The 143747-nt window shown below is 32.1% G+C and overlaps 2 protein-coding genes and 1 long non-coding RNA gene across 7 annotated transcripts in view; 1 reads left to right on the top strand and 2 right to left on the bottom strand.

Annotated features, from left to right (window-relative positions):
* Nucleotides 1-3420: 3420 nt before the first annotated feature.
* LOC134706992 (uncharacterized) lies at nt 3421-35097 on the bottom strand. The gene is made up of 15 exons (XM_063566411.1): nt 35043-35097; nt 32875-33010; nt 28774-28867; nt 26559-26705; nt 25784-25835; nt 24142-24270; nt 21261-22525; nt 20561-20830; nt 17569-17796; nt 16584-16688; nt 15327-15793; nt 14450-14746; nt 13566-13712; nt 5111-5174; nt 3421-3880 (listed from the first exon to the last, which is right to left on the bottom strand). The coding sequence occupies exons 2-15, from the start codon at nt 33001-33003 to the stop codon at nt 3438-3440; spliced, it is 3837 nt and encodes a 1278-aa protein (XP_063422481.1). The 5' UTR covers nt 33004-33010; nt 35043-35097; the 3' UTR covers nt 3421-3437.
* A 7720-nt stretch (nt 35098-42817) lies between these two features.
* LOC134706991 (semaphorin-5A-like) lies at nt 42818-136155 on the bottom strand. Of its 5 annotated transcripts, XM_063566407.1 has the most exons (24): nt 136036-136155; nt 134329-134533; nt 130048-130197; nt 129113-129165; nt 100306-100479; nt 66798-66906; nt 66196-66304; nt 63036-63134; nt 62145-62358; nt 61448-61536; nt 60575-60607; nt 60084-60256; nt 58033-58165; nt 57504-57658; nt 57086-57284; nt 55726-55802; nt 55083-55387; nt 53270-53446; nt 52370-52549; nt 50776-50961; nt 46436-46627; nt 45990-46157; nt 45460-45612; nt 42818-44889 (listed from the first exon to the last, which is right to left on the bottom strand). In XM_063566407.1, the coding sequence occupies exons 5-24, from the start codon at nt 100421-100423 to the stop codon at nt 44507-44509; spliced, it is 3252 nt and encodes a 1083-aa protein (XP_063422477.1). In that variant the 5' UTR covers nt 100424-100479; nt 129113-129165; nt 130048-130197; nt 134329-134533; nt 136036-136155; the 3' UTR covers nt 42818-44506. The 5 variants fall into 5 exon arrangements, with proteins under 5 accessions (XP_063422477.1, XP_063422479.1, XP_063422476.1 ...); XM_063566409.1 differs by lacking the exons at nt 129113-129165; nt 130048-130197; nt 134329-134533; nt 136036-136155 and adding an exon at nt 120620-120667; XM_063566406.1 differs by lacking the exons at nt 129113-129165; nt 130048-130197; nt 134329-134533; nt 136036-136155 and adding an exon at nt 120095-120665.
* A 6486-nt stretch (nt 136156-142641) lies between these two features.
* The window catches only part of LOC134705047 (uncharacterized), a 1952-nt gene continuing 846 nt past the window's right edge, over nt 142642-143747 (top strand). Inside the window, exon 1 of the long non-coding RNA XR_010105465.1 lies at nt 142642-143317. This is a non-coding gene — a long non-coding RNA (uncharacterized LOC134705047). The remainder of the gene's footprint in view (nt 143318-143747) is intronic.

The raw sequence follows: 143747 nt of genomic DNA, 5'->3' as shown, positions 1-143747 counted from the left end.
CCAGTTACCCTTGGCGTCATTGGTAAATTATGGGTTAGCAAAGCATCAATCACCAACCTAACCTTAGACATTTGCTGTGTTTCTTCTTTACTGTTGGTACTTAACAATATATGGACCCTTTTATTTGTTTATGACACGCGTACGTAATGGCTGATTGTTGGTTGCTTAACGATCACTTGCAATATGCCATGCATGTTCAGGATAAGCACAAAGTAGCAACACATACATGTAAGTCCTGTGAGGAGACCCTCCGGAATTACGTCAGGGACGTTTGGATGGCCACTGGATAAAATGATGTATATTTCATAAGGACACAAATGGTGCCTTTCAACAGGCTATTTATAGACCTCTCTTGAAGTTTTTGCAGGGGGTCGTACTGTGTAGTTAGCGTGGTACTCTCTTTACACGAGACATTGGATTGTATATTCCCATTCGGACAGGACGTGACTGTGTACTGTTACATCCCAGACAACTAAATGGGTGGCCAACTTCAGTCAGTTTTTACTGCCGATCGGAAAAAGACCAAATAAAGGCAACGCTGTTCAAAACTCATAAATCCATGGACAAAAAACAAAATCGGGGTATCAAACTAAAACCGAGGGAAACGCATTAAATATAAGAGGAGAAGTGATCATAACTTATAGTATATCAAAACATCACTTAACATTAGTGTGCTGTTACACCAGTCTTCTATGTTAAGGAGAGGGTTGGGGGCTCACATGTTTAAACCTGCCGCACTTTGTTTTGTCGGTCCAACGTCAGAATCCTGCAGTACATTGGTTATATAGATCTGTCATTTCATGAGTTATAAATTATTAACCGTTAGTTTAATCGTTTTTTTTTCATATTTTGTTTTCATATCTGGGCCTTTTTTAGGCGACTGTATGGTATAGGTTTTCCTCATTGTTAAATGTTGACATTGGACTATAATAGTTTATACGCCAACTTCATTTAAACTTTGATGGACCGTTGTCTTACTGGCCACCACACCAAATCTACAAAGCTCCGCATATAAAAAAAAGTAATAAAAAAATTAAAGCAGTTGGAATGCCATCTATGGCATTCGGCAAATTAAGTTCAACGAGCTCCTTCATGTATGTCTGCTTTCGTCTAGGCGAATTTGGACCAACATCGGCATTTGGAAGAGCCTCAAATTGTGAAAAGGGAGTCATTAAAGTTTTAATGACTGTACTATACTTTTTGAAACTTTCTTTCCTCTGGAATATATTTATTTACTGTTCATTTCATCTGGAAAAACATTGAAAGTCTCAATGTTCAATAGAAACATTCCAAGCAGATGTGCGCGAGTTACATATTTCAATTTCGGCTTTTTATGACAGATATTTTAAGTTCAACTACTTTGACTAAGTTAACAGGTAAAAATTTACAATAAAATACAGAAAAAGGGTCGCCGACACCATCTCGAAACCTTGACAAGAAAGTGTTTGTCACGGTTTTTGTCAACGAACTGTACAGTGATTATTTCAAAACGCACAACGAACGCGACACATTTGGTGGAACGAACAATACAGTCAGAGAAAATTTATTTTGTATGATATTGCGTTTATTCTAAGTTCTAGGGCACATTTGAAGGCACGTAGTAATTCAATGTATAGTTATTTAGTATTGCTTAAGGTATTAATACTCAAAGGTGTATGCACAAAATTATATTCAGCATTGTTTACATCGTAAACCGTATGAAATTGCACCATGTCTGTGCGTTTTGCATCTAGCAGTTTAATGAAACGTTTTATACAATATCTAAAACTTACAACAACTGTATAATTGAATAAAGATACTAACATGCTCATTGACATATTTATATATACTCAAATAAGTTCTAGAGAGGCATTCAAAGTTATTGTCATCCCAAATGTTGTCCTGATTATCGCTTCGAACGCGTCAACGTCCGGATTCATTTGTATCGGGGTTATACGGGGTGAATAACTTCATCTTAGAAGACAAAGCTATAAAATATACACCTACAAAACAATGTTTTGAACTAATCATTTATAATATTTATTTATGATAGAAGTTTCCATTTTAAAATTAGACCATTTTATTCAGTGACTCATACTATAGTATGTTATTATTTGTGTTAAAAATGATTGACAAAGGTATCAACTGACTGGATCTGGATGGTAAGTATAACTTTTTATTTTACAGCACTCACTTCATACTAACAACATAACACTTGAGCAATCTGCTAAAATATTTTACCAGTTGATCAGTTAGTTGGAGTAGAAATCTGACTGCAATTTGGTAAACTGTTTTGGTCTTTGCTAATGTGATACCCCAAAGGTCACTGGATAAGCACAGTAATAATAAAAAAAATCCTGTCTATTTATATACATGTACTTTAATATAGAAATTAGCATTGAAGAGAAACTGAAAAATATCTGACTTGGTTTTTTATGAAGAAAAAAAAGTACAGAAAAATGTTGATTTTTTAACCCCCTCCCCTCAAGTGTGCACTTTGGAAAAGGGTTGACAATTATGGATGACCCCTAAAGAAAGAGATATCAACCAAAAAGGAAAATGACCCTTATGTTATATTTTGAGATGGTAGTCAACTTTTGGGGGATAGTTGTCTCTTTGGCAATCATAGCACACCTCCTTCTTATTATTTTGGTTGGTAAATCTGGCTAAAAATCACAAATTTAAAGATGTAGCAGACAAACTGGTTTGTATAATGATTTATTGCTTTAAATGACATTTATGGACACAGTTGTGAATGTTTTCTTTCTATCATAAAATTTATTTAGACAAAAACTGTTCTAAAAAGCCTGAATTTATCACCTGGTAAAATTATGCCATTTTAATATTCATTTTTATTTTTATTTTAAAGCTTTCAAGATAAAATGCTAGTTACATAAACAAGTAAAAAAAAATCTCATTTCAGGGCAATAAATCCTAAAAAGTCCAACAATTTGGCCATCTTGACTTCTTGTAGATCTTATTTTGCCAAAGTTTTTTCATAGTTTTGGCAAAAAAATCATAAAATGAGTAGAAATGGTCATTCAGGACCAATAACTCCTATAAAGTTGACAATTTCTTCCATGTGCGACTTATTTGATCATATGCTTCAACAATTTTGAAATTTTTCTGTGTCTGCTATGATTTATGCAAAACATGCATAAAGCGATAAAAGGCATCCATCATGTACCTGGTATTACTCCTATATGGAGCCAATTGACAATTTTGGTCACATCAACTTATTTGTAGAGCTTGTTTTGCTTTATATACAGTTTCCCTCAATCTATTATGTTTTTTGCAAAATTTGGATTTGATTAACAATTTTCAGCTACTCCCTTTTATTCTCTTTCTTTTCCATTTGATGCTGTGTTACAAACCAAATGTCCAATAAATTTTCAAATGGCATTTATACACTTTGGTACAGTGAAAAAGAAAAAACAATACTGATTTTTTTTCCATATTTATTGCTTTAGATAAGCTACAAGTCCAACTACTATTGCTAAAATAGGAAGGAGAACAAATCCATATGCAGTTACAGAACATAGCCAATACAATAACCATGCTTTTATCTGATTGAGGGACAGTTGCCCTCCAACAAATGTTACGTACATCAAATTAAAGAAAATTCCAGTAAACAAAATAACAACTAACCATGATTTAACAAAGTGGGGCAAAGATTTCTTATTTTCGTTCGTTACATCCCATTCAAGTTCATATAAAATTTTTGGTGTAATGCTCCTGTCTAAAGCTGCATCATCTCGAATTAAACCAGCCTCATAAACATTTTGTAAATTAACAGCCACAAAATCTGTGTGTTTGTTTTCCATCTTGGCTACAAAGTCCTTTGGTTTGATTGTATTCCTTGCTTTAACATTTTTTAGGAATAGCACCATTGGTCCTAATGCTGAAATTAAATAATACTTGTTTAACTTGTGTTTTTAATTACTTGTAACTTCTAAAATCTCCAATATCACCTCAAAGTTTTAGCCAAGGATTTGATATCTAGCTGAGGACTGATATAGGGACTAATTTCATATACCAATTGGTGAGTTATGATCTCTTTATATATCCTACCATTCAAATGGGACAATATTCTTAATAGGCCTCAGAGTTAGTTAACTTATATTGTGATTTCATTCTGAGATGCCATTAAAGGCTTCTTCATGGTTTGCTAAATTGTGGAAAATTCAACCTTACATGGTACATGTACCATAAAACCACACATGTAATATTGATCATCTTCAAAACGAGCCAATAAACATCCAGTTAGGCAGCAACCATTTTATTTTCTGGAGGGCTATGGATTTTTTTTCTGGAAACACTTTTTTTTGGCCTTTGGCGAAAATCAATCTATTTTTTAGGCGACAAGTCAAAAACAATTTTTTCTTTCAATTTTAGCATTACATATAGTGGCAGCTGAAGGTAAAACAAACAATTTTTTTTTCTCAGGGTCCAAAACAAATTTTTATTTCTCCACAAAATGGAAACAAACTTTTTTTTTTTTAAAAATCCATAGCTCCACCGAAAGTCAAATGAATGCTGCCTTAACGTATATTATATATATTGATTTCAATAGCTCCTCATGATGTTGTTACCAAGTGAACTTGACATTCATTTTTTATACAAAAAATAGGCCGTTAGTTTTCTTGTTTGAATTATTTAACATTGTCATTTTGGGGCCTTTCATAGCTGACTTAGTGGTATGTGCTTTGCTCATTGTTGAAGGCTGTACAGTTACCTATAGTTGTTAATTTCTGTGTCATTTTGGTCTCTTGTGGAGAGTTGTCTCATTGGCAACCCTTCCACATCTTCTTTTTTATATAGAGTTATTAAAGTTGCAGGAGTGATGGGATATGTCTAGGTCAATGTACATGTTAAGATATATGATAAAATATAACACAATACATTAAATGCAAATAAGAGTATTCAATATTCAAAGCATATTCCCTTTGTAGCGTAGTTTGCTTTTTATGCATTTATTGAAATGTGTAATACATCTTACTTGTATATAAATAAACCTTTTCATGTGAAAATATGTACTTTTAATTGCCTGGTCATCTAAAAATATTATCATCATTAATCAAGGGGTTATATGTTTTCCAAATATTATGCCTAATTAATTACAACTTCTTACATTTTGCAACTGACGCAAATTCTGTCATATTGATCTTGGTTGGTTCACGTTTCTGCTTCTCTATCTGAAATACAATTGTAAAATTTTCTATTTCTATATCTTGTTTTCTGTTACTAATAAAACCAATACTTTGTCACTCACCTGGCTTCCCTTCTTACTAATGTTTAACACAATTAAGTAATAAATAATCCATTCATTACTAGTAATAAATGGAGAATGTGTCCATTTGACACATCTGCATGCATAAAATCTTTTATATTGCACTCGTTCTATTTGAGCAGTCAAAACGCCTTGACTGTATATTTCTATGTCATATACAGTCACTAACCCAATATCACTTTTCCTCATGAATATTTTAAGTTGTCGAAATAAAATGTGTAAGTAAAGAAAATTGCATAAGAAAAAAAAATCAATCATAATTTCCTGTCAATATGCACATCTACATAGTTTGTCCTTATTATCTACAAAGTTTCATGAAATTATGTTGTGTGGTTTCAGAGGAGTTGCGATGACAAACTGTTGCAGAAGTGCATTGAAACAAATAAGTTCAAAGAGTCGTAACTCTTAGAAAAAATATTGAATCATAATTTCCTGTCGATTTGCACATCTATATAGTATGTCCTTATTATCTGAAAAGGTTTCATGAAATTCTGTTGTGTGGTTTGAGAGGAGTTGCAATGACAAAAGGTTGCAGTAGTATATTGGGTTGCAGTAGTATATTGGGTAAATAAGTTCAAATGGGCGTAACTCCTAGAAAAAAAATTGAATCGCAATTTCCTGTCGATATGCACAACTATATAGTATGTCCTTATTATCTGAAAAGGTTTTGGAAATTCTGTTGTGTGGTTTGAGAGGAGTTGTGATTACAAGAAACAGGACTGACAGACAGACTGACGGACAGACGGGTCAAAACCATTATACCCTCCGCAACCTGTTGCATAGGGTTTAATTATTCATACGACCTCTTCAACTGTTTCTTGTTTCCAATGTATACAACGATGTATGGAACGACTCAAACCTTTTTTTAATTACAATTTTTGGAAATACTTATTTCACTGGTTAATATTTTTTTATTTGCAACCTTTCAAAATAATTATTTTTTATGCTTATTGATATTTTACCCGATCAGAAATTGCTAACAAAAGCACATGAGATGCACGTAAGAATTGTATGCAAATCAGATTGCTCACATGTGCAGTTTGGTAGTTTATATGTGCACAAAAAAATCTAACATAATGCTCATATGTGCAATTCAAACCTCAGGTGAGCTTTTATCATCTAGATGTTAGTTTTATGTTAGTTTTGTACTTTGAAAATTTTGTCCATTCTTCTAACCATTTAAAACTAACATAGACAATTGCTCATATGAGCTTTTTCAAAATGACATGCCCAGTCATGTACTTCCTGTAAGTTCAAACTCAAAGCATCATTTTGAAGGGAGATGGAAATGAATTAATTTAAGCCAAATCTTGTGCTATTTGAACTTTATGGAATTGTTGGAATCTGATAAAACCAGTGTGACTCACAGTGGTTAATTATTTGTTAGTTATCATTTCTATTTCATTTTATTTTCAATTATTTAAGATCTTCATTTAAATTTTAAAAAGTTATCCTATTTTGAAGCAGCCATTTTGTTTTAATCTATAGATTCAATTTAATCATCATAATCTGGAACTAATTTTCACGTGTGCAACATGTTAGCAGCTGCTCATATGAGCAATCTGATAAAAATGCACATGTGAAACAAAAGCTCATGTGAGCATTTCCACGTGAGGTTTTTAACATGCAAATTAGGTTAGTTTCATATGTGCAACTTTTTGGCTCACAAAATGCTCACCTAATTTGCATGTTAAAAACCTCATGTGCAATCAGGTTAGTTTCTAATGTTAGCATCTCATGTACAACATGTTAGCACGTTTTGGTAAGGGTAGTCCATATCCAACCAAATTTGTTCACCATTAATTGCTGATTTCAACAGGCAATGTACATTTCATTGTGTTGTATATGGGCAGGAATTCACTAATGCTACTTTAGTGTGACATTGTAAGAAAAAAATAAAAATCATTATAAGCTTCTAAATTTTTTACAAATTATTGCTACAAATGGTGTCCTTCTATTTGTAACCAAAAAATCATTTTCAAACTTGCGTCAGTTTGGATTACCAATGCAAATAATGAATTTGGAGCATGTAACATGGACACTTTTTCCAAATTGAGATTAATGATTCCTTAACTTATTCAACATTCAATATCATATATATTGATCACAAAACATTGTCTATCATCAAAACTCTAAAATGTATATTTTCATTTCTTTCAGAAATTTTGTGAAAACAAGTTTCCTCTACTTTTCTGTCAATGTTACATGCAATGTTTAAGAGATAAATACAGTAAGAATCATTTTCTTTCTGAACATGTAAAGGCTCTTTTTCATTGTGTTACCCTCACATTAAAAAATTGTATTAATATTTTTGCAATTATCTCATTTCTGTCATAAAATAGTAACTTAAATGTTGCATGTAACGTGGACACAAAATATATGAATAATGAACCATGCCAGAATTGACCTTAAAAGATATAAAAAGCCTCCAAACAACCATCTGAATGTAAATTATACAATTATACTGCCACATTTCTCATATATGATATTATTTAAATAGTGGTTAATACCAAAACCATTCACCTAAATTTCAGACAGCAGACATATTTTTTAACTATACCAGTAGTTATGCTTGTTCATGGTGGTACACTATGGAAGGCTAAATTAAAAGATATTCAAATGTCAAAATAACCAGAAAAATCAAATTAAGACCAAAGATAGATCAATTTATACATGAAACATTTTTATATCAGTAAGTTTAAGCAACCCGTTTTTTTATGCACAGGGATGAGATTGATAAGAAGACAACCACACAAACATCAGCATCCACAAGTTTCTCACTCAATAACTAATACTGACAAAGTAAGGGTACAAAATGATTACATGTATCCCTCATTCATGTGACACAGTTACACTTAAAATTAATAGTATGAAAAACCAAGACAAAATATGGACAAATCTACGAGAGGTTGATACAGCTGCATTTATTGAGAATCTTATTTTCAATCGTTTACATAACTTCTATAAAGAACAATTTGGGTTTCATCTTTGAGGTTGTTGTCTGATAGACATATTACCCAATATCTCGTTTTATTTCTGCTGGTAAATCTTACATTTATGATAACTTTTTAAGGTTTAAACAATAAATTTTATTTCAAACATTCAAAACAAGTTTCTTGTTTCTTGTTTTCTGTCTCCAACATTTTCAACTATCTATCTGAAAAAAAAACAACAAAAAAAAAACAATTAATCTACCCTTAATCAGAACCAAAATCCATGCATAGATTATAAAATTTACAATAATATAGAAACTCTCAAATATCTTGTTTCGATTTTTCAATGCCATTTCATCTTGAAAACTTGTTACCTAAACTACAGGAAGCCACAATTTAAAGGGCCCCATAATGACCAGTGTAAAACAATTCAGAAGAGAAAACCAACACCCACTAGACCATAGTCCTGTTTTCAACTTTATTTGGCCTTCTTTTACTTTGTTGTTTTATAATTAGCGTCACTGAAGAGTCTTTTGTAAACGAAAAGCGTTTCTGGCCTACAAAATTTCAATTCTGGTATCCATGATGAGTTTAATATTATTATTTTGAAATCAGAAGGAGCCTGAACCTCTTATAATGCAAAAGATATTCTGGAATGTCAATTATTGGCATAACAGTTAAAAAAAATATGTTACAAATGGAATTTCTCATGATTTCTATAATGAGCATCAGTAAATACACATGATACATGTATTGACTGGTGATTGAAAAGGGATAAATAAACAAGATTTTGAAATAACTATCTTCTACACTGCTGTAGAATGGTCAAATTGGAGATCACTAGTATGTCTGCATACACAGTCACCATCATCTGGTTTTCTGACACAGACAAACACTACTATCTGACTGGCTTAAAGGACCGTCACCACCTGACTCACTAATAGGGACCTTATCAGACTGGCTAACACAGACATCATAATCTGCCAGGCTGATAGCTAGGGTTATCACCATTTGACAGGCTGAAAGGGATATCACCATCTGACTGGCTGACAGGGACATCACCATCTGACTGGCTGACAGGGACATCACCATCTGACTGGCTGACAGGACCATCACCAACTGACTGACTAATATGAACATCCCCATCTGCCAGGCTGACTAGGACATCACCATCTGTTGGCTGACAGGGACATTACCCTCTGACTGGATTACAAGAACATCACAGACTGACTGACTGACAGGAACATCACCAACTAACTGATTGACTGATATTTACATCACTATCTTCCAGGCTGACAGGGACATCACCATCTGTCTGGCTGCCAGGGACATCACCATCTGACTGGTTGACAGGGACAGTATCTTTTTGCAGCATCTTCCTGAGAGTTTTCTTCATCACATTTATTGCTGATCAACTTTTTCCTTTTAAGGTTTATATTGCCTGTAGATTTTTTTTATTAAAAATTGCATGTAAATTTTCAAGACCGACACCAATTTTGTTGTCAATGAAGAAAATACACTTCTAAAAAGAATGTCTAAATTTAGAAATAAAGATGAAGTTTGATGGTGGTAAAACAGGTTAAATTATCAATAATCTCTTAATAGAGCAAAGGAGTTAGTAAATGTTATCAGTTCTGTTCATGCATGTAACATTGACAGAAAGTAAAAGGTTGTATGTCAATGTTACATACATGAAGACCAGAAGATGAAAGTGGTGTGCTTAATAGTCAACTTTGGAGAAATAATATAATTGCTGCCCAGTAATATCTAATTAATCATTTAGGTTATAAAATGTTATATAAATGTCTGACTTTAAGGAAGTAATACCTTTGCATGTAACATAAAAAAAATCTGGACACAAAATGGACACAAAATATTGTTGTCAATGTTACTAACTAGTGTTAAAAGACAAATTAAACAGGAAAACATAAAAACGCTTTAATTTTGTAAAATAAAAAATAAGATAATAGCTCCATATGGCAGTAAGTTTTGTTTACGCATGTAACACTGGCCTGAACATGTGAAAGTCTAAATAATAGACTGTGTCAATGTTACATACAATGTACACAATTTCTTAATGAAAAAAAAGTTTAATTTGGGTTTACTTTATACATTATTTTTTAAAATAAGTATCATAATAATAACTTTGAATATTAAAAATTAGATTAACTGTTGATTTCAACACAGTAAAATCTTCTCATGTAACACAAAAAAGACCTGATACAAAAACCGTAGTCCATGTTACTCATAAAGTTATCATAGGAGCATCAAAGAAATTGTGTGATGACAATATTTCAGATGTTAGTCATTTAAAAACTCAGATAAACTCATTTTAAAGCTCATAACAGAGGTTTGGAAATCAATGCTTTTAAAACATTATAATTCTGGGTTATGTATGTAACATTGACAGGAACACCAACAAATGATGAGGAAAAATTGCTAGTCAATCAGGAAAAAAATAAACACAAATAATTAAAACTCATTTATTTCTTTAATATCATTTTAATGAAGCAAATTTTAAATTTCAACAAGATTTTATTGATTGAATAATTGTATGCACATTTATTAGGTTGTAGCATGTAACCTGGACGCAGAAGATGTGTCAATGTTACATGCCTTTAAACGATAAGAATTACAAGTAAATATTGTAAAGTCTAGAAATCAAGAAAGATCAACAACTTCTCTGTTAAAAATTCAGCATAAATTTACATTTGATTTAATATTATGCACTGGCCAGTTATGCTTTAAGTGTAATAAAGTAATATTGTTTTTATTCTGGTGTCAATGTTACATTTTATGTTTTCAAATTAAGTGGCCAGTTATCTTTATAATGCTGAGAATGAAAACAAGTAGTACTAGTTAATCAAATTGGCAATTAATCTGTGGTATTTCATGTAAAAAATTAGATTGATAAGGCAAACCGTACAAAAAAAAGCTTTTGCATGTATCATAGACACCTTTCCTTGGTAAATATTTTTGTGTCAATGTTATGTACAGAAATCTCTCCAGCAATAAAATGAATATCGTAAGGGTCAAACCTGTTTAAATACAAGATAAACTTATATTTTTGGACAAAATTGCAAAGCAAGTCACACATCATTATCAAAGAACCTAATTTACACAAAAAGTGCATGTAACACTTCATTGTGAGGTCAAAATTAACCTGGTCCCACTCTCTTATCATCTGCTTGATCACTGGTAGATGCCAAGTGTGAAAGATGACAAAGCCACATTTTAATGTAATTATCAGTGGGTTGAAATTTGAAAAAAATAGTTATGGTAATGCTTACTATAAAAAGTATACAACTGTTATAAAAAGATGAGTATTATTGGGCAGTATTGACACGAAAATGAAATAAATTTTCTTACCTTCTATATTTTTCAAACTTCAGTTGATTGATAAAAATCATGAAATCCAAATTGTAACCATTGTTGACACCTTTCAAAATTTGCCATGCTGGACCAATAACTTGCTTCCAAAGCTAATCAGCTAATGAAAAGGTGCATGTAACATTTGTTGACCCGAAAAGTTACATGCACTTGTCCATTTTCAAACGTATTTTATTTGCAGCAATAATCGGATTCTGTACAAAATGGGGTTTCTAAATGATAGACCGATCATTTTGCAGTTGATTTTCAACTATTATAGTAGAACAATTCTTCATGCATATTCTAAATATGACTAGGGGTTTTGCCACTGCAGAAATGTCACACTTTTTGTCTACAGTTTTCAACTGCCAGCACATAACAAGTGCTGATTTTTTAAATTTTTTTTTAATTGGATCCATTTTTTTTGCATGTGGCAATAAAGACTAACCCACTTTGCTATTTAAACAATGTTTATTCTCCATATTTGCATGATTTCTTTATTTTTTAATTGGATAAACACTATTGACCCTAAAATTTCACTAGTGAATTCCTGCCCATATTTCTTTGCCTGCATGATATGAGGTCTTATAAAAGGGGGACTTTGCCCAATATTTAAATTAAATTAACAGCATTAACATTGAATTTTTTTTTTTAGATTTCAGTATAAAGACAATTGTTATAAAAGTGCATCATTGACTTGACATATCATCTATATGATATGAGGATTCGGCCAGAAACGGGGAAAAAGCTCGGCAGAGCCTCGCATTTCCCCGTTTCTAAGCCTCATCCTCATATAGTTGATATGTCAAGTCAATGCACTATTATTTTCTATATAAAGGAACAAACTATTAAAGTGACGCCACCCAAATTCGAAATAAATTTGTGTTTTATGGTAAAATGCATGGTTTATAAAATTCATAACATTAGCATGATTAGGGGTGAGGCAAAAAAAAATGTTTATAAAGGGGCATAACTCAAGAACTGTAAAAGTGACACCACTGAAATTCAAACTTCATGTGTATGTTTTGGTAATCAGCATTGTGTATAAGTTTCATAACATTTTGTAGAGGCAAACTAAAGTTAGAAAACATTAACTTATTTTGGGATGGACAAATATACTACTTACAGAGATAACACTAAATGCTCCCTCCACCACAGCTGGGACATAAATACATTTAATTATACTTTACTAATAATTTTACTTTCATCATGTTATTTACACATAATTACATTATATGTATGTTTCATTATAATACTTTATTTTGATTGGCAAACTGCACATCACGTGTTATTCCGTAAGCAGTTGCATCACTCAATAAAACTTTTCATTCATGATAACACGTGGTCCAACAATAAAGTGCACAGGTGAATAAAATACAAAAATTATTAAATTCGTGTTTTCATATTCATAGCTAAACAATGTAATTATAAGTATTGAATGCTTCTTTTTGTAACTTTATAGGGTTGTAAAAGCGTTGACCGTGCGCACATTTTTAGTATGAAGCGCTTCTGCGCTTCATACAAAATGTACTTCGGTCATCGCTTTTACACCCAAATAAAATTACAAAAAGAAGCATTCAATTCTTAATAAATGCCTTATAATATTTTTTAAGGTCTTAGCTACCCCTATACAGATTTGAGATGATTTAAGTAAAATTCAAAAAGAAATTTCAATTATAACATGTACTGCAATCTATACTGTGAATTCATTATTTTTTTTTTGCGGACATCAATTTTTCGTGGAATGAGACATAAAAAAAGTTGTAAATACTTGATTTCTAGGTTTTGCAAAACTATATAAAAGCCTAAAGAAAATGCGTTCTTCCTTGAATATCAAAATTTGTTGTTCACATTTCCTCACCAAATACACAAATAATAATGAATCCACAGTATGTCACATTTCCTGTAACAAGATCAGATCTAAGTCCTAATAAATACAATGCAGTGTTCTTGTTTTTTTATATATCTCTAACTAAATGTTTAGCATAATTAACCTGTTTCTCTAACATCACCACATGTCTCGCTGAATCAACTGCCTTATTGACAAGCATTGCACTCACGTACTCCTGTATTTCACATGTTAGCAAAGAATTTGTTACATCTGGTAACATCTTAAATGTTTCTACAACTGCTGAATCCACCTGAAGAAAACAAAAATATCAAATATAAACAGAATTTACTTTTTTCATAACAATATACTGAGGTTGTATATTAGGATTTTTTTTGCAGGTTTCGGACAGCTGAAAATTGTCAACTATTTTTATTATTCTAAATTCTAAATTTTTATTGAATTTAATAAAATAATGATTAAGTGATCACGAGAAATCCTGTGATTGCTTTTAGGCATACAATAACATGTAACTTAAATGCGAAAATAATAAAGAGCAAATAGTATTCATTCCAAAACTTACAGGTCTTAATACACCAGCATTTGCAAGTAGAATTGAGAAAGTGAAAAAAGAGTATCTAATTGAATAATTCCGAAAATACCAGAATGCAACTTGTGGCATGTACATAATAAAACAGACTCATCCTTATGGAAACACCCCTACCTACTCTTTGTGGGTGAACAAGGGACTTACGAAATGGGGTACTTGTAAATGTAAATAAGTAACTTTGTGGGCTTTTAAATTGGATTGCTATATAATACTGAACAAATGGCATTTAAATCACAGTAAATGAATCGAAAAAAAATGTCTCATCTTCGTTAATTTACAATTCAATAATACTTATCTAATATTAAGTAATTTGTTTTATATTTCAGAATTAAAAAAAAAAAGAGTCAGTAACCTTAAATTGGATTTTGTTGGATGTTTAACCAACCCTCAAGAGTACCTTTGTATAACATGGTTAATTTCTATGACAGTTATTTACGTACCATGATGAAAGTATGTTCAGTAATATGAAAATCTCCTCTATCCATCAATGATTTAAGTTCATACTCATCAGTTAAAAAGAATAGACGTCCACCGTAACTATATAGGTTCTCCTTAACAGTAGTCATAATGGTATGTCCAAGTTCTGCTTTGATCCTGTCTAATGAATGACTTTGACTAAGGATGAAGTAAGGTGAAGTGTCATCTGTGATATGGTCCTGATCTTTAATTTTGGCAATATAATTACTCAGTAACACCTCTGGTAGGTAATTCATTGTGTTAAGTGTCTGATGGAAACCCTGTAACACAAAAATCAACCGTTAAAAATATGAGCTTGATTCAAAAAAATAATTTCAAACTTGTTTACAACATGCTGAAATAGTCCGAGTAGATAGCAGATCTTTGATTATTTATTTCATTAACAACTTTAAACATGCTTGTAACAATTGATTAGAGCTAGCAGTATTGTATCAACACCGGCTCCTCTGTCCTTTATATGTCTTTAGGTTAATTTTGTCATTGGGTTGATGTCCAATTGACATACACCCCACATCTCCTTTCATTCAAATTAAGAGTAGAGTGCAGAAAAAATGGTTACACTTAATTACTAATTCAAAGTTGCCATATCTATGGAAATGTGGTGATTTTGAAAATTTGCCGATAATAATAAAGTTCAGGAGTTCTTTTTGTACTAAAATTTTATTTGAAGTTACATGATCGATGTGGTAACTGAATGTTTTTTTATATATGTTTATAAATCACAACATTTTAATTTTCATTTCTAAACAATCAGGTATGATGTTATAACATATTATTATAACCATATTTAAATACAACATACTAACATGGCTTATATATCTACAAAAACTATTCAGATACCTGTTTACTCCATTGCTTGTACAACTTGGATCTTAATTCTTTATATCTTTCACAGAATTTGTCCTCATCATCTTTTATAAGGTCTTCCAAACTTGATAATGCTAGCTGACGAACCAAAAACTGAGTATAAACAAAACTGGCATCTTTATAATCTTTATCTAATTCTTCTTGGGCTTCATCAACAATATTGGAACATAATTTCCACACTGTTAATAGTTCTGATTGTTGTTGCCTAAAGAACTCATCTAAATATCTTGGTGTTGACCCTTGTGTTATTTTGTCCCAGTCCTCTCTAAGAATCCAGTCCTGGTTCTGGAAGGCCAATCTGACCACACATGAGGCTAGTGTGTAAAGGACCAGATATTCTGAAGAATTTAATGTGCTCATTGATGCTTGACTTGTCAAAGTTTCAATAATTCCACCATTATTATTTCTATTCCTATCGGACTGGGTCTGAATATGAATCACTGCAAGTTTTAATAAACAATTACAAATTTCCTGTTGTTATTGAGTTATTGAAGTCAAATGCAAAACAGAATCGCCATGGGATAGTTTCTGTATGATTAAAAAATACTATTTTCTAGAATATTATCTTTTTACTTTAATTACTAATGCATGTAAAAACATTTTGTACATGTACGAAAAATAATGCTTAAAGTACTAAAAAAAAAGTTACTGATAAACTGTTTATAGATACAAGTTGATCAAAGGCATCCTGTTCAGTTTTGTAAGTATCATATTTTCAAAGGAGACCCTAAGTCTGGATAGGCAATAGGGGATAAATTATGCACAGGTAAAACTGATTTAAACATACCATTTGTGTGACTCTACTTAGTCAGGCTATCCAGACCATGTGTTGTCATACATTTTATATGCTGTCTTACTTTGCAATTTCATCTTTTTATTGTAAGTCATTTTTCATGGTTGGAATGGTCTGTTGTACTGTCTCATTTTTTTGGTATTTACTTTATTTTTTTTATTTATTAATGTAGATTCATTATAATTTGTAGGCTACCAGTTTTTCAGGACTTTTTGGGATTAGGTCAACCACCAATTTATGTGTTCAACAATTAAGTACAAATCCTATACATTTGATTCACATGCAAATTTCTACAAAAACCTAGAAATCAAGTTTCCATATTAAAGTTCAATCTTTCCTCAATCCACCAAATTGGAACCCACATTACCCGATATAAAATAAATGAATCCTCAGTACATATTTTGATATTTATTCTGAGCAAATGACACTATACTTACTAGAAGTTGATATTAGATCCTGAAATTGAAGTAGGCTACCTTTAGAAGATAGAATTGCTTCTAGTCCAGTTCTAAACCCTATTTCTTCTTCAAGTTGCCTTCCATCTACAACAGAAAACATGGAATAATGCAAATTTGAAATGTTTTCAAAACATTTCTCATGTATATAAAGAAAGTCAATGTTATTTTTTATATTAACAGATAGTTTGTGGTTAATTGTCTTTCTTGGTTAAATCATAGAGGCCAGTTTTAATTATTGAATGAACCAGAATACCCAGAGAAAACCATTGACCTTAGACAGGAATACAGGCTTTTCTTATTTAGAAATATTGTTTTCAGTGCATCTGCCTTGTGCCATGTTGAAACTCGTTGATGACAGGTTATTGATGAATGTGGATCACCTACTCAGACCACTCATCCAAAGAGTATGCTTTTGAGGTTTTGTATCTTATTTCAAAATTTCACTTTGACATCAACACTGATTCTAGCTCCTACAGCCAAATTGTAGATCTTACCTGGAAGGAACATTTATCTGCTTTCCTGGATGGAGCATTGATCTGCCTTATTGTAGATCTTACCTAAAAGGAGAATCCTTGGATACCATTGGTCAGCCAAATTGTAGATTTTACCTTGAAGGGAAATCCTTGTATACCATTGATCAGCCAAATTGTAGATCTTACCTTGAAGGAGAATCCTTGGACACCATTGATCAGCCAAATTGTAGATCTTACCTGGAAGGAGAATCATGGACACCATCGATCAGCCAAGTTGTAGATCTTACATTGAAAGAGAATCCTTGGACACCATCAATCAGAAAAATTGTAGATCTTACCTTGAAGGAGAATCCTTGGACACCATTGGTCAGCCAAATTGCAGATCTTACCTTGAAGGAGAATCCTTGGATACTATTGGTCAGCCAAATTGTAGATCTTACCTTGAAGGAGAATCCTTGGACACCATTGATCAGCCAAATTGTAGATCTTACCTTGAAGGAGAATCCTTGGACACCATCGATCAGCCAAGTTGTAGATCCTCACCATTATTTTGTATGATATTTCCTCAATGTCAGGTTTTGAAAGACTATTCTGGATATTCAACTTGTCAGAACATTGTTCTATAACAGTGCACACATTCTTTGTTGTCCAGGAAGTAATTATACTGTCGATCTCTGGCATGGCTTCTAAATTATGTTTCAGTACTGCTTTTGTCACACCTTATAATAAAACATTGTATTTGCATTTGAAATTGAGTATATATGTTAACAAGTGCATGCAAGGATTTCTGTATAAATATAAAATATTAGAAAATTAACAATAAGAATATTAAAATTAACAAGAATGTGTCCAAAGTACACAGATGCCCCACTCAATCATTTTCCATGTTCCATGGACCGTGAAATAGGGTAAAAATCTTATTTGGCATTAAAATTAGAAGGATTACACTGTGGGGAACATGTGTACTCAGTTTCAAGTTGATTTGACTTCAATTTCATCAAAAACTACCTTGACCAAAAACTTTAACCTGATACTTCCATTTTCATTTTCTATGTCCAATAGACCTTGAAATTGGGGTCAAAAGTCTAATTTGGCTTAAAAATTAGAAAGATCATACCATAAGCAACAAGTGTACTTAATTTCAAGTTGATAGGACTTCAGCTTCATCAAAAACTACCTTGACCAAAAACTTTAACCTGAAACTCCTACTTTCATTTTCTATGTTCAATGGACCGTGAAATTGGGGTCAAAAGTGTAGTTTCGCTTTAAAATTAGAAAGATCATATCATAAGCAACAAGTGTACCATGTTATAAGTTGATTGGACTTCGGCTTCATCAAAAACTACCTTGACCAAAAACTTTAACCTGAAACTCCCTCTTTCATTTTCTATGTCCAATGGACCTTGAAATTGGGGTCAAAGTATAATTTGGCTTTAAAATTAGAAAGATCATATCATAAGCAACAAGTGTACCAAGTTAAAAGTTAATTGGACTGCAGCTTCATCAAAAACTACCTTGACCAAAAACTTTAACCTGAAACTCCCACTTTCATTTTCTATGTTCAATGGACCGTGAAATTGGGGTCAAAAGTCTAATTTGGCTATAAAATTAGAAAGATCATATCATAAGCAACAAGTGTACCATAATAAAAGTTGATTGGATTTCAGCTTCATCAAAAACTACCTTGACCAAAAACTTTAACCTGAAGCAGGACGAACGAACGAACGGACGGACGAACGGAGCCACAGACCAGAAAACATAATGCCCCTCTACTTTCGTAGGTGGGGCATAAAAAGTTTACCTCTAACATCAAATTCAATTTTCATTTTGTAAAAATTATTATTTACTTGTATGATAAATTTTACAATAGTGCACACATTTAATTGTCTTGTATGCTTATATACTAAAAAATATTCAAAGTCTTAGAGATCACATCACAACAAATAGTTAATCTCCTGCTTATAACAGACAACAATATAACAAGAATGTGTCCTAAGTAAACGGATGCCTCACTGGCACTATCATTTTCCATGTTCAATGGACTGTGAAATTGGGTAGAAAATCTTATTTGGCATTAAAATTAGAAAGATCATATCATAAGCAACAAGTGTACTAAGTTTCAAGTTGATTGGACATCAGCTTCATCAAAAACTACCTTGACCAAAAACTTTAACCTGAAACTCGCACTTTCATTTTCTATGTTCAGTGGACTGTGAAATTGGGGTCAAATGTCTAATTTGGCTTTAAAATTAGAAAGATCATATCATTTGCAACAAGTGTACTAAGTTTCAAATTGATTGGACTTCAGCTTCATCAAAAACTACCTCGACCAAAAACTTTAACCTGGAGAGGGATGAACGGAGGCCAAGACTAGAAAACATAATGCCCCTCTACTATCGTAGGTGGGGCATACAAACAACATTGACCAATATTTTTTTAAACCATGAAAATTTCAAGACACTCAGTTTCATATGACTTTTCTAGACAGATGGTCGAAGAACAACCATAAAAACTGGGACAGATTTGATTGAAAAAATTCTTGAAACTTTGGTTGAAAATAGGGCTGTTCCTGATTTAAACAGGATGGGTAGGTAGGGGTATGGGAGGCTTTTTTGTTTAATACCCAGATTACCCATAATATAAAATTTGTTTCCTTTCACCTATCATATACCAGTATTTCTAACAAAATACTAAAAAAAGTGGAACCCCTATAATTTATAAATTATAGTGTCTCCCATCCCCTATGCATTTAAAAAACACCACTTAGTCAATCATAGTTATAGCTTAGGAATTATCCAATAGTGTTTATAAAACAAGAGTTCATAGTAAAAACATTGATAGAAAAAAAACTGATTAAAACAAGATCACTTCCAGTAAAACTTTTAGAACATTGTTATGGACCATTGATATGACTGAATTGTCAATTGACTTAATTTATTTGATTACATTTATATAAAAAAGTCTTTAAACTTCCTGAACACATAAATTAGATGAAACTTATTTGACTAAGTATCTTCAGATTTAACCAAATCATGTCCGCTTCAGTCTAGTGATTTCACTTCAGTTTTAACCAACTTATGTCTTGTTGATTTGGTTACTTTAATTCAAACTTAAAAAGAAGTTATGTCTGAATTGTTTTTTCTAACTATTAACAGACAAGTAAAATGAAAATAATTAAGGCAGGCAATTTTAGTAGTATGAACAAGAATGTGTCCACTGTACATGGATGACCATCCACACTAACAGTTCCTATGTTCAGTGGACCATGAAAATGGGATAAAAACTCTAACATTAGAAAGATCATATCATAAGAAACATGTGTACCAAGTTTCAAGTTGATTGGACTTCAACTTCATCAAAAACTACCTGGACCAAAAACTTTAACCTAAAGTGGGACAGACGGATGGACAAACGAACAGACGCATGCACAGACCAGAAAACATAATGCCCATAAATGGGGCATAAAAACAGGTGTAATATTACCTTTCTGAAAAGCCCTATAAATGATAAATTTATAACTCTCTGTTCTTAATTCCTGAAACCATCTATCTGCAATGACTTCCAATCCTGTAAAACATCTTGTATCACCATGTCTAATTTGTTTTTTTAAATACTTTTCTTGCTTTCCAACATGGCTGACCAACTGTTTCAAAAACACACTACATTCATGTCTAAGATCGTCAATTGAAATTATTTCTGTGTCATCCCAATCCTCAACAAATTGTTGAAAACAGTTAATCCTACTGGTAGAAGCTGAATAATAAAATAACTTTGTTTTAAATTATTTTACCTTTATCGGAATCAGATCAAAAATTGAGTAAAACCATATTCGAGTCTCATACTAATTTCTACTGAATATTTGAACTATTTTCAAAATTGATATAGAACTTATGAAAAGACAAACATTCAAATGGCTTATCTTTTTTCCTCAAGTTTTATCAAAGGTAAAACATTGTTAAATCTGCATGCAAGCTGTCTTTTTATTTAACTTTCTAAAATGAAGAAATTGCTCAATTTTCCATATACAAATTAAAACATGCACTTCGAAGAAGAAGGAAAGCATGATCCTTATTCATATATATTGTCAAAATGTGCGTCTGAAGTAGAAACGTTAGTACCGTACTTTATTTTTTGTCTTTTTTTTAACATTGCAATGAAATATTTACCACCAGTAATCTCTTACCTTGGATTTCATCTTGTGATGCTGACATTAGAATTCTATTTCCTCTGTCATCTATTTGCGACACTCCAATATCACTCCAAGTTACTGGTGGTCCTTTACTGTGTTGTACACTGGTCTCAGACTCGAGCATGCTTTTCTCAGAAGTTTCAATTTCATCAGTTTTCTTTAAATTGGCAGTTGGTAAATTACCTCTCATTGCTAAGCCTGTATCTGTGTGGGTTGGTTTAGGTGTATCAGAATTAATTACGTCAGAGTTTGTATGAAAAACTTGTTTTATTTGAACAGCTTCATCTGACTGTGACATCCAGTTGCTTCTACTACTACTATACATTCGAATTTCTTGAGCATTTTGGCGTTTATCAACTAAGATACCATGATGTGATATTCCTTTGTTAGATTTATTTCTCCGTGTCCAGTTAGTTTGTGTACCTCGACTTTGAACAGAATAAAGACTTACATTGGCATTTTGACTCATATTACGAGTTCCTAGATACTTCATTAAACTACTGGAATGTTTTGAAGACTCAATGGCTGTTTTTGAACCAGGCTGAATATATTCCACCGCCAATAATTCATCATTAGAACTGAGCTGACTTCTACCCAGTTTAGAGTTTTTAGAACAGTAATTATCAACATCAGACTTATTGTTTTTTTCATCATAACTACCTTGAAATTTTTTAGTACTTGATCTAGTTCCATATTCTAAATTATTATCTATGTTTTCATGATTAGTATTAATTTGACTCTGATTGGAATTATCTATTTGTTTTAACTTTTTCAGCTCTGGAAGGTCAACAGCACTTTTGATTGGTTCATCATCTTCAGAATTAAAACTTCCTTGTGATTTAATTTCTGTTTCTGACGTAAAATTGTACTTTTTCTCTTCTAAATAAGTATGCAGGCGATTAGATTTTGTAGGCTTTTCCTCATTTTCATTCATTTGATTTTTAAATTTGACAATGTCAGGCAAATATCCCGACCTAATATTGCGTAACATGAACTCAAATATTGCTGCTGATACAAAAGTCATGCCAGTAACAAAGCTACACCATGTAAATGTGTACATATCAATGTAAACACTGTCTCTAGTTTCAGGCTGAATTAGGATGTAAACAATCAAGGTACTCATAAGAAGTGACGAAATACCAAAAAATATCAACAGTATATTCATGGTACCAGTATAGGCCCCAAATTTGTTAGGGCCTAAAGCCATGGATATCCAATGGTGATACTGCAACACTGATTGGAATATAACTTTACATATACTGAAATGGAATAAGAAAACTAATCAGTTAATATTGCTAAACTTTTACTTAATTCCTTCATAGATACAAATATTTGGTTAGGATGTTGACTGTTCCTGTAGAATTCTCATTAAAACAGAATATAACATGATTTTTGATTTTTAATAAATGTGTATTTTTTCATAGAGCTCATAGATAGGTTTTACAGTTTAAAGAGTGGATATGATTTGTGGTCAAAAAGCTAATTATCACTAGGCCTTCTATATATTATCTGTGTGGCACTAATAAATATATTAATTCATGATGAACATAAAACAATTCAAAACATTTAACTACTGCACATACAGGGGTGTGGAAATATTTGTTGTGAGCACTTGTCCCTGGGAAAGTAAAACTGTTACTTGCCCTGATGGTTGCAATAAATATTGAAGTTTTTCATTGTCAAATAATACATATAAATCTTAGCACTGTTTTGCATCACAAACAAATGAAGTCCATTTGTTTATAGGTTTAATAATTAAGGAAAGAAGGAAATGGGCAACATCAATGGGACAGAAACCTTACAGCAAACCAACCAATGAATTGAATGAAATGACATACAAAGGAAGATTTTGCAACAGTTTTTTAATACAAATTTAGAGGACAGTGAGTGAAGAAATTGAATCTAAATGATAAACTTTTGATTTTTGCTGTTTCTCTCCAACTGGCACACTTGTTTGTTTCTTGATAATTGTCTAGATGAGCCATTTTTTAAAAAGCATCTTTTTATTTACCACTTTGACAACAAATAATGTTGACCTTTGATCTGTAAATAGGCAAAAAAATAATTTATTTTCCAAATTTCTATACAATTAAGCAAGGGGCAATATATATGATATGCACGATGTCTGAAATTCTCGCTTCCGTATCTTTTATAAATACTCTGTGTCCTTCTCCATTTGAATTTTAGGTTTTCGAATTGACTCATAACTCTTTTTGTCTTGCTTGCACAGTGTTTTATCATGTTTATTAAGTATTTATCAATCTGAATCTCGATACAAAGTTTAAAGAAAAGATACTTCGGGTGAATAATGGATAAATCCTAAATAACGATCCCAGGTCAATGGACAAAGCCAATGCAATGCATTGTGACTCTGGTTCGCATACTTATTTTTATTTATTTTCGTAATCGATCTATTTTCGATATTATGTAATATTTATCGTCATGAACTTTGATGAGTTTACTCCCTGAACATTGGTTTCTTTTAGGGCTATTCCAGAAAAAAATGTATGGGGGGGGTTGGAAGGCACATTGTATTAATAATACATGGGTGATGGGTATCAGAGCATTTTTTCACACTATAATGCACTATAATTCTCAATTACAATTATCTGGGTGGCGGGTGCTGACAAAAACTGCCTTCCAACCCCCCCTACATTTTATTCTGGAATAGCCCTTACATAAATTAAACATCTTGATACTTTTTTGAATTTATTCTTTATTTTTGATCGATTTGAACTTTGTGTTGTATTATTCTTAACTTGTCCACAGGCAACCCAGACAAATTAATAACTACTTGTCCGGTTGTTCAAATGTACGAGTCGGGCGAGTCGGGCATAGCATTTCCAAACCCCTGACATATCATTCAAATATTTACTTTCTTTTCGCTACAGGATAAACTGTTCCACTCTCTGATGATGATGTACTACCAGGGTAGACAACTCTTACAGGTACAACAAACCTTTCTCCTGTTGATGTTTTGACAACTTCAACCTTTTCAGGTCTCCTGTAAAAAACAAGAGGCTCTCAAGAGCCTGATTCGCTCACCTGAAATGTTTTGCTAAAACCTTTCACAATTATTATTTTTGCTTTAAAATGCCATTTAAATGTTGATAATATTGATTATTTGTAGATCTAACTTTGCCAAACATTTCTGCTGTTTACAGTTTTTCTTTTTATTCAATAATATTCAAGATAATAACCAAAAACTGCAAAATTTCCTTAAAATTACCAATTTAGTGGCAGCAACCCAACAATGGATTGTTAGATTTGTCTGAAAATTTCAGGGCTGATAGATCATGACCTATTGAACATTTTTACCCCTTAACAAATTTGCTCTTAATGCTTTAGTTTTTGAGATATAAGCCAAAAACTGCATTTGACCCCTATGTTCTATTTTTAGCCACAGCTGCAATGTTTGTTGATGGATCAGAACTTCGGATACACTTTAGAAAGCAGATACCTCAACGAACATTTATTTAATGTTAGAGAGTATTTGGCCCAGTTGTTTCAGAGGAGAAGATTTTTTAATTTAAGCAAGTTTGATGAACAAATAGAGCAAATTTGTCTTTAAAGGGCAATAACTCCTTAAGGGGTCAATTGACAATATTGGTCATATTAACTTTTTTGTAGATCTTACTTTGCTGATCATTTTTGCTGTTTAGTTTATCTTTAACTATAATAATATTCAAGATAATGACCAAAAACTGCAAAATTTCCTTAAAATTACCAATTAAGTGGCAGCAACCCAACAATGGGTTGTTTGATTCATCTGAAAATTTCAGGGCTAATAGATCTTGACCTAATGAACATTTTTTACCCCATGTCAAATTTGCTCTAAATGCTTTCGTTTTTGAGATATTAGCCAAAAACTGCATTTGACCCCTATGTTCTATTTTTAGCAATGGCGGCCATGTTTGTTGATAGATCAAAACTTTTGATACAATTTATAAACTAGATACCCTAAGGAACATTCAGTAAAAGTTTGGAAGTATTTGGACCAGTAGTTTCAGAGGAGAAGATTCTTGAAATAGTTTACGACGACGACGACAGACGACGGACGCCAAGTGATGGCATAAGCTCACATGGCTATGCCAGGTGAGCTAAAAATAGATTTGTTTATCTATTAAAATCACTTGATTTATAATTGTTCAAAGAGTCATTTTGCCTCAGTGCAATTTTAATCTAGCCATAGTACAATTCCTATCTTTCTTGTCCTTGTACAATTCACATTTTGCCTATGTACATCCATATTTTGCCAAAGTGTAATTTCCATTTAGGTTAAGTACATTTCTCAATTTGTCTTCTCTCTTTTTTAATTAAAATATGCAGTATATGCAAAATGGGATTAAATTGTTTTTATCATGATGGGCTTTTATATCAGAACAAATGTAATCATCTAAGATGATGTAGATTTTTCATTCTCATAACTCTGCCTGACCTGTGACTTAATCTTTACTGTACACCATCATTTTTTTAAAGATAATTCTAAATTGTCCAATCTTATTATTATGATTTACCATTTTAAATTAGTGACTAGCATCTTCACTTCAATAACTTGTCCAAGATATTCTGAAAAAAATGGTTGAATTGTTATATAATAAAAGATATGTATTTCTGAATAAATGAACATAAATTTAAGGAAACCCTTATCTGCTTCAAAAATGGGATGAAAGAAAATTTCATGCATGGCCATTATGGTCATTATGTATCATAAGTAAAACAGAAAGTTGATGAGAAAGGAATTTTAAAAACCATCAAACAGTACAGCATGCTCACATATAGACCTATATTTCATTTCAATTTCAGAAAGGTCTTATTCAATTCTTGTGAAAGCTGCAACACACAAACTTCAAGGAAAGGAGGGACAGAAATTGTTATCACATACAAGAAAACAAACGTAACCTTTTCTTTCTAAACCTACAGGTAAAATTTCAAAGCATTATTACACACTGCATAACTTCTTTATGCCATAGATGAGGCCTAAATTAATATATATCCCCCCCCCCCCAATCCTGACCCCGCCAAGCCAGGTGTGTGTAGGTAGATGGGGAAATAATTTTAATTTTCCCAAAAAGGTGGAACATTATTGGTTGATCTGGCAAGCCTAAAAATTGTAATGAATAAAATAATATTTGACTTAAGTTTTTACAATAAAATTTGATGAGTCAGACCATTTTTGCAGGGTCGGTCGGGATTGGGGAAAAAAACAATATTTTATAGTAGACCTGATGTGAAAACATTACCTTTCTTTTGTATTCTATTGTAGTATCTGGAATACTAATCCATTCATACCTTTAATTCTGAACAGTATCAAGTCTTTACATCCTCTCTGGAAGATAAACTTTCCCTCATCAAATACAGCAACTTTAAAGTAGCTGGAAATGGCCATCTCACCAGTCAGCTGTATGAATATACTTGTTTCTCTGGTACAACTTACACCTGAAAACCACCATAAAAAAAATTAAACAAAAAGTATTTTCTAAATTATTATGTTCTCTTTTGTTGTTTTCGATGCTAAACAAACGGAAATTTTATTGAAAATCCACAGCCTTTCCCCTTATACTCTAACAATTGAGTTTGGTGCTTGATATATTTAGGATTTTTGCATGCAGTGCTAGCAATGATTTCTTTAAAAATTTCAGAAGGGTTCCGCATAATCCGGTGTCTTGCCTACTTTATGAATCTAATAAATATTTTAAGAACTTCAACTGCAGACTGTATGTAACGTAACTGGAAGAGAAGCTGAGTCCATATATATATAGGTATGTACGGAAAATAGGAAATATATTTTTACAAAATTTCCTTCTAGATTCTAGCTTTTGATCATAAACAAGCTTCTGTCCAAGTTGTGTTGAATTCCAGGGTAGTTTAAGAAAGTTATTAAAATTTTAAAAACGTTTACCACAAAGTGAAGGTAATGTTAACAGCCAGAAAAACTAAGTCCATTTATAACTTAAATGCGAAAAAACAGGATTTTGTTTTACAAAATTTACATCTGGATACTATCTTATGATCATAAAAAAGCTTCTGTCCATGTTGAGTAGAAATCCAGGATAGTTTAAGAAATTTATAAAAAAAATCAAAAACTTTAACCACAGAGTTAATATTTGTGGACACTGCCCTGCTGCCAAAATACAGGATCGCTATGTCTCGCCTTTTTAACAAAAGTTGAAGGCTCAACAAAAACATGTTTATGAATAAAGATATTGGTTAAAACAAAAATAAATATGGACATTACAAGTACACCTTCTAGGGTGTGTTCAACTTTAGTTCACAACAATAGAGCACACACTGAAATGTCTTGCCTTCTGTACTTAATACTAATCATTGCTATTATGTTGATAGTCCTATTAAAGTATAAAGCTTTATTTCAACTGTCACATAAACTTAACATTAACCAAAATAACTAAACAAAGAGTAATGAACCATGAAAATGAGGTTTAGGTCAGATGAACCATGCCAGGCAGACTTGTACAGCTGCTAACAATACTTCCATACAACAAATATAGTTGACCTATTAGTTAAAGTTTAAGAAAAAAACAAAAAAAACAACAAAAAAGGTAACACTGTGCAATGAACTGTGAAAATGAGGTCGTGGTCAAATAAAACCTGCGCAACTGACATATATATAATAAAATATTTCCATACACCACATACAGTTGACCTATGGCATATAGTATTAGATAAAAAAAAAAAAAAAAAAAACTCAAAAACTTAACTTTGACCACTGATTTACCATGAAAATGAGGTCAAGGTCAGATGACATCTGCCTGCTAGACATGTACACCTTACAATCATACCATACAACCAATTTAGTAGACCTATTGCATAAAGTATGAGAAAAACAGACCAAAACACAAAAACTTAACTATAACCACTGAATCATGAAAATGAGGTCAAGGTCAGATGACACCTGCCAGTTGGGACATGTACACCTTATTGTCCTTCAATACACCAAATATACTAGCCCTATTGCTTATAGTATCTGAGATATGGACTTGACCACCAAAACTTAACCTTGTTCACTGATCCATGAAATGAGGTAGAGGTCAAGTGAAAACTGTCTGACGCCGGGCATGAGGACCTTGCAAGGTACGCACATACCAAATATAGTTATCCTATTACTTATTTTACGGAAAGTTCGTAACATGAGGCATCTATAAAAAAAGTATGAAGCATCCAGGCCTTCCACCTTAAAATATAAAGCTTTTAAGAAGTTAGCTAACACCGCCACCGCCAGATCACAATCCCTATGTCTAGCTTTCTGCAACTTTTTCAACAAAAATAAAAGGTACTAGAACAATATAATAAATATCAGTCAAAAAGCTGTATTTTATTCCATAACAGTTTAGGCACAAAGTTAATTTCTTTTTGTAAGAACCAAATTATCCCTAGACACTAAAAAAACCTTGCTGTGTCAAAGTTGTACAAGGACTTTCAATTTAATGAAAATATATGACATTTGATGAAAAAATGATATTTTTTACCTAAACAAATAATACCTAACCTGGTCTTTGTGATGTATCCACTATCAGTAAGTATTTATGGAGTTTCTTTTCTTGTGTCATATCTTCCAAAGGACGAACGTCAACTACTTTCGGCTGAAAATATATAAAAATAATCATCACTAAGTTCTGGTTAAGAACAAACACATAACCTCCACTATGGACACTTTCTCAAATTAAATAAACTCAGGAACACTTAAGGGAATACGATACAGTAGCAGGGGCAGATAATAACGTTTTCAAAACTGTTCGTGTTGTTTTCGCGACGTTAGTAACCAGGACGTTGTAATTTCGCGATGTTTCTAATAAAAACGTTAATATTTCGCGAAGTCGCTCTACAAGAAGTCATATTTCGCGGAATATACACTGACGTCATTAATTTCGATTGTGTGAATTTCAAAAAAGTACCTGCTAAAAAAGTGGCCATGCCGTTTCTAAAAGACGGAGAAATCCGCCGAAAAGCAGTGAGATTAAAGAAAATACTTGAGATGTACAAAAATAAATCAATTCAAATACAATTTTGCATGACGAAATTGAAGAAATGTTGATAGACACAGAAGAGAGTACTGACAGTATAACATGGAAAGACGGAAAAAGAATTGTGGAGCTTTTTAGTCTGGCACTGAATAACTGCAAAACCAGCACGGCCGAGCGGAATCTGCTCAGCGTAGAGAAAGAAAAATGCAAGGAATTGGGTCTATCTTACTATTCGTTGCTTAAACTGTAACATACTGAAAAACATTTTACCAATAACACAATTCGGAACAAAACGACCTGCAATAGCTAATTATGAGTATTGGTAGCGGCTTAACGTCCAGTGGCAAATATTTAATTGCACTTTTATGACACCCAAACATTATTTTAATGAAACTTAAAGAAATGAGTAAACGTATGAACCCGTGATTAATGAGAAAAAAATATCAAAATATGATGGCTGAATCGGGTCTGGTGTTGAAATCCATGCACATAAGTCATAACTACGGCGTGTTGTACAGCTGTGCAATATTTTTCATGACGAGAACAGTTATTTTCATTTATTGATAATGAAGTCGAAATATAACAATATCTTGAATTGAAAAACATCGGAATCAAAATTATTAAGTTTGTGTCTTTTTTTTTTCTTTTTTTGTTTGTTTTGCATTTGGCAGCCTCCAAATTTTACGGAGAAGTGTCATTGTAAGGCCAAATAAAACAGACTATCAATGAAATAACAAAACCGACTGCATGTGCGAGACCCTCATTGGTGGACAAGTTCGTATAACACACATATTCATAAATAAAATAATAAACAAAGAGAGTGTCTCATCCTTTTCTTGACTTGAAATTGGCACATAAAAAAAATTGCCGATTTTAAGTGATATTTTAAAAACATATGATACTGTATGTGTTTTTTTAAAAATCTGTCAATAAAAATCCGTTAAAAAGATTTCAAAAAAATGTATTGGTGTTGTTTTTGGTTTGAATTTAAGCAAAATATAACCAATAGATACAGAATTGTCACACGTTAGTTATTATTTATGTATATGAAACTGGATGTAAAAGACCAAAAGAAGAAAACGCCCGTTCACATGCTGGTAAAAGGGCTTGTAATTAAATGGTGTTGTTTGGTATTGTTCATCATATTTGAATTTGTTCATTGTTTTGTACTTAAATCAGGCCGTAAGTTTTCTGTTTGAGTTGTTTTGCATTTGTCATGTAGCTATATAGGGGACCTTTCATAGTTAACTATGCGGTATGGGTTTTATTCATTGTTGAAGGCCGTCCGATGTCCTATAGTCGTTTAGCCATTTGGTCTCTGGTTGAGATTTGCCTCATTGGTAATCATACTATGTCTTTCTATTTGTATAAGTATGTCCCTATTGTACTTCAATGTATTGAGAGATAAAATTTGAATTATCGGCAAATGTACACTAATTGCAGACAGACAGATCAGAAAGTGTAAACACGTTAAAACTCGTCGTATAGTTAGACAATCGGACAGACGAGCAAAGTGTTTTCAAGGGGGTTTCATTGGGGGGTTCCGATCCGGATCACTCTTATTGTTTTGTCAGATTCCCGCTAACACTATGTACGTAAGCAATTCTCATTTTTTTTGTGATTTCCCTGGTCCTGCTAGACCTCATTTCCCGTTTTCACGACAAAAAAATTTGATTTTCACTTGTCACTCTTACAAAAAATCGGCAATACCGCGTCACGCTTCGACCCCAATGAGACACACTTTAGATATAGCTCTTCTTCTAGACAAACAAGTACGCCAATATTCATACGTATACGCCGTAAAAAAGGTTATGTAACTTATCTATTGATAAAGACATCGTGCAATGTTATTCTCTTATATCGGCTGCTGTACTTCCTATGAACAATTGTATTACAACCTCATTTTCGGTCGATTGAGGCAATAATGGCATGAGTTAAATTGTACAAATGAAACCAGCTCTTTATACTATAAAACAAGAAGTACCGGTATTGCTTATAATTAAAATTTGAGAGATGATTATCTTTTGAATGTAAAAAAAAATCAAAATACGTCGGGACCTTTTAAAGTCCTGTTGACGATACGGTATCGGATTTTTCATTGTTGAAGGTAATACTGTTATCAATTTATAGTATCGCCTCACTTAAATTATAGTTGGTTCACATGTTGTCATGTCAATAATGTTGTCTATCCTCTTACAGTACATGAAGCAATTTAGAACTTATGTTGGACGGAGATGCACCTGTATACTTCTATCTGATTTTCTTTTTTGCCGTACATCTGACAAAGCAATCTGATATAGAATCCTTTTTTATAGTTTTTTTTTTATTATGAAAAGGATCCTGTTCAAAGTTCGTTTCGTAAATGTTTAGCACAAATGTTTTTCAATTTTATGATTAATCATCTTATAATTTTTTATGATAAGTAACAACGCTTTGAAAAACACCTGCATATACTTGACAGCGAACTCGTGTACGGCGGGAATGAGTACACGACGTGGTTGCGATTAAAACTTAATTTAACGTTATTTAGCGCCATACTGACAGACGTCGTAAAAAATTAAGGTTTATGGCTTTTATCGAAAAAACAAGCACATGGACCCCATTTTTTTTCTTTTGCAATCAATCAAGTAGTGTTTCAAGAATACTCCGCCAAAATTTCAGGAAAAATTCAACGATCAAATGTTTTCTGCACTTCCGAAAAGACGCAAAAATATGGTCAATTTCTTTATTTCGGATATAGCACTCTAAATCCGGAACAAGATGATTTGATATAACCTTAAACTTATTTCAGCAGGTTGATGCCACGGATCAAGGGAATATTTTACAAAAAACCCGATGAAGTTATGACTTTTCGTTCAAAAGTATCGTTACTTTCTTTAAAAGTCATAATTTATGAAATCTCAGGGATTTTCTTCCAAATATGCAAATTTCAAACCAAATTATCTCGAAAAGTAAGTCATGAAGGTACTTTTTTCTTTGCATATTTGAAAAGTACACATTGAAATTGACCTTCTATCAAAATTTTAAGAAAAAATCAACGAGGGATCTCTACTGTATCGTATGCCCTTAACAAAAAAAAGGTTGAAAAAATGTGATATAAATAGGGTTTAGTGTACTCACTGCTCTTGGATTAGTATAGTTTGTCACTAAATATGGTCTTGTGTACTCACTGCTCTGGGATTACTATAGTATATTACTGAATATGGCTTAGTGTACTCACTATTCTAGGATTGCTGTAGTTTGTCCCTTAATATGTATAAGTGTGCTCAATGCTCTTGGATTAGACTAGTTTGTCAATCAATGTGGTCTTGTGTACTCACTGCTTATGGATAACTATATTTTATTACTGAACATGGCTAAGTGCACTCACTATTCTAGGATTGCTATAGTTTGTCCCTTAATATGTAAAAGTGTATTAGCTGCTCCATAATTACTTAGTTTGTCACTGAAAATGCCATTATGGTATAGTGTACTTACTGTTGTAGGTTTGATAAAGTTTGTCAATGAATATGGCATAGTGTACTCACTACTCTAGGATAACTTAAATTTATCACTGAATAGTCTTTTGTGAGTCAATTCTCTAGGATTAATATAGTTTGTTACTGAAAAGGGAAAAGTGTACTCACAGTCCTGGGATTTCCATAGTATATCATGACCAGTGTCACTACATACATTAGACTAATGCCTCCAGTTAGGTAATACACAAATCTATTATCAAAGTCATGCCTCCATGACCAAAGGGAAAGATCAGCCATTGTCAATCTAAAAAAAAGTAATTCAAAAATCAAATCAATTAAATTATGATTACAAGAGGTTCTTCAAAACCTAAAGTAAATCACATCTGGTAATGAAAATTTTGATATATATAAATTCCATTTAAAGGCAAGTAACATTTGGCCCAGGAGGTTCAGATTTTATAAAATGTTTAAAGAAGACAGATTGAAGGACAAAGGACACCAAGTAATTGCAACAGTTCACATGGCCTATTAGGGCAGGTGAGCTAAATAAGAAGCTATCAAGTGCCTGAATCACTCACCTTTCATTTTTTGCTTAATTCTTTCAATCATTAATGATTATTTTTGCTTTTCAAAACACATTAATGACTGGCTTAAAAATGCCATTCAAATGTTCCTTGTATAAATGTCATATTTTCTTCAAAAGCAAAAAAATGCATTTTACCCCTCTGGGTTTCATTTTAGCCATAGTGGCTGTTTCTTGATGTACATCAATGTACAAGGAAATAAAATACAAAATTTATACTTCAGTGTTGATACATGTACTTGGAAACTCATTCTCCCCAAGTTTGATTGAGATTGATTCAGCAGTTTCTACGGAGAAGATATTTAAAAGCAAGCAAACTTAGTAGATGAACAAATTGTGAAAAATTGTGTTTAAAGGGTAATAACGTCTTAAGGGGACAATTTTAGTCATAAAACTTATTTGTATATCTTACCTTGCTGATCATTTTTGCAGTTTAAAGTTTTAATTTATAAAGATAATAATCAAAAACTGCAAAATGACAATCATCAATTCAGGAGCAATAACAGTTTATTAACCTAAAAATCAGATACCTTATTTTGGCTGATAATTTCAGGCAGGTAGACATCGACCTAATGAACACTTCCAACTTCTTATTCAAGTTATTGTCTGATTTGCTCTAAAAACTTTAGTGTTTGAGACACAAGTCAAAAACTGCATTTTACCCTATTTTTTTATTTTTAGCCATGTTTTCTAAACACTAATCTTATCCTAGATACCCTAAGAAACATGCAGCTTAAGTTTGGTTTAGTTTGATTCAGCTAGTTAGTTTCAGAGGAGAAGATATTTTAAAGTTAGAAAACAAGATAAACAAATTGTGTTAAATTATCTTTTAAAATGCAATAACTCCTTATGGGGCCAATTGACCATTTGAACTTACATGTAGTACTTATTTGTAGATCTTACTTTGCATTTTCTTTTTTCTTAAATTATACATACTTTATTTAAAACTTTCACATTTGTTAGTTTTGATAAGACAGTTACAGTACCTTATCCTGGCCTCATTAAACATTAGATTGTATATTAATTTTTTATTATATAGAAATCTAGTAAGTAATTGTTAGTATTAAAAATTATAAAAATATTAAAATAGCCTGATATAGAACTTGAGTGTATGAACATTTTTACCCTTTTGTCTGATTTGCAATAAATGCTGGAGTTTTTGAGATATATGCCATAAACTACCTTTTTACCCCTATGTTCTATTTTTAGCCTTGGCGGCCATGTTTTTTTGTTGACAAAACAGAAAAAAATAAAACACAAACTTTATTGAAATTATTCTAGATACCCTTAAGACCATTCAGCTTAACACTGGTTGGAATTGGTTCAGAAGTTTTAGAAAAGATCTTTCAAATAGTTTCCAGACGACCAATGAGAAGCAACTAATGCCGTAATGGCAAAAGCTCACATTCCAACTGAAAAGCCATCACAGAAACAGGTCCTACGACTTGGGATCTGTGTCATCTATCATCAGCAAATTTGATGTACAGGGAGGAGGGGACAAGTATTGTGGACTAATTTGTGTATTCACATTGAGAAATCAACCTAGAAACTGAAATATCTTTTTATAAATACATAGTTTGTTTTTGATTTCAGCTTTATGAATAAATGCGGGATTAAGAAATTCACGTGTTCAATCAAAAATCATGTTATCATACACAGATATATAATTTCTGTCTCAGGACCTATGCAGTTTGCTGTTATATTCAGAACCATCTTTTTTCCAAGGATGACAACTTTAACGGATTGCATTTACATTTCACTTATGGATCTTCGCGCGTCTGCTTTTTCTTTCGGAACCCCTCCAACTTTTGAATTTCTACACGATTTAGCTTAATACCATCTCTCATTTCAGGAAATATTACAACAGAACGGACTAAATATGTCCACATGTGCTGGAGAATGGACCCCCTTTTTTCAAATTATTGTATTTTTAGATCAACCTGATATCTTTGTGGGGTCCGTGTTGCTATTAAGGATGTATGTTGCAATCTGTTATGTGATGCAGACTATTTTTGATCGTTTCTTTTTCTTTCCTTTTTTCCAGTTGGTTTCAATCCTTCAGTTCGTTGTCATCTAATTGACTATACTGATGGTATCTTCCGCCTCATTTGCAATGTCATACTTGACAATCGGTAAAGGCTTAACATTTGCTTATTTTTGCTATTTACAGTAAAAAATATTTTATTAATATGCATCTTATTGACTTGCAAGTCAATAATTCATCCCCATTCACTTAGGGATTGGTAATTTGTAACCTGAATAGTGTTGGGAGGTAAATATAAAGGACGATCTTAGAATGTTTTGGCATGGAAAAGGGGAAACCAATTTATCAATACTTCAGATAGGTGGGCATCGAGAAAATTTGACCACCATACCCATCTCTTCACATACAATAAAAATATTATTTTTGGCAGTTAGTTAATTTTTTTTTTTTGCTCGGACTGCTTGTCTCATTTGTTAAGATTTTCGTAAGTTTCAACATCTTCTTCCAAAAATGTATATCAAAGTTATTTACGAGCTTTAGTGAAGGATATGATTTTATTGTATATGATCTTATATGAACAAATTAAAGTGCTGAAGTTGTTTGAAGGTGTTGTAAATGTCAATGAGACCATAACATGCATATTACTTTAGTACCTTTTGATGGTGTGATAATATATTTCGCATCTTGCTCGCTGTGACCTTGTCTATAGTTGGTTTTATATTTCAATGGACATGATATAACTAGTAAATTAAAAGGCAGGGATTTCGTTCCAATAGAAAATGGCATACAAAAATTGTTGTTGAATATGCAGGTTTTTCGATTCAAGACTTAAGAAGTATATATTTTGAGTTTAAATTGTAGGGCCAAAGTTCCATGATTTAACAAGTTGTATTTCTAGATTAGGACACTTCAAATTGATTCATAGTTCTTTGGATTTGATCGCTCCAATTTCACTATTTCATATATTTGTATTGGTAAAGTTCGGTCTATCAATAATAACATTTCCAGTAGTGCTTACACATCATATATTCAAGTGAACTTAACATAAGGGATACTATATAAAAAAAAAAGGGTATAATACATCTTGATCTTTTCCTCGGTATTGATACTGGTCCTCAACAAATCATACGCATAATGTACAATATTTGCCATTCGACGTTATGCAATTACTCAGTATATTCTCAGCAGTAACATACACTGAGCCCGATCGTTTAGCGTTTGTATGTCTCAGTAAATACGTAACGCTCGTGCATGTCCACACTATACGGATATCATTAACATGGATTTGTTCCCCAAGATAGTTTAAGGAAGACCGACTGAAATACACACTACGTATTTTTCACGTTCATAATTACGAATTGGTTGACCGATGTTATGTCTCACACCACTAGCGACATGTTTTCAATGTCTTTGATCGTCAGATACCAATAGAGTCGTCATCATCTCGATTGCCATTTTAACTGCTTGTGAATTCATATCACGTGTGATGCGTGCATAGCAGGAGACGCTTACCCTATTGCTGCTAAGATTTCGTTTCTTTTTGAGTTGATACGATTCTCAGTTTTTATTTGTTACCTTGATTTGTCCCTGCTTAGTCGATATTCGAGATTTTAACATCGGTTAACTACTGTCGTTTTAATTTAATTATTAACATTGCTCCATCCTCAGTTTTCCACAATGACATCGACTATGGACAAATAAACCACCAACATGTATGTGATTCTTACGCGCTTCCACGGAGCGAAGCTAATTTAGACGCACTTGGTGGTGACATCTGTCACAACGTACTTTATCTGAAGTACAATTTATCATCAATTAGAGCTTGCGAAATCACATAATCAGAATAAAAGCTTTTTATGTTAGGACTTTCCAGAATTTAATCGCCGTCAATTTGAACTTTTCAACAGCCCAGCAACATACCAGACGATAATGGAAGAGTTTATAGTGATCCTTCATCTCAACATCTGATAAATATACATATACGAAGTCATCATATTGTTGACAGCTATGATGAACACCTCGATCGTCTTGAAGAAAGTCCTTCAGAGATTACTTGAGAGTGAACTGAAGTTGTCATCCAAGATATGCAGCTTCTTTTCAGAGAGTGTGAAATAGATAGACTACATACTAATAGTCTCAAAGAATAGTATAAAACTGGTCCAGTCAAGTAATAGAACGATGAGAATTAACCAAAACTAACGTCACAAGAAGGAGCAAGATATTTTATTCTTTTGTGTTAGCTATCATAAAAGTTGCGTGAAAGACTTAAGCAATATCGCCATGCTTTTTACGTATTTAATGCCAGCAACATAAATCTAAGGCAAACTCGTAGTAACTATATAACTGGATTTGGTGTAAAACAAAAGGAAAAAACATTTAACAAATGGAAGTCTCAACTACGTACACAGACGGTGCCAGTGTTTGGTTTTCAACTTTATAACCAACCATTTGATCTGCATGCTGACGCCTACGCGCTAGGACTTGGTTCTGTCCTCTAATAGAACAATAAAACAAGTATCGATTTACGTCACAGTCGTATGAAGCTTTATGTATTACCTCTTTCAAAACTTCATTCTCTATACAACTTATGTTTGGAAACCACTGTTACAAACCCCCATTCACACCAATACAATATCACAGCTGTCATTTTAGATATTGCAATTTTTACTGTTTGAAACAGTTTGCATTTGAAAAAGATGAAAAAAAGAAACAATCCTTATTAAACTTTTCTTTGCCAACAAAAGGTTTCGATGCCATCAACTTAAGAAATAGTCTCCCTTATTTGATCAGTCTGTACCTATCATTTCCTTTACCTATACCAAACCAATTACAAATAAAATTTTCAATTACAAACACGGGTTAATTGCACCTGTGCTAGTTTCCTATTCAGGTATAACATGACTGTCCACGTTATAACTGATGACATTAACCTTGGCAAAAACACTTCGATGAGAAATGAAACTAGATGGGTCTTGAATACCCATGCTACATCAATCTTTAAACACCCAAATGTTGCAAAAAAGGACACTAGCAGAATACCGCTGTTCAAAAGTCATATATCGATTGAGCGTAAACAAATCCGGGTTACACACTAAAACCGAGTGAAACACATCAATTATAAGAAGTAAAACGGAACAATAGAAACACTGAAGTGCAACAAAATCAAACGCCAATATACATGACAACGACATATTTTATAACAAATACCGATTCCTGACTTTGTACAGGACATTTAAAAAACAAATGCTTAGTAGAACCTGGTTTTATTACTAGCCACACCTCCCGTTTATATGGCAATATTAAGGAATATCAATAAAATGACAACATACCGTGTCAGAAATACAACACAACCACACATCTGTAAAAGAGGGAAGAAAGATACCAGAGGAACAGTCAAACTCATAAATCGAAAATAAACTGACAACCCCTGGCTAAAAAAGAAAGAATACAAACAGACACTATAGAACACATGACACAACATAGAAAACCAAAGAATAAGCAACACGAACCCCATCAAAAACTAGAGTTGATCTCAGATGTTCCAAAAGGGTAAGTTACATCATGTAAACCACAGTTTCGGCATTTCTGCGTAAGGAGCACACTCATGTTTATGAAGTCTGTATAGTGTGGTCATGCACAAGCATAACGTATCAATTTAGATATATAAACACCATACGACGGAGCAGAGGTATGTTACAGCTGAGAAATGGATAATTGATAACAGGAAAATTGAACTTATCCCGTTTGTCATAGATTTTACTGTAAAGTCGTTCATCTGTGTCAATATTGAGGAAAAGATAAACACTTGTCCAACATCCATGATAAACAAGTTGTTATCCTTGTAGATAAAGCCAAAGTGTGCAAAAAGTAAAATCACATAAATACTGAACTCGGAAACGGTCACTTATCACGTGGCAAAATCAAATGACAAAACACATCAAACGAATGGACGACAACTGTCATATTCCTGACTTGGTACAGGCATTTTTAAAGCGTTAAACACTTTTATAACAGTCTCATCAAATTCCGTTAACATAATAAACAAAATCATAAACAAATCGCATAACTTAAAGTGATTGATAAATGAATTAGGCATTGACAATTTCCTTGGAATCTCAACATATATACCCTCACGACACTTACCAAAGAAGACATCCTGGATAATCAAAGGTCTGTTCTATATTTCTTAGGAAGTTTAACCAAATATAAAGAACTGGATTTTGTCCATATGTATTGGATACCTAAACTGCATAAGTGCTCTTACAAACAACGTTATATTGCTGGGTCATCCAAGTGCCCCACGAAACATTTTCTAAATTATAACATCAATTTTATCAGAAACTAAAGTCGGGCTTCAAAATTATTGCGAAACTACCTATTCTAGAGATGGCGTGAATTAGATATGGATACTAAAATGTTCCAAAGATCTTTTAGAGTACATTACTGTTGCCTTTATTTAGAGTACATACAATCTAAGAATCTTTGCAATAGTATTAAAACATTTGACTTTTCTACATTTTTTAATTTTTTACAAGTATTTCATATTCCGAACTAAAAGACCAATTGCATGAGTTGATCCTACCTTGTTTTTATTAAAAAGAATGGCCAGAGTAGATATCTTGTCCAAGAAAGGGATCAGTCCAATTTTGATTTATACATAGAATTCTATGAAGCTGACATTATCAAGATGCTTGTTGTGTTGATTGACAATATATTTGTTGCGTCTAGGGGTCGTGTTTTTCAACAAACAGGTATCATTCTGATGGTAACAAACTGCACATCTCTTCTTGTCGAATTGTTCCCTTATTCATATTAGGTTGGCTTCATACAGGAACCTCTTAGGAAGAAAGAAAAGGAATTGTCAGTATTCTTTTACTTTATGTTCCTCTAAATAGAGGGTTTTATCTCACTGAATTATTCAAAATTTACCGGGTGATTTATGTTAAACACGTTTATCCCATCGGACTGAACATAGGATACAGCAGAAACATTTCAGTCTGCCTCATATCTTAGCTTACATCTAGAAATTGACAACAAAACCTGACAACAAAAGAGACGATTTCAGCTTCCAAATTATAAACTTCATATTTCTATATATACAACATTCCAACAGCGCCTGCATACGGAGTATAGCTCTAAAGGCTTGTATTTCCTATCGTGGTTGCCTTGGTAGAGGGTTGCTGCTCACAAGGAAGCTTTATAATCAAGTTTTCCAAGTAGTAAAGTTGAAAGCATCCCTTCGTAAATTTTAGAGTTGTTTGACCGTTATGGAAGGGCGACAGATACCAGAGGGACAGTCAAGCTCGTCGATGGAAAATAAACTAACAACGCCATGGCTTAAAAAGAAAAAAAGACAAACAGACGTCAAATTATATAGTAGACAACATAGAAAACTAAGACTAAGCAACACGAACCCCATCAAAAACTGGGGGTGATTTCAGGTCGTTTCACAAATGATAGCGGATATGTTCAAAATAGTGTTACTACTATCCCCATCACCTCTCCCGTGTATGACATATCGAGTAAGACGTATAACAAGGTTACAATGTATGTACTAACATGACCAACACGACAGGTGCCACATGTGGAACAGGAGCAGCTCACATTTTCTGTACGCCTGAGAGTCAGACTCAGATTTTGATGGGGGTGTTTACTGCTCAGTCTTCAATTATCTATATTGTGTTTTGTAGACTATTGTTTGACTATCTTTTTCATTAAACTTGTCGTTGTCAATCATATTTTCGACTTTCCATGGCGCTTTGGTAATGCTTATTGTTTGTCAATGTTACTCTCGGAAAGGTTACTACGATTGCTTGGAAAACATTACTTGAAAGGCATTTTTACTGAATGCTTGAAAGTAATCTTCACCAAGTGATACGACCATTTATCAATGTCGAAGACAATTGCTGGATACTTACCACTCAAGTAAATGGCTGGCAAGAATCGTCACAGTAGAAGGACACATAGAAAGAACGTTTAAAGTGGGTCCAAGGACATAAAAAAACACCAAAAAAACGATGGCCATAAAACATCTGGTTCTTCAACCACTATAATAGGATAATACTTGAAGATGGCATACTATAGATTGATCAACATAAACCAAGAGGATGTGAAACAATTAGTCCTACAAGAACCTGTATTATAAAATTCTTGAGAGACATATAAATGACATGGGAAAGGTCTGTGAAGGCACTTTCCAACTAGAAAAAGATCGACTTGTATGGGATAGCATGACCAAAGATGTTGAAAACTGGATAAACAATTTCAACAGACACATACTTAGTAAGACATCATCCAACTGGAAGTCAATACTAATCAACATCAAATCCTCTCATTCGTTTTAACTTTAATGCACAGACAACCTGTCATTAGACTATGGCATTACAGAAATCCAGAAAAATCGTCATCTAAGGGCAATACCTTCTATAATTAGTCATTAGACAGTTTTGGTTAAAAGGAACAGTAAAAACAGTTAGATCTCAATAATACATTTATGATATTGCAGATTGTTATCCTTTGAAAGAATATTGTCTACCTTGGCTCTGTCTGGGTTGACAATGTTTTCTCAGGTTAACAATCTGCTCTATCATCCTCTAGGGATTGTAAGCTGTGTGGTATATAGAATAATCACTGCTCATCACCCAAAATGATGTTGCCGTTCAAAAGATACAAAAAAGTCTGATACCATAAAATTCATGTTAAAATTGTTTTCTGGTATGATACAAAGCAAATCTCAATTGTGCATTGTTTATTTAAATAGAAATATGAAACTATTCACAACTTATGATACATATGTATATACAAACGTTTCTGTGATAATTCATGAACAATATACAACTAGAGGCTCCAAAGAGCCTGTGTCGCTAACCTTGGTCTATGTGCATATTAAACAAAGGACACAGATGGATTTATGACAAAATTGTGTTTTGGTGATGGGGATGTGTTTGTAGATCTTACTTTTCTAAACATTCTTGCTGCTTAGAATTATCTCTATCTATAATGAACTTGGCCAATAGATTCAGTGGAAAATGTTAGTGAAAATTTACAAATTTTATGAAAATTTTAAAAAAATTACTAAAAAGGGCAATTAATCCCTAGGGGGTCAATTGACCATTTTAGTCATGCTGACTTATTTTTAGGTCTTACTTTGCTGTACATTATTGCTGTTTACAGTTTATCCCTATTTATAGTAAAAACAAGATAATAGCCAAAAACAGCAGTTTTCTTAAAAGTACCAATTCAGGGGCAGTAATCTAACAACGGGTTGTCTGATTCATCTGAAAATTTCAAGGCAGATAGATCTTGACCTGAAAAACCTTTTACCCCCATGTCAGACTTGCTCTTAATGTTTTGGTTTTTGAGTTTTAAGCCAAAAACTGCATTTTACCCAGTGGCGGATCCAGAGGGGGGGTTCCGGGGGTGCGCACCCCCCCTTTATTTTTGCCGATCAATGCATTTGTATGGGGACATATGTTTTGCACCCCCCCTTTGCCCTGGGTTAGCACCCCCCCTTTCGAAAATTCCTGCATCCGCCCCTGTTACCCCTATGTTTTTAGCTGTGGGGGCCATCTTGGTTGGTATGCTGGGTTACAGGACACAATTTTTAAACTAAATACTCCAATGATGATAGTGGCCAAGTTTGTTTTAATTTGTCCCAGTAGTTTCAGAGGAGAAGATTTTTCTAAAAGATTACTAAGATTTACGAGAAATGGTTAAAAATTGACTATAAAGTGCAATAACTCCTTAGTAGCCAGAATAATAAGAACATATCATTTTTATATGAAAATAATTCATAATACTTTTGAAATAGATGTTTCCTGATATTCATGTTGTAAGCAAGTCTAGGCATGATTCTGATTTAAAAAAAATTATGCAACAAGAATCATTTTGACCTGTTGATTGAATTCTTAAAAGTAGTTAGTTATTACATGTATTGTGTACTGTGTGCTATGGTATTTAAATCTTTTCATGGCTTACAGTAAATGATTATCAGACTATTAGATATTAGAAAGCCTTGGTGTAGAGTTTAGTGCATCTAACTAACACTACTAACACAGAGGTTCCAGGTTAGAATTCTGTTCCTGGATGAAAATTTAAGGGACTGAATTTTCGGCTGTCTCTTGACACCATTTGCCAGTATGGTCTTGAGGAAATGATGATAGTCGGTTGGAAAGGGACGATAAATGGCTGACCCGTGTTAAGACAGAGCCATATCTCTTGCACGTTAAAGACACCCTTGTAGATTTCGAAAAAGAGCAGGCTAATGCCGCTACAAGGCAGCGCTCCCACCCGCAAAGTGGAAAAAGGTTAATATAAGTTGCAAAACTTGTTTCCCAATCCACTATAAACAAATGTTAAATTAAATATTAAATAAAAGTACAGCAAATCTTATAAATCCAAAAATAATATACACAATATTATTAAAAAACTAAAATCATAAATATTTTTTTCTTATATACATAAATGTTACATAACCAATGACAAATCACTTAATCTGGTCCAAGACAAAGGCACAAAATTAGAAGACATATTGTTGAAATCCCCTCTGTTATGACAAGAATTCCATTTCAAACAACTTACTGCTGTATTTTACATATTCTGTCAACCAGGGTGGTTCATATGTAAATAATTCTATTTTTAGTAACAGTCATCAGAATAACCATTTTATTCATATCAATAAGCCTATTGATATTCTTAATTTGTTCAAAAAGATTTTCATAATCTGCATGTTTTCAGACTTGGTTAAAAGATGTGCTCTCATTGTCTTTTAATCTTTATCAACTGTTTGGTCAAGTTATTTAAAAATATCATGAGAATATTAAACAAATTACAAGTAAAATGAAAAACATAAATATATTTACCACATGTTTTTTAGTGTGACTACATGAAATAAACTAAGCACTCATCTATTTGATCATTAATATATAGGAAGAAATGCCTGTTTTGTAGTAAAAAAAAAATCCCCATTTTGCCTGATTATATAGTATTGGTTGTATACATTGATTGAGACCAAACAATGACCAATAGTTGTTTAAATCTAAGTAATTCCTGTTCTCTTTACTATTATTGGTTCTGAAAATTTCTGCAGTAATTGTATAACAATACATTGAAAAAAATAAATCTTTTCAGATGTTTACACTTCTCATAAGGAAAACCCCTTCCTAAATATAGAATATGAATTAAACAAACCGTGCAAAGTAAAATGAGAATCACATGATCAATGATTGTAAATATTACCCGTCAATAAACTGCAAATCTGAATGCATTGCTTCCTTTCTCTTTAAAGAGTTCAATGAATTCTTACTTGATACAAATTTATCTTGTTTTGAGATCTGCAAAGAGCTTACATCAAACACTTTGTTATTCACTGTCAAAAAATCTAAACTAAGCTGTGATGACATTGATTTCCTTTTTCCATTATTGAGCTGTTCATTTTTCTTTCTTTCTTTTTCTAAATCAAATTTTCTAAAGCTGCGACAACTTTTAACACATAAATATAACCCAATAGTCAACATAATACCAAATATAAAAGACCCTGATGCAACAACAATCAGGTTTAACAAAGAGTAACTTTTCTCCGTCTCTTCTTGTTCTTTAACACGTGCTACACCAATTCCTAAAATATAGAAAAATAATATTTAATAAGCAAGAATTCAGGTGGTGCATAACACTACAGGGAGATAACTATGTAAAAATCAGCTAAATGTTATAATCCTGTTCTATTGTTAATATTAAGCTTCTTGATAATCAAAATCAGTGTTTGTCAAACTGCAATATAATATCTATAAATGATTTTTTTTTACAAGTGTTTTGTTTATTTTTTATTTTTTGGTCAAAGGGTTAAAGTAAATATTTTGACCAAAGTTTATGAAAATTAAAAAGCCAAATAAACTTTAGTCAAGGTGTTTGGTACCACCTTAACTAAAAATTAAAAAAAATACATGTACTCTTACAGTTCAACACTTGAGACTAATGGATACAGTTATTGTTGTATCATTTATTGCAAAACCAATTTTATTTTTGAGAAATTGTTCATTTAGTAAGCAATATAATGCACAATGTAAACAGACTCATTTGACATAATGAAAAAAAATATATATTACTTCAATAATTTACCATTGTAATGAATTTTACTGATAAAACTACAGCCTTTCACATTTTCAATTGTATCCAAATTCATACTTACTGAAAGGTACATATTCACAATTTCTATTCTCTATTCTATGACCTTGACATTCCTCATTTGAGGGATCTGTCATTTGACACTGTCTGTGTCGATATTGTAAATCTTCTACACCACACACTGTCCATTCAGACCAAAGATGCCAACCAGCTGATACTAAAAAGAGGAACATTCTGTCAGCTCAGTAAGAATTAATCCTGGAAGGTTAGAATTCTCCAACTAATTTATATAGAGATTACAGTTTATATGGTGAAAATAAAGAACTGACACTGAACAAGAATTAAAATTGTTTGATTGGTTAATGGTTGGTATTTAATGTTGATGTTTGAAACTCTATGTTGATGTTTGCACCAATCTCGTTTCATAAGCAATACACTGTGGTGCATTATTGCTTGGATTTTGGATGTCATTTTGTTTTTTTGTCATATCTTGACCTAGTCCGAGATTACTCTGATGTCTCAGGGAATAATGACACAATCAGCTGAATGGATTAATTCTGTATTGTATGGTTGTACTATATTGTATGCTCTTACCATTACAAAGGGGAGTTGTGCATGGCTTGTAATCAGTGTCATGTCCTATGCACGGTTTAATAAATTTCGTTCCTTGAACAGAACTGTCACATCTTCTCACCCTAACATGACTTCCATGTCCACATGTAGCTGAACATACAGAATATTCTGACCAACATCCCCATACACCTTCAAAAATAAATACTGTGTGTACTGATAGGAGAAACGCAATGAATTATCAGTATGAAAAATGTATAAAAAAATTGTTACACAAAAAAAATTTTGTAAGCAGAAGAATCTATAAACATTGAAGAAAGTTTATGTTTGGTACATCTCAGGATGATAAATAGGTATAACTCCGATATCCTCTTTTTTCACAGATTCTAAAAATTGTATTCACGAATCTTAATTTGCCTGTTTGTATTTTTTGTATCAAAATTCTTCAAGATTGAAATTTAATGAATTACCTTGGCAAGAATGTATGTTACATTGTCTAGCTTCTACGTCATGACCTGAGCAGTCTACTCCCAAACCCATTGGCTGAGGATTATCACATGATCTCTTCCTGTGTTGAGTTCCTTCTCCACAATCTTTAGAACAGTCTAACCATGGTTGCCAAGACGACCATACACCATCTTTTGTTATGTTCCTTGCTATTTCTAACAGGACAAGAATGCATTATAGACAAAAAGAAAAATATTCCAAGAAAATTCCATATGGCATTCCTGTGACATTAAAAATCATATCACATATTTGTTTGTTTTACAGACCCTGTAAGTCACCAGTGGTTGTTGTAGGCTCATGTCTGTCATATTGGTTATTGTAAATTCCTTAGTTATAAATTAGGCTGTTAGTTTGAATTGTTTTTCATGTACAGTCCTTTTAAACCTGACAATACATATGGTTTTTCTCATTGTTGAAGGCTGTACAGTATAATATAATTGCTTACTGTATGTTCACTTTATTTAATTCTGGTGGATAATTATTTTTATATTGACATACAGCCATCAATATTAGAGTGAAGGTCCGCATGCTTGATATATTTATTGTTAATGCCTTTTTTTCACCAATTATACTTTTTTTTTCATTAGGTAATGTTTGGTACTGGTTTAAGTATCCCTGTGTTTTTGATGTTTGTGATAGTTCTATCTTAAAGTCCAGTAGTTTTTACTGAACTGATATCCATTCTTCAAATCTTCTAAAATCAAAATTAAAAGAGGAGAGTTCAGTGTTCATTCAGCGAAGCAGCATGTTCCTGGACCATTTTCAGTGTGTTGTCTTTATAGTTGAATATTTAAGGAATTTGTCAATTCTAGCATGATCTAATTTTTCTTAATCAAACTGTAATACCTTAATAACTATTCAATATTTTTCTGACAGTTCCACCTTATTCAATTGATAAATCTACTGTCAGAAATTATTGTGTGCAATTATTATTGCGATTTTTGAAAAATGTACAAAATGCGAGATACATATTTGCGATGTCAGGAAAATCTGCGAACAGATATATGTATCAGAGAGAAGAATTCAAGTTCTTAATATTGTGATACTCACTCAGTCATTTTATTAGCATTAATAAAAACCTCGCAATAATTTCTGAATTTTACAGAAGTTGAAACTATTCAAACAGTAAGGTAAGGCATGTACTAAATCATGAAGGTTAATAAGTCACATTTTTTATTGTTTTGGTTTGCATTAATATCATAAGACAAGGCTGTCACTTATAGTCTCTACAAAAATCATCAAATATATGCAAATAAATATTACTAAATATACATACATGTCATACAATCATTACCAACTTTGTCTGAAATGAACTGTTACGGTGATTTGATTCTTAGAAAGGCTTTATATACAACATAGATCATTAGCTACAAACACACAATTGTACAGTCTTTTTGAAAGTACATCTATTTACATACAACTTTTATGAATTCTTCTAGAACATCATCAGTTAAGCATACATTTAATTTTATAAATTCTTCCTTGCATATAAATTCTTGTTAATTTTTTGGAGTTACTTCCCCTTTTAATTCCCTTGCTTAACTTAAGCATGTTTAAAGTCTTATCATCTAAATTAACCTATATGTAATTTCCCCCTTTCCCCTTGTGTGCACCGTGGATCCCATCAATTACAAAATGACTCTATCTTACATTATTTAGGACATAACAGTTTTTAACCTTTATTTTTGCTTTAACTATTTATTCCCCAGAACTAGGTCTAGTTACCCTCACAACAAAGGAGAGATAGAGCTTATAAATAAAAACTCTACATAATTTAGAATTTTTCTTTTGTTAAAAGATTTACTTGATGGACCAACCGGTCATTTTGATAATCTAACACTTTTTACATTTTTGGATTGAAAAATTGCAAAGTGGTCCTTATTTAGTCAAATTGGTATTGGAATTACATAATGAAATCATACCAATATTCTTTCAAAAACACTGCTTTTGTCTTCTTTCTGTGCCAACAATGAGTAAACTTATATAAAATCTATTACAATCAATAAGAGAGATTCACAATGGGAAAATCTTCAAATAAAATGAAAAACCTTTGATTCTTTGAGTATAAGTAAACTTAGATTCTTTTCTGCATTCCTTGAATTTCTAATAGAAAATTAAACGCTACAAATGTACAAGGCACTATATATATAACATTTTTATAAATGTAAAAATAAAAAAACAAATGCAAAAATATAAATAAATCTTATATTTACATCTGTACAATATTAGCACTGATTAAAATATTTGTAGAATATAAAAAATGCCATTTTCAACATTGCTCAAATGTATCAAGTATGGAATAATTAAATTTACTGTGAGTAGTTGATTATAAAAAGCATCCCTTTGATTTAATCAATGAAATAATTATACCTAATAATACAGAATTATGTCTTGCCTGCTTTGTAGAAAGATGAAAAAGACTGTTTAATAACTTTATTTACTTAAAGCTAAAATATTGTAGCCAAGGACAATAACTAAGCATTCCTGTCTCAATATCTTCTAACAAGACATAAACTTAATATTGGAAAAAACTAGGTAATAGTTTCATATGTTTCAACCAGCAAAAAAGTTCATTAGAAGGGATGCGTATTCCAGGTGAGGAACACCACTGCATTTGGAAGATAACCACAGATTTAAAGAAAATACATCCTTTTATCAAAAGTAAATATGTAAAGTATCCATATCAAAGTAAATCCCTGCCAGAAGGTGAGGGTACCAGCTAATGAACACCTATACTCTAGGGAGACAACCTTTAACATATCAAATAAATGGATATTAATCTAAGAGTAAAACAAATAACAGTGGAAATGTATCTACCAGTAATCACATTATTGAAAACTTAATATCAATGCAATATAATGCAATAATATTGATGACACTAACAATGCAACTGCATTAAAAACTGAGAATAACATATACATTTCGTCTCTAGTGGAATTCAATCAGGTCCGACAAAACCAATAATCTCTTATGCAAAAATCAAATTAGCTTTTATTTACATATTCCATGCATATGTTCAGAATTTAATTTTTAAATGCTTTTGGTTACTTAATTCAAGAAACATTGCAGCATACGTTTTATAGTTGTTTTAACATTATTGAGTTTATGCAAATCTTTTTAAGATGGTTCTGTATTTTGGTTACAGATGCGGATTTAAGGTTAGGGCCCAGGGCCCCCTTTCCTTCTTTTTCATTGTAAACATTTTGTTGATTAAATAGGGAATCACTGGATTGGGTCCCCTCTAAGGCAGTCAGTGGCATCCCTAAAAATTCTAAAATTTCTGGATCTGACACTGGGCTATGAATGATTCGAGAGTCTTAAAGAAAGTCAAACAGGATCTTTCATTAGATTAATATAATAATATGCAAGAAATATTTTAGGAGAAAAATATATATATGATTACATTGTACTACATAAAGAAGAAATAACAAGAGATTGGCATGACAACATAACAATATTTGGATTTGGATTCATGCTCAGTTCTGGAAGTTTTGATAAGCAGACGTTACAAGGAATACCGTCAGTGATGAACATTTTCAATGAATATACAAAGTTCTTTGATCTCAAATTTATATGAATAATGTTAAAAATTTTAGTAATCGATTCAATTCATTTAAACTAAAGATTTGTGAAGTACTAAAAACAATTGATAAAAATAAGAAAAATTACAAACTTCACCGTATATAATCAGTACATATATCCAGATATCTTGTACTTAATTAAAACATCCTCATAGGTACATATAATTAAAATCAAAATATACTAGCTTTAAAAATATCAGGGACCAGCCCTTATAACTACTTATAGTATAGTACAAATAAACAAAACAAAAAGTAATACAGAAGTGGTGTTAATATACATCATGCTGTTGCTAAGGAAATGTTGCTATGGTAACAAGAATGAACCCGCATTCTGTGAGTCTATATTTTAAAGGTGGAAGAGCAAGAATCCACATTCCACATGTGCTGTTATATATTTTAGTATTCCACACATCCATGTTGACGAAGTCACATACTAATTGCTATGGTTACGATGACGGAAACACACAATGCAAATTTTCTGTATACAAAATGGCTGAACCACACAATGCTGTTTGCTATTATAATGATGAATACTCTTTGGCAGTGATTGTATTAGATGTTAAACTGGGACTATCTATGACGACACTTGGAACAAACTAAAAATATCCCTAACGTTCGACACTTGCAATAATCTCGGAAAAATTGTCTCCTGTATTTGCACATACTTCTAACTGCTCGACTTAGTGGAGCATAAAATGGGTCTATAGTATTTCTAAGCTCACCTGCTTTGTGACACGTCCCATCATTTTTAAAACAAAATCTTGTATGAGTTTTCACATAACTTGTTTTTATCATACTGACATCGGGAACATTTGCTTTACACATATAACGGAATCTTTGTTCAAAATGTCCACTGGAAGTTGAATTTGTTTTGATCCAATTGGTCCATGGTGCATATTTTTCTAATTCTGAAAAGTACATAGAAAGCTAGTGTCATGCAGTGACCACAAACGTGTATTCTGTCATGAAATCATCATGCTCAGTGTCTAAACTGTGTCTGACTAATCACTTAGTGACCTATAGTTGTTAACTTCTACATCCTTTTGTTTCTGGTGGAGAGTTATCTCATTGGCAATCATACCACATTTTCATATTTTTAAAATAATAATTAAAAGTTGTTATATTTTTTAAAAATTTTGTTGTTATTTACTTCCTATTACAAATTTAGAGTTGCATTAATTCCAACTGAGGTAAATCATTGTTAATTTACATCCTAGCATGCTAGGTATTCATATGGTTATACAATTGTTCATTAAAATATTTGGAAGCAGAAAAATTACGAATTACTGGTTTAATGGTGTGTCTGAATAGACCACTTTCGAGTTCATCCGTCACCGGAAAAAACTCGTCAATTATACGCCCCTTTATCACCGTCATTTGTGCGTTTAGGGGCGTCGTCACTTCCTTCCAATGCTGAGCGAGTGGTTGGAAAACTATAATTCTATATTGTACGAATTAATCGGCAAATTGAATTCTCAAAATTGACAATCAACACTGCTGTCATTAGGGAATTGTCAGTAAGTACCTACAGAGCAACCATTATTTCTAGTTTATCCTGCACAAAGACGATCACTAAGACGCTTGATGAACGTAAATAGTGCAGGGATACAGGCGAGCCCCTCTATCTGGTAAATGACGTCATAAAGGCGTGCATAATTGACGAGTTTTTGCCGGTGACGGATGAACTCGAAAGTGGTCTATTGGATGGATGTCTTGCATTTTAAGAAGAATTTTAAAAGTTACCACTTGGCCCTAAATGAATATTGATATACATTTTCTGCCCTTTGGTCAGGGTTGTTGTCTCTTTTACACATTCACCATTTCCATTCTCAATTTTAACAATATATGGGTGTATAAATTACAGGGCTATTTTTAATGCACCACAAAGATGCATTAGCATCAAATATAATTCATGTTGACCAAAATAGTTTGGAGTGAGAGAGAAATACTTAATAATTTCTTACGTATCTCTGAAATCAAAAGTAAATTAGATTACATGTACTAAAATTTGTGTGTTCCATGCATTCTAGGAATATGAAATACTATAAAACATACTTGTTGAACATGACAATTTTTTGTGAACATTGTGATTTCATGCATTCTTCAAAAATGTCAAAAAAACATCAAACTGTGATAAGTATTAAATCTACATACTTTATATTTTAAGCATCAATCTTTCTTATATATCAGACAAACAATAATTGAAATAACTTTTAAAATGAATAATTCTATAATTTTCAAAATAAAATAATTTGAAATTTACATTTAACATACAGTTGACAAACATACAGATAGAAATGCTGAAAGCATACATACCTTGACAATGAAGAGTATTGCACATCCTCCATTCTTGAGTATTACCCTCACAAGGTCTTCCCTTGGGGGAGGGTGGTGGTTGACTACACCGACGTATCCGTGTTTGTATTCCACCATTACAATCAGCTGTACAGTCACCCCATGGTGACCAAACTGTCCATCTACCATCAACAGGTGGTTCTAAAAAACAACATGCTTTAAGATTGTCATATAAGTCACTGAAGTGAGAGGTCTAGCTTGCTATAAAACCAGGTCTAATCTACCATTTTCTACATAAGAAAATGCCTGTACCAAGTCAGGAATATGACAGTTGTTGTCCATTTGTTTGATGTGTTTTATCATTTTATTTTGCCATTTAATTAGGGACTTTCCATTTTGAATTTTTCCTCGTAGTTCAGTATTTTTGTAATTTTACTTTTTATATTTAAGACAGCGAATGTTTAATCAATAATTTAGGGTTATTACTTGCAAATAGTTGAATATTGTCAAGAGTAGACTTCTATATTGTTAGAGTGTTCGAGTGTAAAATATGTTCTAAGAGGGTTAATATTCACAATTTTGATTGCAATAACCCTTTCAAAATATTAAGCCTGGTTTCTATGATGAGTGTACTGTAAACCAAAGCTTGAAAAAATGTGAAAGAAATATTTTTTGTCTCTGATGACATTGATAACATGGATTTATATTTGCATTAGAGCAATGTGATAGAATATTGTACTGACTTTTTTTTACATTCTATGGGAAATAATATGTTGCTTTATAATACCAAACTATGATATTGCCAAATTTTCAGACGGCCAACAAAGTATCCATGCTATTTTTTCTACCTGAACATTAACCCAAAGATCTGTTAGATTTTGCACAATCTCTGCACTATTTCAATTCCAGAGAGGATCTTACCTGGACAACTAGGGTTACCTGGACAATAACCCTCATCTCTGTCAGACCCTATACAATCTCTGCCCATATATCTAGGAGGAGGATTACTACAGTAACGGTTCCGAGATCTTGTTCCATTGTGTCCACAGGTTATAGAACACTTAGACCAAGCAGTCCAAGCTGTCCACTGGCCATGTGCTATAAAGAAAGGATAAAACATAACAGAGATGGTTTATTTCTGCTAATGAGATCATCACTCACACCTACATAATAATTTTACTGATTGTTTCTGTAACACATATTTTACATTGTTCTCAGTATCATTATTTCTTTTGCTTTGGTGTTATACTTATCTTTTATTCAAAAAAATAATAAAAATATAATCAGCATGAATTCTGTCACAAGAAATAATCTTTAACCCTGCTTTGTATCATTGTAGGGGATTTTTAATTATCTTTCAGAGCATACAATACAGTTACAGGGGAGTTAATGGCGTTGCTAACGTAAAATGACATTCTTCACTATGTCAAACTATGACATATGGGAAAAAGATGTTCAGTGAAACCTGGGTAAACCGAACCCTGATAAAACCGAATTTCAGTTTAAACCGAACAATTTTCAAAGTCCCACAAAATTTCCCTATCAATTAACGTAAATGTAACCTGAATAAACCGAATCCTGTCAACACCGAACTCCGAACGCTTTTTGAAGGCTCGTTATTGAATTTGTATCTAAAAATTACCTGTCAAAATCGATCAATACCAATCAACACAAAACAATATAATTAATTATTTGCATGATTTAATTAAACAAACACATGATGTCAGAGTATTCCCGAGGGTATTTGAGGTTTAATGAACTTGTGAGTTGTTATTACAAACTAATAAGCATGTCTGTGTCCATGTATAAAGTGATTTTATGGTAAAGAAACTTTGAACTGGTCAGGTACCACCATCGCCGATAATGATACGAACTTTCCCTCAGATTAATTAAATGCACTTTACTCAAATAATTAAGGCCAAAAACTCGTAACTGCCATTCTGTAGCTAAACTGTTTAATTAAATAATAGTTTAAAAGCCTTTCACTGGATTAAGAAGTTGTGCAACACAACAACATCAATGGATTTCGATTGCTGAATTCCCTTTAGAGGCCGTATGTATTTGATTGGAATGCTCCCGAAAACTTCCGTTGGCTTTTTAGAAACGATAAATACCGAGAATAAACTGGATCCCTGCTTTTGTTACACTGTTATCGTGTGCCGAAGTATGAATCAGGGGGTGACCAGTTTAGTCCGAGAACTCATGTGTACAATGACGTTCCCGATTTAACTACGGAATCGTCATTTGAAAGTGACTGTGAATCTGAATTGGTCAGTGAATTAACGGATGAGAAAATAATTATGAAAAGCAAAATCGCCCCACGTCGGACATCTTCCAACGACGAGCGTGATTGACGGAGTGGCGTTTGATTTGTAAACAAAAATGTAGCAATACGTCTATCTTTATCTTCTTTTATTTTTACATTTACATCTACATCAACACATAAATAAACTGTCGTCTGTTGGTACACCTATTATCCCTTGTCAGTAATTGTAAATGCCAACATTATTTTGGTGTCGACTTCCGTTTACCTCTACAATCCGAACACCTGTGAAAACCGAACAAAACGCAAAGTCCCGTGGGTGTTCGGTTTGGACAGGTTTCACTGTATTTTAAACATATTAATGTGTCTTCTTATGAACTGCTTTAAAGCATTTTTCTTAAAAATGGTCAAGACCTAATAGTTTCTTTCTACAATTCATGTAACAAATCCTTTTTTTAAGGTGATGTGTACCTGTACAATTGGTAACTTCAACCACTGATCCTACACAGGATTTCCCGCCAAAAGCAGGTTTAGGATTGTCACATGATCTTGTTCTACAAAGGCAATCTCCTGCTGAAGGATCTGGAACCGTCTGCTGGCATGTTTCCCAGGATGACCATTCTGACCACATCCCATCTATAGGATGTTCCACTATTGGACAGGATATGATGTCTTGCATCCAGTAGTGTATGGAGGGGTCATTATCTGGAGCAGTTGTACATTTACTGGAAGCCTTGTTCCAACCACAGTATGGATCCATGGAATTTTTACACAGACTGAAATGTAAATAGTTTCAATAATCAAGTTTCTAGTTGATATCTTTATTCTGTAGCTTAGACTTTACATCTTATACTACTTATACAAGGAATACTAACATCATATATAATTTTTTTTATACACTTAGACCTTGCACACATATTATAAGTCCCCTATGATCATCTTAGGCTTAAGTCAATCACATTTTGATAGTGATTTTTTTTTCAGGACTATCATTAACAGCAGAGATTGTGATTGTGATTATTGCAAAACCATCATTCCATGTAAAAAAACAAATGGAAAAAAAGGTTGGTGTAGAAAATTAAAAAAAAAACATATTAAAAGTATAAATACTCACTCTTGATCAGTAAATCTGTCACACCTTTGTACTGGTATCTTTATGATTTTCCCAGTCACTGTTACATACACTGCACCCTGCATAATAAAACATTTCAATTGTTAATTCAACTATCGATACATTCTTGTAAAATCTGTATTAACTTCCGAACTGGGTTTGTTAAAACTGTAATTCCAATTGCATGTTTTTAATTTGAAATTAATTTGTACTTGAGCATATTTTCAATTATATACAATTTTAAAGTAATGACATTACACTGCCTTTTTTCCCATGATAGCATAAGTGACTTTTCAATTACTTTTGTTACATTGGAGTATTTGCTTGGAAGTTAAAACATTTCTTGTCTCTTTAATGCACTCCCAACCGTGGATTTTTTTTTTTTAAATTTCAATAAAAACTGTGTAACTGCTTCAAGAAATGAATATTCTGTCAATGAAATGAAATCTATTCACTAGAAGTGGAGGTGCTGCTTATGGGTGAGCTGAATGTTGGATACACACTAAACTGGTGCTCTTAGACCTGTGGTATTGTGACCTACCTTATCTTCTGATATCCTCAGATTTTTGACAGGTTTGTGATCCCCATTAGGTACAATCTTATGTTCTTCTATGAGACAGGATGAGTTAAGTTGAGATACCTACCTTATCTTCTGATATCCTCAGATTTTTGACAGGTTTGTGATCTCCATTAGGTACAATCTTATGTTCTTCTATGAGACAGGACGAGTTAAGCTGAGGTACCTACCTTATCTTCTGATATCCTCAGATTTTTGACAGGTTTATAATCCCCTTTAGGTACAATCTTATGTTCTTCTATGAGACAGGATGAGTTAAGCTGAGGTACCTACCTTATCTTCTGATATCCTCAGATTTTTGACAGGTTTATAATCCCCTTTAGGTACAATCTTATGTTCTTCTATGAGACAGGACGAGTTAAGCTGAGATACCTACCTTATCTTCTGATATCCTCAGATTTTTGACAGGTTTGTGATCCCCATTAGGTACAATCTTGTGTTCTTCTATGAGACAGGACGAGTTAAGCTGAGGTACCTACCTTATCTTCTGATATCCTCAGATTTGACAGGTTTATGATCCCCTTTAGGTACAATCTTATGTTCTTCTATGAGACAGGATGAGTTAAGTTGAGATACCTACCTTATCTTCTGATATCCTCAGATTTTTGACAGGTTTGTGATCTCCATTAGGTACAATCTTATGTTCTTCTATGAGACAGGATGAGTTAAGTTGAGATACCTACCTTATCTTCTGATATCCTCAGATTTTTGACAGGTTTATGATCCTCATTAGGTACAATCTTATGTTCTTCTATGAGACAGGACGAGTTAAGCTGAGGAACCTACCTTATCTTCTGATATCCTCAAATTTTTGACAGGTTTATGATCCCCATTAGGTACAATCTTATGTTCTTCTATGAGACAGGACGAGTTAAGCTGAGGTAAATATGCCATTTTCCTTATATAACCATCAACAGTAGCCAAGAAGATCACATGGTATTGTTGGCCTTTGCCCTTGACACTGTCAACAACTAAATGTGTCCACCTACAAGAAAAAAACTTTTGCATTTTTCTGATATTAAATTAAGAAAGAACATTCAGCCAAGGTTTTTTTTTCTAATATTCAATCTATGGAAAATGTATTTTACAGCATATGTTTTCTAATCTCACTTATTTAAAAATCCCTCCTTGTGTAATAAACTTTATTCCTTATACACTCAGAAAAGATATCTTTAGTCTATAGACTCCTGTTAGAAAATCTCACCTTTCATTTTGCCCAAACACAAGTGGATCTAGAGTGTGAGGTTGTATGGCATCATCCATCAATTGGTATTTCTGTGCTTGCATTATCTGTAGTGAAGACTTGCGTAATCCCGGATCATCAGGTGACCTTTTATCAGTACCGCTATCATCTGGACACTACAATTTACATATATACTCACATTATTTATGTCATGTTTTGTATCGTCAAAGAGGAATTACACTAGTTTTTGTGGATCTCCTTTTTCATATACTAATGACAGTGAATATTTGGGTTTCTCACAGTAAAATAATTTTGACTTAATGTTCTATCTCTGTTCATGCTAACTCTTGAAATGGAACAAACTCTACAGAAATACTTCATTTAATATTAAGTTGCAATGTTATCATAATGATTTTTTAGGTTTTATATGGGGAGATAAAAATGAGAAAATGTTCCCATAATGTTGAGTTATATATTTCATAGAAAAATAACAAAACTGCTTTCATAATTCATACAAATGGAGTGTTGTTCTATCTTTCCTGCTACCTACCGATAAAGGTTTTTCACTAGTGTCTCTCATCCAGGCAGATCTCACATTCTCCTGGTATTTGTAAGCCCCATCAAATACATTAGTAAATGATGTCATGTTGTATATACACACAGCTGATCCTGCTATACTATTTCTGTAAAAAAAATTTGTGATGTTGCAGTTCCATCATTGAGTCTTGAAGTCGGTTTCGACGACTTACAGAAAAGAGCGACGATTTACAGAAAAGAACCGAAAAGGACCGAAAAGGACCAAAAAGAACCGAAAAGGACCGAAAAGAACCGAAAAGGAGATCGATTTTTTTTGTAATGGAAGAAAATTAGCAAATTGCAAAATTATATAAGTCTATTATAAATAAAAAGATATTGTTCACAAAAGATTATTATTATGTTTTGAAAACTTATACTGCGACAGGACTACATATTAGGCCATAATAAATAATAGTTTTTTTTGCCCAAACGCTACCTACCCAGAAAAAAGCTGCCTACTCAATTCTTTTATTGTCCTGATTTGAAGAAGTTTTTTTTTAATCCAATAGACATGAAGACTAATAAACATCTGATACTTCAATTTCTTTTTTTGAAAAAAGAAAAAGAAAATGCCTACCTACCTACCCATTGTCTCAACCTTTGGGTAGGGTTTGGGCAAACCAAAATATTTTTAAGTGTGGCCTTATAACTTACTGTACATGTGAAAAATCATAGGTAGGGTCGGATGCCTATCTTATGGAATAGAAAACATAGAACAGACAAGAAAATAAAAGATATTAATTCATTACTGTCAACTATCGTTCTACGTGAATTATATTCATAAGTAAAGTGTCATTATTTTGTTCAATCTTGGTCGCTTATTCATTTCAAACATTACAACAGTTCCTTATATTTTTCAGTTTTGGAATGTATTCCATTCATCAGTGAATATATAAAACACGGACATTCGGACAATCGGACAAAACAAAATATAACAAAATATCGTTTAAAACATGACGGAAAACTTTACAGGAGATATAGAATAAATACGAATATTTCGTTCCTTTTGTGTGTGTGTATGTGTATTACATATTACATGTAAATGAAAACATATTGTTACTTTGACACGTTAAACCTGTCAAGGATTTGAATTCGTCAAGGAAAAGTCCGTAAATTGAATTAAGAATCTGATACAGGAAAATCTAACTTTTTAGTTAGTCTACATATCCATATAAATGTACAATCTTAATTTGAAATATACATTTCTTTATAACGAGGGGGGAGCGAATTGGTGTATATATATACATTTTTAAACTTTAAATAATAATTAAATTATATGTATGCTCTTTTCGGTTCTTTTCGGTCCTTTTCGGTTCTTTTTGGTCCTTTTCGGTTCTTTTCGGCTCTTTTCTGTAAATCGTCGCTCTTTTCTGTAAATCGTTGGACCGTTGAAGTCTTATAGTTTTAAACATGACTAAAATATTTCTTTGGTTTATCTGCATTGAAATCCTGAACTGTTTACACAAAATTGTGTCTTCCTGAACTGTTTATGACATTGCTTTAGCTGTTTCACAGTCTTTATTAATATATGATAGGCATGAACTCACACCAGCATGTTAGATTTTGTAAATAAGCTTTCAGCAAAAGTGAGAATTCTTAGTTGTTTTATTTGTACTTTTGATTTGTTATTTATAGTACCTTTATTTCAGAGTAAGGTGCTTTCCCTGTGCTGATTTTATTTTACCTTTTGTTATTCTACTAATCCAGATTATAAGGGGGAGGGTTGAGAACTTAAAACAAAGTTTATCCCACCACATGTCCGTGTACCTGTTCCAAGTCAGTGGATGTCTTGTTATATTAATGAGATTTTGGGTATTTTGTCGTTCCTTGAAGAGCTAGCTTTAATACAGTCTATTAGTTTATTTCATTCTTTTGTAGACTGGGCAATTTATAACTTGACATATATTATAGACACTAGTCAATTGTTGAAGACTATGTTGACCTCTAGATGACTTTTTTTATGATTTGAACATTTGTATATTGGATAACTGAGAGTATGATTATAAATAAAACACAATAACTTACTCTGATGTAGTGAAAATTGCAAAGAAATATTTTTCAGTTCCAGATTCTAGAAAATAGGTACTCTGTATTTGGTCAAAATAAAATGGATATTTCCCTGGTATAGAACAATTCATCCTGGCCTTATTGAATGTGGTCCAATTGTCTTCAAATAACAAATCTCCTCCTTTATCACTCTGGAAAATAGTTTTTGAAATGTTCAGTAAAATAACATGAGTGAATTATCAATTATACAAAAATATTCAAATAGTTGGCGACTTAAAGTTATTATAAAATAATGTCAAGGTCAAAGTTACAAGTGGTCCTTGCATATTTAGCATAATGGTAATACCATTTGGTGCAGCAAAACTCTTATATCTATAACAACTTAGTCTATTATTCACCTAGTCACCATACATTTGTATCAATTAGATTGTGTTTAATTTTAAATAGAGCTATTTGTTTAACAAGAAAAAAACTAGTATAAAGATAGTAATGACAAATAATGTTCATACCTTACAAACTCTTGCCACACGGGAATAGATTCTCTGAAAATAGAAATATAGAATTGACATTTATGTTCAAAGCAGCCATATTTTTCAATTTTATATATCCTTCAATACAGCCTGATAAAATATGGAAAAAGTAACAATTTTCAAACTGAAGAAAGGATGATTTCTATCTCCTTACATAGTTAAGGTTACACCTTTCTTGAAGCCCTTCAAAAAAATATATAGATAAAGAAAAGCAAGCAAGAAGAGGTCTTTTGTTAATGGGGTTCATAAGTGTTTCTTGTTTCTTGTTTCTGATATAGATTAGACGGTTGGTTTTCACCGTTTTACACAAGTCATTTTTAGGCCCTTTATAGCTTGCTGTTCGGCGTGAGTCAATGCTCTGTGTTGAAAGTCGTACTTTGACCTATGATGTTTACTTTCACAAATTGTGAATGGATGGAGAGTTGTCTCATTGGCACTCATACTTCATCTTCCTATATCTATTCATATGGTTATTCCAAATAATTTCAGGTGATAATTTTCAGTGAATTAATTCTCCATCGCTTCTACTAAAAGGTAACATGCAAGTTTGTCATTTAGAGATTTTGATGATGATGGAAGATATTTGATACACATTATAGTCTCAACTAAATTGATTTAAATGTTAGAGCTGGACATTGCTGTCTTTTGTATTGTTTGTTGGAAGACTGTGCTTTCACCTATAGATGTCTATTGGTTTTAGAAATCATTTTTTTTTGTATATTCAATGTAGTAAGCAAGGCCTTCTTCTTTTGTAGACCATGTTGGAAGTAAATTTTTCAAATGAAACTATACAAGACAAGTAATCTTTATTTCTTTTTTAATTGTCATTGTGCAAGACTTAATCTTATATACCTTTCCACAATTGATATATTCAACAGCAACTTCCCTGTAGAAAAAGTAGATGTGATCATCAACCTCATAAGCTGAGACAAAATCTGGATCTGTGGGGAAAAAGCAAGAAACAGTTGACATATAACAATATCTCGACTGCTGCGATACTCAAATACCATATTTATTTAAGGAATGACTGTAATATTTTTTCTGTCTATGAAGAAATAACATAAAAAATTTGCACACTGAATAATGTGCGTAGCAGGTTATTTAACAGTGTGCACAACATTTTTTATGTTATTTCAAATAGACAGAAAAAATATTACAGTCATTTCTAATAATTTAATTTTAAATTCCATTTTTAACTGTAAAAAACTTTGATGGCGTCACATTCACATGACTAAATTATGTCTATGGGCTAAAAACAAAATAACGTCACCCAATCAGAAGACGTGTTACATCCAAAATTGAATTATTTTTAAATATATTGAAAACTGCAAATTAAATTCAAAGTACCATTAATATTTTAAGCATTTACGATGAAGTTAATTCAAGATACATATCAGCATGATAAAATAAGTTATGGTTTTATATCAATTTCAGATTCATTTCAACAAAATAAAACAAATGTTAATTATCAACAAATTCTACTTTTACAGTTTCATAGTTTTTTTGCTCCCCTTAAATATGTTTTCTAAACAACTGGTTCATTTCTTACCATTTAACCATTTAGAGTTATATTGTTTTGTCCTTAAAGGTCTGCTCCCCATTGGTCTATAAATAGCTTTATCTCTGCCTTGTATATCTAACACTGTGCCACTATAGTACATTTTATCCTTTGTCAAGATTGCTGTGGAATTGTGGTCTGGGGTAAACGGACAATAGCCCACTGCATGGAATTCATCTTGCTCTATCACGGTCAAGTTTTCTGCCTGATTACAAAAAGAATATTTTTAAATCAGATATATTTTCAGAAAAATAAATCCTGCTTGTACATTGTACTACACATCAGAAATCTAACACCAACAAGCTGGCAGACAAATAACTCAAATCTACAGATTAAATAATACTTTTAAACTAAAATAACCAAATATAGGAGGATATTTTTTGTTATCTTCCTGTTCTATCATAAAAGAATATTATTTCAGAGAAAGTTGGATTTATACCTCAATACCAAACAGAGTTATTTCCCTTCCACCATTATTTACCAAGTAATTTTTTTTGAAACCACACTAAACTTGTGACATGATGAAAAGTTTGGGGAGCATGACAATTGTTCACATATATACATTGTATTTAAAATAATCAAATTAATTTTGTTTTGGTATTGTAAATGATATGAGGACAGTCAACAATCCTTATAAAGAAGGAATGACAAAAAAAAATAACTAACAGGTCAACAAAAAATTAAATGGAAAACAAGATTCAGCAAACAAAACTTGTCATAAAACTATGATGAACAAAGGTGCTATTGAAGAGTCAGAGTTCCTGCTCCACTAGTGACACCTGTCTTGTTTCAGTGTTTTGAATCTATGTAATCACACACAAATGTCATATATCTTATAGTAAAGTTAACATGACCTCTATAATTTTGACAAGTTATACTTACACTTCTCCAGATACATTTAGGTTTAAATGCATAGGTCCCACATGTAAACAAGGAGTCTCCATGAACAAAAACAACTCTTATAAAGTTGTGGCAAGTTTCCTGTAACAGAAAATACAATGTAAACATACAGTAAAAATTCAGTGAAGAAACAGATAGTTCATGTTTCAGCTTATAAGTTTTTATTTGAATTTCTTTGATAAATGACACAACCCTCATTGTTGAACAATAGAGGTTGTAATGATAAGATCTACAACACTTATCTCAAAAACTTCTACATATATAAAACAATGCACTTCAACATGTTGTGATGTTGTAAGATCAAACCATACAGTGCAAGTTATTTTCAATTTAAAAAGTTGCAACCCTGTTTCTTGTGATCTGTAGAATCAGTAATAAGATAAGTCAAGTATTCTGTACTTTACTTACCAATACAAAGTACTGATTATGATAGTATGACTTGGTTTTACACAGATTGGAGCATCTTATTTGTAGAGCAGCTCTTTTGTTTTGTGAATTTGATAGAAAAACAAAGTCCTTCAGTTATTTTAAAAAGCTAAAAATTTCATCATGTTTTGTCAGTATTAGTTTGTATAGGTTCAGATTTTTACAGAAATTAGTTTCAAGACAGATCTATACAATAAGACATGTTAAATGGGTTTTGTAGTGTTTGGAAGTCAATGATGTAGACCATGCATCTTCTTTCATTTCTACTTTCCAAAAATGCATTAGGAAAAACAGAATTAGTTATTTTGGAGAGTTGGTTTTAAAAGGGAAGTACTATCAACATGTGAACACTTGTCTTTCTCAATAAAATCTATTTTGAAGAGTATAGCTTCTTATCATACTTATTTTTTTGGATTTTTTTAACAAAATCATCATACTGAGAAAAAAAAAATCACAGTTTTGAACACAATGATATATAACAATCTGTTCTACCTATGATTTGTGTCATTATTCTTGATGATAAACTACCTCTAGTTTGAACTGTCTTGTAAAAATTTGAAAATGATTTAATCAGAATTCTTGCAATAGAGGGGTTACTGGACAGGGTAGTCAATATACCATACAGATATCTCTTTACACAGTATGAAAAACCATAATTTATCCCATAACACAACTTCCAGATTATAATGATCACAAAACTATCATGTGCTTGCCAAAAGTTTTAAATTTATCACTGTTCTGACAAACTCGAAATAAACTTTTCACCTTTTAATACCAGTTGAACAAGCGCCATGGCTAAAACTGATTAGCAAAGAAAATATTTTAAGAAAAAAAGATTTGTTCAGGACTATTAAAACTGCCATTATGATGTAGTCCTGGGATGTTACTGTGACAATATTATTACAAATGTCAATGTGAATAGTATATGAAAGGATTATAAGTTACCATTATCTTATTAAGACAAATATACTTCCTAACTTCAAAGCTCTGAAAAATGGCAACCGAAAGATGAACTGAGAATGTCCTTTAACCACCAACTTCCTGAAACTTTTGACCTTGAAATCTACAGGTGATTGTTGAACTATATATATGTCAATACATAAATATCTATCATATTTCTAAATACCTTAATCACAAGTTAAGTCTTTCTAGATATGATTATTAGTATTAAAAGGAAATAGTTAAATCTCTTTTTTATATCCAGTTTATATACTGGGTCAACAGGATTGATGTTGCATCCAAATAATAAGAGCATGGTATGAAACACATATGACCTGCATCTCGCCACTACACTTTGATGAACTTGAATCTAGCATAAAGTCTACAGTCAAAACCCAATAAGCCCAGAAAAGAACAATTTTTATGAGATCTAAGGGCCCTAATTCTGTGAAAAATATTTCATCAGACACAAAACACCAACATGATCTATAACATACCATCAAATAATTATAAACTAAAGTCAGTTCAATATATACAGGCATAAGTAAAATTGTTTCAACAAAAGTCAGATTTCAGAATGACAGAATGATGGAAGGACTGACATAGGTACCATTACATTTCAAGTCCTCTAAATTGTGGGTGGATAAAAGAGAGTGTTCTATATCTAAAAAGTAAGTTAAGTACTGTTGACGAAATATGCTTTTATTCCTGACCAAGTTCTGAAAGAATCTGTCCTACAACAAGATCAGTTCCTACCTTCTAAAGAACCAATATTTTTGTGATATACTATCTGAAGCAGGATCAAAAGAAACCACACTGCTTGTGAACTTTTTATCAATTACCCTCTTTTTGAACATGTAGGTTAATTGAGTTTTGAGAAATGTTTTTGAAATGTCTTGTGGTTTGAATTAATTACTGATTTCAACATTTAGATCATACAAAGTTAATACCTATGTTAGTACTGTTAATAGTAATATAATGTTCTAGAAGTTTCTCAGACAAACCACAACATAGCAGTTGTGTGACATGTCTCATAGGAAGCCGTTCATGTCAATGTACTCAAATATTTCAAATTGTTAACTTTCATCCAGATGCATAAGTCTTGACAATACTTGACACTAACTGTAGGAACCACCATGTGCTGCGGTTTAAAGCATGGCTGCTACGTCACTATATAAATTCATAACCTGCTTTTCGGAAAAACAAGAGTTTACACGCTGAAATGTCTGCTTGAATTTATATATATCTAAAAACAAAACAGACATGTACACCAGCATGCAATAGATGTATTTACATTTGTATGCAAAATTGTCCGCCATTACGTAAAATCACACAGGTTTCCGTAAACTTTGACATCTTAATTCAAAAATTTGACGTCACAATTATAAAGTAATTGTTGCTTGACGTCAAAAGGTGAAAAATATAGCTAAATACCAAAAGTGTAATTGCATTTATTGTTCCATAACATTGCTATATAACCTATTGCTGTATGTTGACTTATTGCTTCTAGTAACTAAAAAACTAACCTACCATAAAAATGAGGTCATGGTTAGATGAAGCCTACCAGAAGGCCATGTACACTTTACAATCATTTCATATAGCTGACCTATAACTAATTATACATGTAACTGAAAAACAGATGAATCCACCAAAAACTACCATGAAAATAAGGACTATAAATAATAGATTTATTATTTTTTTATATATTATTTTGAAATGGTAGTGGGAACTATTAAGCAAAATGGTTCAGGTATATTTATGTTCAGTTATTCCATACCTCTGTCTGTCCCTTAAACAAACACAATTGTGTATTTTCTTCATTTGACTTCCATTCTGTTTTCTCCAAGGTCTCAAGGTCATCTAGGTCAAGTCGTAACAAGATATCTCTGAAATTGAATATCCTTATGTTAAAGCTATGGTACCACAAATTTTGTTATGAAAGTGGTATATTGTTTTTTGGCATGCAAGGTGTTTTTTTCTTTTTTTTGTGGATTTTTATGACAGGCTATTATTCAATAAGTTTTGAACAAATCATTGAGTATTAAAGGCAAAGGCAGGGTATCTTCTAAAAGAAGTGACACTTTTTGATATTCCAATAACTGAAATCTTGTACATAAATCATAACTAGAAGTTGTTTGTGCTTCTGTTTGGAAAATTTCTTTCCAGATATGTATCATAACTTTCATTTGAGTCCTCTGTGGTCTTCAATTTTGTACTTTATTTGGTCTTAACTCTTGATTCGGGCACCCTCAATGAGTCTTTCCTAGACAAAATGCATGTCTGGTGTATCCATTTTTTACCCTGAAATTTATGATGAGTGTATTTCCAGGTCTATTTATAAGTTAGATTGTTATCCATTGGGTCCAGATCAAATTTTACCTTGATCCAACAATGAGCTGGTTTCTGGGTAGATCTACTGTCAGCTGTACGAATCCTGTAAGATCTTCATGTTGGAATGTCTTAAATGTATCATTGTCTTTGAGTAAATCTGAAATAAAGACAACATTATGATGTTTACTGATAAAGGTAAACCTCTAAGACAACCTCTTCAGACATCCAAAACATATAGTGTTTATTTTGTTAACAGACTTTTGTAATATACAAAACAAAATATATGCATTTTGTTGACAGTAATGAAATTAAAAAATTAAACCTGAACTTTTCCCATGAATGAGATAGATAAGTTGTGATAATATGTAATGTTATACATGTATATACAATATGCAACAAATATAAATGTTGTTTGTCTTTAATTTAGACCTTGCAAAAAAGTTTGAATATGTGGAATTTCCATTAATTTTCACAGTAAATGTGCTCTTAGAGAAGCTGGTAAAACTATTAGTTCCCTGTGTTGTGGTTATAGTATGTAATTAAGGCTATGCTGTCTACTGAGCCTTCTAATTTAACTCTTAAGATATTGTATAATACCTTACATTATAAAGAAGTGTAAATACAAGGTGGGTCTTCAATGAAGGAATTTAGTTATATAAATATCTCTCTTAGAGAATCCAACTGACATCAAATACTAACTGAGACATGATCAAAATATCACATAAAATGCATAAGTCAACAGTCAATTAAAGTTTGTTTTCAACACCTTTCCTCTTTTTTTTTATATTTAGAGGAGAGATATTTAATCCACATTAAGCTTGAGTTGCTAAAATTCTAATACCTAAAGGATAGAAAGACCAACTATTGTCTATTCCAAACCACAGAATGGATGACCATTACAATGAGTGTTTTGATAGTAGATAAATGTGAGACAGACAACAATTTATACATGTTCTTGTTCGGTACATAAAATATAATTCTTAAAGAAAAAAATCTAAAAAATTGTTGTACATCGTGTTCAACATAACTGTTTGATGTATTTTACCTGACAAAATACTTACATACAGATTTATTTGAACAAGAACAAAATCATTAGTTATATCGTAAAAAAACATAACACAAGACGACAATTTTCTCATACATGTTCAGCATTCAGATACATTAACCATTTTTATATGCCCATTTCAATCAATAAAATTGAGAAAGGAAATGGGGAATGTGTCAAAGCGACAACAACTGGACCATAGAGCAGACAACAGCCAAAGGCCACAAATGGGTCTTCAATGTAGCGAGAAACTCCCGCACCCGGAGGCGTCCTTCAGCTGGCCCCTTAAAAAATATGTATACTAGTAAAGTTATAATGGACATCATACTAAACTCCCAATTATACACAAGAAACTAAAATTAAAAATCATTCAAGACTAACAAAGGTCAGAGGCTCCTGACTTGGGACAGGCGCAAAATTGCTGCAGGTTAAACATGTTTATGAGATCTCAAACCTCCCCCTATACATCTAACCAATGTAGAAAAGTAAACGCATAACAATACACACATTAACATTCAGTTCAGAAGTCTGAAACATACGTTTTGGCATATAAGGAAATGTAATTTGATTTGATAAGGCAGCCATCTAAACTAGAAGATGAAACTCAAGAAGAAGGATGATCCATTTAGGACACTTTTCATGTTGATCACATAAGGTAGTGATAAAAGGTAGGAAAAGATTGTGGCTAAAACTAAGGAGTTATATATATAGGGGGTCATCAGAATACTCCATAACTGTCAATCAAACTTTTATGGTAATTGTTTAACTTTTTAAAGAGACAGCTTCAACTTTACCATGAAGAACCCTTACAGCAAGAGATTCCTTCTTTTCAAATAACAACCCATTATCAAATCTTAAAGGGTAAGCGAGCAGGGCAATATAGAATGTGGAAAGATGGAAAGTTCACAACATGAAAATTTAAGTCATTCCTTTTGTCATGAAAGACATATTCTTCAACAGGATACAAATTAAGCAGACAACCTAAACATGTTTTACCATCCATATTGTTAAGATAATGGAGATAAAGATTCTGATCACTTATGCCATTCTTATTTTATGTTCTATTATCTCAATGTTCAGATACTTTTGAATTTAAGGGTAAATGTTTGCAAGGAAGTATTTAAATCAGCTCTATCTTGATAATTGTTTTGCTGACAATGTTTTCTTTCTTTGGCATTGCTTAAAGCATAACATTGAAATCAAAGTTATAAAAATCAACATAGGTAACCATCCCATCCTCACACCTGTTTACAGAACAGGAAATGACATCATCACAGGTGCTTAAACAGCAAAACATACTGCCAACTGAATATGATACATGTAGCAAGGATTAGATTTATAAAAAAAGATAAACTAACAAGTACAGACTGTATAATTGTTGATATAATTGTCTTGTCTGGTGATATTATTTGCTGTGTAAGTGTATAATTTGTCTACTTACTTCTTGAATGGTTAAAAGAGATTTTTCTTACAAAAGGTTAAGAAATTGTTAGATCTAAGGCATTTGATTGAAACCCTGACATTTCTCAAACTTCCTAACTCTTGAGAGAGACAGGTGTATTATAAAACGATTTAATAATCAAAGCAATTGCTACATTCTGTAGTATTCTTGCCATACTATGATCGAAGTGTTCTAATGCAATTTTAAATTAATGTACCTAAATATCAGTTTTGGTTTTGTTACAGCGTCTTTCCACAGGGGCGGATCCACGCATTTTTAACCAAGAAGGGCTCCCAACTATAGGTCCCCATTCAAATGCACTGATCCTCAAAAAAAGGGGGCGGTTGTTCAAACCCCTTGAACCCTCCCCTGGAGCCGCCACTGTTCCATCTTTCCAAAGCTTTTTCTATAACTAAATTGTTATAAGTTCAAACAGGGGTTGTTCCATATTTATTTTCCAATATGGATAAACCCAAGATATGAAAAACATTATAATTTGTACAACTGAACAGTATGTCAAGTTCACCTCATTAGATATCCCAATTATGTGAAGTAAATTGTATGTCATTTACAACTTTATTGCTGTCTATGTCAGTCAGACTTTTCAATTAACAAACACAATTTCCTTTGAATTGTATACAACATTTTGGACATGCTTATTTACATTTCTGAACATTAAGTAATAGTTAGTATATATAGCAGATGGTAAATCTATTTATATGTAAATCATTCCTGCTATGGGTCAAAGTTCTACTCATAAAATACATATTAAAGATACTATTTTGTAACACGGTTCATGCACTTAGTTTTTCTTCAATCATCTTGTGGTTATAATATGACGACAATACTGGCAAATTTTCAAAAATATTACGCAAAATCAATTTTTTGTCATATATTGCTCTTCTACATGTAGCTGCACAATCAATATTTTTTTTTATAAATGCAGAAAAATAAGATAAGCATCATCTTATCTGCCCAGAAATAGCAAGTGCTTCCAGGAGCATAATTTTATTAAATCAGGAAAGGAAACTTCAAGTATCTAGTAAACAGGAAAGCAGACATAGGTGCAGGTCTTTTTTAGGTGAGCAGTCTATTTTCAAATTAAAAAGGCTTAAATATTGTTTTGCTTTAAGCACTTGGTATCTGAAAAATTAACTTCAGACATAGTAAAAATGCAACTTTTATTCACTGTTGAGCAAAACCTATATTTTACAGTAAGCGAATAAAGACACTCTGGTCATGACAAATTGTGAAACAATTCAAAAGATAAAACAATAAACCTAAATAGTTATCAACAAGAATATGTCCAAAGTACACGGATGCCCCACTTGCACTATCATTTTCTCTGATCAATGGACCATGAAATTGGGTAAAAAATCTACTTTGGCATTAAAATTAGAAAGATCATACCAAATGGGAACATGTGTACTATTCTTGTTTTAAGTTGATTGGACTTCAACTTCATCAAAAACTACTTTGACCAAAAATTTAACCTGGAAATGGCACTTCCATTTTTTATGATCAGTGGACCATGAAATTGGGGTCAAAAGTCTAATTTGGCTTTAAAATTAGAAAGATCATATCATTAGGAACATGTGTACTAAGTTTCAAGTTCATCAAAAACTATCTTGACCAAAAACATGAACCTGAAGCGGGACAGACAGCAAACAAACGGACAGACGAACGGACACACAGACCAGAAAACATCAGTTCTCTCTACTATAGTAGGTGGGGCATAAAAGACATAAATGGAAGACAGTAATCAATGACAACTTGAACATACTCCTTACTTGGAACATGTACATAACAAATGTGGTGGAATTGAATATCTTAACTCCTTTCATAAATTATAAACCATCACCAGCAGTTGATATCCCTGAAACATAGAGAACACCCAGAAACTAGATCTTTGATTGAAGAACTAAATGTTGTTTACCAGTATGTCTTTTAAAGAAAGGAAATAATAAAAATACTGCACTCCATAGAAAATTCAAAAAAGAAAGTCATTTAAACCACCCCTTTGCACATTTTGTATACAAATCTTCTTGCAACTTGCACATTTTATCCAAGTCATTAAATTTACTAACCTTTTAAAGAAATAGGAAATTGTTTGATGTGTATAATTTAAAAAGCTCAATTTGTTTAAAACATGCTTATGTATTTTTCCTATCATCTTTATGTATTCTTATATTAAGATAAATCTATTTCAAATGCAATGAATTTTTAAATCCATTTAAATTTTCACTACAAAAATATGTCAATTCAACTAGATAAACTATTCATGTGCATCATAACCATTCACCAAATATGTAAAACCTGGTAAGATTTAGTCTTTTTAGCTCATCAATTTAAACTACTGTATATGTTCAACTAGATTTTAAATAAACAGCAGGAAAACATCTGTTTCTCTGCCAAATTTGTAACTGCCAACTTTTTTTCTTTTAATATCTCCAAATGAATTGGCATAATGTGGAGAGTACACTCAACAGTTTGATAATACCACGGAACATGGGTATTTCTCATTTACAAACTTTTACATAGATAAAGGACAAGTGACTCATTCATATAAAACATGTAAATTTAATTCATTAATAAAATCTATCCAATGAATGCATTTCATAACCCACTTTGTTGACCAACTTTTAAAGCGATAAAATACCATATATAAAAAGAGGGTAATAAACTACTTCCATCAACTATTTCTTTTTATAGATTTTTTCCTGACTTTATATACTTTATGTTGTATTTTTAATAATAGATATTTAATAAAATATGATAATTATTATGAAAATAAATATAAATATGAATGTTCTCTTTCGGTAAATCGGATGTTGTAAATAAAACTTGTTTTTATCTGTAGAATAATATCTTCCAAGAATAATCCACACAGTTCATAGTACATTTAGTACAAAAGTGCAATATGGTCACTATACCCCTATTTACTTTCAAATACCTTTTTATTCACTTAAGGCAGTGACATAAACTCTCTCAAATGCAAGATACCACACACCGTCCACATTTGCTTGAAAATTTAACTAGTCGCTCACCTTGGTCTATGTGCATATTAAGGTGGCTCATGGGTACAAAAAATTTAGCAAAAAATTAAACCTTTATTTTTTCATTACAAATTTCATTTATTACACTATTAGTTGTTACTTTATGATATGGTACAAAAAACAACCCAAAAAATGATTTGGATTGGCCCCAGATGACTTTAAAAATTGAAAAAGCTCCAAATTATCTCCCTTTGGTGCAAAAATGTCATTTTTTGGCCTTAAATTTGAAATATCTTTTTTAACTCATCGGTGACCTATATTTTTTATTATTGTTTTCAAATAAGCTGTACATAAACTAAATAATTGTAAAATTTAAGCTATTTCTTATATTAGGTTATTTTTTTGTTTCGATATTTCCTCTTTTTCTCCTATTAGTTCAACAGAAAAAAAGGACATTAACAAAAATGTATGCTTCTTCCAGAGGCAGATTTTAGCTTAACTGAACAGTGACCCCATTTTTTTTATTCATTTTTCTTTTAAGTATATGATAAAGTTTATTTATGAAAAAATATAGCGAAATCCTATATTAGAAAAAAAAATCATTTATACCATTTCATTATTTATAAATTCATGACAAAATTGTGTTTTGGTGATCATGATGTGTTTGTAGATCTTACTTTACTGGACATTCTTATATAATTGGAATTATCTTCACTTATGGCACAAGTCTGTAACATGCTTGTAACTATTAAATTACTGTATCAAAATAAGCCTTATAGTCATACAATTAAATTTGAAGTGTGAATAACTGTTTTTTTAATCTATAAAGATTGGCAATTGGAGATCATATAAGTCAACAATGATCATCACCTTCATACAGAAGACAGAAATAGTACAAAGCTCTGACAGAAACATGTGTTTTTAAATTTCTTATTCATTAAATCTTGTAAACCATTCCACAAAATGAATATATACTTTTTAGAGACACTAACAATTGTCATTGAGATCAGTAAAGTACAAGACCTTTGTATGTCCTTTGCTGATTTGCAATAAAGAACAATAAAAACCAATACTGTTTTGTCAGACTTAAAAACAAATTATTTGATTTTTATCAAGTATGTCTACTATCTGCTTGTTTCTCCACAAAAAACTGCTGACATTAAAAGCTTAAATCCCAAACTAACACCTGCACAATTAAAAAGATTTAGAATGAAACATAAGATAATTCTTGCACTTTAATTTATGGATGGGAATAATTCTGATCTGTATAAATTACCTGACACACCCTACAAAAAACGATTTCTACTTTGATAACAAATAGGGAAATCATCCCCTGAGACCAATTACTTGTATATTTTGTTGTAAGTTGGTCTCCTTAAAGAATCTATTAGCACATTTCAATTTAACTTTATATAATATACGTGAATTACTTCACATCTTCAAATGAAAACTTCTCAAATTTTTTTACACATCATAAATTTGACATTATGTCCATCCTTTTATGTAACTAACAAAAAGCATTTGATAAATTAAAAGACAGCTTTTCTCAAGTGGAAAAAGGGAGGATTTTGTAAACTATCAAATTTTAACATAATATCTATTCTGAATCAAAGCAGAACCTTTTTGACCTTTTCGTTTGGATAAAGTATGTAAATTTGTCGTTAAATATCTGTCAGCTTTTAATTTTCAAGTGTTCCATAAGAATTATTCAAATATTTATGAAAACTATACTGGTGCAGAGCTATTTGTTTGGCCATGTACTTGAGATGTTAAACTCTGGTGAATACAGAGCTGCAGTGCACCACTTATTTAGATTCAGCTAAATTACATATATAAACACTTTAATGTAATAAAAGAGTTTTTAAACTTCAAACAGATGTTTCTAGGTAAATGAAGAAAACTGTACGTTTTCACTGAAAAACACAATCATGTTAAATTATTTATTTCATGCATAAATTGAAAATGTCACACAATTTCATATCAATCTTACAAAAATTATTTAAAGTACACGTGTTTGCTACCTATTGCAGCAAGTAAGATGTAAACAAGGGCCTGAACAATTAAAAGTCATATTGTAACTTTCTTTGACAATTTATTATGTATTTAAAAGGCCTGATTTATAAAAAATAAACTACTAAATTTTCATGATGAGTTACAGTTCTTCCATACATATTCCCAGAGAAATTTCATCTATCATACAACAATAGTATACCTTACTTACTGCAATACACCAAATATAAGACATGTGCAGTACATCTGCAGCAATTTCTGAGATGTTACATTTGGCGTCAATTTAATTTTTTAGTCTACAAAACCGATTATCAGATATGCAAGATGGCACAGATCAGATTAGCTTAACTCCCAAGGTGACTTTCAACAGATTACCCAGAATCCCAGGCTCTACAACCTATTCAGAAATGATACAGATTGGCATCAAAATAAAACTTTATTGACAACTACTTCAAATAATAACTTTAAGTGCAATGTTTCTCAAAATCCTGCTGGGATATAATAAAGATGTTTCGAAAAATTACAGAATTCTCAAGAGAACAACTTGTTAATGTTACATTTTATTAGAACAAAAACTGAAGTCTGATGTTGCAAGTGATTTATTTCTATGCCACCCTTACAGAAAATATCATGTAAAACCTTACACTACAAAATGTAGTTAAACATAATTTATTTCCTGCTCTGGAAATAAAATATCCTATGTCAATTTGTAATATTTTAATTGACATATCAAATTTAACTTCCCTTTTTACAATCATTAAGAAGATGATGCACCTGCACCATTTCACGCTATTCATGTTAATGTATTGTGAAAGTAATGTCCACTTAGCTACATAAAAGTTTTAATATCCTTTTCATAAAAAAACCTTCTTTATATACCGATTGTTAACTTTGATAATTATGAATTACCATGATATCAACTAAGTCCTGTGATTAATGCATGTACACACATTGATAATTGTACTGACTTTTTTGCTATTTTAAGACTTGCCAGTATATTACAGAATTTGTCACATTAATGAAATTTTTGACATTTGGATAGTGAGGCAGCTTCTCATTTAGTCTTCATCATAGAATCTAACAAGAATGTGTCCACAGTACACGGATGCCCCACTCGCACTATCATTTTCTATATTTACTGGACCGTGAAATTGGAATAAATTCTCTAATTTGGCATTAAAATTAGAATGATCTTATCAAAGGGAAAATGGATACTAAGTTTCAAGTTAATTGGACTTCAACTTCATCAAAAACTACCTTGACCAAAAACTTTAACCTGAAGTGTAACAGACGGACGAACGAACAGACGGACGGATGAACGAAAGAACGGACGCACAGACCAGAAAACATAATGCCCTCTACTATCGTAGGTGAGGCATAAAAATTGATATTTTTATTTTTTTCAAATTTATTTTCACATTTTAAAAGAGATTTTGAGGCATATAGGAAGATGATGATGGTGATTATGTTAACAACAAAGTTATATGCGTATTATGGATGAGATTCTGCTGTGACAATTGGACAACATGCAAACAAATATTTCTAAGTTCTAGTTCACATGATAATAGTCCTTAGGAATACATGGATGTCACCCTACCCAAACTAATTTAATGACTCTGCTGTGACAAGTTTTTGTTCAAACTCTAAAATGCTACATTCTAAGTGAAAAGCAGCATATCCATTTCTTTCAAGTTTTTGTTTTGACCTGACTGTTGGAAAACCAGCAACCAATAACCTCCTACATTTGAGGCAAACACACTTCCATGCCACCACTAAGGCAATGGGGCAAGGGATAAAAAAAAACCCACCAAATACATAATATGCCACTAATACGCCACAAATATTGTTCTTTCAGAAACTTTTAAGTTGTCATGATCATCAAGATACAGTCACACAAACCATGTGACTTCAGTTCTCTATGTTATTTTGCTTAAATTTGTTTTGAAGAATTCATAAGACTATAAGCAATAAAGTTCATTTTTTTAAAATTGCATTTTTGGGTTCCCTATATAAAAGGAACATAATTATGTCACCTTGTACGCTTGGTAGACACATTTTTTTTAAGCAATCAAGTTTTTCTTGAAACAAACAACATTTATCTTTATGTACATGCTTTATCAGTGATCTTAAATTGATGAAATAGATGAAAGTGTGATTGCTATTCCAGCTATACTACTGATGAAAATCTTTAACTTGACAAATCATGGTTTATCATCAAAATCATACAAGCTGAAAAAGATAAAGGGCATTTTACACTTGTTCTTATATTTGACAGCCTTTCAAAAAAAACACTTTCAAATGAGATAGCATAAAAAAGGCATAATTTTCAATTTAAGCTGACCATGCACTTACAGCTCAGAAAGTCTTCTTTATATGTCAGTCACTCAGAATATCTTTCTTATCCTTTTTAACTTTTTACAATAATAACTTCATATGACATTGTTTCTGTAGGGGGTCTCATTGGGGGGTTCCAATCCCGGACACTATATACATAAGCAATTCTCATTTTTTTGTCATTTCCCGGGTCCCGCAAGACCTCATTTCCCGTTTTCATGACACAGTAATTTGACTTTCACGTGTCACCCTTCAAAAAAATTGGCAATCCTGCGCCATGCTTAGACCCCAATGAGACCCACTCTGTACACTGTTGATTCTAATGATCTTTCTTTTGACATTCTGAATAAACAAAAAGAAAAAAGTTCCAGAGGTATTCTGTGAAATATCTTAAGATCAAAGGACTATTTTATTGTTGTTCTTCATCTAAATAACTGATTCTTCACAAAATTCAATGAATAAGGAGATTCAGTATCATGTTCAATGTGACAACTCTCCATCATAGTCCCAAAGTATAAAAAGTCAACAACTATAGGTGAAAGCCTAGCTTCAATGCAGAGCCTTGTCTCACACCAAACAGCAAGCTATTCAAAGGGCCTCAAATGACAATGGTTTACTACTTGTGGAATTAACCAGTTACATATATATGTAGGATTGATCAATATCTCATTTGTAGTTCTTTAATCAAATTTCTATTTTTTCATCATTTCTACTCCTCTACTGGAGTATATTTGATGTAAAAATGAAATATTACTGAATTTATTGTCAGTATAAATCACTGTCGACAAAAGTATAAGACTAAAAAATCCTACAGTCAGACAACATATTTACAGATAAGTATTTACAATAATGTTTTAGCTTTATCTAGATCATGAAAGTAGACACTAGCAAATAGTAAGATCATCTTAAAAGAGATAAAAATCTTCAAAATACCATTTTCTGTGCCTATTTAAAATGTTATTACAGTTAATAACCTCTTGAGAGTAATCTGACTTTTATTTGACACAGAGTGAATAAATATTGTATAAATATGATGAAATATTTACTGATATATGGCTTAGATTTGTGTCTGCTTTAAATGGTCATTAGAATTTGTATAGGGACAAAAAGCCTACAAGGGGTCAAAAACCTCATGACCAGCATTATATTTCATTTTATTTCATTGGCACATCACCATAAAAAACCTATGTAGGATTTTTACTATACAGTTGGGGTAAATATGATTTTATCTTATGGCGGCAGCTTCCAGTGCTTTTATATAAAAACTGATTTGTGCAAGCAGATATAACATTGAGAATGGAAATTGGGAATGTGTCAAAAAGACAACAACCTGACCAAAGAGCAATGAATTTATCTGATTTGAGGCATTATCTTATGATCATAGCTTAGGCTTACAAGAAATGAAATTATAGGTTATATTTTGTATCAGTAAGAAGCATCCACTGGCTATAAATATACCTAATAATTAAATTTCAAACCACTTGTCACAACTATTTTCATACTAGTGAGCAGAACAATGTAACTAAAATAGATTATTTCTTAAAAATCTTTAACCTGTAATTAAATTCTAGCTTCACTGTGAACTTATCACTTTAGATACCTCTGCAAAAATAGAAATAAACCCTGAAGCTATAAAATATATACTTTTATACAAGGAAAACTAAGGTACAGATTATACATTTATCTAAATATTTAAATTTATTACCTGACAGTGTTATATTTCATAGGTTTTTAATGGTTTATGTTATAACAGTGATTAATGTGGTAAAATATACCAAAGTAAACATAAGAACTATGAACTTCGAAGGTGTCCATGCTTTTGGTAAACTAAAGAAAAAGTTTAAATCTGAAGCTATTCATACATATGAAAGAACAAATCAAATACTTAAGACAGATCTCTGTATTTAGGCACTTATAAGTTTGATGGGAAATGTCAGTATATAATATAGTACCAATTGTTTGTAAATACAACATTAATAAAAGTTTGTCAATCATAACAGGAAATTTCTGTCAATACAGAGATGGTAATTTTCTGACAATATGTTGTATGTAAATCTTAATCTATACACTCATAAAATTACATGTCTGTCAATGTTATATGGTTAACTGATGGTATCTGTTTCTCAATACTATTATTATGTAAAGCATCCTGCAAATGTTCTGCCAGTTACTTTAAATCAACTGATGGTAACTTATAATCTCCCAATGGATTGTAAGTAAACTATTGTTTCAATGTGATTTCAGTAAATGTTAATACACTAAAGGTAACTTCTATCACTGCTAATGGCAGTAACTGTCAGTAAACTGATAGGTAATATATTTGTATGTAACTGTCAGTAAACTTATCGGTAATATATTTGTATGTCAGTAAGATGTTGGTTAGTCAACCAAATTATGGTCCCCTTCCTGTAACCTTTTAATATGTAAGTTGCTGTCAATAAAGTGATGCTTAATATATGTCACTAACTCAATGAACTGATATTTGGTTTACATGTCAATGTATTGTAAGTAAATGCCATAACTGGGCTTTTGCTATGTCCGTAAATGTCAATAACTGATGGTAAGTGACTCAGTTAATGTTATGCCAGTTACTGTCAATAACTGATGGCAAGTGACTCAGTTAATGTTATGCCAATTACTGTCAATAACTGATGGTAAGTGACTCAGTTAATGTTATGCCAGTTACTGTCAATAAATGATGGCAAGTGACTCAGTTAATGTTATGCCAGTTACTGTCATTTACTGATGGCAAGTGACTCAGTTAATGTTATGCCAGTTACTGCCAATAACTGATGGTAAGTGACTCAGTTAATGTTATGCCAGTTACTGTCAATAACTGATGACAAGTGACTCAGTTAATATTATGCCAGTTACTGTCAATAACTGATGGCAAGTGACTCAGTTAATGTTATGCCAGTTACTGTCAATAACTGATGGCAAGTGACTCAGTTAATGTTATGCAAATTACTGTCAATAACTGATGGCAAGTGACTCAGTTAATGTTATGCCAGTTACTGTCAATAACTGATGGTAAGTGACTCAGTTAATGTTATGCCAGTTACTGTCAATAACTGATGGTAAGTGACTCAGTTAAGGTTATGCCAATTACTGTCAATAACTGATGGTAAGTGACTCAGTTAATGTTATGCCAGTTACTGTCAATAAATGATGGCAAGTGACTCAGTTAATGTTATGCCAGTTACTGTCAATAACTGATGGCAAGTGACTCAGTTAATGTTATGCCAGTTACTGTCAATAACTGATGGTAAGTGACTCAGTTAATGTTATGCCAGTTACTGTCAATAACTGATGACAAGTGACTCAGTTAATGTTATGCCAGTTACTGTCAATAACTGATGGCAAGTGACTCAGTTAATGTTATGCCAGTTACTGTCAATAACTGATGGTAAGTGACTCAGTTAAGGTTATGCCAGTTACTGTCAATAACTGATGGCAAGTGACTCAGTTAAGGTTATGCCAATTACTGTCAATAACTGATGGCAAGTGACTCAGTTAATGTTATGCCAGTTACTGTCAATAACTGATGGTAAGTGACTCAGTTAATTTTATGCCAGTTACTGTCAATAACTGATGGTAAGTGACTCAGTTAATGTTATGCCAGTTACTGTTAATAACTGATGGTAAGTGACTTAGTTAATGTTATGCCAGTTACTGTCAATAACCGATTACAAGTGACTCAGTTAATGTTATGCCAGTAACTGTCACAAAATGATGGTACTCATGTGTCTGTCAATGCCATGTACAATATAATAGTGTTTCTATCTGTCAACGCTATGTCAGTTACTACCAAAAAAACTGGCTGAACTATGTCAATAAAGTAATGGTAACTATCAGTAAATACTATGTCAATAAAGTAATGGTAACTGTCAGTAAATACTATGTCAATAAAGTAATGATAAATGTCAGTAAATACTATGTCAATAAAATTTAATTATAACTATCAGTAAATAATATGTCAATATGGTAATGATAACTGTCAGTAAATACTATGTCAATAAAGTAATGGTAAGTTATTGGTAACTGTCTGAAAAAGTTATGTAATCAATTGGTTGTTGGTTCATTGATGCTTATTTTATGTCATCTGAAGGAAAATGTCAGTCACAGTACACTCAAAGTAATGTCATGTCATGTTATCAAGTTTTGGGCATTGCTATGAGAGTAGCTGTCAAAACAGTGATGGTAACTTTACAACAATTCACTTCAAGTAGGTTTCTGGCAATGGATTCTTATTAGAATGCTAGTTTTTTCAAACATCAGTCACTATACTGGAATTAAATATGGATACTTTTAATTAACAAATAAACTGTCAGCAGACAAATAATTCACTTAAAATTAGTAGTTCTTAAGAAATAAAAGCATTAGTAGACATGTCTGACAAGTCAATATATACATCAGGGTGTGTAACTAAAACTGTTTATAGTAACCCACTTACAACTGTCAGGAATATATTGACTTTCTATAGACTTCATCAAAAACATGTCAAAGAGAAAGCCATAAATTGTTCACATACTTTATTAAAATCTCTAACCAGTGCTTAAAGGTCCATTAACTTTAGTAATGAGCTTTTGTTAAAATATGACCTCTTTTTATCCCCATTTTTTTTTTAAAAAGAAATCAAGTGTTTGTTAAAGACATGATTTTAAGAATGCACTAAGAGAAGACATCATTCAAAATTAGTTATAAAAAGGTGCTGAGTGACTACTACCAGAATAAAAGGAGGACAAAAGTTTGTAAAACAATGCTATTCTTTAAACAGCTTTCTGAAGACTGTACTTTGACCTTAAAGGTTTACTTTTACAAATTATCACTTGAATGGAGAGTTGTCTCATTCAGGAACTCATACCACATCTTTTTATATCTATTCACATTCCGAATGAATTTTGGTAGCTCATCAATTTAAAACAAAAAGAAAAAAATCTAGAAGCTATCTGAAAATCTGGTAGAATTTATTTCAATAACCTAAGCCAAAAGTATTGGGTAGTTCCTTGGGTTCATTTTTGTAAAATTTTATTTTTTAGAAAACTTTTATTAAAACTGACAGTCTCAACCTGAAGTGCCTTGACTGATTTATGTTAATACCACAAATTCCTGAACTGTGTGCACATCCATTGTTTAAAAGTAAATTTGAATTTGTTAACATGTACTTAAGTAAAAACTTTAAATATGACATAGGTTTGTTTATCTTAGGGCCCCACATGAATAACAATTAATCTCTTAGTTTTATTCATGTCCAGAGACCTATATTAATATATCACTGACTTTTGATCTGGATAAAGTTATTTATTTTGGCAAATTATTTCTTATTAAAAGAGACAAGTCTGTACCAAGCCTATTAAGCCTGGCCTTCTCTATCAGGAGAAACGAAATTATACTGATCTTCAAAGGATATACCAAATTCTTTATGTTTATCAAAATTATCTTTAAATTAATTTTTGTAATACTTCATAAAACATCTTAACTACTGACAGTTTAAAAATTCTATTGATGTTGTATCATTAGAATACTGTTTAGATATCCTAATTGTCAATAACACAATGGTACCGTGTTCCAGTCTGAAGGGTGACTATTTTAAAGACAAAGAGCCAAGAAGTGCCTGGTAGTAGAAATACAACATTTCAAAAGACAGAAATAAATCAACCATTATGATTTCATTAAAACTAACATTTGTCAAATTAATTTATTACTCAGACCTACTCTTCTGCATTATTAGGGTCTCTAATTACTTGCTAATTTAATTTAATGCCTAATTTGTTGTTTACATAAAAGGCAGATTCCTATCTGATAACAGCACAGTAACTTTAGACGTAAATCTGTCAATTAATTCTTTGTCCAAGTTAAAAAATGATTGAATTTGATCTTAAATGTGTATAATTTTGTCAAAAATGATCGTCATTAATCAATGTATTAGATAATGTTGTTAAAATGGTGGCTACCCATGAACAGTATAAAGTCATCCATATCTTATTTAATGATTTGACATCAAGCCATCTGTTTTGGTTTGAAATAACAAGCATACTGAGATTCCTTTCTTAGAGCAAGAAAATTAAAGAAATAAGGATAATATGCATTGTATGCAGTGAATTTTTACAGGTATACTGTCAATTCTGAAATTATTACATGCATTTATGTAATATTGCAATTTCTGAAGAATGGACAAACATGCAAGATTGATTATTGCTATGTCAGGGGTTCTGCATACAGATACATGTATATGTATAAGTTACTGGATTGTGAGTTCTTATCATTGCGACATACACCTAGTTGCATTATTGAAAACATGCAATATTTTTTTAATTTCAATTTAAATGAAAATTCATTCTACTTTCAAAATTCAGGGAAAGGGATGCAATATCATCAGATTCAAAATTGGAACGCAACCATCCACACCGTACCCATATCATACTCTAAATATAGTTTATGTGTCAAAGATAGTATAACACATATAATAAAAAAAATGCATCTATCACAATTTGTCTGTAGTAAATATCATCAAAAATTGCTGACGTCATATCTAATAGTACATGTTATTTTAGATATTCTCTGAGAAGCTGGGAGGTCATGGGTGTCAACTGGGTAACAATCAATTCTACTGGCATTTAATGCCTCAATATACCATCTTAATTGACAATTCTCCCTACTTTTACTTTAAAATCCTAAAGAGAAAAAATGTGTCAAATCTTTGTCTGTTGGTGGTATTGTATTTCTATTACCAGATTTTATGACAATCTACATGTTTTCTAAGCGTCAAACTACTTTTACATATTTTATGAAACTTATATTATAAATAATTACTTAACTTACTAAAATATTTCAAAACCAAACTTTCACTGCATTAACTTTTAGATAGAATTTTAATAACTGTGAAAGATGATGTCGTGATAACTAATAACAAAAATATAATTGTAAGAAACTGCAGCTGATGTTTGGGTGTATAATTTTATAGTGGAACCAGACTGGAGCATTGTTGAAGGCTGTATGGTGACCTATAGTTGATAGTTTTTGTATGACTAAATTGGTCTCTTGTTGAGAGTTGTTTCATTGGCAATTATCCCACATCTTCTTTTTTTTATATCAACATTACAACTAGAAGCTCCAAGAAGCTTATTTTGCTCATCTGGCACTAGAGTAGCATCTGTTTATATAGTGGTAGGGTAATAACTTGTAATCAGTATCAGGAATGTATAATTTAGCATAATATGTATAGCTGCCTAAAAAGAGGTAAGAACCTAAACCATGCCATTCAAACTCGATGCTACATCAGTGTCTTATATGTACTATGCATGAGACTTAATGTTCCTGTATTTTTTTTTAAAACTTTACACACCAAATGTCCACAGATCAGGCCCGTAGCCAGGAATTTCCAAAGGGGGGTTTGTTTGACTCACAAACTCGACTTTAACAGTCACAATTCGACCAGAACATCGACTTTAACAGTGCTTAATAGTTTTCAAGGGGGGGTTCGTCCGAACCCCCCGAACCCCCCCTGGCTACGGGTATGCAGATCCAAAGGATGATTGTAATCAAGTTTTATTTCAATTCAGCAAGTAATAGAAGGAAAATATTTTAAAATATTAGCAACAACAAGAGACAACAAGTATTTCATCACAGGTGTCTAGAAATGGCAATTAAATCAGATTCAGACTCATTAACCAGGTGAGCCAAACAAAAAAATTATATAACTACTAGTAATACAAATATATTTATAATCATTTATAATTGAATGCTCTCTAACAAAAAAAATCTTTGGCAACTTTTTTTGCTAGTTTACCTTATAAATAAATCTATTATCAATGAACCAAATCTTAAATCAGTTAAAAGTGAAAAGTAAAGGGAATTAAAGTCAAAACAGCTCTATAAACTAATCAAGAATAATAACAACTCTGTCTGGATTTATCTGTCTTCATGTCAACATAAATATAAAGTAATAATCAATAAATATCTACTTGATAAAACTAAGAATAAAACTGTCATCTACAATCAAGGGGAAGATAACTCAATCAAAATGTCTTTTCAATATAAAAACAGCATAAACCAATTAATATTGGATAACTTGTAAGATTTATCTCAAAGTAAATATACAGCAAAGAATATACTTTTATAACACTTAAATGCTTGGTAATTTAAAAAATAAAAAAGTCCAATTTACTGTGTCAATACTAGGCTACTCTTGATGTCCTTTGTGGTGATATAGTGTCAGTGAAAGTGTGTAATGTACCTAATTAATAATGATAGTGCACGACTACGACTTGTACTCTAAGGTTTTGTAGAAGTATTTAAAAGATCAGTCAACATTAAAATTTTGTGAGTATGATCTATGATGCTATACACTGGGATTCATTGGGAGGTCTTAAAGTACACATGATACAAATTGCCATAATCAGAAAATTTAATTACCCACATGCCTGGCTGTTTATATTCTGCATGGTTCATTCAAAAACAAATTAAAAATATCTCAAAACACCACTGCTCCAATTAAAACAAAACTTTTGGCAAGGAAATCTTAATTTGTCCACTAATAGTTATCTATGACCTGGTCTAACCTCTAACCAAATGCTGACCTTAGCTGGCCTAAGATGGCCTCCCATTAAGTAGTTTATTATCAGAGTCTGGGCAGTGTTTATGAACATGATAATGTAAGCATGATTTACCAATAATTAATAGTACTCTGATGTAACAGCTCACCTAAGATGACCACAAACTGACCACTAACACCTACCAGGTGGAACATATATGTAAAACATGTTTACATTAACTACACTGATATACTGAAAGTTGGTTTGTAATCTAGCACAGAGTCATGTCTTTAATATACATTTTGCACTAGTATATATATATTTTTAATTAATTAAGTAATTACCAAGTAATATGTAGTTTATATGGTCATCAAATTAGGATTTATTGACAGAGGTCACTTGTTTACTGTAAAAAGTTATTAAAACATCAAATAATATCACCACAGTGGACCATTGTGGACCTTATTAAAACAAATATAGTTCTGATGTACCTGGTAATTTGGAAATGAACCTGGCTTTAAACTAGAGTGTCAGGATAAAATGGTTTTTTTTATCACTATGCCTCTTGCCTTTGCTGTGTAAAAGAAAGATATTATGATCTGTATGGTTCATACTTCATTTCGGTTCAACTTTCGAATCTTACTCTTTTCCACATCACCCTACCTGCAACTCAAACTGCTTTGAACTAGTTATACCTGATTACACATATCAATGTTAGAAAATAAAAAGGTAGTCTCTAACAGAAATCAAAACAACAGTTTGTACTACATTGTATTACCACAAAGTACCCAGTAGCATGTAGTGCCACAACTTCAGACACTACTCATCAGATAAAACATTACCTTTGACATTATTAGATTGACCCTGTTTGACCTAGGATGAGTTACATCAGCTTCTGCAACATGTGGTTTGTTTACTTGAATGAAAGGGTGCATTAAAGATGCTAATTCATGATAACCACTGACAGAGAACATTTTGATGTAATAAATAATAAACAAATTTGGTTAGTTTCTGCACTGCAACACACAGTACACCAGAAACATAGAGATCACATTTCAAAGAGATAAAAAGAGATGTGAAAATCAAGATTTAATGTTAAAAAATATACACCATTTTGGACTGTACAAAAAGTATGATAAAATCGGTCGAACATATTTTTGGTTTGAATCCTTCATATGCACTAAATAAAACAGATTGTTTCTATTGTTTTGATTGGCACAAATTATATCAAGACATGATAAATTAGACTTTAGCACTACACCAATAAGCTTTCTAATTCTAAAACAACAAACATGATTACTGTATGCTCAATACTCATATACATATGCTTTAGTACTATTAAGACCACTGAGGTATAAAGAAACTACAGGCTTCTTGTATCACTTATCTGAGCTACATAGTGATGAGTGCTCAGTGACTAACATCAAACCTCTCCTTGTCCTGCATTAAACTCTGATATGATATTATGGCATATAAACCAAATTTTCCGATGGGAATCTAGTCACATTAAAAATTTCCCCTTCCAAATATTTTTTTCCATCAAAGTTTACAGTGTGTGTACAGTAGGCTTCTACTAACAAAAGCTCCATTTGGAGTTAATGTGTTTAGAGATCTCGTATGTCAGAACACTTTTCCTTTATTGCCTAGGAGATAAAAAGTGATTGTCCATGAGTTTAATAGGAAATTATGTGACACCAAACATTCCATGTATGCATAAGATCAAAATAAAGTGAAATATCTATGGAATCTTTGAATAGTGTCTACATGCTTTAAAGAAAGCCTGGACCTAGTTGTATCACAAGAAATTTGGCCTTAGTTGATCAAATTCTTGAAAAAAATGAAATTATAGATGAGGATGAAAATTTAAATTGTTTAAAAAAAAAAAGAGGACAAATATCCTATATGGGAGGTAAGCAAAACTTTAAGACACTTTACATGTTATCACTCCTTAGTTTTAAACATATGATATTTTAAAGACATTCCTTATACAATTACTTTAGATCTAAAGACTCAGAAAAACAACTAAACAATGTAACAAATGTTCAAGAAAAATTTGTAAATTAAAATTTCAGATGCAACAAAAAACAAGTAATTGTCACTTGAGAGAAAATGGGAATAGATTACGTGTCATTCACGTCACTGTTTGATCTCCTTCCAACAAGGTTTTAGATGTGTAATCTTTGTTCCATCACATTTAAAAACTAACAAAACATAAATCATTGTTGTCTAGAACAAAATATTACAAAAATTCAGACTTGCCAATCGCTTAGATCAAAACAACCTAACAAAAAGCTGATAAATGGCTTGTCACTTGGTTGTTATGTAATACATTAAATTCCACCAATGATGTGTGAGAATGAGAAACAAAGAAATCGGTACATTTCCAGACATAAGGATTCATTCCACAGAAGATATTTTTCCAGGTTTAATAAGTGCTAAACATTAAAATTGAGAATGGAAATTGGGAATATGCCAAAGAACCAACAACCCGACAAAAGAGCAGACACCAGCCAAAGGGTACCAGTGGGTCTTAAATGTATTTAATGTTCTATTTGTTGGAATTTCATTTTTAAGTCTAACAATGTTTAAAAATCTGTTGCCACTGATACTGTAATAAGTAACACATCAACTGAAACCCCCCCATATATATTCTTTTTGTTGCTGTTGCAAAATTCGGTATTGAGACAATGCTATTTTGATAATTTCAGCTCTTAGCATAAAGGTCATGGTCACATGGTATTTTTACACATCCTGATCTTATGAAGCCTCTGTATACATAGTTTAAAAAAATCTAAGTGCTATTATATTGAGCCTAAAGTACAAAAGTGGAGAACCATACACAAATCAGACAATGTTTTACTACCATAGGGGTCAAGTCAAGGTCAAGAGTGAGTCAGGATTCACCCCATCCCATGAAGCATTCGGTTTGTTCAACTTCAGTTTTCAGGTATAAAAATTATACACAGGACATAAACCACATAGGTATTACAGGGGTTAAGGTCAAAGTGCCCTGACTTGATAAATTCCCTAATGAAACTCTGGAGATGCAACTGCTTACCATGTTGGGCTAACAAAAGTTTACAACACACATTATGAGCCTGACACAATTTAGACAAGGATTGACTTTAGTAGGGGTCAAATGTCAAGGTCAGAGTGGCCTGATTTTGGTAAAGGTAACATGATACCCATCCAGCCCATGGTGCAACTAGAAATCAAGTCTTATCAACTTAACTTCAATGTTACAAAAGTTATTTGCCAGAAAAGAATGGGACCAGTATCCTCAGACATTGGACCATGAAATCAAGGTGAAATCTTCTTTTTGAGAATATGCTGACAATATCTCATCTGAGTTCAAAGTGGAATTGAGTGTGTTCAGATCTCCTGATAACCTGTCTTTTTCACTAAACAACTCAGGAGGTTAAAAGAACAAATCAAAATACAATTGTGCCATAAAAAAATGCCTTTTGAGTCAGGCTATTTCAAAGTTTTATTAGGTTTACTTAAATAAAATACATGACATGGTACATGTTATTTTGTAATAATTACATTTTCATGTAAATCTGTTTATGCAGTCATTTTCTGCAATAAATGTGTCATAATGTAATCATAATAGAGGAAAATATATGTATACTTTGCACACTTATATAAAATTACTCATGACACCAGTTTATATCACTTTTTTTAAGCACTTAATCAGCATTTAATAAGCACTAAAGATGTCAAATTTCTACAAAATTTCCTGGTGTCCCACATCATCAGGGAAAATTAATGAAAGGTTTTCAAGTCTAACAAAAGTTTTAGGTCAAATGCAAAATCTTGGTCATTCTTTACAACAAATTTCATGTATTTTATAGCACAGGCACTTTAATTAATTACTAACCTTAAGTTTTCAGCAGAAATGCATGCTTATTTATTTTGACTCACTGATTATGAATCAGGATAAAAAAGCAACAAAAGAACTGTGTCTGAACAAAGTCAGAAATATGACAGTTGTTATCCATTTGTTTGATGTGTTTTAGGTTTTGATTTTGCAAATTGATTAGGGACTTTCCATTTTGAATTTTCCTCAGAGTTCAGTATTTTTGTGATTTTACTTTTTCACCCATTTTTTCTCTGTTTCTTAGTACCGGTACATATTTCATTTGATGTTGAGTTCTGTGTAAGTAACTGTATACTTGATTTAAATATGTAATTTGAAATTTTCATGCATTATTTTTTTCATGCACTGAAAAGCCTGGCTTTTTTAGCACTTATAACTTTAGGCTTGCATCTGAACATTATGCATATCTTTTCCATTCAAACAATCAAAATGGTAGCCAAGGCTGTGGTAGTGAGTTACAGTGCAGCTACAATTAAGGGGTTATAATATGCACCAATAATCTGTTATATAATGTCGTACCTGAGGAATAAAAACTATTCTGAGAGGTTTATGAATGGCATTTATATTGATGTAAACAAGCTGTTTGTGATAACACTGTTGTCACATATGTAAACCATATTCCAAAGTCATTTAATTTGGTCAATGATTACTTATACTTCTTAGCAAGGCTCATTACATATGTCACCAATAGTAGCTGTAGGTCCTTTGTACAAGGTTTATATTGCTGCATTCACCACTATTCCATCATTGTACTTGAACTGTATAATTATGCAATAGAGACTTCTATTTTTTATTTGATAAAAGCCAGTGAAATTTTTCTTTGAAAATAACATTTCTTGACATGAAATTATACATCTAAGAAAGAGGTGCCAAATACACTTTTGAACTGAATGTTATCAGATGTAAATTTTAATTTAGGAGGGAAGTTACCACATACATGCAAAGTGGAACTAGGGATAAACATTTTTGGCATAATTTGGAAACTTTTAAAAAGAAAATCTTCATTAATGCTAATTTTAGGGTACTCTCCTCGCTCTTGAACCACCCCTGTTTAGAGTTGGTTGTTATCATACACCAGCCAGAAATTGTTTGGCCATTATTTGCGAAATTTTCTATGAAATTATTTCTTTATACACAAGGGTGCTCAGCTCCTCTTTACAATGGCAGCCCTGCCTCTGGTAGACTGTCTTCACACATTAATAGACAGTTACAGTTGCATAGCAAATAAAGCTAATTTTACTCTTGTCTACAGAAATTGATGTATTTTTCATAGAGATAATATCAGTTAGATTATAGGAGCATGCACTGTTGATATAATCCTTATCTCATCACTGATAAACTTCTATAGTCAACAGCAACTGTTACATGAGGTATATAGATACTAACATTGGCATCAACCACATGCATCTGATTTCGAACAAAAAAAATCATCTTATAAAATAAAAACTTTTTTGAAGTTTTGAAGTGCTGGACATTTGTGTCAAATGATTAATTTTCATCAAAACCAAAAATCTACAAAGAACATAAATGAACAGGTTATACACCTGAACTTGTGGCATAAATATCCTTTCAGTATGGTGTTGGCTCGAGGTTGTTGGTCTTTGAATTACATGGAGAAGCATGGTTAAATGTTGAATACAAAATATGATATATGTCATCTCATTCTTTTTTTTAGGAAAAAATAGAAAAATTCCCCAAAATGCTGTAAACTTTGAGTATAAATTGTTTGTCTTCTTGATCCTTTTCCTCTATGTAATAGAGTTCTAAACTCATTTCTTTTCTAAAAGTACTAAAAAACAATCAACAAAGAGGCTCATAAAACCTAAATCTGCCATTGTAAGCCTTTTTGTCTTGATTGAGTTGCTTAGTAATATAAGACATTAGAAGTGTGATAATATTGAAATAAAAGAGGGTGGAAGGATTATTTTTGTGCAATGTTTTGCAGGATAACTAACAAATCTTTAACTCTAACACCTGGTATCTGTAGATAAGTTTCCTATCAGAAATGCTTTTTTGTGGATTATTGGCTGATTATGTCTATTGATAGTTTCTGAATCCTCATGACACGATAACATCTTTTAGTAATGTTTACATTATATGTAATAACCGTCAACACAACATACAAGTTCCTTGACACTTTCAAAGTTAAGCTGTACTCTACAAGTTCTTGCCAAACAGCAATTCCCACCATCACACTTTAGGTATACCTGAATAGATCTATTCATATATATTTGGGTGTATATAAGAGTTGTTTTTCAGCAACTCCTATGACAACATCAATATGTTTGATGGTTTGTAAGGTATAGTAGTCATTTCCATAACTGAATGAAATGGCAGACGGCATATTGTAATTACAGAATCCAAGGTCACTGAAGAGTTAATCATAACAGAAACTTAAATTACTTAACATCTTTTAATTAAGGAGAAATATGGCTGTTTATTTAGTAAACAGTTAAGTTTAAATTAATGAGCTTGCCATCCTGAGTGATGAAACCACATGTAGTTCACTAAGTGCAGCTGCATGTGTGATGAAAAAGTTTGTAAAAAGAAGATTCTTACCAAATGCACTGACATTCTGGGAGATAGTATCATCTCTGTGATCAAAATACAAGATATCAAAGGGCAGTAAGTCAATCTTCATTTATATAGTACGAAATCTTGTTTGCTTTGAAATTGTTGCTTACCAAGATATCCAAGGGCAGTAAGTCAGACTTCAGTTATATGGTACACATGTAAAACTTGTGTGGTTTTAAAGTTTAAATCAATATTGCCAAGTTTTGAAGTGATATAGGTCCTTGAAATATATAGGATACTATAAAGAAAAAGAAATGGTAGGAATTCACATAAAAAGACCTTTATTGTTGCATAACAGTTACATAACACTACATTTATTGCATGTCTTTAAGCCAAGTCAGCTTTTGGTAAAAGATTACCTCAATGCTGGAAACAAATCACTGATAAGCATTTACTTATCACAAACAAATGTAAAGGCATTAATTATCTTAATCTGAAGAGAGAACCTGGGGTTTTATGTTTTGTGAAGAAGAAAACTAGAGGTTCTAAAGAGCCTGTGTCGCTCACCTTGGTATATGTGAATTAAACAAAGGAAGCAGACAGTTCATGACAAAATTGTGTTTAGGTGATTGTGATGTGTTTGTACATCTTACTTTCCTGAACATTCTTGCTGCTTACAATTATCTCTATCTATAATGAACTTGTCCATGTAGTTTCAGTGAAAAATGTTAGTAAAAATTTACAAATTTTAAAGGACAATAACTTCTTAGGGGGTCAATTGACCATTTTGGTAATTTTGACTTATTTTTGAGTCTTAAATTGCTGTACATTATTGCTGTTTACAGTTTATCTCTATCTATAATAATATTCAAGATAATAACCCAAAACAGCAAAATTTCCTTAAAATTACCAATTTAGGGGCAGCACCCTAACAACGAGTTGTCCCATTCATCTTAAAATTTCAGGGCAGATAGATCTTGACCAAATAAACAATTTTACCCCCGTGTCAGATTTGATCTAAATGCTTTGGTTTTTGAGTAATAACCAAAAACTGCATTTAATCTCCATGTTCTATTTTTAGCCGTGGTGGCCATCTTGGTTGATTGGCCTGGTCAAAAAACACAATTTTTAAACTAGATACATCAATGATGATTGTGGCCAAGTTTGGGTTAATTTGGCCCGGTAGTTTCAGAGGAGAAGATTTTTGTAAAAGATCATGGATATTTACGAAAAATGGTTAAAAATTGACTATAAAGGGCAATAACTCCTAAAGGGGTCAACTGACCATTTTGGTCATGTTGACTTATTTGTAAATCTTACTTTGCTGAACATTATTGCTGTTTACAGTTTATCTCCATCTATAATAATATCCAAGATAATAACCAAAAACAGTAAAATTTCCTTAAAATTACCAATTTAGGAGCAGCAACCCAACAATGGGTTGTCTGATTCATCTGAAAATTTCAGGGCAGATAGATCTTAACCTGATAAACAATTTTACTCCATGGCAGATTTGCTCTAAATGCTTTGGTTTTTGAGTTATAAGCCAAAAACTGCATTTTACCCCTATGTTCTATTTTTAGCCATGGCGGCCATCTTGGATGGTTGGCCGGGTCAAAAAACACAAACTAGATACATCAATGATGATTGTGGCCAAGTTTGGTTTAATTTGGCTCAGTAGTTTTCGAGGAGAAGATTTTTGTAAAAGTTAACGACGACGGACGACGACGACGACGACAACGGACGACGGACGCCAAGTGATGGGAAAAGCTCACTTGGCCTTTTAGGCCAGGTGAGCTAAAAAAGGAAAAGAAAAAACGTGAATTATTACCTATATATGACATAGACATTTTCTATCATGGGCAGAACAAAATACTTTTTAAATCAAAGCTTGGGACCTTTAAATTATAGTTTTCCAGAACCCCCTCCAACTTATAAAAGGATTGATGCCCAAGTATGACTTATCTCTCTCTCATAACAGTTTAAACAAATCCTAATATTCAGGTTGATTTTCTTATATAATATATGTTAGCCTCAAATCTACGTCCGGTCTCAAATCTATGTCCTTTCCTGAAATCTATGTCCTTTTTAATATTGCGTCATGGATGTTCCAAATGTATGTCCTGTATTGTCTTAAATCTATGTCCTGTAGAGTCTGAAATCTATGTCTTGTATTGTCTCAAATCTATGTCCTTTATCTAATCAGATCTATGGCCATTTCTGGCTCAAATCTATGTCCTTTTATAGACGTAAAACATAACAAAACGTCATCAAGTATATGACATCATTGCATAAAAGGAATGATGGCGGAAATGACTTAATAAAAAAAACCTATAAGGCCGAAATTATTAGACAGGCATAATTTTCGCATGCCTAAGAAGAATAAAACAGTACACAGTTTTAAAGCCTTATGTTTTATAACGGACATAAATTTGAGAAAAACGTCACAATTAAAAATTGGCCACAGATTTGAGGCCAAATTATTTTTTTAAGGACATAGATTTGCGAATGACGTCATGAATAAAAATTGGCCACAGATTAAGGTCGTACATAGATCTGAGGTTTACATATATATTTTACATCCTTTTTTTATCACCTGCCTGCCAGAGTAAATCATCTTTAAAACATGCCACTACACAGTGAAGATCCTAATTACCAGTAATGAAGAGAAACAGACCATTTAATTTGTTTTGGCCAAATGGTAATTGCTGAAATAAAACTGTAAACAACATGTCACTGTTAAACAAACACTATACTGGCCATGTTATTATTCTCCTCATAAACTTGACTATATCTGTCTCATAAAATCCTTCACTTACAGTCTTTGTACATGTATAATTGACCTTAAGTATTCAAAACTTTGAAATTTTATATCTTTTAAGAGTCTGTAATACTACTTAAACTTTACTTTCTCTGTATCTTTTAGGATTTAAAGATTGTTTGAATCTTATGATAATACACATGCTTATTAAATTGTCCTATATCCATCCAAATCTATTAGGAATTTCATGTGTGAGACTTTTCATCTTAACTAGGATTAGAAATTCATTCTCCTTATTTACAAAATAAATAGAAAGCAACTCATTCAAGTTGATGCCAAATCAGACTTCAAAAACCAAAAATTAATCAGTTCAAAGCATTCAAGATGAACTTATTGGTAGATGCATACATGTACCATTCTATTTTAAACTTTACTATATATATCTGTGAGTCCTAAGGGATACTGATACACACATTGTTTTTGGTAGACTTTAGCACCAAAAGACATTCTATCAGAATTCTTAATAAAATAATGATTTTTCATCACTTGATTAGTTTATTTTGACAAATTACAGAATACTAGTGTCACTTGATAACACAATACCAGTGTCACAACACCTCAGTAAGAAAGGAAGAGAAATTAATAATATCAATTTGATTGAAGAGGCTGTAGTGGACACAGTTTTCAATGTCCAGCATTTGTCTGTTTAACTTCTAAATCCATCTGTTATTAAAACATGTTATTGTAATCTTGACATTGGACAAATGACTTCTTCAGCCATCCATGGTGACCTTACAAATATCCTTAAGTAGAGGAGCAGTCCTAAGAAAAGCTTAATCTTTTTCAACAAATAAATATTTTATTTTAGAAAAACACAAAACTACATACCTGAACACTTTAATTTTGTTAAACACAAAACTACATACCTGAAACATGTCTTGTTCAATTGAGTGAACATTTAACTGTTTTAATCACTTAATTTTTTCGAATTTCATCTTCATTTTTATTTTTTTTCAAAAACAACAACTGTGTTTGATGCCATTAATTACATCAGTATGGCAGCAACTATGGCTATTTTAATATATTTTCACTAGTTTCAAGTGTTGTTCTATATGTAGCTGGCACTCACTTACTGTGTATGCTGGTATTATTTGACATATGAACAGCAAAGCCTTCAGTGAAAAGGATTTTACCCAGACATTATTAAAAGAAGATTGATTGTTGATGGTTGGTGTTTTAACGCCACATTTGGGCTATTTTTTGTTGGTAGAGGAGTTTGAAGTGTCAAGAGAAACCAAGGACCATTGATAGGAAAACTGACAATCCCAGTCAATTAAGATTGTGAAGAATGCACCTGCACCAGCGGGGTTCCAACTCACAACCTCAGTGTTGACTGGCTAGTGATTACAGTAGAAAACTACTAAGACCACTTGGCCACCAAGGCCCCTTATTGCAAGAAGAGTCAGCATTGCAATGTCATATAAAGGATACAAAACTTATCTCAGTAATAGTCTGTGTTTTTAAAAACTAAGACAATATGGAAACTCAAAATTATGGATCATGGCAGCAAATATGAAACATGTCAGTGTTATAACATTAATGTGTTTACTTCTACATGTGTTTTGACTGCATCAAAAAGAGAGCAAATTTTTTAATACCACTGTACTGCATTACATAACCTTCAATTCTGTGGGATACATACTACTTGCCAAAAGGAAATTATATACCTAAGTAGAAAATAATGAATATTTCATATTTTCCCAATTGACTTCATAAAACATCCTGCCAAAAATTGGAATCATAGAAATTATATAATTTGACATTAACAACTATATTTTAAATCTGATAGAGAGAACAAAAACCAACTGTAACCATTTGACTGCACAACACTTCGTCACTGAACTCTCTAGATGTTCATTAAGGTCTGGAGGGGTTCCAAATGTACAGAAAAAGTAAATAAGTAGTATGTAATTTGAAGGATAAATGGAGTAAGTTTATATATAATGATGGGTTAAGAGCTATAGTTTTATTACAAAATAAGTTAGTAATGACAAATCCATCTGTTTTCATCCACTAAATTTTACACAAATCAGTTCTGAAGAATTTCACTATGGTGCCAAAAATGCAGTAATTTTTGCACAATTAAAATGATATGACGTAAACAATAAAGCTGAAACAATGCAGATTATTCGATTTGAAATATTTGTTCTAAAAAAATCAAATAACAGCAACCAAAAGTACGTTTTCATGTCATGAATGTGTTACAGCTAATGAAATGTATCAAATCTTCTTTTTAATGATCTTCATCCATCTTGCCATAGATAATACTGCTATGATCTTACAGATGACTTATGCCTATCACAATCAGTATGATTTCAGTCTACATGCAGTCCTTTGGTCTATACCTTAGTTTGCAAAAAAACAAACTGATCCGCCCCAACAATATAACTGACAATGAAATTATACGAACAATTATATGTCTTTTCTAATCCTATAATGTTGTTAGGTTGCTGTTTCACAATTATATTCTGTATAATGTTTAGCATTTAAATTATTCTGTTCTTTTAATGCTTTCAAATTCAAAATCAGTGAACATAATTTTTGGGGATCGAAATTTAGGATTATAAAAGGAGTCTTATTTTCTTTATTTTGCTGGCTTGTAAATTGCTGTGGGATACTTTGTAATGAAAAGAAAAGTGTCATTCAATAAGAGTGTCTGTCTAGCTAGACAAGCTCAAATTTGACCATGTACTTTTGTAAATTTTTGATTTTCTTTGACAGAAGTGTTTTGCTTGATAACAATGGTATTTTAGAGAAAGTCCTGGTATAACAAATTGGCACTTCAACTAAATCTTTACATTTCAACACAAAAATCATTTTATCCACCTTTCAAAATTTACAAGGAGGTCATGCTAAGATTACAAAATAATGGACATGACTAAAATTATAAATGGTACTTCTTGTCTCATAGAGTGCATAATTAGGGCACTACAATCCCATAGAATGTCCAATACAACCCCATAGGATGTCCAATACTTGTGTTTAAATAGCTCTATACTTGGTATTGTTGTTGATTACTAAGTGTTCACAATCTGTCATTTATCTTTTCACCAGGTGGGTCGAGTGTGATAAATTGTGAATTCAAATGTCTCAGATCACATGCATTCCACTGAATTATCATGTTCTTACCAATTTTATATAATTCACACATACTCTTAATTTAAATTTACAAGATTCTTGTCTGAATTTACCTTCACATTTGAAAAGATTTACAACTCACTAGCTTAACTCAAATCTCCAGAATTTACCACTGACAAATATGACAGTGGGGTGTCTAAATCTCTGCATACTTTTTATAGAAATCTTCTGTGTTGTGGATATTTGATTACAAATATAGGAGATAGTTATAACTTGATTAAAATTTATGTTTGACAAATATTTAATTACTTGAACTCAAATTATACCACATATAACATGACCTTATCTGAAATAATGAAAGGACCTCTAGTAAGCAATCCCACTTAGAATGCAACAGCACATTAAAGTGCAGCAGTTATAGAGATTAGCTGGCATGGTTTTTCTGTGTCCTTTTAGTTGATTCTTTTCTGTGATAATTTCAGATAGTAAATTTATCATACATAAAGTTAATCCCAAATGTAATCAAATTGCGAGTTTACTTCCAAAGTAAATAAATGGAGAATGTGACCAATGGACACAGATGATACCTGCTTGCATATTATAAGTTATCTACGTTCATATCCGTAGATATGGATATTTTAACATCCTGAAATATCCAAGCACATCCCGAGGCAAAGCCGAAGAGTGTACAAGGTACTGAAGGGATTTAAAATATCTATATCTACCGATATGTACATAGATAATGAATTTATCCCTGGTCTTAGTCTAAATCTGGCAACGTTTAGAGAAATTCGTCCACAAAGTTTAACGTGAAAGTAACGTTTTTTTCATTTTTTAAATATCTTTTATTGAAATTTGGGATTTTAACATTTTTTTAATAGGGTGTAGGGTACTAACCTTTGGTAGAACACTACAGGTAGACAAATATAAGACGTTTTTAATCTAAATTCAGAACAAGTGAAACGAGTCAAATTTGGTTACATCATAGACGTTGTGACATTAATGTGGGTCATTTGCATAGCTAGGTCAGTAGTCCCATTCATTTATAATGTGACAGAATAGTGATGCATTTACTAAAATGAGTGCAAATGATCAACATAATAAGATAAAATCGTTAGTGGATTAAGTATCTAATTATAGACAGACATCATGGATAATCTCAAGAATTCGATATTTCATAAGGAACAACCATGGAACAAAGGAAACGCACGTAAATTTCCACGATGTAATGGATAGCAAGTCCTGGGATATGGGTTAGCAACTCTTAGGGGTTATGGGTTTTGTAACGGCATGTGTAAACCAATCAAAATCCTAGAAATATACTAAGCCGGGGATAAAATGATATATAGCATATCTCAAGAGCAGTAAAAGCAACACGACTCAAATTCAATCTGTGGTAATAAGCAATGTTTATAAGTTGCATAACATTTGAATGAGGCAAATTAAAGTTAGAGAGCGGAAACCAATTTTGGGATGTACATATAGACAAGGTTAATACTTATTGCCATCTCCTGTCACAGTGTGGGGCTTTAAAAAAGTTATCAAGGGACCCCCCAATCCGAATAAATAGTATCTATTTCAGAAATTTATTATAACTAAACACAGCTGAGATTGTGATGAGTGGTCACATTCATCAAAACTATAAAAAAAAAAAGATAATGATAAATTATAAATCTTAACAAGATGGACCAGATTGATTCATATAACTTTTTAAATAAGCTCAGGTTTAATATAAGTAATTTCAAATTCAACACCAGACTTTCTTAAAATTGAAATAAAGTTAAACTGGCACTTACTAATAAAGTTAAAAACACATGTATACTTTATGCTATAACAGCTGACAACTTTAAGCCAGCAAATAATGAAACAGATTTGTAAAAGAAAGTCTTCTTAGACATGAGTCATTTTAATATGAAAACTCAATAGCCCGAATTAAGTCAATCACTACAAAGTGCTCTAAAAAACAAAGTTGCTTTATCATTTTGATTTGAAGAGATCACACATGAACAAAATCACTCCAATAGAAGGACATGTTTTGTTCGTGATTGATAACCTATAACAAAATATATCATTACATAACACGTTGTGGTAACCAAATACTATTTTGTCATTCAAGTTTACTTTGTGGGTGTTAGAAAGATGGATATTATCCACATCGATTTGTCAAAAATTATGTCTTAATCAATAACGTAAAACATAGATTAATCAGCCAGACAAATGTTTATTTAACTTGTTATAATCTTAAACAAACTGTTATGTGTCATAGTCCTTCAGATAAAAAAATAAAGTGAAAATGTCAAGAAAGCCCAGCTATTTGGTGCAGATACTTGATGTAAAAAAATCCCAGTAAGTTGGTGCAGATACTTGTCAACTAGTACCATGTCATTCTGCACCAAGTTTTCACATGTATGAAAAAACAAAAGAACTTTCATTCATGATGCAAATAAGTAGATAAATGCATTTTACCCTTAACATCTTAATTCACAGCTTTAAGGTAAATGCATTTTGCCTTCTCAATGTACATTCCCACTCTAAGAGAAATAAATTCTCACATATACAACTTTTTTGTGACTTAGTTAACGTTGATACTCTAGTATAATTAGTTGGTCCAACTTTAAGTCAGTTGCCCTTTCCAGCTTCAATATCTCAGGATTCAATCTTGACCCTCGTATACGTCGGACAAAATTTGGGCATTTTTTTTGCAGTTGACAGTAACTGACTGCAGCTAAAATCAATGCAAATCCAGGAATTATATTCTATTTCTGCATGAATGTTTGTTTGATTGAATTAAATTGATGTTCATCATGATAACTTATACATTGATGTATATATATTTCTGTCCTGGATACACATACAACATTATCTCAAACAGAAACTCATTGAAAAAGTATTGAAAAACTTACCTTCATAACTGGTAAAACGGAAATCAAACTCTTTAGGGAATGATGGGTTAACTTCTGTTGTAGTGGCATACACTGTTGTTATAACAACAAATTGGAATACGATCCTCCAAAATGTCATTCTGGATGTCTATTTCTTGTCCACATTTCCATTTCACTGCATGGACCGCAAGATTTCTGAAAAAATATTATGAAATTCATTGATTAATTTTTTGTAAAATTAAAAAAAAAAAACTTACATGCTATAAATTTTCAATTTACAAGATAAATTACCTTTTAACTTTGTACAACGTGACTTCTCTATTAGTAAACTAAAAATTTGTTTACTAATTTTGAGACTATTATGTAAGAGGGTACTTAAAAATAATAATAGTTGATGTTTTAATATAATTCAATTTATAAGGTTGACATGCATAGAAGAAGTACTTCTTAGATGAATAAAGAATTATGGTAACTGCTTCAATGGGCTTCATTTATCATAATTATAACTAACAGTAGTTCATATACATGTATAGTATTAAGTGATTAAATGAACATGCAGGCTGTCTTTAATGGTACATATAACAAAGTTTTATGAAGACTGCAGACTTTTTTATGTTCTATCAATTTGTCTTATTATGTCTAGTTTATTTTCAGTTAGCATGAGGATCTGTTTAATGCCTTTTATTAAATTTCACAACTAAACCGTGTAACATGGATTCAGTGTTTCTAGTTTTAATTTTTCCCTTTAAAATGTAATTTATAAGAAACAATAAATAGGGAATGTGTCCATAGGACACACTTGATGCCCACGCTTGCAAATAAAGTTATAAAGGGACATAACTAAATAATGGTAAAAGTGACATATTTGTACTTGATCTGAGCATTGTTGTATATTAACATTGTGTATAAGTTTCATTACATTTGCTTGAGGCAAAAGTTAAAGAAGGGAAGAGCAATTTGCAACATCCCCCTCCCCAAAGACAGAAAAAAACAGCTAAGGAATAATTGTACATTAGCTGGAGATGTCCAAGTCAAGAAACAAGCTTAATATTATATTTAAAATAAAATAAATTAAAGAACCTTAGTGAGCACGCTCACATACCCCACGTCCCCTCATTGTCATTGGAGAAATTAAATAAGTGAAAGAAAAAAAAATTGTATAAGAAAAATTAATTTCCTGCCAATATGCACATCTAAATAGTATGTCCTTATTATCTACAAAATTTCAAGAAATTCTGTTGTGTGGTTTGAGAGGAGTTGCGATGACAAACTGTTGCAGTAGTTCATTATAGTAAATAAGTTCAAAGGGGCGTAACTCCTAGAAAAAAAATTGAATCGCAATTTCCCTTCGATATGCACAACTACATAGTATGTCCTTATTATCTGAAAAGGTTTCGTGAAATTCTGTTGTGTGGTTTGAGAGGAGTTGCGATGACAAACTGTTGCAGTAGTACATTATAGTAAATAAGTTCAAAGGGGCGTAACTCCTAGAAAAAAAAATGGAATCGCAATTTCCCGTCAATATGCACAACTACATAGTATGTCCTTACTATCTGAAAAGGTTTCGTGAAATTCTGTTGTGTGGTTTGAGAGAAGTTGCGATGACAAACTGTTGCAGTAGTACATTATAGTAAATAAGTTCAAAGGGGCGTAACTCCTAGAAAAAAAATTTAATCGCAATTTCCCGTCGATATGCACAACTACATAGTATGTCCTTACTATCTGAAAAGGTTTCGTGAAATTCTGTTGTGTGGTTTGAGAGGAGTTGCGATGACAAACTGTTGCAGTAGTTCATTATAGTAAATAAGTTCAAAGGGGCGTAACTCCTAGAAAAAAAATCGAATCGCAATTTCCCGTTGATATGCACAACTACATAGTATAGGAGTTGCGATGACAAGAAACATGACTGACGGACGGACGGACGGACGGACGGACGGTACGACGGACTGACGGACGGACTGACGGACAGACGGACGGACGGGTCAAAAACATTATACCCTCCGCAACTCGTTGCGTGGGGTATAAATACATCAAGCAACACATAAATATTATGCTTTCCTACCAAGCTAAAGATTGCAGGTCAACAAGACTGGCATACACCAAGTGATAAGATATGTATTACATAATAACAAGATACCATAACTACTTTGATGCACTCAAAGTCTATACTTATATTTTCATCTCCTATTAGAAAATTTATATATATATATACTCATATGCACAGTTCATATTACAGAAGGCTTAATATTTATGTCTGCATATGTGAAATATTAATGAAGACAGATGAAGACCATTAATTATATTGCTGATCTATAGTTTTATAATTTTAATGTTTTTTAACATGCCTCCTTATTTTCATATGAATAAAGGTACAGAAGGAATGTATACCTAACAGCAGGCTGGTTGTAGTGAACCTAATCCCCTACATGACACCTTCATACAACTCATTATCCTATACAGGTGGTATATATTTTCTGTCTATAAAGAGCAATAATTAATACGTCCTTATATGGTTTCATATTTACCTGTCGACCTTACAAATGAGATGTATCAAATACGATAAAAAATATCATAAACAATACAATTTGTCGCCAAAGGGTAATTCCCACAGCTGATAAATATTCATTCATTCAAATTTCTTTTTTCTGAATGAATTTTACAGATTAGCTGTCTGGATCATCAGAATATAAGGAGTAAATTTGATCGAAGGGTGGATCTGAGGTGCCTGATACCTATTCTGCTGTAATCTTTTGTTTTCTGAACTATTCACACTTTATCTAACAATTCATCCCCTAACAATGCTGCATGATCTTTCACTGATAATATTACCTAATTTCTTGAATTAAAGTCTTTCAAATAACTATAATAAGGTATAACTGTCTACTTAAATTTCCTTTTGTTTTGATTTATTCTGGTTATAGACCAATGCAACCAAATTATAAACCCTTAAATCTGATAAGATCAGAAGTGGGATGGTTGTTTGGCTTGTCTATACAGTGTAGATGCCAGGGGTGAAACCAGTCATTTCTATAAGGAGGGTTCCCAACACAGGAAAACGGGGGGATTCCAACTATATGTTCTCATTTAAAAAATGCATTGAACATTGTAAAAAAGGGGGTTCAAACCCCGGAACCCTCCCTCTGGATCCACCACTAAATACCAAAGGGTCAATCTCACAAGTGGAAAAAACAAATTGATAATGCCATGGCAAAAAAAACAAAAACTGATGAAAAGACATACAAGTTTTCAACAGCACACAAAACACAAGGTAGAAAACTAAAGAAATGAGCAACATGAACCCTATCAAAAACCCTGAGGTGATCTCAGATGCTCAGGTTCAAAACATAATTGATTATATAATCTAAATATAAATAAAAGTAGAATATACTAAAGCCACATGATGATGACAAAGTAAAACTTTTAGTGCACATTAGATTATAATAATATTTTGTAAATGGAGTAAATCCAATGGACTATGTAGAACTGAACTCAATACCCTACATGACACCTTTATACAACTCCTAATGTTATACAGTCTAATACAGGTATACATTTTCTGTCTATAAAGAACAATAATTAGTACATACTTATAAATGGTTTCATATTTACCTGTCAACCATACAAACCCTATATATCAAATACCATAGAAATACTAAAACGATTTTATCATTGTAGGCTTCCAGCAAAAAAAGGATACCATACTCATTGTGAGATTTCCAAAAACAAGAGTGCTTTCAAAGACTTTTCCTCTAGTTTTAAAACATCAGCATATACGGTTTCAAAATTAACCAAGTATTTATCTCGATCTTCTGTGCACCTCCCAAACAATTTAAAATCTTACTTTCAAAACCATAATGCATCTCACTTTCCTATAGTTTAATTTAAGTCTAGAAATCAACAACCAAAACTGCTCTCTGTAGCATGCTCAATCCTTGACCAACTCAAAATTAAAGATTTTAAAATTGATTTTTGCTGTTTTCCACATAGACTGATTTTACTGATAAAGTCAAAGAGCTAGGATTCTTTGAACAAGATTAAAATGGCCAGGTTAAAACATTCAAAATCCCACCCAGTGTGTCAATCTAGTACAAAACAGGGTTCATATTCATATTACATTCCTTAAAATGCATGTTATTATCAACATCTGGTCATTAAATATCCATTCATGCATACTAAGGATTTAGTAATAGCTTAAGTTATGATGCTATACTAGTGTAGTAGCTGTGGTTTACCATTTTTGTAGTAAGACAGCTTGCTTAGTATGGCAGACAAGAAATAAACATGGCATAAAACTAAAACCACAATACAAACTTTAGATAAACTGCAGATAAAACCTCAGTATTTTGTAAATGTGCAAATTCCCCCATCTTTAACTGATAATCAAACCTCTTTCTTACCCATTCTTACATCTATAATCCTCTCAAGAATTATGTAATGAACATTCCAAGAACTACACAACCAGTTTATACATTTTGTTCTAATATAAACACATTATCTGCACCATTATTTTTAAAATCATGTAAATTAATATATTGGCTCATCTCCTACTCGTACTGTTAACATTTTATTTGGATCATCATTTTGCTGTGTTTTTATTGTATAAATATCAAAACTTGGCTTTATTCCTACTTGCACTGCTGTTATTTAAACTACTGTATTGCCAGAACTGATAGTATTAGAACATTTTTTCGTGATTTATTGTGAAATTATATCATTCAAATTAGTGCAAATTATTAATCATAATCAAAATTAACTATTGCGCCTACATTTCTGAGATAAAGTATAAAAGCCTTTTCAAAAATATGTCTGTAAATGCATGTTTTCTTTTAAATTAAAATCAGAACTTTGTATGTAAAATCTATTTTCTGCTTAAATCAGGCTTTTATTCTGAAATGATATTGTTTCCATTATCAAAAGGACATGCCCTTTCAGAAGCAATTAAATGGAGAATGAATATGGGGAATGTGTCAATCAAAGAGACAACAATCCCAACCAAAGAGCAGAAAACAGCCCAATAACACCAATGTGTTAAGTCGTCCTGGAATATTTTGGAATGGACCAGGAGGAAAATTCTATCTCCATAAGTTCTTTCCAAGTTTGGAGAAATATATGATAGAAGTAATACTTCACCAATATTTTTTGTACCATACGAGTTTTAAAGTATCAACATATGCATTGTCAATAGTTTTCTGAGAAATGAACTGTACCTCAGTCTGAAATGTAGTTCATGGTAAACGTTTTTATTTAATAGGACTAGTGATGACATGGACTAATAATAAAATAACCTTAATGCAAAAGGTATTTTTCATATCATAAAGTTGGGATGTACAGATGTACATGGAGGCTTTGCACCTTCCATTTTCTACTTCAGTGATGTAATATTACTATAATACTAATGCGCAAAGAAAACAATGTTTATAGATGGCTTAATGTCTACTGAAGAATTCAGTTCATCAAGAGCTGGCTCACTTCCCAATACTATTTATTGTAACATCTTTGGTTTATTACAATTATAATAAACATGCTTTATTTCCTATACATTGGCAAGTTCGTAATGATTATTTGTATGTAAACTGTTCACACAGTCATTACAATACATAAGTATCTTATATCTGTCTTACTCTGGTTTCAACTGCATGTATCATTAATTAGTCCACATTTTCTCCCCATTTATTGCTTTATAATGCTGAGTAATTTAATTTCACTGACTATCCAAAATGCATTTATCAAAAATCTTACCTAGAGACATATAAAATAATTTGAATACTTTTACCTCAATGTATCAACATTAATTCATGCTTTTTTTACAATTGCTTTCTTCAAATTCGTCTAGTATTTTAGCCTTCCTTTTACTTATAAATGAATATAATCATTTGATAAATACAATACCAATACATTAACAGGATTAGCTGACCCTAAGTTGTAAGAAAAGTGATATTTTATTAAGTTAATGAACAATTAACTCTACCTTGGATGTTAATTTTATGGACTTAAAGCCACTTCCATCAAAAATTAAACATTAAAAAAGAATTAATTTACACTGTCCAGATTTTTAATATCCATAAACTGCCTAAAACTTTTCACACCACAACTGTGAAAACTGTTATTTATCCATAAAAATAATAGTCCCCCAAAGGTATAAATTGGATCTGGCTAATGTACATTACAACACCTGATACAAGGGCAGATAATTTATGTCTAGATTTAGGACATTAATCTGCTTGACCAGTGGTCAGTTCTTGTTAGGCAGTGATTTATGTGGAACAGATTGTTCTGACATGGACATCAAATAACAATTAGTCACATTTTATTTGTTGTCAAAGTAAGTAAACATGTCTGCCTAAGCCATTTCAATTTTCTTACTTGACCCAACCTTTGTACTTTTCTGTAAAGTATATGTTACAAGTGTGACATCTTAAAAACATGTTGTATATATAGTTTCTTCTTTAAATTTTCCCACAGAGAGTGCCTCTATTTAACTTCCATTAATGTAAGAGTCTGTGCAATATTCACCCCAAATAAAGCTATACATAACAATTAAGCAAACAAGTTGTAAAGGGACTGAACATTGACACTGCTGCTGCTAGCTTTAATGTCTGAATATAGCTATGTCCTTATGTCTTGCTCCCTCAACACAATTTTTTTACAATTGTGACAAAAACTCTACCAAGAATGCTGATTCTGACACCTTCTTTCTTTCCAATGCTTTATCACATTAAAATTCAGTGTTCTCACTACTAAGGACATAAAGATCAGATTTTTGTCTTGAAATTTGAATATAACTACATTTGATCAGTTTTTTAAAAGACAAGAAATTAATCATTTTATCATATTTATATTTACAATGTAATAATGATGTTACAAGCTGTACAGTTATGTCACAAAAGATAAAACACTAACAATTTTTTGCAGATTTTCAAAATAAGTTCTGCTTTTTGATAATAATCCAATATAACTGCAAATAATAAAAACATCTAAGAATAGATTAATTTTTATTCACAAAGTATAATACAACTTAATAAAGTAAGATGTTTTTGCATTTTTTGCAGTGCCAAGTAAAAAATATACCCCTGAGGGCGTTAGTTGGGTAGAGCATATATCTGATTTACACCATGATATCATAGTTAAATGCAAAATGATAGCTTTCAAAAATTAAGATGGGGTCAAGAAAGTGACTTAATTTAAGGAAAGAGCAAGATAAATGCAGGATATCCAATTAATGCATGAAATTACATCATGTTGTAATTAAACTAACACTGGGGTAATATTGCACACAAAAAAGGTTTGTATATTAATAAAAAAAGCTTTAGGTCTTCAGTGATCCAGAACTTTGTGTAAGGAGGCCTGCTTACTGACCTAAGTGGTGGCTGCTCCAGTCATGCTTTGATAATTCCCTATATAATTAACAAAATTTTCCACACAGAATATAGGGGGGGGGGGGAGTACAGCCCTCCCCCAATCTGCCTGTGGTATTACATAAGGCTATATCTAAACTTGAAGAAAACCAAAAATGTTGCTTTGTTTGCTACGAACTTTGAACCAATGTGTTATCTGTTTTTTTACGAAGTTTGATGATGATGTTGATTATGAAGATATTTCCTGTAAATCTTATCTATAACATCAGGAAGTTATCCTCATACTGAAAACAGGTAGTTTTTATGTACAGGCTTCAGTGGAAATAAACCATTATCTGACATCTTCATTTATTATTGATCTGATCAGGTAAAGAATGGGTATTCTGAGGATAAGTTATTAGCCAAATTCAAATGAGAGGGCTCATATCATCATTATCAAGATTACATTGAAATCACATAACATTATTGATGGTCATTGTCTTTGGGAAACTTAATTCTGCATTAACAATGAGCTAGAACTTAAGTATAGTGTTTCGAAAGAATGCTCACTAAAAGCTTATTGTTGACCTATCGACTTTGTAAAGAATTATGTGAAGCGAACCCTTTGTTTTTTATTGCCTATTTTTTTTAGCAAATCTGTAAAGACTTAATGACTGCATTCTTTAAAAAATCCCAAAATTCAAATAACTCAATGAGATAGTCTCAGAACTTGTGTGTTTTAGCTGCTTAGATGGTCTCCTATAACTTTCTATACTGTATTGATTGTTACTTTTTATAATATTTAGCAGATCTTTTCAGGTCACATGTTTATATAGGAAATTAATTATATAGAAATAAAGTTGCAACTGCATGTAAAATATAGAGACCTGTATTTTTTATCTTTTATTAATGAAATGCACATTTATACCCCTGGGGGTTGAAGGCATATACAAACAATACAATACAATATACACAATATAAAAATTAACATATCAAACATCATATATAAAGTATCAAACATCATATATATCACTGTTTATCTTCCTACATAGAGAGTGTCAGCCTCCAGGATGCAGCTTAATGATGTAATTATCAGGATCATGACCTTCTATATATTACCCAAGAACAGGTAGTTACAGGTAATTAATGTCATATGTAATTAACAACAGGTAAAAACATTCTACATCTAAATCAGCTGATCTGGTACATACAGAGGGTAATGACTGCACATGAAGGGAAAGATGAGCTAAACTTAAGATATGACGGTGCAACACATTCTCTGCATGCTAGTTCAATTGTGAAATGTTGGTCAACCAAAACAGAACAAATAGAAATAGGAAGATTTGGTTTGACTGCCAATGAAACAACTCTCTATCCAAGTCACAATTTATAAAAGTAAACAATTATAGGTCAAGGTACAGTCTTCAACACGGAGCCTAGGCTCACACCAAGCAGCAAGCTATAAAGGGCCCCCATAATTACTAGTGTAAAACCATTCAAACGTGAAAACCAACGGTCTAATCTATATAAAAAACAAGAAACAAGAAACAACTAGATTTGTAATTGCTAGCAATAAAGGATGGCACCCTTCCCCCATTGCCAGGATAACAGCAGCCATTTTGAAAATTCCAAAGTCAAAGACCGGATTAACACATGCCTATTAACATTTTTGTAAAGTTTTAGAAAGATTGGAGCATTTTGAAAATTTTATAAAAGCAAGAAACAAGAAACAATTATGAACCACATAAACAAACCAACCACTGAACATCAGATTCCTTCAATGAAGTCTTCATTGAACACTAATGTTCTATAAAGCAGCTCCAAATTTTTAGATGTAATAAAATAGCATTGAAAAGTACAATTTTTAAATGAAATGATGGTCAACCTCAAACTGGCAGTCATAATCATCATACAAAAATGGACCAAAAATTAAATCAATTTTCAGCTGGTAGGATTTCAGACGAACAGATATGGATAACTAAGACATATAAAATACAATTAAAAAACTAACAGCTTATTTCTTGTCAATCAAGGTTAAATAATTATTTTTATGTGATGACAAATAAAGCCATAATATGTTACAACATGATACCCGACTAGAATTGCTTTCCTTTTACATTATCTAGGAATGAAACAATTTATATCTGTGATCATTATAAGGTGTCCCTGAAATAGTTTCCTTGTAAAAATTGTTCCTTCTAAATATATACAAGAATGTGTCAATAGTACACAGATGCCCCTACTTGAACTATCATTTTCTATGTTCAGTTTACCATAAAATTGGCATAAAAACTCTAATTTGGTATAAAAATAAGAAAGATCATATCATAAGGAACATGTGTATTAAGTTTCAAGTTGATTGAACTTCAACTTCATAAAAAACTACCTCAGAAAACTACCTTGACCAAAAACTTTAAACTGCAAGGGAACAGACTTATGGATGAATGGACAGAAAAACGAATGAACAAAAGGACAGAGGAACAGAAGAACCAATAAATGAAAGAACCGACACACAGACTAAAAAAATATAATGCCCTTAAAAGGGGCATAAAAAATACTAAAAAACAATTTTGGAAGGTTACAGTGTTGTAATGGTTCTTGCTAGAAACAGTGAGGATTCAAAATATTTATTTAAACTGCTGCACTAATAGTGGTCAGAATTATTTCACAACAAAAGATTTAAGACAGAATATAATAATATGATTCAAAATTGTTTAAAAAGTTAAGAATAAACTATATATAAGCTGATTAAAATACATATCTCTAATAGGTCAAAATACTTGATCTCTTGTCAAATACACAGATCTAGGTAAACAGTTTTTAATCTGCTTAGGGTCACTCTATACATGTATAGTTAGAATGAAGATTTAACTAGCTCAAGGGTTTATTGCTATAGGATAGACCAAATGACCAGACGATAAAATAGTTCAATGATTTAGCTTAGAGAAAATACAAAACCTTATGGGGTCTACCAAGCCCATGAAGATCAGTCAAATTCTAAATTTTTCATCTGAAATTTATGTAAGTGTGAATAATTATCACCTTCTCAAAAGATAAGTTTATTAGATTTTCCTCTTGATAATCTAAACTGACAATCAATTATAATCCAAATAGGGTACTTATCACAAATTCTCACTTTTTATTATGTGTTAATAAGCCCTTTTGAAAATATACCATAAATTAAAGTGTCCCTGAACATTATTTAAGTGGTAATTTTGACCCTCCTAAATTTGTACACAGCTTCAGAGTTGTGAATGACACCTATCTACTTAATGTATAGAAGCTGTTTAAAATTGTTCTTTTCTTATATACATATATATTATGAAAGATTCATTCAGCCAAAAATTAAATCAACCGATTTTGTCATCAAAATATTTACAGAGGAAGGCTTTCAAGAGGACAATTACACCGGATTATTAACAGACCTTTACAAAAGCCAAGTCTAAAAATCTCTCACATTCTTGTTTAAATAATTCAATAATCCTGGCAATACATTCACTGACCACACTCAAAGTTTTTATTTGTAAATATGGCCTATTGATAGAAGTTTAAAATATTTGAAGTTTATATTGGTATTTAAGTTTTATTGTTATGGTTATATAACTATAATACAATAGATAGCAATGGGATCATGTACACCATTTAAGGCTTACTGTAACGTATGATAAAACGATAGGGGATAAACTGTTATCAATGTCCAATAAGAATAAAATATGTATCTTATATTATCACAAAGGTATGCAGAATGGAAAATAAAATGACATACTCTTTATAAACTATATGATTTTTTGTTTAAGAATGTTTCAATTTACTTACACATGAAAACTTGATAACTAAATCTCGTCAATTAAAGGAATGCTAATCAAAATGAATAAACTTCCTTCGGCAATGTCCACAAATTCTTATAAATAGGCAATCTGAAAAGGGGGGGGACAAAATACTCAAAAAGCTATGTGCCTCAATTCAAAAGATGGTAATTTTTCTTCTTTTTGTCAGTTTTCCTTTACTTCATTATCAACAATGAAAACACTTTTCCTTTTTTTTTTTGGTAAATCCAAAGGACTTTCCAAGATGACATTTCTTCTTTCTTATGTTGGATGATTAAATTTACTAAAAGGGTATTAGGAACTTGTCTTTTTACCTTGACAAAAATAAGGAGATGGGGTATAGTTGCCAATGAGAAAACTATCCAACAAAATTCAAATGAAGATAAAAGTAATGAATAGCAAGTCTACTCACTGGCATGATTCTGCCCCCTCTAACCAGTCAGTAGAAGACTGGTCGAGTATACAGTCTGGCATTTTTCAGATTACAAGTCTGCATGAAAATATGCAAAATGAAATGAGTAAAAAAATCCATGTTATTGTTTTATACTAAGTGAGAAGACTGCTTGCTTTGAGTGCAGGTGGTCACGAGTTGGAACCTTGGCATTGGCCGTACTAAAGACCTCAAAATTGTTTTCGGTTGTTTCTCTGCTAAACAAGGTACATTATTAAAGTGAGCAAAAAAAAAGATTGTTTAGCTTGGCTAAAGAAAAGTCATGTGTCTGTCTAACTTGAGGTAGCAGGTTTTGAATTTGCCCCAGTGTGTGTCTAGTTCAAATCAGATCAGTAAATATATTCAAATATATATTGTACTTTTTTTCATTTTTGCCCAAAGATTAAAGCTAACACCTGTTTTAGAGGTATAAATTAAAAGTTCTAAGCCAATGTACCGGTAATTGGTAAAACTCTACCAAATATTTTGACACTTTTAACATAAAAAATGACCAACTGGACAAAACAAGGCATTAGTTCAGACTAAACACTCTTGAACATCAAAAATACTTCAATCCATACTATCACTTTGTTTTTACACATGTTATCTTGTGGCTCACAAAAACAACTAAGTTAACAGGTTTAGAATGTTTACTTTTTTAATTAACTGTTGGGTTTATCTTGTTTTGTCTGAAAATGCTCAGATTTATTTAATATAAACTGTGCAACGTCTCAAGTATTTACAGAGCTGTACTAGAAAACAATAATCACTGTAGATACAATGTTTTATTTTTGATATGATCAGAATTGTTTTTCTGAATGAATAGTTTGGTTAAGTGACTTAAGTCCATATATACAATCTGAGGGCATTCTTCAGGCTGTACTATAAAATATACAGAGTTGTCAGATACAAGAACGATTCTTTAAGTACATGTACTGAAAAATGTATGTGACTTGTACAACCTTAGGCTCTTTAATAAATTTCATGTTACAAATTCAAAATATTCTATTTCAGATTTCAAATCATGTCCTCCCTTTGTCATAGGAAACTTACACTAGATTCACAACTCTGCAATGCTGATATTTCAATACTTCAATTCTCATGAAAGCAACATTGATATGGCCATCATGCAACAACATCGTAGATGGAACCTCCCCCCTTTTCAGTGTGTATGCTTATTCTGTCATTAGAATTTTCTAAATAACAGCTACCAAATTCTTATTTCAAGATGTCACTATAAAAGTAATTATTTTATAGTTTATGTTTGAATATACATGTAGTAGCATGGTTCAAACTATTTTATCATAATAATTTATTCTTAGCTGTCTTCATTAAAATTCATCAAAACTCTCTGAATTGCTAACATAAGTGTAAAGGATATTTGAAATGCCAACTAAAAACTTTTTACATGATGTGACACTTACTGTGAATGTTGAACATGCATTATTAAGATCTAGTTTACATACTTCCTACCAGATACATTTGAATGGTGTAGTATTATTATAGACAACAGACCAATGTACATTTATGAAAAGATTAATCTAATCAAACTTTTTGTTGAATCTAAAATGATATGGGTGGTTTCAATGAGACCACATGAGCTCATCTTTTTTATTCTAAAATTACTATCTGGCTGATCAAAACGTCTTGGACATATTCCAGCTATGTCAAAATAAAATAATCTTAAAGACTTGGCTATGTCAATGAGAGCCCCTCTTGAAAAGTAAGATTTAAACCCACCTCATCCTATTGTATATAACCTGTCTAATACCATTAATTATATTTACCCCTGTTTTATCTGTTTTATCAATAACAAATAAACAATTAAGTGATTAAATCTATCAGAAATATTTTAATTGACAGTACAGATGTGATAAGATGTACAGGCCACCAAGTGACTGGACTAACTAATTGCAATTAACTTCATTTTACCAAGGTACACATTAAGTTTCATTGTGTACTTTGTGATATCAAGAGACATGAGTATCATGTTATTCGTTTACAACATTTCAATTTAGTAACATGTTGCATCAGTAACCAACATACCAAGAAAATAATAAATCTGATATACTGGTGCTTAAATTAAGATTGACAAGATGTATGTCCCCCATTGCCCTATATTTATCACTGTGTTGGCTGGCTTTTCTTCCCTAATTCTATAATACATGTAGTTATCAAAGGTACCAGGATTATAATTAAGTATGCCAGGCACGTTTTGTCTACATAAGACTCATCAGTGAAGCTCAAATCAACATATTTATAAAGCCAAAAATGGGGAACATTCAAGTCTCAGAAAAAGGTTTTTATAAGGTGTACAAGAATACCAATTGTGAAAACATTCATTACAGCTGTGACAATTTTTCCACCCCAATAATTTTGATTGAAACGGTCTAGGTTGTCATTTTGTCTCACTGGTCATCCATATTTTAATGACAAGATATTTAATTAGCATTTTTCTCTCCCATATACTTCAATGTTAGAATTTTATCTAATTTTGCACTCTACAAAGCAAATACCGGAGACATTTTATTTGTACAATTTAGTTTAGTTATCTGATTTTAATTTGACTTCCATTGAAGGTGTTCTACAAGTTAAACTCAATTTCTGATAATATCTAGAGGATTTATTCATTCAATATAAAATCTTAAGCTACATTAATACTTACTTAAAGAAAATAAAATGTACATAAATGAAACCTAACATCAGATTCTCTACTGATACAAATAGACTTTTATTTTGCTTATTTTTGAGAAATAGAATTCTTATTATGGCATAATTCAAACATTTATTCACAAAAAATGAAGTCATCCTGCATAAACTTTGAATAATGTTCTCCTTTTTTTTTTTTTTATTCTTTTAAGCATATGAAATTAAAGTTCATGAAAAACGATTTTATCTTAATATTTGTAAATTTATGTACATGCTTTCAACCCTTCTTTTCAGCAGAAAATGTGTGGGACGGATAATATTGTTCAAATTTCATAATCTTTTAAATAGATTCACAAGAAACAAGTTCATTTTGGTATTGACATATTTTTTTTCCCCGTAAAATTAATTTAATAAAGTCCCCTCCATACATTACTTTCCATCCTAATAATGTGTATTTTTTTACAAATCTCATTTACATAATATTACATAGACCATATGGTCAATCAGAAATGTCAAAAGTTGATGGCCTACATACTTTTTGGTCATAAAAATATTAATACATTTACTTTGAAGTGACATATTACATCTGTTGTAATAAGATGAAGACATACATTTTTTGGTCAAACTGACCAATTAAAATAACTAACTTTCATTGATTTATAGATGTGACCCGAGACAATATTCCAAGTGGTGACTACATTTAGGTGTAAATCGTAAATGAATCTATTAAGTATGATGGATTACATATACCAGTATATCTGTCCAGTTTGAGAAAAAGTTAAAGTAAAAAGAAAACTTGGAAAATATCAAAATAACAAGAGACATGAAAGACAAAGTTTTTGTTCATATATTTTGTCATAGATAAGATTTCATAAAAGTGAAACATAAAATCCTTTAGGCATGGAGAGGGATAGTTATACTGTGAAAATGTGATTTTTCTGTTAATTTAAAACCTTTTTTGCACCTAAGCATATGGAAGACTTTGTGTCCTATGATAGCCTCAGGTCCCAGCCCTAACTGACAGCTTCACTTTATAGTGACAATCTCAGCCAGGAACTCAGGCTAGTTCCATGATCTGTAAAGTAAAATTTGTACTGTACCTTTAACCAAGTTGTATATATTCCATGGTAAGGGGAAAAAGTATCCCTATCAATTTCTAGTTCTCATCAAGTGAGTTTTGTTGTTTACATAGTATCAAACCATGCAAGCCAAAAGATGACGTCACCACACATAAGGAGTTGAAGATTTGTATTTATTTGTGTTTATCTTCAAAGTTAAATTACAATTGCTTAGTTAATTTGAAGTTGCATAAAATATATTATACAATTTTCCTCAAATCCACACTGCAAATATTATATGAAGTTATGGGGTAAAAATATTTTGTTTACCGTATATATGGTCATACAGTATCTCAATCCAAAATGGAAAAAAAATATTCCAGAAAAAAGTAAAAATTTGGCAGTTTCATTTATTATATGAGAAGTAACTTGAATATGATTGCATTGCCTTTAATTTCTTTTAAATGACAAAACTATGTCCTCAAATCTATTGTAAGTATACTTTCTACACATAAGAAGGTCAGTGTTATAAGGTGTCAATCCAAGGTCAAATGCAATAATTCCATGCTTGTGTCAGACTAAAATACTTTTGGCAAACTTCAACAAATTCCTCATTTTACAACCTTAGTGATAAGCAACCATAAAGGTAGGATATAATACCATTTTATGTGATGTAACTGGCTTTATATCAAATAAATAAGGGGCTTCAAATTCAAACAAATCATTATCACCCATTTTATATTGCTTCATTCACACCAAGGTAACAGGTGCCCTTGATCTAATTAATAAGTAAAGATTTTACCTATCAACAATTGTCTACCTGTAATTAAGAAAGTTTTTGAAGTTTCGGGAGATGAGGTAAGGTATTCATGTGTATTGTTTGGCCCAGCTGGACTGATATTTGTATTAGGTAACCAGACTAGTTTAAACCTAATATTAAATTTTACCAAGTAGCAGTTTTACTGTGTGATTGATGGATTCATAACTTCTTAAATAAACACCAGTTTTCAATACCAGCGTGTGAGTCCAGAAATGACAAAAACTTTATACAAAACTGCATTTGATAATTGAGTTAAAAAGAGTTGTGAACACATAATAACCTCTAATCGTATTTATTATCAATGAATTTGCAATTTCTTTATAATGCAAACTGCAAGGTAATGTTTGGATAGATCAATCTTTTATAAACTGCAACTTAAACAATAATATATGGTTACAATTTTCTACTCGATACTTGAGTCTATCACTTAAGACTCATCCAGCAAGAACAGTGATTTCCAATTAAATGGAGGTAATACAAATACTCAAAGCTTGAGATAATCACTTCAAAATAACCCATCTATATGAATATGAATGTTTTTAAACAGTGAAATTTTAATTTTGAAATTAATGGAATTTTATTTATTTGTTCTACATACAATTTGCAAAAACATATTAAAACACCCCCCCCCCCCCCCCCCCCCACCTTTCTGTGTTATTTTTTTTGTTCTTGCTCTCATCAATGGCTGCAGTTTATACATTTTTTCTTTCTAAACCACAGATATTGCAAGACTGTATTGTTAATAACAGCAAGAACACATAGTATAAAGGAAAATTAAGTTGAATATTAAAGACAATTTTATCCAAAATACTAAAATACAAAGTAACACGAAAAGAAAAAGGGGGAGGGGTAATTTGTCTCTCAGTCATCCAAATAACAGCTGACTGAATTATTCTATCAATTGTCCATCCTCACCCTAACTCTTATAATTCTTTCCCCTCTAGCAGCCTACAGCCTATCATAGGCCTATCGAGATAGCAATCGGAGATAGGTCAGAAACAACTGACATTATTCAGGTTATCCTCACCTTAGAATCTGGGATTTAATTTCCCAAATCACTTATCTTTACTTCCCCACAACAACTAACTCAATTTGTCTGTCAATAATTAGCACTCATCCAACAACAACTGGTTCTATTCCAATCATTAGTCTATCCTTCACCACAATCCCCCCTAAACAACCTCTGATATTATATGTCAATCCCCCTAAACAACATCTTTTGTCAACCCCAATTGATTACCAATTATTTTTTCAAATCAGTAGTCTATACTCCCCCAACAACCACTGATTTAATTGATGTTTCTTAATATACTCTAAACAGAAGTATCTACTTAAAATAAACTTTTTAACTTGAGTACATCCTTCCGAAAATCTTTAAGGGAAGCGGAAACTCCTATTCATAAACTTTATTTTTGAAACTAGAACAATCCTAAAGTTTTCATTCAGCTTCAAAAGGTGAATGGTACAAAAAATTAAAGACAAAATGATTATTAGATCACAAAGTCTATTACCTAAATTAACACTTCAAACAAATGACCATAAAAGCCTTATGATCACATTACTATGTGTAGCCACTTTCAGTCATATATTTTCTTCAATGAATTTACAAACATACTAAATGAAAAAGCAACAAAGACTCAATTGAAGTACATGTATATGAATAAAGATATACATGTATAACTTTTAACACAGTCACTACATTTTCTCATTTGAAGATTTCAACCTAATGCAGCACTTAAACGATTCTGTCCAATCAAGTATTTATATAGCATTATATGCATATCCTTAATCCAACCATTTAATCTGTCCAAAGCCATGGATGGGACCGAACTAAATGATTGATTGGTGATTAATGCCATTTACAATACTATGGCTATTTTCAATAAAACTTTGTCATTTTTTATTTGTGGAGGATTTGCCTGGAGAGAACCACTGGACTTTGGTAGCAAAACTGACAATCCTAGTCAATAAAGATTGGAGTTGAATGCTACTGCCTCATGTGGTTTCAAACTCACAACCTCAGAGTTGTCAGACTAATCATATAGTAGTTGGACTACTTCGACCAATCCTAGCGAGGCCCCTGGATGGAACAGTACATGTACTCTGCTGAACTGATTTTAACCTTTTTATTGGTCAAGGAATAAATGTTATAACCCCATAAAAGAGGACACACAATTTTATGATAAATCTGTAGGGTCTACATGTGGTCATATTTAAGTCCTTAATTAAATTTTCAGGACCTAATTTTCTTTTTATGTCAACTGTGAAAAATGATTTAGAGATTTAATTAATTTTTTATGCAAATGAGCAGGTAAATATTTGCAAGACATGTATGTTATTTACCATTAAACTATTCCCAGGATGTTTTCGGTCACCTATATCTCCATTCATGGACCCGGAGATTTTATTATCACACTTAAGAATACAGAAAATCAGATTACTTCCTTTAACAGTAAAAAAATCTTAAAGGTCATTATTAAATTCTATTCCATTTTTCTATTAGTAATTTAATTTTCAGAGGTGACATTTTATTCATATTCCAACTCATCAAAATCTTCAAATTAAATCTACATTCAATCAAAACCAAATTTAATTACTTTTAGGTGGTATCCAATATTTATATGATACGTTGGGTTTTTCTTGGGTTTTCTGTTTTTCATAGACACCCCTACTTCTTCAAACATTTTTATTGAAGTATAAGGTCTAAGATCCACTAAAATTAACACCTCAATTAAAACATTATCCCAGGGAGTCTACAAGATTGTTATATTCACCTACATCCAAATTTTTAGAGAAATTAAAATTCATCTTTCTATGTATACAATTTACAAACATTTATATCCCTGATTAATATGCAGAATATAAACCAAACAAATAATAACTATCAAAAGATTTTTATGTGGATTTTTCGGTCTACTGTTTTCAAAAGAGAAGATAAAAGTCGAACAACTTGAATGAAAATATTTGGCTCTGATGCACACATTTGGTTTATAATGTTTGTTTTGTATAGCTTATTGCATAAAAACTTGTGCATGTATTTGATTACCAAGGAAAGGATCAACCCTCTTGGCATGTTTTTCCTATTTCACAGCTTCTTTGTATTCACTTTTTTGCACCTATCTTCAAATCATAAAGAACGAAAAATGAAAGAATTTTACAATAACAGATCCACCCAAAATTTTTAACTGAAACAACTTAAAAAAGAACTATTTTTCAATCAAAATTTTTCTGAAAAGTTATGCTATTTCTTGATATATATTTCTGCAAAGCCATGAAATAGAGGCAATTTGTCAAATACCCTGTGGGTGAGAGAAAGAGATATGGTGAAAAGGTGTGGGTATAGAAAATAATTTTTTTTTTTCACTTTGTTAATTTAAAATTTGAAAACTGTTGTTGTCTTTAACATTTAAATAAAACATACTTTAAATATGAAAACTGTACCAAAACACCTTCAAATATTGTCTTATGTAAACAAATGAAATTATTAAAAATCTATTTTTTTTACCATTCTGCTACATTAAACCCTTTATGCTAATGTATTTTTTAACTGATAAAGTAAGCCGAACCATTACTTTATTTGTTTCATCATATATATATATATATATTTGAAAGCAAACATTCACTAATTATTTATCTTATTATTTATCATATATGTTTAATAAATTTCATATTATAATCTAATCTACACTTACCTTTAATTAAGATTGTAAAGGTGCAATTAATCCCAATCCACTTTTGGAAACATAATTACTTTTTTTATGTTTCACATTGTAATACAAAATTTAGAAACTAGCGATTATTCCAATATAAACAATTCTAGACGATTCAAACTGTTCTTCTATCATAAAATATATTCTCCAAATTTATGAACGGAAAAATAAAATAGCTCCTCTACAAACCATCTGTATATAAAGTTGGTTAATTAGGATCAAAATCTTTTTTTTTACTTCATTTAAAATGATTATTAGAGTCTGTTAAACACATCCTGAATAAATATCTTTGATCAAGATAAAAAAGTTTTGTGTTTAAATTTATCTCACATCCATAAATCAGTCACAGATATTAAAAAAAAACCACTTCTTAAAAAACACCTTTTCGAAAACACGTAAAAAAATTGCTTAATTTGAATACTTTGAATACACGACTATTGTACTAGTGCACATATTACATCCATTTAGTCTGTCAACATAACATACCGACAAAAATGATCTGCTTACCACTTATGTCTTTTGGTAGAGTGAACAGTGTATTATAAAACAGGTCACGGTTCACTGCCATTCCCCTATGATAGTACTACCACCCCTTTAACAGTGTAATTTTTCAGTTAATGGTATTCTGTCTGGAGGGAAAGGGCAACCTTATTATGTGGTTAATGTTTATTATAACTTTGTCTATAGTTATATAATCTATGGAGATATATGACTATAATAATATATTATATACTAAAATGTGTATTAGAGGTTTAACTGAATATGTTGAAATATAAACTTTAATAAATCAATTTAAAAATAACTTAATTATATCAGTAGAAAAAATATAAACAAAAATTGGTTACTGTGGATTCATTACATTTATTGGGGGTACTTATTTTTAGTGGATTTAGTTGGTATAGGTAAACCACAAATTAAAATATTTTACAATAAACAAATTTACTAAGGCCACACCAATTTGATTCCTTGTTCGACGGACCCGCCCGCACCTATTTTTTTCAAAACAGATTTTTTTAATTTTTATTATATTCCCGCTTCCCGCATCCGGAAATGAAATCATGTCCATTTCCCGCACCGTTTTTTTGTAAATATTATATAAAGATCTCAACATTTATTTTTTAAAATCACAGTCTAGCCTTTATATAACGATTTTATACCTATCAGCACCCCACAACACTGTAAATATCTGCGAGAATATTTGTTTCAGCATGAAACCAATTTATTCCAAGCGGGAGTGCTCCGATATAAATATAAATACCAGTACAGAACAAAACGTTGGTTTCTTTCCCCCCTAACTTATATTCCCTTTAAATAAATGTTCGTCGTTAAAATAAAGTATAAAGAACTTCTGAAGGATTTGCCTTCAACTGCAATTATAATGTATGGTTACGGTCATACCCGCTGCAGGTTTGTGCACCTGTCATTGTTGATTCACGGACCTGTCGTTCAGCAGTTATTGTTTGTTGATGTGGTTCATTGGTATTTTCCCGTTTTGAAATATAATTTAGATCGTTGGTTTTCCTGTTCGAATTGTGTACAATACTAAGTTGTGGTCCCTTATAGCTTGCTGGTTGGTCTTGATCAAAGCTCTGTGTAAAAGGTCGTAGTAAGTTTGACCTATGTTTGTTATTATCAGGTTGGGACCAACCCTCCCTCAGACAAGGGCCTTGAAGGGGTCATTTTACCATGTTTACTGATGTAGAAAAGAAAATAGAAATACTAAGGATTTGTACAGTGCTACTATACAAAACCTTTGACAACTTAGAATTTTTTACTCTAAAAGAGGAGAAATACATTATATTTAAAACAACTTTTCTAAAGGAGGGATGGGTCCACTTATTTTGAATAATATTAAACTGTTAAAGTAAATGTGTTAACATGGATAAAGTCCAGGAATATTACAAAATTCTTGGACATGTTTTGACCATTTAATACCAAACATTATAGTTCTTTGGGAAAATATAAGCCCTTTTGTACTTGAAGTGTTTTTACTCATTTTTATTCATAACAGGGATATTCATAACATTAAGGGATTGTTCTGAACCTGATTATGACTTGGATGGAGAATTGTCTCATTGTCAGTCACACATACATAGACCAGATTTAATTATTCAATTATTTCTTGTTGAACAGGGAAAAAAACTTCATAAATTAAAGAAATGTCAAGGTACAAGTGATACATCAAGTTTTAATATAGTCAAAACCTACTATTTTATGTTTACCAAAAAAAATTATAATCGCTCGCCTTTACTTTTTAAGCTTCGCCTCAAAAATTTGCAAATTAAATATTTTTTTATTAAAATTTTCAAATCGCTCGCTCGCCCCAATTTTTGGAGTCCAAAAATCCGTAGAACAAGAAATTAAATTGGTGTGGCCTAAAGGCTTGTATTCAGACTTTTGCAAAACCACAAAAAAGCAAATATCTACTAAGTACAATTTATCCTCTATCCACAAAAAACAATTGAATCTGTAGTAATTAAGTATCTGATATACGTTTTCAGAATTTTTTTTCAGTATTCATGTCATTTCAAAACTTCTGTTAACATTTTTAACAGTAAAAGACAAAAAAAGTCAAAAAGTTCAAACAGAACCATTCTGTATTTAAAATGACTCTTAGGGTCCATCACTTGAAAGCATAATGGTTAATACTTTGGTCAATGCATCACAAAAAACCCTAGATCCTATATAATATATATGGTCCGAGTACACAGTTATCGTCCTTTGATTTTCGTTGTCCCTTCCAAATTTATTTCTGCATGTTTTATGCCTCATATAGCAAGTTGGAGGATGAAATGACACTGTAAAAAATTTGGGTCATAAATATTTAAGTAAAGTAGTGATTAGGTCCAGCTGAAAAAGGTAAAAAATTAGCACTTCGGAAGCTGTCAAAAGATTTCAAGACCCCCTTAACATAAAATTGTCCATATTTTGAGTTAGAGCTGATGAAGTTTTCTATAATTTTGATATAATTTGTCCTAAAAGTAGTACAACACACTGTAAAAATATTATTGAGAAAGCGCAGGTGGGATTTTTTTTATTTACATTTATTGTCTAAAAGAAATGCACTACGAAATAACTGTGTACTCGGACCATATATATATATATATATATACAACTTGTCTAAACATCAACCCAACAATGTTAGATCTGTAAATTTGCTTTCACATGTATATATATATATATATTTATCGCTATTTTGTGCATTTTTCCTTTGATTTTTTTTTGGTGATAATTTTCATATCCTGCTACTCGCTTGAGATGGAAAATTATCGCCAAAAAACTAAGGAGCCACGTGGCGTTGCTATTGAAATTGACATGGAAATTGACAACGTTGTCATAGGTAAAATAGCGATAAACAGATTATCATTGGTCATCTCAACTGGATTGCTTTTCTGGCTTTCGCTGTGACCAGCTCAAGCGAGAAAACCAATCTCGTTGAGATGGATGGTATATGAATTTAAGTCTAAAACAGTTATTTAGATATTAACATCTACTGAAAAGTCTGAATTTCAGAACACTTAACGTATTCAGTTGAGCCTTTCAGTTAATTTTTCAGACTTATCCACTACAGTAAATTCAGCACTGTTAAGATAACTGGATGTTCAGTAGAATTGATTGATAGGTGTTAAACACCACTTTCAGCACCAAGTGTTATTTCGTGGTGGTCAGTTTTTATATGTGAAGGAACCAGGAGTGCCCAGAGATAAAAAAAAAAAAGAAGGTTGGACTCAAATGCACCTGCCTCATGTGGGATTCAAACTCACAACTGTCTCATGTGGGATTCAAACTCACAACTGTCTCATGTGGGATTCAAACTCACAACTGTCTCATGTGGGATTCAAACTCACAACTGTAGTGTTGACAGGCTAGTGATACAGTAGTTGACCAACTTATATTTTTTTCTTGGACTGCTCAGACTACTGGGCCACCAAGTTCTACTGTTCAGTAATTTTCAGTGTATAAACATTGTCAGAGTATATCTATATGTCTAAAAATATAAGTTGCATGCAAGATTTAATTCTGGTCTTATTCAAGAAGTTAATATTGTATACTTTATATTTTTTACAACAGTTGAGAGTCAATTAAAATCCATTATAAGTTTGAAAGGTGTGATAGATGACCACTTTGCATGTGATTCAGACAGGCACTAACAGGATGTGTAACTTTCACATGGTTATGGATGTTTGAAGCAGTGGGTTGAAGTGCCACCACAAATATTAATTAAGCATCCTACTGGGTACAATAACGAGGTATTACTATTTGACAATCTTCTGAAATAAGTTCAGACAGCCTATTTTGGTGGTGGGATTTCTAAATGTAGTTTTAAAATATCTTGCTATCAATGTTAAAGGGAACACTTGTCATGTTAACAAAAAAGAGGAAATTTAAAACATAACTCAGTGGAACACATAAAAAACAATTCATTTGAGTATCAAAAAAAGAAATTTGCACTCAAATTCTCAATCTTTCTAGCAAGTACTTGTCGCCATCCAAAGTCATAACCTTATTATATGCATCTCTTGCAACTTTAGATAAAATTGAGAATAAAAATAGGAAATATGTCAAAGAAACAACAACCAGACCAAAGAGCAAAAAACATCAAAGGCTACCAATGATCTTCAACACAGTCAGGAAATCCACGACACGGAGGCAGGCTTCAGCTGGTCCTTATACAAAAATGTGTACTATTCCAGTGAAAATGAATTTCATATTTAAAGAGCAACATAAAAAAAGATATAAGCATGAACCAAAGCACCTATGTAAGCCAGTGGAGCATACATTTAAGACCAACATGACCCTACAATGGATATGTTCCACTTGACATAGTCATGACCCTACAATGAATATGTTCCCATTGACATAGTCATGATCCTACAGTGGATATGTTCCACTTGACATAGTCATGACCCTACAATGGATGTGTTCCACTTGACATAGTCATGACCCTACAATGGATATGTTCCACTTGACATAGTCATGACCCTATAATGGATACATTCCACTTGACATATTCATGACCCTACAATGGACATGTTCCACTTGACATAGTCATAACCCTACAATGGAAATGTTCCACTTGACATAGTCATGATCCTACAATGGAAATGTTCCACTTAACATAGTCATGACCCTACACTTGACATAGTCATGACCCTACAATGGATATGTTTCACTTGACATAGTCATGACCCTACAATGGATATGTTCCTCATGACATTGTCATGACCCTACAATTGATATGTTCCACTTGACATAGTCATGACCCTACAATGGACATGTTCCACTTGATATAGTCATGATCCTACAATGGATATGTTCCCCTTGACATAGTCATGACCCTACAATGGACATGTTCCACATGACATAGTCATGACCCTATAATGGATACGTTCCACTTGACATAGTCATGACCCTACAATGGAAATGTTCCACTTGACATAGTCATGATCCTACAATGGAAATGTTCCACTTGACATAGTCATGACCCTACAATGGAAATGTTCCACTTGACATAGTCATGACACTACAATGGAAATGTTCCACTTTACATAGTCATGATCATACAATGGAAATGTTCCACTTGACATAGTCATGATCCTACAATGGACATGTTCCACTTGACATAGTCATGACCCTACAATGGAAATGTTCCATTTGACATAGTCATGACCCTACAATGGAAATGTTCCACTTGACATAGGCATGACCCTACAATGGAAATTTTCCACTTGACATAGTCATGATCCTACAATGGAAATGTTCCACTTGACATAGTCATGACCCTACTATGGAAATGTTCCACTTGACATAGTAATAACCCTACAATAGAAATGTTCCACTTGACATAGTCATGATCCTTCAATGGACATGTTCCACTTGACATAGTCATAACCCTACAATGGAAATGTTCCACTTGACATAGTCATGATCCTACAATGGAAATGTTCCACTTAACATAGTCATGACCCTACACTTGACATAGTCATGACCCTACAATGGATATGTTCCACTTGACATAGTCATGACCCTACAATGGATATGTTCCACATGACATTGTCATGAAGCTACAATGAATATGTTCCACTTGACATAGTCATGACCCTACAATGGACATGTTCCACTTGAGATAGTCATGATCCTACAATGGATATGTTCCACTTGACATAGTCATGACCCTACAATGGACATGTTCCACATGACATAGTCATGACCCTACAATGGAAATGTTCCACTTAACATAGTCATGACCCTATAATGGATATGTTCCACTTGACATAGTCATGACCCTACAATGGAAATGTTCCACTTGACATAGTCATGATCCTACAATGGAAATGTTCCACTTGACATAGTCATGACCCTACAATGGAAATGTTCCACTTGATATAGTCATGACCCTACAATGGAAATGTTCCATTTGAACTAGTCATGATCCTACAATGGAAATGTTCCACTTGACATAGTCATGATCCTACAATGGACATGTTCCACATGACATAGTCATGACCCTACAATGGAAATGTTCCACTTGACATAGTCATGACCCTAAAATGGAAATGTTCCACTTGACATAGGCATGACCCTACAATGGAAATGTTCCACTTGATATAGTCATGATCCTGCAATGGAAATGTTCCACTTGACATAGTCATAACCCTACTATGGAAATGTTCCACTTGACATAGTCATAACCCTACAATGGAAATGTTCCACTTGACATAGTCATGATCCTTCAATGGATATGTTCCACTTGACATAGTCATGACCTTACAATGGAAATGTTCCACTTGCCATAGTCATGACCCTACAATGGAAATGTTCCACTTGACATAGTCATGATCCTACAATGGAAATGTTCCACTTGACATAGTCATGATCTTCAATGGAAATGTTCCACTTGACATAGTCATGATCCTACAATGGATATGTTCCACTTGACATAGTCATGATCCCGTTCTATTTGCTCATTGATGGTACCAATAAATTCACTTATCACCATAATTGTGTTTTTGTGAGTAGCAGTATGGTTATGACTAGCGGAAAAGAAACTGCCTTCCCATCTATAAAAGGTTACTTAACTTCTATTCCAATGCATAAAATACTTGGTGAAACAAGTCAGAAAATATTTCACTTTTAAATGATAAATATATTGCCGTATTAAATCAAAGTTTTAAGTCTCGCTTCAGAGAATTGGTATGGAATTGTTACTTCATGAATTTTTACCATACATTAAATGTATGTAAAGCACATGTCCAATCACAAGCAGCCAATCATTTATGGCACAAAGACAAAAAGAAGCACAACTAGAGGTTATAAAGAGCATGTGTCGCTAACCTAGGATTGTGCAATAGGCACTCTACAACATTGAAGCCTACAATATTATTCATGGCATTGACCTCTTTTTCATTGATCTTATATTGCTGATAATTTTTCTGTTTATACTTTCTTTCCATCCATTATAGTTTTTGCCAAAAACATATGCGACAACAATGTGTCCCCAGGACACAGAGGCCCCATCCCCACTTTCATTTTCTATGTTCAGTGAACCGTGAAAATCTCTAATTTGGCATTAAAATTAGAAAAATCATATCATAAGGAACATGTGCACTTAGTTTTATGTTGATTGGACTTCAACTTCATCAAAAACTACCTCGACCAAAAACTTTTACCTGAAGCGTGACGAATGAACGGACAAATGAATGGACGGATGAAAGGAAGAACAGACCAGAAAACATAATGCCCATAAATGGGACATAAAAATCATCATTTAAGACCAGTAAAATTAAAATCCAATAAGGATTTCAGCTATTTTGATTTATATTTAGATCTTTTCTTGCTGATCATCTTTGCATTTAAAATTTGTATCTATCTATTAACGTTTTCAAGACAAAAAGCAAAAACACAAAAATAATAATGAGCTAACCAACAATCTATATGCAAAAGTGACTTATTTGAAGAACTTGCCATGTGGACCGTTTTTGCATTTCAAAGTATCTATCTATCTTTTAGAGTTTTCAAGTTTATGAGCAGCAACTCATGAAATTAATTAAAGGGCAATAACTCTATTACAGAGTCAACTGAAGATTTATTGTCAGACAACAAAGCTCACACTGGTTGTTGTGCAAGTTGAGCTAAAAAGCTGTTGATGTTGAAATTTTTTACAAGTTTTTATGCCCCACCTACAATAGTAGAGGGGCATTATGTTTTCTGGTCTGTGGGTCCGTTCGTTCCTTGGTCTGTTCGTCTGTTGGTTCGTTTGTCTACTCGTCAGTCCATTTGTGCGTCTGTTAGACCTTCCATCCTTTCGTCCTGCTTCAGGTTAAAGTTTTTGGTCAAGGTAGTTTTTGATGAAGTTGAAGTCCAATCCACTTGAAACTAATAGTACACATATTCCCTATGATATGATGTTTCTATTTTCATGGTCCACTGAACATAGAAAATGACAGTGGGAGTGGGGCAACCGTGTACTTGGAACACATTCTTGTTTTCAATATTATGAATGATAAATGTTTGACCAGCTGCTTTATGCTATAATTCAAAACCTAAAATTGACTACATCTCCTGTGTAAATTTGCAATTTTTTAATCCTTCAGCAGTGTATAATACTAATTTTTTATTATTATTTTTTAAATATGCTAAAATGTGCTGATTTTGACATAGATAGAATAGTTTGATTTTATTAGAATAAAAAAGTTGATTAGTTTCACACTAAAGTTTCATACATCATAAAGTTTCCTGCTTCAACAATGACAAGTAATATGAATATGGGCAAAATAAAAAAATCCTTCAGAATATAATTTCAAAACTATTCCTCCCCGTAATTGTAGTTTGTGCACAAACTAATAATGTAGGACCATGGAAATACCAATTAAGTGTTGTATGCCAAAGGCATGTATGCAACTATAACAAGGACCTTCTAACTTAAACAGCTGTCCTTTTTTGGGGGGTTATTTTTTTGAGCTATCTGAAAAGAAAAAAGAAAAAAGAAGCTTCACTTACCTGTTGATAGTCATTATCCATCTGTGTGCTTTATCCATAGACCTGGGACTTTTCTAAGAAACAAATGTAAAAAATAATCATATTGAAAGAACAATAACCTAGAAAATGTTACTAAAAATCTTTACCCAAATCTAGCAGGAAGGAAAATTATATTTTTTTAAATTTTTTTTAGGATATAATAAAAAAAATATTGAAAAATTAAATCTGTATACCATCTATTGGTGTATGGCTGGCAAATATACATCTCCCAGAGGACAAATAGAGGAGAACTATTGATAAATCCTTCTTTTAATCATTTGAACTGTAATTATTGCAAAAGTAATATTAGAGGACAACTGCCAAAATGTGTTAGGCACGGCTATTGCTTACATGTATGTTTGTCATTACATTTCACGGTGTGTGTGTTTGCATATGTGTGTGTATCTTTTTAAATACCTTTTTCATAAAATACTTGATTATGACATTATGAATTGCTTCAAGCTTAACTTGTTTTAGTATGTATGGACATTGCTTAACTTATACAGTATACTTATCTGGATATTTATTCCCTTATTTGGTGATTTCAATTATGTGCATAACCTTGATATAAGTAATTATATATACATAACGATTTTCCTGGACAATAATCATACCCTGATATTGAACCAAAATTAAACTTCCATTCATCCGCACGACTGGAACAAATGAATTCAATTTGATTGCAGTGAATGAAGGTTGTCATCTTATTCTGTTCAATTACCTGAAATTGAAATACAAATGACCAAATTAGGACAAATTTGCAATTGAAATAAAATTGATTTCAGTGGCAAATTCAGATTATCTAACAATTTTTATGATTTTTTTATCATAAAATCTTCCAAAAACATTTCCCTGCTTGGCAGTATTATAACATGTTGTAGAGTTATCCCCCCTTTCAAAAAAATAATTGATATTACCTAGTTCTCTTTTTCTATACAATAAGTCATCTTTCACTACTGCTGCTATTAAGATCTTTCTATCACCAGCCATTGGAGACTTTTCAAAGCTTTTTAATAGTGATGGTCATTTTCAAAATTTTGCCTAACACATAAAAGTTATTTTCATTCCTAAAAAAAAAGAGAAGGATTTTAATAAAATGATATTAACATCAAAACCTATAGATACATTCCTGACCATGCATGGAATATTTGTCACTGGACACTAAACAACCAACAACCATTCATTTTACAAATTATCTGTTCAACAGAAGTGTTACACATTCTAGGGCCCAAATTTTTTTAATACAGGACTAAATACCAATTCCATTTTAAAAGAAGCACTGCCATCTTCAGACAATTTGAGTTCTCCCTGGCAGATGGGGAAAAAGAAAATAATTATACAGTAAAAGGCTTGATTTTATCAAATATCTGACAGATGGCACACAAGTGAGCTAGGTAGGAGTCCCAAATTACAGAAACAATTTACTGAAACTTGTAAAATTATTTTAAAGGAAAGAAATAAACATTGGAAATCAATGCTTTACAGAACTTGTCAAAACTGTGTATTAAAGTCCAGTATGCACCCTGGGTATTCCATACCAAACCCAGCAAGTAAAATTTGTATCAAATTCTCACAGAGAAAAAATACTCAAATTGAGAAAACTCTTCACCAGAGACAAAATGACTTAAAAGGTTAGAACTATAGTTCATGCAGCCATCAACAATGAGCAAAAAACCAAACCTAATGGCAAGCATCAAAGGCTAGTTAATGAAACTAGAGGCTCTTAAGAGCCTGTGTCACTCACCTTGGTCTATGTGAATATTAAACAAAGGACGCAGATGGATTCATGACAAAATTGTATTTTGGTGATGGTGATGTATTTGAAGTTCTTACTTTACTGAACATTCTTGCTTCTTACAATTATATCTATAATGAACTTTGCCCATTAGTAATAGAGAAAATTATTTGGTAAAAATTTACATAAATTTACCAAATTAATGAAAATTGTTAAAAATTGACTATAAAGGACAATAACTCCTTAAGGGGCCAATTGACCATTTAGGTCATGTGACTTATTTGTAGATCTTACTTTGCTGAACATTATTGCTGTTTACAGTTTATCTCTATCTATAATAATATTCAAGATAATAACCAAAAACGGCAAATTTCCTCAAGATTACCATTTCAGGGGCAGCAACCCAAGAACAGGTTGACCGATTCATCGAAAAATTTCACGGCAGATAGATCTTGACCTGATAATCATTTTTACCTCGTGTCAGATTTCCTCTAAATGCTTTGATTTCAGAGTTATGAGCCAAAAACTACACTTTATCCCTGTTCTATTTTTAGCTGCGGCGGCCATCTTGATTGGATGGCCAAGTCATGGGACAAATTTTTTAAACTAGATACCCCAATGATGATTGTGGCCAAGTTTGGTACAATTTGGCCCAGTAGTTTCAGAGGAGAAGATTTTTGTAAAAGCTAACGACGCCGGACAAAGACGACGGATGACGACGCCGGACAACGACGACGGAGGACGCCGGACACCAAGTGATGAGAAAAGCTCATTTGGCCCTTTGGGCCAGGTGAGCTAAAAATGAAAGAAAAAAATCCAATTCAAAAGAGGAATCTAATATGTCCTGATTTATGAATAAAACAAGATTTTTTTTTAATTTAAATATGATATTCACCAACAAGGACTATAACTTAATAACTAATACATGACAATCACTGAACTCATAATGAGTGTCAATGAGACAACTCTCCATCCAAGTCACAAAGTATAAAAAGTTTATAATTATAGGTCAAAGTCTTCAATACAAAGCCTTGGCTCATACTAAACAGGAAACTATAAAGGGTCCCAAAATGACTAGTGTAAAACAATTACAAGAGGCTGTGAGAGAGACAGCAAACTGGATTTATTTATATTTATTTGTGTCCTGGCATTTTTCAATATCACAAGGACCATAACTGATAAACGGTGAAAGTGAAACTCGTCAATAGCATATTTGACCTCCATTTTGTCATCAGTAACAACATATTAAAATCTAAAAAGCTTTAGATAAATGGTTCATCAGTAAATTCAATAACATGACTGGAAACACAATTTTTTCCATTTTTCAAGAACCATAACTCCTGAACGGTAAAAGTCAAAATCATCATTTTTAAACTTGACCTCAATTTTGTCATAAGTAACAACATATTAAAATTTTAAAAGCTTAGGTTGAATAGTTCATGAGTAAATGCATGGACAGGACTGAAAACGCCATTTTTCAATCTTTCAAGAACCATAATTCCTGAACAGTAAAAGTCAAAATCGTCATTATTGAACTTGACCTCCCTTTTGTTGTTAATAATGTCAGTAACAACATATTCAAATTTTAAACTTTGGTTGAACAGTCCATGAGTAAATGCACAAACAACATTTGGCTGCGGCCCGCCTGCCTGACCAACTGCAGTACATCCCCAAATCAATTTAGCCGACATTTATGTCACAAAAATCCAGTTAAAAATGGGAAAACCAATGGTCTCATCTATATGAAAAAAGATATAAACAAGAAACATATGTATGACCTAGTACAACAAACAACAACCATTGAACAACAGGCTCCAGTCTATTTCTTCAGATTATTACATTTGTTTAGAAACCAACATTGCATGAAATGAGTCTTTTTCTGAATTTCTTAATAAACAGGTAAAATGTCTGTCCAAGGTTAACCAGTACAGCAAAAAAATATTTCATTCATTTGTGGATATAAACATATAATTATATTCATTTAAATAGATGTACATGTACAATAAGATTTAATCAAAATCCAAACCCTGGACTAATTGTGTATAAAAAGTAAATTAAAATAATTATAATGGTACTAGTATAAATGCATAACTTTTGGAGGGTGAAGAAATCTTCATATCTCCTTAAATCAAGAGAAGCGAATGTTTTGTTCCACTGCCTATATAGATCTATATACTTTGTTTACTACTGAATTTACATACAATTTTCCAAACCTCTTGTTTCTATAAAAAAAACACCACATTATTTAAAATATTGATAAATCGTACTGATCAAAAGATAATTTTGTATTAGTTTTGTTTTAATTTTATACACAATAGTGATTTTACGATCGCAAATGATTAAAAATTGTTCAAATAGTACAATCACAAAAATTCTGAGCTTGAAAGAAACCAAATAGCAAAATCAAAAGCTCACAATTGCAAACACATCAAACGAATGGATAACAACTGTCATATTCCTGACTTGGTAACATTACTTACAATAACCATGCATAACCTCACATTAAAAAGTCCCAATCTTAAGAGGGGACTATGAAGTTTAGTTCAGTCACATTGAATGGTCTAAATCAATCAAAAATTGATTATGCTATCAATTTAACATACAGTGGAATAATTACAATTGGTTTTTCGTTATATAAGCTAGTCAGCTTACTTACATTTAGATGAAAGTCCGTTTTTTCCTTGTAATATTTGGTATTGAATCCTTTAACTTCACACAAAATTTGAAGATTCTACCTTGAATAGTTTTTGAAAACTAATGAGATAAATTTGTCATTTACAGGTGTTATGTGATTGTTTTACATTATCTTTACCTTGAATATCTCTTAAACTAATGTATACAGAGGGGGATCATGGGGCCCCACAAACTGCCTAAGAGGGGGGCTGCTCAAGTCATGCTTCCGTGATTCCCTATATAATCAACCAATTTTTTTCCCACAAAAGGGAAGGGGGAGCAGGGCACCCTTGAAAAACCCTCTTAATCTGTTTCTGGTATAATGTCCTTTTCGCATAGAGTTACCAGTATATACAATACATATATTAATGAAGATTAAATTGATACCAATTATTTGAAAATCAGAGTGAATTTAACAAATTTTACATGCAGAATTGTAAAATGTGATGCTTTGTTCTACATTTTTATAGTTGTAATTTTACTGTACAAACCTGAAAAAAAATGTATTTCAACATACTTAAAAATATAAAATTATATGGAGTAAGATGAAATAAAGTTATATAGATGTTATGATGATATATATATATTTACAATTATACTTGTTTTTGTTACAGCTTCTCTCTTTGACATTAGATGGAGTTACAGGGGCATAACAAGAAAATATGAGGTCCAAACATAAAACAGGTCCATACACTATGATGTTCCAAATTAATTTATGGTCGGTGTCATGGCTGTGTATAGGTGAGTATGCTTTTTTGTTGTAGAATTTAACAATAATTCCAACACTTACCATAGGCTACTGGAAATATTATAATCCTATATTCATCAATGGTATCTTATGGTGGATTGAGATGAAAACCAAATAACCAAGGATGTAGGTCCTTCATCTTATCATTCCAGCATCCCCATCTTTCAACTAAGTTCAAGATTACTTTGAGGTCTGACAGCCTTTTTGGAACTTCATCAGCCATGATACTGACAACAACATTGAACAACTGAAACAAAACAAAAATTTTATCTGTAAGAAATATAAACTAATATACCATACACAACAAGCTTGTTAAAGCTAGCAAAAAGCTTGATTTCAACTCATAATTTAACCATGTTTTCCAGGACTAAAGTATCAGTTAATACATCTCAAAAGTATCTACAGAATGGTTCATATACATGTACTAATTTACCAGCGCTATAATATGTAATCATGTGATGAAAAATATCTATACAAATTTTCTTATGTACATGTAGTTGCTAAATCTTGAATCTTTAAAATGAGGTCAAGGACAAAGGCCTTATAAACCTATGGCATCAGTATACAAAATATGGAGTATCTTGATATTTTAATCTACTCATATATAGAGATAAAAAAAAGCAGCCCTGTCACTTGAACAGGTTTTCACCCCCAGTCTCAGTTTCTGCCACATTTGTTTCAGGCAAGATAATAAATGAGAAAATTTATATTAGACCCTGTCAAGAAATATAAAAATTGCACTGTTAATTGAATGATACCCCCCAACTGTACATTAATTGCAACACACATGTGTATTTTAATGGTTAAAATGCTTGTATGCATGGAGGGTCATTTTTACGTACAGTCTGTGCTAAACAGTTTTAGAGTTTGTCTGACCGACAAAGAAATTGGTCTGACCAAATGATATTTTTCTCAGCATACTGTGTAACAATTCCAAAAAAGAAAGCATTCCAAAAAAACAATAAAAAAGTATATTTGATAAGGGAGCTACCATTTCATTTTTATTAGCCTGGGGGTGGGGGTGCTGCTAAAATGATTTTTTTTTTGTTCAATAGTATCATCGTGTGATGTGCTTTCGTACTACATTGTAATAACTATTTTCACTGCTTGGGGTTTTCACTGTTGAGTTTTTATTCAGGTGTTTACTCAAATTTATAAAGCATGTCCAGTAGATGGATTTTAGGTATCTAATTGTTATGTCAAGACTTACTATGATTTTTTACTGTTTCCAATTATATTTTGCGATTTTTGTAGTAAAAAAAACGGCCTCATATGTTTCTGTATGAAATAAAAATTTGATCAGTACACAGACAGGAAATGACTATAAAATCCTGAAATTATCATTTTCTAAATTCGTGGTTCTGGTGATCACTTGAATCATAAAAAAAGTTATTCAATACTTTTCAGTGCTAAAAAATACTAGTAAATAGTTTTAGGTTGGTTTTTCATGTGCTGAAATTGTTAAGATTTTGATTAATTTCAAATTGGCACCTGGTTTGCAGTCTCCAGCATTTTTATTGGGTTAAGTGCTCCTCCTGCCTTTTTTTACTTGAAAATCAAAAATGCAAAGGAAACTCCTTTTATCACCCAGAAAAGCTATTCCTTTTTTTTTTTTAACTTTTTGTTCTATTTTGAGTAACATTGACCTTGACCTTTTACCTGAGTCCAAATCTTCCCTCATTATAAAACGCATCCCAATCAAGCATGGGATCATGGAAACTCAATTCAAGCTGACATAAAAACATAAACCTTCTTCCCTATTCCTATATCTTCCATCTATGGACGGAACCAGTACGTTCTTCAAAGATAGCCTCTTTAAAGTTTCAATATGTAACCCCTTGACCGAGCTCATATAGCTCTTAGCTTGGATACAACCGGGAGTGGGGAAAGTAACTAGAGCAAACAGTTTAGTAATTTTTTTTTAAAACCCACTGCATGACAGACATAAAATTGAGAATGGAAATGGTGAATGTATCAAGGAGACAACAACCCCGACCGACCATAGAAAAAACAACAGCAGAGTGTCACCAACAGGTCTTCAATGTAACGAGAAACTCCCGCACCCGGAGGCGTCCTTCAGCTGGCCCCTAAACAAATATATACTAGTCTAAGACTATAAGTTCAGTGATAATGGATCATAATGAACGCCGTACTATTTAATTTCCAAATAGTACACAAGAAACTAAAATTAATATGATACAAGACTAACAAAGACCAGAGGCTCCTGAATTGAGACAGGCGCAAAAATGCGGACACATGTTTCTGAAAAAAACCTATCTATATTATGATATTTATAAGATCCAGGGGCGGAACCAGCCATTTTAAAAAGGGGGTCCCAACTCAGGACAAAGGGGGGTTCCCATTCAAATGCATTGATCGGCCTAAAAAGGGGGGGGGTTCCGACCCCCGGAACCCCCCTGGATCTGCCAATGAGATCTGCGACTATTATATCATTCCGAGATAAGACCTTTAAAATATACAGGTATTCAGTTACAACTTTAAGTGCCTAAGTGTCAGACTTAGTGTCTTGAAAGGCTAGTTATTGCATGTATTGTTCAGTACTGTGACGCCTGACTAGCCCAGTATAAACATGTATGAACTACCATCCTCGTATATTTATAATAGATAGCACTCCTTGCCAAAAAATGACAAAGTAATGCGTCGTAGCAACAAAATAAAATATTCATAATTATTTGACTGACTTGCTAACTTTAATTAGCTTGAAATCCTCATCCTCAAGATATGGATGTGGGGCCGAGGTCAGGAGGTCCTATAGTGGTGCTTCAATTCTGGATTCTCTTATTCTTTAAATATTCACACTCAGTCTCTCTTCTTCTTCTTCTTCTTCTACAGAAAAAAAAATCAACTGGTTGATGATAACTTTCCGGCGCATGCCTGGTTTAACAGTACTGTATATAATGCGGATACAGATTTGATTTGAGGACGACCATTTGACTTTCGTGTGGGTTGGCAGAACATTTCAAAATGAATATCCAATATCCTTGTAAGAGCTGAAAAGCTTGCACAAGAAATGACGAAAATGTTTCTCTGCAAACGTAACAAATGCAAGAAACGATTTAGCATAAATGTGAATACATGTCTAAGAATGCACACCAATAGATGCAAATAAATAAAGGTCTATATATTTGTAATCGGCAAACAATTCTACTGCCCCCACTCCCCGGTTTATCACATGGTCTTCCCCTGATCATAATCAACTGTTTTCTTTGCGGAAACAAAGACACTGTAGAGGATTAGTTGGGTAATGAGTAATATGGGTGATGTTTGAAAACAGCGAGCGAGTGCTTAAATGGATATAATGCATGTAATACCTGGAGTTGCAAAGAAATAAAAGTAATTTACTTCTGGTAATGCTTTGTCATACAAGGAGAAGGTAAGGCTAGTCATAAAACCAGATTTTACCCACCGGGCCACCATTTTTCTTAAAATGTCCTGTGCCAAGTCAGGAATATGACAGTTGTTATCTACACTTCTGTTTCTATATATATTTGTGTTTGCTTTTGTTGTAGTTCAGTTTTTGTGTTGTTCCGCTGTTTTTTCCTCTCTATTTACAAGTTTGATCGTTTATATCAATATACAATGTTATTTCCATTGTTTTATGCAATGAAGGTATACATATAATAGTAATGCTGCAGTTGTTTTTATAAGTTTATGTAAATAAATTGAAAAAAAAACTTCGGTTTCTTTATAGTACAATCTGAATAAAATGTGGATCTATCATAATTTTCATTCGTATAGTTCTGGACAAAATATTCAATTTCATGATGTTTGATGTATAGGGAAAACGGTAGTATTACATTTTCCCAGCATTAGGTTGGCCTTTTGTGTACCCAAGACAGGGCGTAGGAAGTCAACTTAAGAACGCTGTGATTGGATGTATTAAAGGGTACAAGTTATTTTTTTATTTATCTATTAATAACTACAGTGTGTATATTTACAATATAAATTTTAGAACCTATTGAAATATTTTCTAGAGAATTATTCGAAAATGTTGCATAATTAGTAAAGGTTGAATCAAGTGCATTTGGTTACTATGCAATTATTCTAAAAATAGTAAAATCACGTGAAGGCCGCGTGGAGTCTGCATGCACAAAGCGTGATAGATATTGTTCGGAACCAAATTGCGTTCTGAAATTCTCTTGACTTTTTATTACTTTAGCGTATTCTCAATCATTTATTTATTTAGTATATTGATATATAATTGATGTGTTTCCCTCGGATTTGGTTGGTTTGTCACACAGGTTTGTTTTTACTTCATCGATTTATTGAACATGGTATACTACTGTTGCCTTTATTTTTCTTTTTTTTAAAATACTCAACAGAAGGAATTCCATTGGCTAGAAACTAAGGGCCAAATCCAGCCATTTTAAAATGGGGGTTCTAACCACATGTTCCCATTCAAAGGCATTGTTGGTCAAAAATGGGAAGGTTCCAACCTACAGAACACCCTATCCTTTTGGATCTGTCGCTGGTAACTAAACAGGGACGATATGTAACAAGTGGATTTTTTTTGGGATCTCTTATTTCTTCTCCCTGTTTTCAGATACTATTTTTAAAATATGTGAACTGAAATATCATCACACAATTCTCAAATCTATACTATTAAACGAGAAGACCTCATTTTGGGTGTCGCTTCTCTTCTTTCCACAATAAATTAATCATCATGCCTCTATGTCCTATGGATACAGTGCATAATCGCATTTGTCATCCATTCATATGATTATTCAGATTGAGTTATTTCGGGCAGAGACATATAATACATATATATTATATGTCTCTGTTTCGGGTGAAAAACGAGAAAAAAGACGTCCGGATATGTTTCCGTCATTGGGCGAAATTTTAAGTCAGATTAGACTTCCAGGTTGCGTTTTTCTGTATACTTTGAACATACATCAATACTACGAATACGAGACGAATACAGTGTATTTTCTGTCTTATATCCGTCATTGGACGAAATTTAAGTCAGATTAGACCTCCGGTTTGCCTTTTTCTTTTTACTTTGAAACAAATACATATACTACGAATAAAGTGTATTTTCTGTCTGATATCATTTTCAAGTTTACTATCCACTGATCCACGGCAGTCACAGGGTTTATTTAATAGAGAGGGTCTGAATAATATATCAATGACCGCTGTGGATCAATTATTAAACTGATAATTGACTATAAAACGAAAATACACTTTCGGGACGTCTGGACCGGGTGTTTTTAAGATCGAAATTTCAGGATTGACCATTTCGGGATCCGGGATTACTTTTTTCGAATTTCGGGATGTCGAGATATCTAATTTGTATAATAAATTCAGAACCTCGGGATTTCATGTTATTAAGCCCGGGATATTGGGATCAGGACCCCTCCGCAGTGGCGGATCAAGAAATTTTCATACGCAGGGTCCTTTGACTGCCTAAGAGGGGCCCGCTCCGGTCATGCTTTAGTGATTCCCTATATGAGCAACCAATTATTTTCCAGAAAATGGGGGGGGGGGGCCTAAATCCGCCTCTGCCCCGACTCCCCCTTTTAATGAATGTTCATAATATACAGATAAGCGCTAAAATAATTCATGAGTCATTAAAGTTAATAGAGAACAAAAAAAAAAAAGGGATTTTTTGTGGAAAAAATGAGGAGCCGGGCTAGAAAAACAATTATCCTGTCCCAAATTACCTATGACTTTTGATACCTTTTCTAAAATTCTCAAGTCACTAAATGTTTTACAAAAAAAAGAAGATGTGGTATGAACGCCAATGAGACAGCTCTCCACAAGAGACCAACATGACACATTTAAAGGTCACCTTACGGACTTCAACAATAAGCAAAAGCCGATACTGCATAGTCTGATATAAAAGGCCCAGAAATGACAATGTAAAACATTTCAAATGAGAAATCTAACAGCCTTATTTATGTACAAAAAATGAACGAAAAACAAATATCACTGAACCACTGAATTACAGGCTCCTGACTGGAATGTTCATAATACCTACGACTTTTGATACTTTTCCTGAAATTCTTAAGTCATTAAATCGTTTACAAAATTCTTCCTACAACACTTTACATCCTTTCAAATACGTTCTGAATGCCCGCGATTTCGCGGGTGTTTTCTAGTACTATTGAACAAAATGGCTATATAATTTGTCAATAGCTCAACATGGAGGAGTTGACACGTGCGTGCGCTTGGGGGAAATGCGATTTTTTTAAGGTATTATCTTATAATTTATAATAATACAACTTACGAAAAAAACAATATGACAGACACGAATCAACGAAAACTACTGAACTTCAGGCTACTGGTTTGGGAAAGATACATTAAGAATATAGCGAGGTTAAACATTTAAGTGAGCGCTCAATGTGCTATCCAATAAATTGCATTGGACAGATGGATATTCATATAGCGGGCAAGGTACGTATTCTGTTAAACATAACTTTAGACATACGTAAACATTGAGTAGGAAAAATCGTCCAAGGAAAAGCTCCATATAAGGTATGTCAATTGATGTTTTTTTTATAGCTCGTTATAGTATAACTAATCGCCGTATTTGAATATCAAAAAATAATACAACGCGTGACCGAACGACGCATGGATTAAACGAGTGCGCAGCACGAGTTTAATCCATAGCGGCGTTCGGTCACAAGTTGTCTTATTGTTGATATTCAGATACGGCGATTAGTTATACTTTTTATTACATTGTCAAATTGCTTTTTTTTTATGAAATTAATGTACAAAATGTAAGGAACTATATGTTTTTCCTACGCATGTTTTGTTACGACGTTATCGACGTCTTGACAACGCCTATTGTTGTATGACGTCAGAGAGTGAAATAACACATGTGAAATTATCGGTTTTTATCTAACTGGGAAATCAATGTAATTCATTGCAACCAATGTAATAATATTCTTTAACTCCAAGAGGACTTGTTCACTCCAAGCTCACACCATTACTTTTGAATGTACAGTACAGAATAAGTGGTAGAAATTAGAAGTCATATCTCTACACACCGCCTTAGTTTAGAATCTCCATGTTCAAAAAGTTTTTTTTTTTTAAAAGGCTACATAAGTACATCATCTCAAACAAAGTTTACATCTTCGTTTGAAGCAAACATATAAAAAAGGTAATTGCTTTTTTATATATTTTTTTTCTTTGACGTGTCGATTCTGACAGACAGACAACAGGTATTAAAGGGATTGCAATTAAGTTGTTATCCATTCAGTCTTGTAAACAGAGACGTACAATTTAATTATTTCAACAAACTTTCGTATTAAATTACAACTTTCTCCCTTGATCAAAAACATAAAACGAAGCAATTTATTTCAAATTTTACAAAAAACGTGAGGTCCAAAGAAATTACGATATCTTTGTGTGATGATCTACCTGTTGTAAGAGTTTTGACAATATTCATAATGAATTATGACAACCTTTAATTAAAAGGAATTTTGCTAATAGATAAATAGTCAGGACCATTTTTTGTATTTGTTCAAACTGAGTACTTAATTGGGAATATTTTCCTTTCTTTGAAGATAACTAGCCTATTGAATCGCATTAAATCATCATTTCTTTGCCAAACGAAGTATTTAAGAAAGATTTTTGTGACTATGTATGTTCTAATTACAGAGTGTATACGACATTTCTTTTAAGACGATAGCGTGTTTGAAAGGATGTATTGTTAGTCAAAAGATTGGTCCGAAAGCATCCCAATTCATTTTGTCATTATTTTTAACTTTAGCTTTTGAAAAGCCACCTGTCCTTTGATAATAGAGGTCAATATAGTCGTAACACAAACAGAAGAAAACTATTGGACAGTGTTTATGTAGTATATTATGCGTACGAGTCGTTTTCCTGTTACTTATTTTATTGCTGCTTTATGTCACGGTGGAACAACAAGCATTTCAAGCATTACAAGTTACAAACGAAAATTCGAAATTCAATGAAATAAAACATTTATTCACATAATTCTCCTTATACAACCTTTTTAAAAACTCTTATCTTACCTCATATTGGTCCACTTACATTTACCATGCGTGCAAAACTCTTTTTCCCATGTTTGGTACGATGTCAAGTTTCATGTGAGCAAGCTTTGTGATGGATTGCGTTTTCTTATCTACGAATCATCAACTCCCCCTTTATCGAATACTTATTGCAGGTGTACAATGTATCATCAGTAAACAACAGATAGCAATACAACGCAGTAAATATACAATTAAGGTTTGAAATGTTAAATTCATAAAGGCACAAGTCTTCAAAACGTCTTATAGAATAAACAAGCCATAACACCCCAAGTAACAACTAACAAGGACCACATATTTACAATAAACAATGTATGAGAAATTTCGATGACCACACTGCAAATCTACCTGACGCCTGACGCGTCCGGACGCGTTCAAAATTAATACACCGAATGTTCAATATTTTAACGTCATATGTACATGCTTAGAGACGTGTTCAAAGTTTTAACGTTTGTGTTAAAAATATTAACATGTGTGTTCAGACACAGTGTACACCGGTGTTCAAATTCTGATCTAAAAAAGAGGATAGTTGTTTGTCCGATTTTCTATCCTTCTGATTGGCAAATTTACAAAGAAATTCATTTAAAAATAGGAATGTACACGCAGGATGATGATCTTGTGAATTTTTGACAAATAATTTAGTAATTGTGAAATATTAAACTTCCAAGCTGCCTGGTATATATGTATAGTTTATGAACTTATTTTATTATTATTACTAGTTTTACTTATAAGTGACATAATTATACATATCAATGAGGTCTGTTATGATAATATCGTAATAAAAATATTTCGATGTTTATCTTATTTCATGATCCGTTCAGTCTATTAACATTACATGTTCAATCAGTGTTCCAATCGCTCGAAATTTTGAACACCTCGCGTTAAAAAAAATATACCAGGGTACCAAATACCGGAAACAGATATTGGCTGGTGATTTAGGCGGTTAAACGAAGAAAGGATACACATAAGGAATAGAACTGGAGAAGGGACTTCTATCCCACATGAACACGAAAGAAGTGAGTAACAAGTTAGGATAATCTCCATAGGTAGTTCGATGGCTGGCTTCCTTGTTATATTCTCATGTCAGATATATATTTGTCAAATATTCATAACTGCTATATCCAAATTTTTAATTTTCAACATAAAAGACGAATTAAAGAACAGTATTAACGTAAATAACTGTCAGCTTTGTTCTGATGATTTTCTAAACTGCTGAATAACCAGTCTGTGATCGTCTGTCTGTTATATAGAATAAATGATGATTTTGACATCCACGTATATTAGCTGAACACTAAGTGTTAAGAACTCTAACATCAAGTGTTCAAAAATTAAACACAAAGGCATTAAAAACTGAACACCACACATTCAATTGATGAACACTAAGTGTTAAATAACTCTTACATCAAGCGTTCAAAAATGGCACACAAAGGCATTAAAAACTGAGCA

The sequence above is a fragment of the Mytilus trossulus genome, chromosome 2 (assembly GCF_036588685.1).
Source record: "Mytilus trossulus isolate FHL-02 chromosome 2, PNRI_Mtr1.1.1.hap1, whole genome shotgun sequence".
Classification (NCBI taxonomy): domain Eukaryota; kingdom Metazoa; phylum Mollusca; class Bivalvia; order Mytilida; family Mytilidae; genus Mytilus; species Mytilus trossulus.
The sequence above is the reverse complement of the archived record's forward strand: the minus strand, read 5'-3'. Positions and strand labels throughout refer to the sequence as shown.

Bases quoted from the DNA above. Each gene is read 5' to 3' on its own strand.
- LOC134706992 (XM_063566411.1), bottom strand. From the start codon at position 33,003: ATGGCTGATCTTTCCCTTTGGTCATGGAGGCATGACTTTGATAATAGA. The intron at 24,271-25,783 runs GTAAATCATAAT...TGTTTTTTACAG, and splicing joins CTAGTCACTAATTTAAAATG to GAGACCTGAAAAGGTTGAAG. The intron at 22,526-24,141 runs GTAAATATTTGA...ATTCCATTTCAG, and splicing joins TATCCTGTAGCGAAAAGAAA to TATATGTAAAGTTATATTCC.
- LOC134706991 (XM_063566407.1), bottom strand. From the start codon at position 100,423: ATGACATTTTGGAGGATCGTATTCCAATTTGTTGTTATAACAACAGTG. The intron at 60,608-61,447 runs GTATATAAGATT...TTCTATTTTCAG, and splicing joins AATATATCAATTGTGGAAAG to AGAATCTATTCCCGTGTGGC. The intron at 46,158-46,435 runs GTAATTCATTAA...TTATTTTTGAAG, and splicing joins TAACATACATTCTTGCCAAG to GTGTATGGGGATGTTGGTCA.